General features: G+C 43.7%; 1 protein-coding gene and 3 pseudogenes across 2 annotated transcripts; 3 read left to right on the forward strand and 1 right to left on the reverse strand.

Moving 5' to 3' along the window:
* The first annotated feature begins 1,255 nt into the window (after window positions 1-1,255).
* On the forward strand, window positions 1,256-1,597 carry LOC100400341 (large ribosomal subunit protein eL34 pseudogene; annotated as a pseudogene).
* Window positions 1,598-13,423: 11,826 nt separating this feature from the next.
* On the reverse strand, window positions 13,424-117,956 carry MAPK1 (mitogen-activated protein kinase 1). The gene is made up of 9 exons (XM_002743577.7): window positions 117,626-117,956; window positions 65,463-65,645; window positions 63,160-63,349; window positions 49,841-49,957; window positions 43,238-43,352; window positions 42,733-42,864; window positions 26,737-26,846; window positions 23,685-23,810; window positions 13,424-17,328 (listed from the first exon to the last, which is right to left on the reverse strand). Exons 1-8 carry the CDS (start codon window positions 117,742-117,744, stop codon window positions 23,694-23,696), a joined length of 1,083 nt encoding a protein of 360 aa, XP_002743623.5. The 5' UTR covers window positions 117,745-117,956; the 3' UTR covers window positions 13,424-17,328; window positions 23,685-23,693.
* On the forward strand, window positions 27,839-28,964 carry LOC100393838 (glyceraldehyde-3-phosphate dehydrogenase pseudogene; annotated as a pseudogene).
* Window positions 117,957-130,173: 12,217 nt separating the features above from the next.
* Window positions 130,174-131,191, forward strand: LOC144578738 (steroid receptor RNA activator 1 pseudogene; annotated as a pseudogene). The gene is made up of 2 exons (XR_013525097.1): window positions 130,174-130,183; window positions 130,289-131,191. The product of XR_013525097.1 is annotated as a steroid receptor RNA activator 1 pseudogene (transcript).
* Window positions 131,192-144,179: the final 12,988 nt, after the last annotated feature.

Genomic DNA, 144,179 nt, shown 5'->3' on the forward strand with positions numbered 1-144,179 from the left:
CGGAAGTTGCAGTGAGCTGAGATTGCACCGCTGCACTCCAGCCTTGGTGACAGAGACTTCGCCTCAAAACAAACAAACAAACAAAAAAACTGAAGAAACAAAACCTCATGGGGATCCAGTCTAAGAATACACTCCCACACTTTTGTTGGTTTTACCTCCAAGGGCCCCACCAGGTTCTTATAGTGAAGAATGGAGGGAAATCCCTTGTGTCTGACCAGGGAGAAGGGAAAAGCAACCATTTTTAATTGTTTCTAGAGTGTTCTCAACAACAAAGACCAGACAGCAGGAGAGATTTCCCAGAGCCTGACCCAACATGGGAGAAGGGATACACCCAATTCTAGTTCTCAGTAGCACTCTGACTTACCCAAGGGGGCAAAAAAAGCTGAGACACACCTGTGAAGGTCACAGCCCAGGAACGCAGGCTCACTAAAAGACTGAGAGCTAATCACAGGATTAGATAGTGCTTCCCTCTATCAGCACCTGCCAGTCCATCTGCAGGGCTCCCACACAATACAGAGGGTCACTGCTGAAAGAACCAGAAGACTCAGGTTCTACTTAAGAAAAAGTCTCCAGGGAAACCCCAAGACAATAGGGGAAACAGAAACAAAGACACTAAAGAACACTTTAGTCTCTGACACCTACAGCAAACGCAGCCTCGCTCCTAGCCAGAAAAGGAAAAAAACCTCACACTAAAGCCCTATCCACCTCAGTGTTATTATCAAAAGATCACATCTCTCAACAAAAAATCGTAAGGCACGCTAGATAAGAAAAAACACAGTCTTCTGAAGAGACGAAGAAAGTGTCAGAGCCAGACTCAGATGGCAGAGACTTTGGAATGATCAGACTGATAATTTAAAATACCTAGGATTAGTATGCTACGGGCTCTAATGGAAAAAGTTCGACAAGCAAGAACAGATGGGTGATGTAAGCAGAGAGATGGAGAGGAGCGGAGATTTAAAATGTTTATGTAGATCTCAGCTTCCAACTTACATCATTCTCTCAAGAACTTTGTTTTTTTGAAACAGGGTCTCACTCTGTCACCCAGGCTGCAGTGCAGTGGTACAATAACGGCTCACTGCAACCTGTCTCCAGGGCTCAAGCGATCCTCCCACCTCAGCCCCACAAGTAGCTAGGACTATAGGCATGAGCCACCACATCCAGCTAATTTTTGTATTTTTTGTAGAGACGGGCTTTCGCAATGTTGCTCAGGCTGTTAAAGAATTTAGTCTGTAGACGTTGTCTGCAGGCACTCAAAATGGTCCAGTGTTAGTTGACATACTGACATAGGTTTTCCTACAATACAACCTGTAATAAAACTAGGCTGTCCCGAACCCTTGGTAATAGAATTGTTTACTTTTATACCAAGAAGGTTGGGAAAGCACCAAAATCTGCATATGGCGTGTGCCCAAGCAGACTTCGTGCTGTAAGACCTAAAATTCTTATGAGGTAGTCCTAAACAAAGAAACATGTCAGCAGGGCCTACGGTGGTTCCATGTGTGCTAAATGTGTTAGTGACAGAATCAAGTGTGCTTTCCTTATTGAGGAACAGAACATCGTTGTGAAAGTGTGGAAGGCACAAGCACAGTCAGAAAGCTAAATAAAAAATGAAACTTTTTTTGAGTAACAAAAAAAGGGAACTTATTTTAACATTTCTTATAAAGCAGTGCTACTGGCAACAAATTCTGTCTTGTTTGTCTAATAAAGTATTTATACTTCAGAGGCAGTGGTTTGCTCTGTGGTTTAGGAGTGCAGTGGTGCAATCCTAGCTCACTGCAACTTTGAACTTGTAGGTTCAAGCGATCCTCCCACCTTGTCTTCCAAAAGTGCTGGGATTATAGAAGTGAGCCACTGTGCCTGGTGTTTTGTTTTGTTTTTGAGACAGAGTCTTGCTTTGTCTCCCAGGCTGGAGTGCAATGGCATGATCTTGGCTCACTGCAACCTCCATCTCGGTTCTAATGACTCTCCTGCCCCAGACTCTCAAGTAGCTTTGATTACAGGTGCCCACCACCACGCCCAGCTAATTTTTTAATTTTTAGTAGGTGGGGGGGGTGGTCTCACCATGTTGGCAAGGCTGGTCTTGAACTCCTCACCTCAGGTGATCCACCTGCCTTGGCCTCCCAAAGTGCTGGGATTACAGGTGTGAGTCACTGTGCCCGGCCTTGTTTTCTTTTGAGTCTCTTCCTCTGTCACTCAAGCTGGAGTACAGTGGTGCCATCATAGCTCACTGCAACCTTGAACTCCTGGACTCAAGTGATCTTCCTGCCTCAGCCTCCTGAGTATCTGGGACTACAGGCTTGCGGCACCAAGCACAGATTTTTTTTTCCTTTTTCTTTCTTTTTTTATTTTTGGTAGAGACAGGGTCTCGCTCTGTTGCCTAGGCTGGTCTCAAACTGCTGGCCTCAAGAAATCCTCCTGCCTTGGCCTTCCAAAGTGCTGGGATCACAGGTGTGAACCACCATGCCCAGCTATTTTATCTCCATTATGAAAAATAATTTCAGTGGACACAATATGCTAGGATGGTGGTTTTTCTCTTTCAATACTATGTATCATTGGAGTGGTGGGAGGGGACACACTCAACTGCAGAGGGTAAATTTCTAGTTTCTCACCATTAAGTATATTAGCCGTGGGTGTTTTGTAGATGCTTTTTATCAAGCTGAGAAAGTTCCTCTCTATTCCAATTTGCTGAGAGTTTTTACTATGAATAGGTGTCAGATTTTGTTGCTGAGGTGATCCTCCCGTTTCAGCCTTCTGAGTAGCAGGGAATGCAGTTGCAAGCCACCACGCCTGGCTTCTTTCCAAATCTATCTGATTATATATATATATATATATATATATATATATATTTTTTTTTTTTTTTTTTTTTTTGAGACAGAGCTTTGCTCTGTCACCCAGGCTGGAGTGCAATGTGCCATCTCAGCTCACTGCAACCTCCACCTCCTGGGTTCAAGTGATTCTCTTGCCTCAGCCTCCTGAGTAGCTGGGATTACAGCGCATGCCACCACATTCAGCTAATCTTTGCATTTTTAGTAGACATGGGGTTTCACCATGTTGGCCAGGATGGTCTCAAACTCCTGACCTCAGGTGATCCACCCATCTAGGCCTCCCAAAGTGCTGGGATTACAGACGTGAGCCACTGTGCCCAGCCATGTTTTTTTTTGAGGGGTTTCACTCTGTTGCCCAGGTGGAAGTGAAGTTGTGTCATCACAGCTCACTGCAGGTTTGATGTCCTGGGCCCAGGTGTTGCTCCCACCTCAGCCTACTGAGTAGCTGAGACCACAGGTGCCCGCCACCACACCTGGCTAAGTTTTTGTTTTTTGTAGTGATGGGGTTTTGCCACATTGCCCAGGCTGGTCTCAAACTCCTGGCTCAAGTGATCCACCTGCCTCACCCTAAAGCACTGGGATTACAGGTGTGATCCTGTAAAATTGGCCTGATTTTTTATTGTTGATCCAGATTTGCATATCAGGAATCAATCCTATCTGGTCAAGATACATAATTTTTTTTTGAGACTGAATCTCACTCTGTCGCCCAGGTTGGAGTGCAATGGCATGATCTTGGCTTACTGCAACCTCTGCCTCCCGGGTTCAAGCAATTCTCCTGCCTCAGTCTCCTGAGTAGCTGGGATTACTGGCACATGCCACCATGCCCAACTAATTTCTGCATTTTTAGTAGAGACGGGGTTTCCCCATGTTGGTCAGACCGGTCTTGAACTCCTGGCTTTGTGATCCGCCTGCCTCGGCATCTGAGTGCTGGGATTATAGGCGTGAGCCACTGCGCCTGGCCTGTATAACAACTTTTTTTTTTGAGATGGCGTTTTTGCTCTGTTGCCAGGTTGGAATGGAGTGGCATGATCTTGGCTTACTGCAACTTCTGCCTCAGCCTCCTGAGTAGCTGGGACTATGGGTGTGCACCACCACACCCGGCTAATTTTTGTATTTTTAGTAGAGGTAAGGTTTCACCATGTTGGCCAGGATGGTCTCGATCTGTTGACCTCATGATCTGCCTGCCTCAGCTTCCCAAAGTGTTGGGATTACAGGTGTGAACCACTTGCCCAGCCTTAACATCTTTATCTGGTTTGGAGATTAGGGTAATGCTGGCATCACAGAATGAGTTATGACTGTTTACTGTGCTTCTGTTTTCTGGAAGAGATTGTAGAGAACTGATGTCTTCCTTAAAACATCTGGGCCTGGTAGAGTCATGCTGAATGAGTTGAAAACTTAAGTCCACGCAAAAACCTGCCCATGGATGTTTATAGCAGCTTTATTTGTAGAGAACTGATGTCTTCCTTAAAACATCTGGGCCTGGTAGAGTCATGCTGAATGAGTTGAAAACTTAAGTCCACGCAAAAACCTGCCCATGGATGTTTATAGCAGCTTTATTTCATTTTGGAAGCAAGTGAGATGTTCTTTGACAGCCAAATGGAGACACTATCAGTGGTATATCCATACAATGGAATATTATCCAGTGATAAGAAGAGCTATATAATCACAAATAGATATGGAGGGCTACTGACTGCATATGGCTGAGTGAAAGAAGCCAGTCTGAAAGTGACACATTCTGTTCTAACTACATGACATTTTGGAAAGGTAAAACCACGGCAACAGTAAAAACCCCAAGGTTGGCGGGGGATAGGTGTGCTGACGGTGCAGGGGTGGGTGTGTGGGACTCCATGTACTATCTGCTTAATTACTCTGTAAAAAGCGGTACTAAAAGAGTAAAATCTGCTTTAAAAATAGATGAGCAAGAGGGGAGGAATGACCAGGTTTGCTGAAGAGAGAGGCTTTGGGGGCCTCACAGGGGTCAGGATGTGTCTAAGAGGAGTTTCATAACCATGGCCAAGAAAAGACATGTGATCCCAGTGATCTGGGAGGATCTTGACCACACAATGTTAACTACGACCTTCAAGATTTCACTTTTTTTTTTTTTTTTTTGAGACGGAGTTTTGCTCGTTACCCAGGCTGGAGTGCAATGGCGCAATCTCCGCCTCCTGGGTTCAGGCAATTCTCCTGCCTCAGCCTCCTGAGTAGCTGGGATTACAGGCACGCGCCACCATGCCCAGCTAATTTTTAGTATTTTTTTTTTGAGACGGAGTTTCGCTCTTGTTACCCAGGCTGGAGTGCAATGGCGCGATCTCCGCTCACTGCAACCTCCACCTCCTGGGTTCAGGCAATTCTCCTGCCTCAGCCTCCTGAGTAGCTGGGATTACAGGCATGCACCACTGCGCCCAGCTAATTTTTTGTAGTTTTAGTAGAGATGGGGTTTCACTATGTTGACCAGGATGGTCTCGATCTCTTGACCTCGTGATCCACCCGCCTCGGCCTCCCAAAGTGCTGGGATTACAGGCATGAGCCATTGCGCCCGGCCGGAAGATTTCACTCTCTTCAAGATAGTCCTGGAGAGCCAAACATTCGTAAATGCAACCCAAGGTGTACTTTTTGTGCAGCGTGAACAGATGAAAGCATCAATGGCAGGAGGTAAAATGAAAGATTTCTGTGGACAGAAACATTCTGGAGTTCTCAGCACCTGTATGTAGCCTCCCCACTGCTAGCTGACATGGCATTTTTAATTTTTATTATTTTTTTTAATAGTGGGTCTTGCTCTGTTGCCCAGCAGGAGTGCAGTGGTGCAATCATAGCTCACTGTAGTCTTGAACTCCTGGGTTCAAGTGATCCTCCTTCCTCAGCCTCCCAGTGGTCCTAGTAGCTGGGACCATGGGCATATGCCACTATGCCTGGCTCATTTTTAAAATTATTTTTTGTAGAGGTTAATACAACCTGTGTTGTCCAGGCTGGCTTTGAACACCTAGTTTCAAGCAATCCTCTTACCTTGGCCTCTCAAAGCACAGGGATTACAGGTGTGAGCCACTGCACATGACCCTGTTTGCTAGTTTTAATGATTCCTCTTCTCTGGTTACCAAGGCAATTCAAAGTATTAAACTTCCTGGTGTACCTGTCAAGATGGTGCTGCATCTTGGAAATTCCCCAGCACACCAGGAGTGCTCCCTCTGCTCTCTGCTGTGGCCTAGGGGTATGTGGTCTCAGGCCTTTCCTCCATCCTCTGGAGTCAGATTTGGCAGGCACATGCTGTGCATTAAGCCTTGGGGCTGGCAGTGGAGGCCTGACCAGAACCCTGGGCTGGGGTTGAAGGGCTGATCATGTTACTTACTACAGGGCCAGTAGGCTGCAGTAACAGCACCAAGTGGTCTTCCACAGAAGTGGCTTTCCTGGGGAGCTATATCACCTGATATCCATCGTGTGTGCCTGCTGCTTGTGGTGGGGTGCCGTGCGGGGGATCAGGACAGTGGGGGCTCTTCTGGGGGCCCGAGATGGGCTCAGAATCAGAAATGTATACCAGCCACCTCCAGGGAAAAATAAAGCACAAAGTAAAAGACAAAGGGGAAGGGGCGTGCAGCAGGCCATGCTGTTACTGGCTGGCTGAGCTCCAGGTGGCCTTGATATCTCTAACCTCAACCTTGGGCTGTGCAGCTCATGGGAACATCTAATGGAGTCTTTAACAACTGTGCCAAGATGGGACCTGGCTAATGTCTCAGCAGTGAGTCCTCACAGAGCCATCGCTGGAACCCTTACTGCAGGGACACTTCCTCCAGTGCCTAGATGTGGCCACCCCAGGTGGCTGGGGGTGTCTGTCTTGCCTTTGGAGCTCCTTTTGCTAGTGGAGACGCTGTGTCCTCTGATTTCAGGTGGGACCTCCTATTTTGATGACAGCACATTCTTAAAACAGGGGAACTAGCATATACATACAACCCTGAGTTAGTTTCATGTCAATGTCAGACATGTGAATGTGTTAGGCTGTTCTTGTGTTGGTATAAAAGAATACCTGAGACTGGCCGGGCGTGGTGGCTCATGCCTATAATCCCAGCACTTTGGGGAGCTGAGGTGGGTGGATCACGAGGCCAGGAGTTCGAGACCAGCCTGGCCAATATGGTGAAACCCCATCTCTATTAAATAATACAAAAATTAGCCAGGCGTGGTGGCGTGTGCCTGTAGTCCCAACTACTTGGGAGGCTGAGGCAGAGGAATTGCCTGAACCCAGGAGGCAGAGATTGCACTGAGCCGAGATTGTACCACTGCCCTGCAGCCTGTGTGACAGAGCAAGATTGCATCTCAAAAAAAAACAAAAACAAACCAAAAACCAAAAACCTGAGTCTGGCTAATTTATAGAGAAAAGAGGTTTAATTGGCTCATAATTCTGCAGGCTGCACAGGAAGCATGGTACATGGCACCAGCATCTGCTTGGCTTCTGGGAGGCCTCAGGGAGCTTTCACTCTGGGCAGAAGGGGTAGTGGGAGCAGGTGTGGCACATGGCCAGAGCAGGGGTGAGAGCATGAGTGTGGGAAGATGCCACACACTTTTACACAACCACATCTCACAAGGGTAGCATCTCCCACCAGTCCCCACCTCCAACACTGAGGACATCTCAGCATGCTTTTTGGCAGGGACATCATCCAAACTCAAGTCATCAACGAGCAACAAAGGGCTGCCAGAGAGGTATGCATGCTGGCCCACCCAGGTCAGCACAGTCACGCTCACCCTAGGGGAGGACAGGCAGCCACTGTGACCCCCATTATCACCACCAACCAAATAGTGACTCTGGTGTCTACTTGGCGGGGGTCTAATTCTCCCTATCTGAAAAAAAAATGCCTTGGGTCTGACTTGTCCTTGCAGAACTGTCCTTGCTTCAGTCTATCCAAGGTCCTCTTCCCATTAGAGAAGAGCCAGTCACACTGTGGCTGGTTCCCTCCCTGGGGCCTGGCTGATAGTCCCAGGAGGGTCCGAAGCAGTAGAGGCACACATGTGGGCTGCCCGCTCACCCTCTTTCCCGCTTTCATTGCTTCTAAGGAAACGGAAACAAGACAGTTGTCTTCTGTCACAGTATCATCTGCCTCTCCTGCCTGCTGATTCCATTCCTCTTCTGTGCTGCCTGTACATCTCAGGCAGCAGTAGCACTCTCTCCTCAGGGAATTCACTTTGGCAACCAAACCCCTCTGCAGCTCCTCCTTGCCCTGTGCTCCCCTCTTAGGTAGATGCCCTTAAAACACTGTGCTTCCAGCCCTGGGGCCCTGGCACCTTCCAGCCACAAGAGCCTTCACTGACAGTATGACTTTCTTGTTTGAAATCTGCATTGGCCCAGCCTTTCTCTCTTAACAATTTAGGGTTTTTAAAATCAAGACAGAGTTCTCACTCTGTCGCCCAGGCTGGAGTTCAGTGGTGCCATCTTGGCTCACTGCAACCTCTGCCTCCCGGGTTCAATCGATTCTCACACCTCAGCCTCTGAGTAGTTAGGACTACTGGCATGCGCCACCATGCCCAGCCAGATTTAAAGATATTTGTTTCCAATCTAGCAGTGACAGTGCTTTTCTTTTTTTTTTTTCTTATTTTTTTATTGCATTTTAGGTTTTGGGGTACATGTGCAGAGCATGCAATACAGTTGCATAGGTACACACATGGCAGTGTGTTCTTCACCCAGTGACAGTGCTTTTCTAAAACTGTGGGAGTCATTGCTGCATTGACTCCTGTACTTACTCTCCTCAAGCACTTACTGCATTTGTAGTTTCAACGTCTTTACAATAAATGATTAAATTAACTCATGCCTGGCCTCCCTGCCAAGTTACCAGTGTTGGGAGGGCAGCCCTGTTTGGTTGGTTCATTGCAATACTCATCGCCTTACAAATTCATGTCTTATGAGCTATTGCCTGCCCCTCCCCCATTTGTGTGACCACTTTGGTGGCCTTAATCATCCTTTTTTTTTTTTTGAGAGTTTCACTCCTGTTGCTCAGGCTGGAGTGCAATGGTGTGATGTTGGCTCACTGCAACCTCTGCCTCCCGGGTTCAAGCGATTCTCCTGTCTCAGCCTCCTCTGGGATTACAGGTACCTGCCACAACACCCAGCTAATTTTTGCATTTTTAGTAGAGATGGGGTTTCAGCATGTTGGCCAAGCTGGTCTTGAACTCCTGACCTCAGGTGGTCCACCTGCCTTGGCCTCCCAAAGTGCTGGATTACAGGTGTGAACCACTGCACCGGGGGCCTTCCTATAAACTAGTTAGATGGCTGTACTCAATTCCCTAGCAAGGCCCTCCTGCTGCTGACCTGACAATGATGCCCATGCTGCCAGCTCTCTGTCCTACCTTGGTCCACTGTAGAGGTGTTAACAGTCATCCATGGCCTTGTTCTGTTTCCTTAATTGTTCAGTCTTTTGTGACATTTGCTCTCCTCTCTCAGTTCCCATCACCCTTTTCTGGCTCCTCTATGGCAGGCATATTATGCTATCTGTGAGAGGCAGACAGGTTCCCACCCTTGCTTATTCAGAGCAGGGAAAGTTCTACTGATTTCATTTCAGGAAAGGATACTGGTGATAAAAGTATTTGAAAACCACTGCTTTGTGGAATGTGTAAGTGCAGCAGACTTTCGAAAGCAATTTAGAAAACAAATTGTCACCCAGGCTGGAGTGCAGTGGCACCACGGTTCACTGCAGCCTCGACCTCCCAAGTTTAAGCAATCCTCTAGCCTCAGCCTCCTGAGTAGTTGGGACCACAGGCTCGTGCCACCACGCCGGGCTAATTTTTTAAAATTTTTTTTGAGCTGGAGTCTCACTCTGTCATCCAGGCTGGAGTGCAACGGCATGATCTCGGCTCACTGCAACCTCCGCCTCCTGGTTTCAAGTGATTCTCCTGCCTCAACCTCCTGAGTAGCTGGAATTACAGGTGCCTGACATCACCCCAGGCTAATTTTTCTATTTTTAGTAGAGACGGGGTTTCAGCATGTTGGCCAGGCTGGTCTCAAACTCCTGACCTCTTGATCTGCCCACCTCTGCCTCCCAAAGTCCTGGGATTACAGGTGTGAGCCACCGCACCTGGCCAAAGCAATTCTTGAAAAGCAACTAAGGTTGACTTCCAAATGCTCGGCCCTGTCATGGGTCTCACCCTGTGGCATTAGTACTTTCCTCCTCCTCGTGTAGTTGGTTCCCTCAGAAAACCTGCATTTCTGCATGCTAGCCTGTAAGGCTTAGCATGCTCCCCAGAGTATTTTAAAGGAAATACTAAAAGCAGTCTCTGGGATTAAAGAGTGGGCAGACTGAAGGAATGGTGACGTGGCCACTGGGTTACTGCCTCTCAAATCTGGTCTCAGGGCTGGCCTGAGGCCCCTCTGCACATGGCCTGTTAGCTCAGGGGCCCACACTGCTGGTTGGCAGCACATCTTCCTCCAGTGCCTTGTTCCAGGCTTGAGAGCTTTGCCCTAGTGTCCAAGGTCACTGTACACCCCTGCCTCCCTTCTTCACACATTTAGCTTCCCTTGTCCAGTATCCCACCACAGAGGAGTCTCCCCTGCTTCACTCATCACTTTCACAGCTGATGATTGGCTTCTGTTACTGTCTGGTCTTACTAAATAAAAGGGGCACTGGCTCCTCTGCTCATTCTGGCCAAGAAATTCAAGAAGATTCCTCCCCAACTCCTAATCAGGGACTTATTTTAAACTTTGACATGTTTTTCTCAAGTCTGTGTCTGGAGCATGGTGGTTCTACATCGCACTCAAACTGCTGGGATGCCTGTGCTTGGGACACAGCTCAGCACATCCCAGGTTCCAGAGCATGAACAGGGTGTCATGTTTCCAGTCAACTCCAGAGGGCATCTGTAGGCCCTATCTGTGGATGTGGAACATTATTATATGAAAAACTCCCTTAGACTTAAAACTTTGGTAGGAAGAAATTAGGGCACAGGAAGGAAGAAAGTAACAGTAAAAAATTTTTCTAGGCATTGGTGATTAAAAGATGGCTTTCCTGGCTGGGTGCAGTGGCTCAAGCCTGTAATCCCAGCACTTTGGGTGGATCACAAGGTCAAGAGATCGAGACCATCCTGGTCAACATGGTGAAACCCCGTCTCTACTTTAAAATGCAAAAAATTAGCTGGGCATGGTGATGCATGCCTGTAATCCCAGCTACTTAGGAGGCTGAGGTAGGAGAATTGCCTGAACCCAGGAGGTGGAGGCTGCAGTGAGCCAAGATCGCGCCATTGCAGTCCAGCCTGGGTAACAAGAGCAAAACTCCGTCTCAAAAAGATGGCTTTCCTCTCAAAGTAGGCAGGCTGCTGTTTTCTGTGTGTGCGCATAGTACAGAGTACAGAGGAGTGAAAATGGCCCAGAGGGTCCTTCTGATATCCTCAAATAAAGACAACTTTGCCTTCAAATGGAAAACTGCTACTGTCACATTCTTGCTGTAATCATTCCAGCTTTTACACATACACATTTGTGGATCCCCACAGAAATATGATCACAAAGCTACCGGACATCAGTCTCCTTGGCCTGCGTATGGCTGAAAGGTGTTTTCCCTTCCCTCAGGGACCAGCAGGTCCAGGCATTTCCTGAAAGTGGCTACTGTCCCTGCTGCAGCCCCCGCTCCTGGCCTCTGGCACTACGTTATTTGGCAGGAACTCAAGTGTCTGCAGAATGGATCTGAAGCAGATAAGAAAGCCAGTGTGAAGTCACAAGGAAACCCACAGGATTGGCATCTTCCATTGGGTATTTTGTGACTGAAACTGGACAGGGTCTCTTCCTTCCCTCCCTCCTGCCACAACTGAACACAATGTCACCATCGGCAAGGGTGACACAACTGGCCTCACAGCTTCCTGGGCAGCCCTAGGTGACTTTCTGCTTTCCATAGACACAGTCTAGGCTTGTGATGCTGAGGCACCCCACTTGCACTGTCTGGACATGGCGGGGTCTGCCAACTACTGCCCACACCATATGCTCAGCTGTAGCAGGTGCCCAGCTATGTGGTCTCTGTCTGGATGCCACAGCCCCTCCACCAGCCCTGTGGTTGTAACCTACATGGTCTCCCCACTGTACCTCTTCCCCTTGGTCTTCTACTTCACCCAGCCCAGCTAACATGACGATGCAGGCAGAGGGTGTCTTAGTGTCACCGCAGGCCCTTCCAGCGGCAGGCAGTCCCATTACAGTTTTCATGATGCCTCTGCCTCATCCTCAGCAAAGATCTTGTCTCCCACCTTCACCTGCAAAAGACATGTCACAGGGCATGACCCCCCGTCCATTCTCTCCTCTCCACCTGAAAATGACATCATCTTCAGCTGTCCTTGGCACCAGACTCAAGAGAACGAGCCCTGTCTCCATCTTGGCCCCATGAGGCCCAGTGCCACCATCCCCTCCACTGACTCTGCCTCACTGCTCCTTCCTCCTAGAGTCAGGGATGCTAAGCTTGTCCCTAGGAAAACCTGTCCCTGCATTGCTCCTCTTTGGCACTCCCCAATCCTGTCCCCTTGGCTCAAGGGGTCTGCACTTGCCTCCACAGCCTAGGGGTGTTTTCTGCTTCCCTCAGATGGTCCAGGTTGGCTCTGAATGTTAGTTTTGAGTAGATACAGCAAACCAGCCAGTCTAGATGCTGGTCTGAGCTGCCACATGGAACCGCTGAGTTACTGCTGAGAAGAAGAACCCATCACAAAGCAGAGAAAATGTGACCAAGCCCCTGTGCTGATAGAGGAAGATGATTATTCTGATTGCTTTCTACAGACAACAGGAAGGAGTGTTAAGTCTCTCAGGGAGAGGGCCAGTAGAATACTCCCATGGTGCTTCAAATATCCCACTCCAAATTCCCAGTTTAGGTGCCATCAGCTCATTTCCCTGAAGGTTTCTGGCAGGAGAGGGTTTCTTCTCTGATTAACAAAGGGTTTCCTCTCAGATTAGCAGTTACTTACATTGGCAGGCATTTCAGTGACACTTTGCAACAAAATTTAATGAAATAAAGCAGCACTGAAAAAGACTTGCTATTTACTGAGTACTTGCTTTCAAGTACTATGCTAAACAGTTAAAATGTATTTTTATATCTTTACCATATAGGAGGCAAGTAATATTGCTTCCACTTTATATCTGACAGTCTGAAGCAGAGAAAGCAGACACAATGACCCGCCCACAGCCAGCTGCAGTTACAAGCAGGGGGTAGTTCTGAACCCAGCTGGGTAGGTCCAAGACCTGTGATCTTTCCACAACACCACATCCAAAACATCCCAATATCTTTGTTTTGTAAATAAGTCACTGCATAATGCCCAATATTGGTAAAAACCAAATGCCCAAGAATCCCTATCTTTATGACTTCTTGCTGTGAAAAAAAGGGTTGCCCAGGACATCTGCCCAGCAGTGGGGTTGCAGTTGTTCAGGAGGATAAAGAGATGGGCATGGGCATCACCTAGCTCCCCCACAGGCAAAGGTCTGAAGAATCACCTGGAGAACCCTAGGGAGCACTGACAGCCCCATTTAACTCGAGGAGCAGCTCACAGCCCTATCATAAAGTTACCACTTGCACAGCAAACCAGGAAGACATCTGGAAAAAGTAATGAAGAACTAGACAATTTCACGCTTTCGCAGATGAAAGTGCAATTAAACTATGCATGCACGGTGCTTTGTTAATTTGGTAATACAGGGACACAATTTAATGATTCTAAGGATTTTTTTGTAGTTTTTTTTTTTTACAAGTCAGGTGCCATAAACATTCAAATAATCCATCTTTTAAAAAGTACGTTTACAACATCAAAAGAATTAAGATGAAATATAAACCTTTCTACTTACAATTTTTATACAGATTAACCAAATCACAAATACCACAAATAAATGTTAATGTTAAATTGTAACAATATAATGAATAAACATTCAGAATCTTAATAAAATCTTCCTTTAACATTTTAAAACTTACCATTATACTAAATAATCTATGCAGGATTTTGGGGTACAATACCAAGAAGGCACCAACAGTACAAAGCAGATACAAAGCAGTTTCAGAACTTTCTTGAGTGCTCTACACGGATAAACAGCACAAAAAAAGGCAACAAGCTTTAGGTAAACCTGGTGCAACCCTGGAGGACTTGCTCTGGATTTCCATTTGTTTCTGACTCATTGTGTCAAGGTGGATGACATAAGAGAAACCACATATTCAGTTATAGCTTCTCACCTGAACTACGGGAGTATCATGTTTCAAACACCGGCATAACAATTTTAAAGCACATATGCTTTAAAAATGTATAAGCAAAAGGATTGCTCAGATTTTCAAAACCATTACATTTACAAAAATATTTCCCTTAAACTTGGGATTGCTCCAAAACGTTGATTTACAAATATAAAAGTATTATGGAAGGACCCAAAGCATGTGTGCATACGTATGTGTATATTAACATACTGTTACCATACTATATAAAAGTTACCAATTTAAAAACCATATTAACATATAAGCAAATAAAGAGGAAACAGTCTTCTCTGAATGGCTGGAATATTATGTGGCATGTGGTGTGGGTAGTTTACCTTCGTGATTCCTTAGAGACAACCACTGGTGAGCCACATGTAGCTTCTCAAAGCTACCAGTTACCTCTACACCCACTGCCTGTGCCCAAGAGCAGAAAGAGTAAGTGTGCACACACACCGTGCACTGCACACAGAACAGTCTTCTACCCAGATGCCACAAAGTCTATCTCTGCCAGCTTTGAAGACCTGTGTCAGGACAGAGTCCTCATGATGAGTTCTTTCAAATCCATCCCACTGGCTTGTTCAATATTTCATTAAACTAAATGAAAGGACTGGAATGTTTCAATAGGAATTTTTTGCTTACATTTTAGACACCAAAAAAGCCATTAGTCTGAAAGCTTATTTGAACATACTAATAATGGGGGTGCTGTTCAGTGTCACACATATGAATTAAGATGACCTAATCTGTACATTTTTACAAATGTAAGAAGAGCCAAATGATAAGTCTACTACAAATGATAGCTAGCGCTTTTCACAGGTACCTTGGTTAGGACCATTCTCTGCCCTGTTACATTATGTTTGGCATGATTAATAAAAAGCACACAACGTATGGCTACAATGATTCTAGAATGAAGTTAGTGGTTTCATGCCAATCTGACACCACAGTACCAGGAAGGGGAATGGGAAGGAACTCACAGTCTCCAGATGTTAGTAGCCAAGACTATGGTTTTCTATTTAGAAGAGGATAGCAAAGTAACCTCATAATACTAACTTTCCATTTAAAAAGTATAAAGAAGCAAGAGTAATAAAACTGTCAATGCTTTTTTTAAAAATGAAAACTGACTTATTATCAGGTAACAGTCAAATCTCTGTGTCCTGTGAATGCTGTGTGGACAGTCTGATGGCAGCTCTGAGCACGCAAGTGAAAAGCGTATATTTCAGGGCAAGAATAGAGATGTCAGTCTGTTTTCTGAGGATGAGCCAGCTATCTTTCTTCGGCCACAGGGGTGGTGAGTGTGAGCACCCTGGGCTGGGTGGTGAGGATCACATATTGCCAGATGGCCCTTCCTAATACTTGGCGTACCCAGCACTGGCTCTGGGGCACCTGGGTACACCGTCTTTAGAGAGAACCAGGAAATCCAACCTGAGATGTTGGGGCTTCTTCATTAGGGTTTGACAGAATGTTTGAGACATACGACTTTGAATGAAGGAATATAAAACTGATTCTCTGCTGAGCAGAGGTAAAAAGGACCCTAAAGAAACACCTTTCTAAATCATCTTATGTAAACTCAAGTGCTGAGCCAGTGCCTGGACGGCAAAGTGAGGCCTGTGAGCATTTCTGTGTTCAGCACGACTTGAACCTGACTGTCCATTCAGACACACTGATCCAGAGGAAAGCAACACTGAATCTTAACATGAATGTGAAGATAGAAGATGTACATTTATTTTCATGAATTACAAATGCATTTCTGTTCATATTAGCAGGCAGTCTTTATATAACCCATTCTCCACTGCTGTCAAAAATCAAACAAGAAAAAAGGACAGCTGAGAAATGAAAAGCTAAAAATAGAATTATTTTTCCTAAATGATCTGCTAGATAGCATTTTCCGTGGAACACAACTGAGAGGTAACAATAGAGTTTTCATTTCAATCGTAGGCATGTGGCACTTGGACAGTCATCTCTGCACAGAAAGCTGTAACAGTCATGCGAGGGTACAGTAATTATTGAACAAGGCAAATTTCTCACCACAGAGAGCAGTGGGGGAGTCAAGAGGAGGCACCGCACTGGGACAGAACACCGAGTCAACTCCACAGTACACAGTGGCAGGAACAAATACTTAAAAGAGATCAGTAAAATATGGATAGAGCTCCAAACATGACTTAGTGCTAGCTTTTTCTGATGGTCTGACTCAGCAGTATCAGAAATATTTGAGTACTTGACAACAGAACAGTGCTTCATGTCATGAGCTCGTGGAGGCTTTATTACAAATTGTTATATCGTAGGTTGAAAAATGAACTTGAGATGCTGACATGCTGTAGAAGGAAAAAGAATTGTACACTTTCTTATTTAAAGACGCAGTGTTCCTCTCTGCTAAATCCTCAGGCATGAACGTGGTTACTGAAACACACATGTGAAGTAGCTCAAGGGCGTATGTGCACCAGTGAGTGGACTTCCACCCTGGGACGTCCCCAGAACCCACCCACAGCTGGGCACTGCAACCTTCGTACTTCTCTGATCAAGTGCCGAGTGAAGCTGCCACTTTAAGTCTTTTTGTAAGTCTTACAAACATTAAGTACTGCACATAATGCTTCTTGGCAAGTGTTACACCTCTACACGGTACAAGTGACCACAGTAAGTCTACAGATTGACACTGTTGGGTGCAGTACTTACTTTCTATTTAGAAAAATGACTGCATTTTCTAAAAGCTGGGCAAATAGCACATACCTTAAATATGTTAGTGACTACCACAATATGAGAAAAGATGTGGACAAGTGTTCCCCAAGGATTCCCGAGACGGAAGCACTTGCTGCAGGCTGCAACGTCAGCCAAGGTATTTCCACAAGCTCCTGCTCTGGGGAAACAGTTATGGTCATAAGGTGAAGTGCAAATAAGGGGCTGTCACTGACTTAAAGTGCCCTAGGTAGTAGCCTTCCCTATCATAAAGTGAGATGCCAGTGACTAGAGCCAATTGGGGAAGAATCTCTCTCTGGTGCGGCTGCATGGTCAGCAGGGCATCATGTAGAAAAGGATTCAGGAGCGGGAGGAACCACTGCATCTTTCAAACCAGAAAGCGATTAGTGACTAAAGCAACAGCAAGCAGTAGGTGCACTGAAGTACATACTGCCGCAGGTCACCAATGGGTGACAAACACAGGGCTGCCAAGAGGAATTCTCTGGACTGAAGGAATTCTTTGAAAGCATAAAAGCCACAACTACCAGAAACCGCCCCTCCAAACGGCTCAAAGGAGTCAAAGTGGGTAAGCCGAGACGGGCTGGAGACAGGACCAGGGGTCAAGAACTGGGAAGAAGAACACCGATGTCTGAGAATGTCCAGTCCTCTGAGCCCTTGTCCTATAGAAACACAAAAGACCACCGAGTTAAGAGTGAACACTGAATTAAGTTGTGAAAACAACATCGTCATCAGCTATCGCAAAACACAAAAGTGACAAGAATGAACTACATTAAAACAGCAGCAGCAGCAAGAGCATTATGAAAATAGAAAAGGGGTCTGGGCATGGTGGCTCACGCCTGTAATCCCAGCACTTTGAGAGGCCGTGGCAGGAGGATCACGAGGTCAAGAGATCAAGACCATCCTGGCCAACATGGTGAAACCCTGACTCTACTGAAAATATAAAAATTAGCTGGGTGTGGTGGTGCGTGCCTGTAGTCTCAAATACTCGGGAGGCTGAGGCGAAAGAATCGCTTGAACTTGGGAGGCGAGGTTGCAGTGAGCTGAGATTGTGTCACTGCTCTCCAGCCTGGAGACAGAGCAGGACTCCATCTCAAAAAAAAAAAAAAAAAAGGGGGGGAAAAGGAAAAAAAGACTCCTGCAAAATGGCCATTTCACTGGACAGACTTGGGCATGGGTAATACACGGCAGTTCTGAAGGGGCCAGGGTTGGCCCTCACTCCACAGGCACCTCCTCTCAGTCAGTTCTGATGTGGTTTCCACAACACACGTAGGAAAGGCACCACCCCCCAGCCTATTCTGATTGCAGTGTTCCCAAGATGCCCTTCATTTACCATAAGATACCCAATACTACTCCATGGTCAAAATTAAGAGTCTAACGGCCTCTGTAAAATATTATATTTTTATGCAAAAGGATCTTCTGCTGCCTCCTATTCATAGCAAGTCTCTCTAAATGACCAGCCAGGACAGAGTCAACAGCACAGGCAGGGGACAGTGTGTTAATAATGCTCAAGCTTTCTCTGATTGAGGGCAAAACAGTCCTGGTGGGAAGTGTGAGTAAGGATAATGGGTTGGGTTTTGGAAAGGCAAGGAGCTGGTTCCCACAGGCTGGATGGGTGCTGATCATGCAGGTCAGAAGTGACCTGACAGCTATGTTCCCACGAGGCCTCTGAACCAGTGCCCTGAAACAAAGCATTTCCCTCACTCTCTATGCCCAGCCAGGGTCCACCTGAAGCACCACACCAGGAAAGCACAAGCAGCATGCTTTCCCTCTGTTTTCCCAATGTTTCTACTTTTACTTGGAGAAATTCTATTTCAAATCTACTCCAACTGTTTATAGGCTAGTGGCTCTCAAATGCTAGCCTCGAAAGCCCCTGGAGGGCTTGCTAGAATGAAGATGCCAGGGGTGGGGACAGAGCAGCCACACCTGAAGAGCCACTACCTCATGTCATTTGCTATACGTAATGGGTAAACTTCACTCCCAGCTATCGATCACTTTGTCTCACCCCTCCTTTTTTTTTTTAAGACAGAGTCTTGCTCTGTCGCCCAGGCTGGAGTGCAGCAGCACAATCTCAGTTCACTGAAACCTCCACCTCCCAGGTTCAAGCAATTCTCCTGCCTCAGCCACCCAAGCAGCTGGGATTATAGGCACCCACTACCATGCGTGGCTAATTTTTGTATTTTTAGTAGAAGCAGGGTTTCACCATGTTGGCCAGGCTGGTTTTGAACTCCTGACCTTATATGATCCACCCACCTCGGCCTCCCATAGTGCTGGGATTACAGGAATGAGCCACTGCACCCAGCCTGTTCCATCCTTAAAAGTGAAAACTGTCACTCAAATAATGTTCTGCATTTTGTGGTTTGAAGTAAGAAGCCTGGTGGAGACAGCCAGTGGGCAACCAAGTGTCTCAAAACCCAAACAAAATAGACTCTTCCCTTTGGAGATTCTCATTGGTGTGAAATGTTTGGCAGCATGAAAATCTAGCACTTGTTATTTCATAGAGCACTTTCAGAGCAGTGGTATTCATCTACCACTCAGGAGTTGGGGCAAGAAGGATGGGTGTTATAGCCAAACTGTGGACCCAGAGATGGGATGAGAGAGAGAACTGGTCTTTGTTATGCAGAAGTGAACTGCAGCCAAACTTATGGGGTTGGCAGGAAGTTAAAGCTGCCCTAAAATGCTTTCATCTTCAACAAACCAAAGGGAAACGCGGTTCATGCCCCTAGTGATCAATCCACCTGAGAAAATTCACAATGAAGCAGATGAAGAAGGAAGTTGAGCACTGGCCTCTACCTTTGCCAGCCTCACAGGATAGGAGACTGAGGACATGGGCTGGGTAGGAATGAGGCTTGTCACAGACAATAAACATGTGCAAGTTTTAAACTTGCCCATGGAAATACTTCTAAAACTGATCCCTTTAAGCAAAATAAAATGAATATGCTTTGACCCTTTAAGACCTTTTGGCCACCACTATAAATATCACTTGATTGCTTCCTCTACCAAAAGGGCCCCACAGCTGTGCTCTGTGGTCCTGGGGTGTATGTTTCTAGGCATTTCCTGCTGCAGCCAAGTGTTTAACCATGTCCTCCCAGTGTCCCCTTGTTTTACTGCACCTTTACCTCCTGAGCTTTCCAATTTAGAGCTCCTGATCTCAGGTGTGTGAGCTGGGAACTCAGAGACAATGCTCCTTAGCATTGTGAATGAGTCCTGAGACTTTTCCCAGGTAGCAAGGCTAGTCACAGGCAGTGTGCAGCTTGCCACTGTTTCGTGCTGGCAAACATTTCAAGAAAATGGCATTCTGGGTCCAAAATACCTGGATTCTGCTTAGTTTTGCCACTTGATGTGCAATTTTGAGCAAAGGAGCTTAAAGGCTCCTGTCTTCAGTTTCCTCAATCATAAACATGATGCATGCTGACTTCCAAAAATGTGGTTGTGATCACCAAAATGAAATGTTTATTAAAGAACCTATCCCATAGTTTAATCAGCCAACCCAGTCCCAGCTTCCCTTGGAGTCATGTGATATTATACATTATTAAATTATAAGTCAGTCTGGATGTTGGCAACTTGCATGGATAAATGCAATGCATGGATAAAATGAGAATGGTTGATGGGTGGATTGAGTAACAGACGAACAGAGCTGTGAGAAAACAAGTAAGATGTTAATATTAATTGTAGAATTTAGGTAGTGGGAATATGGGTGTCTACTTTAAATTCCTTCAACTTTTCAGGATAGTTGAAAACTATCACTATGTCACTAAAAGAATGTTGGGGGAGGCTGGGTGCGGTGGATCACAAGGTCAGGAGTTCAAGACCAGCCTGGCCAACACGGTGAAATCTCATCTCTACTAAAAATACAAAAATTAGCCGAGCATGGCGGCAGGCGCCTGTAGTCCCAGCTACTTGGGAGGCTCAGGCAGGAGAATTGCTTGGACCTGGGAGGTGAAGGTTGCAGTGAGGCAAGATCGTGCCATTGTACTCCAGCCTGGGCAGTATATAGCAAGACGCTGTATCAAAAAAAAAAAAAAAAAAAAAATCTTTGGGGAAAAAATCATGCTAAGCACACAGGGGGCATCTGTGTGTCTTCTGTGCCTGGAGCAAATGAACAACACATACAGGCGACCAACAGTCTTTGCCACACCAGGACTCTTAAGAGTAGTGGTGGACCCAACAGGGATACTGGTCCCTGGCCTTGCAAGGCTGGCTTCAGGAGGCATTCTGCCAGCAACCACATCCTGTGGTCCCAGGGGCAGCCCTGCCTCTGTCTTGCCATCCTTGTGCCTGTAGTGCTGCCTGTCTCTCCAGCGGCCTGGCCAGTTGTCCCCCAAGTCCCTCCTCTCCAAGGTCCTCCTGTATCCTTACTGCCCTCAGACTGACCTAAGCCACTGCTTTAGGTCAGGCAGCTACCTGTGAGGCAGAGCTGGGCTCCTGAGGAAGCAAGTGCCACAGCCTGGGCCGGTCTCTCTGTCTCTGTAGCCCCCTCTTGCCCAGCTATCTGGCATGTCTGCCTTCTGGGTTTCACACAGCCATGTCCCTCCCCAGCCAGCAAAGAACCGGACTGTCAGGTTTCAGCTGCAGCACATCTGCCTTGATTTGGCCACGCTCTTCAAGGCTTTAGTGTCTGCCATACTCTCTGGGGCCCACCATGCCTGTGCCCACCTCTGGGATCCTGTACACTCCTTGTTGTTTACATTTCCTGCGATCAGGCTGCTAGAAAGCAAAGCCTGGGTCTTATTCATCTTTGTTCCCTTCCTACCTGGCAATAGGAAGTGATCGATGCTGATTAAATGATGAAAAATGAATCATCACGCCAACCCCAGATGCTCTTTTATAATAAAAGTGTGTACAGCTTTGTGTATGTCTTTCTCCCCTACTATGTGGACCCCTTTGAGGCCTCGTTTACGTCCTGCTTGCTCTGCTTCCTCTTGGTGTTTAACACAGACTAAGCAGGCAGCATGCCTGACCTGAAGCGACAGAGAAAACAAGATAACTGCAGGCCACCAGCTGCCTGAGAGAAAATAACTGTGAAAGGAATTGTGAAGGAAGAAAAGCAACAGAAGTTGCTCGGCTTAATCTTCTAGGTTCTGTAGGGGGCCAGAGAGGGAACCTCTCAGGCCATCCAGGTCTGTTGTGACCACAGAACTCTGCTGCTGTAGAGCAAAGGCAGCACAGCTAACCTGCGAGTAAATGCAAAGGTCCTGTGCAGCTCCATTTACAAAAACTAGTTAACCTGATCTTGTACAGACATTGGGAGTGTGTCTTAGAGCCTCATGGAGGAAGAGGTACTCTTGAGAAAGAGACAATTGCTCCACTGTGAGCACCTCACAGAGAAGCCAGGAAGGAAGCTCTGTGGGGACTGCAGGTGTGAAAATGGCTGGATCCTGGGGCCCAGCTTTCTGTCAGTGAGTGTGCAAATCACTGTGGCTAGCACCTCCTCCACTAGAGAGCCACACGTGTGTAGTGTGACAGAAGACATGGACCAGCCCACCCCCCTGCTGATAACAGGCTTCTCAGTCACCCGCAGGGTTTACGAGTAGCAGTCCACTGCTTGTCCTGTAAGAGAGTGACTCCACAACACTTCCCTAGGGTTAGGGAGGTCATGTTTTGGGGTGCATCTGGTGTCAACAGCAGGCTAAGCAAGGGCTTACTAGTGCCAGCAGCCCTGACTCCCCCATGTTGCTAGGTTTAGAAAATTCGGAGTCTTTCAGACTTTGCCTTTCCTCCTTTCTGTTCTAGTTCAAGGCTACAGCCCCTTTGGTATGGAAGACTAGGCATTTGTTCTTAGCTGATCCCCTACCCAGTCTTCCTTCATTTCAACTCCTTCTGCTTTGATGTCAGACTTCTGAAAGCATCATTTTCCATCCCTCAAACTACTAGTGTCTATTCCTTACCAATTCCCCACTCTCCTGCCCTGCCTGGCTTTCAGGGCTCTCTGCTTGGAGGTTGTGTGGGTCATGTCTGTGCTTGGCTCATGTCTATTTGGTTCTTTGTTCTTAGTGATGGGGACTGGACACCAGTAACTGCAACACGGTTCTGTCCAAAGCATCTTTCCAGCAACTGCTTCTACCTTGGCTCACAATTCTTTATTCACTGCTCCTTTCTACAGAGTTCTAAACACAAGCCCAGTTCTCTCTCCTCTTGTCATACATACACTCTCCAAAATCATGATTTGTATTCTTTTTCTGTATAGTCTTTTTTTTGAGATAGGGTTCACCAGGATGGAGTACAGTGATAGAATAATCATAGCTCACTGCAGTCTTGAACTCTGAGGTTCAAGTGATCCTCTCTCTTCAGCCTTGCAAAGTGCTGGGATTACAGGCATAGGCCATTGTGCTGGGCCTACTCAATTTTTAAAATCTACCAATATTGCCACATTGTTCACCACTCCTTATGACCTAAGCACATGCAGCTTCTGTGCAGGCCCATATAAATCCCCCTGACTGGCCAGCCTAGCTCCCTCTCCTGGATGAAGTTTCCTCAGCTCTCCTGCCTATACTGCTGGTCTGACCCGGTAACAGGGTCTGGGCCCCTTGTATGTGACATCAACTGTAGGTCCCAGCTACGAGTTTCTTAAGGGCAAGCACAGAAGACTCTAACACTAGATTTATTTAACTGGTGACTCTGCTTTCCATGGGAGGGAGTACTGAGGTGAACCCTCCCCAGAGTGATGCTCGTCTAACTGTGAAACTGCCCTAGACAGACAGCAAGGAATGGATGAGAACCAAAAGATGAACAATCTAGAATATGACAAAGTTCTTTCAAAATAATCACATTCACTACCCTTGAGTAAAGGAGGTACTCTGAGTTTCTAATAAACAGGAGAGAGATTCCTAAAAGAATATATGTAACTTTCTAAATAACTTTTAATTCTAAATTTAAAAAAAAACAAAACAAAAAACCACCTTTCAATAAGGAGCTTCGAAAATAAATACAAAATAATGGACCTCAGGGAACACAATATTCTAGGAACAAAAGGTAGTGCCTCTCTTGCTAGGGTTCACTGTATTAAAGCTCCAGGTACCTGACAAATTTAAGATCTGTATCCTGGCTGGAATCTAGCAGTCTCTTCAAAAATTAGTTCTTTGAGCTTTTCCTTAGGCAGGTCATCCAATTCCATGTCAAACTTGAATGGTGCTTCGGCGATGGGCTTTAAAGAGAAAAGAAAACATTTAACAGTCAAAATTGTTATGGGTAGGGCAGTAATTTGCTGATTCATAAAATGACCATGGCTCAGATTCTGAATTTATAAAACAGGATTGATGTCTCATGAAAACTTAAGAGTTGTTGGCCAGGTACGTGGTAGCTCAGACTGGGCGTGGTGGCTCACACCTATAATCCCAGCACTTTGGAAGGCTGAGGCAGATGGATCATTTGAGGTCAGGAGTTCGAGACCAGCCTGGCCAACATGGTAAAACCCTTTCCCTACCAAAAAGATAAAAAATTAGCTGGGTGTCGTGGTGCACACCTGTAATCTCAGCTACTCAGGAGGCTGAGGCAAGAGAATCCCTTGAACTCCCAAGGCAGAGGTTGCAGTGAGCTAAGATTGTGCCACTGCACGCCAGCCTGGGCGACAGAGTAAGACAAAGAGTTATGTCCACACTCCTGAAGGTCTCATAACACTTAGACTGAGAGCAACTGAATCTGTTTAAAGTGTTCTTCTGAACTAATAAAAAAATCCCAGAAATATGCTGCTGTGAAGGTGATGGTATGTTTATCCAATCAACAGCCATAATCCAAAAATAAATGTATTTCCTTAAATAAATCATGGTATCTTTATGTGAAAAAACATCTTAAAGCTGTTAAAAATTAAGCTGCAAGGTTGGGCACAGTGGCTCACGCCTGTAATCCCAGGACTCTTAAAGGCTAAGGTGGGAGGATCATTTGAGACCAGCCTGACCAACGTGGTAAAACCTCGTCTCTACTAAAAATACAAAAAAATTAGCCTGACATGGTGGCGCATGCCTGTAGTCCCAGCTACTCGGGATCTGAGGCAGGAGAATCACTTGAACCCAGGAGGCGAAGGTTGAAATAAGCCGAGATTGAGCCGCTGTATTCCAGCTGGGGGAGCAGAGCAAGACTCCATCTCAAAGAAAAAAAAAAAGATTAAGCTGCAAGGAAGATTAATATCATGCCCATGTTGTGTCAAGAGAATAAAAACTAATTTTTAAAATTTAGATACAGAAATATATGACTGAGAAGAAAATACTCCAAAGTGTTAATAACTGTAACAAGATTATAAACCTACATCTGCGTAGTATAAAAAAAAATCTCTATTGTATTTTCCTGCAAGTTCTCATTTTCTTTTTTTTTTTCTTTTGAGACAAAGTCTTGCTCTTTTGCCCAGGATGGAGTGCAATGGTGTAATCCGGCTCACTGCAACCTTCACCTTCCAGGTTCAAGTGATTCTCCTGTCTCAGCTTCCTGAGTAGCTGGGACTACAGGTATGTGCCACCACATACGGCTAATTTCTATATTTTTAGTAGAGACAGGGTTTCACTATGCTGGCCAGGCTGGTCTCGAGCTCCTGACCTCAGGTGATCCACCTGCCTCAGCCTCCCCAAGTGATGGGATTACAGGCGTGAGATATCATGCCCAGCCCCATTTTAAAGTTTTTTTTTTGAGTCAGTCTTACTCTGTCTCCCAGTCTGGAGTGCAGTGGCAAGATCTTGGCTCTCTGCAACCTCCACCTCCTGGGTTCAAGTGATTCTTGTGCCTCAGCCTCCCGAGTAGCTGAGATTACAGACAGGCACCACCACGCCCAGCTAATTTTTGTATTTTAGTAGAGACAGAGTTTGACCATATTGGCCAGCATGGTCTCAAACTCCTGACCTCAAGTGATCTGCCAGCCTCAGCCTCCCAAAGTGCTAGGACTATAGGTGTGAGCCACCGTGTCTGGCCACATTTTGATTTTTAAATGCCTGTGAACTAATGCAATGTTACGGAACTAAGCTGATGATACCAGCTGTCAGTTAGTGGATGCCTAGACTCTCACGTCTTACCCATGTAATCCTCACGTGAGGCCTTTAGTGGGAGAAAGCATGGACCCCAAACTCTACACTAAGCTTTGGCCATCTGAAAAGGAGAAGGATTCCTGTCCAGAAGAACAAATAGCTCACCCTGAAGGAGGGCTATGCATCTGGAATCAAGGCAGGTATCCTGCACATGTCATCCACTACCCTAGCCAGCTGATTTGAACTTGAAAGCCTGGGAAATCTTTAGCCGACCAAGCTAAGAAGAGTCCCAAACCTGTATTCCCACCTATTCTGTTACTGGCTTGTTGCTCCCTACTGGGGAGTAGGGAGATGGATGTGGAAGGGGAAGCTAATTCTTTCAAAAATCAGAGGGTAAAGACTATTCTCCATGCATGAGCCTCAACTAGAACAATCCAAACTTTTGATTTATATTGCATTTTTATCTTTCAAAGAATAAAGTTAAAACTGAACCCACAGAGGAACCAGAGAGCTAAGGCACTAGGACTGTCCTGGGGAGAACGTGACATGCAGTGTCTTCTATTCAAATGCCCGCCCTGCTCTGAAGAGCTGCCATATCCACTCTAGCCTCATCACTTCTTACAACAGGCTCTCGTGTCTTTGTCTCTAGGGAATGGCACACCCAACATGGAGTCGACAAGCCACAGTGGGAACTGTCCAGGTTGATATCCCTCCTCACTCTGCGTGCTGCCCCTGTCAGCAGGCTATCCACCTCATCACCCTGGCCATCCTCACGGCCAGCAGGTGTCTCGTCCTGTCACACCATGACAAGGGCCTCCAGTCTCAAACCCCTGCCCTCTCTGTGCTCCACACTAGTCCATCAGTCTCCTCTATACACACATTTCCCCCACTACTATCTGCTGCATGTGGACTGGAGGAAATCTTCTGAGATAGACAGAGTGTTACGGGGGGAGGAGGTTTCAAGCTGTACACACAGCACTTATCCTCAGGCAAAGGTGGGCTCACTGGGAGAACCAAGTATGGCACCAGGTACATCTCAGGTAAATCTGAGCAGGATATGTTTGGGTCTACTGCTGTCTGATCGATGTCCCTGAAGCAGCAGCCAGGAACATGAGCTCTTACCTCATCACTTGGGTCGTAATACTGCTCCAGATATGGGTGGGCCAGAGCCTGTTCTACTTCAATCCTCTTGTGAGGGTTGAATGTCAACATTTTGTCCAGTAAGTCCAGAGCTATAAAGAGAAAGGTTTTGCAGTGGTGAGAGAAGGTGTAGTCATGGAAAGACTTCAATTTCCTGTTTAAGTAAACTTACCCACAAACCAACTGAGCTAAGCATGACTACGGGGAGAGCAGCCAGCACACAGGGTGCTGACTATATCTCCGAGTCTCCTGCAATGGTGAATGTAGGGACCAACCATCTGACAATCGCAGACCTCATCACTCAGAAAGGAGCAGGGATCAGAATTCAAACCCAGGTCTGCCTACAAAAGCTGGACTTTTCCTAAAATATGATTCTGCTTTACAGGTCTCAAAGGCAAAGGTTTTATGTATATACTTTTCTCAAATTGACTCAAAAGTCATTTTCATCATGGTCTGTCTCTTGACACACAGGTCTCCAAGGTCATAGAAAAAAACATTCTTCCAGGTCCTGGCTGAGAGACAAGTGTGACCCAAAGACCCTCTAGCCAACTCTGCAGCTCAGAGTCTTTCTGCAAGGCCTAATGCCTTACGTCCTCTCTTGCCCGGGCCAGCAGTCAACAGCTGAGCAGTTTTTTCACCTTTAGGGCACAGCAGCAGAAACAAATGTGGATCAGCTAGACTGTGATAAGGGGGCACTGACAAGCAGCTCATCCTAACGGCCCCCATGGCTGGCCCCCAGGCACCACCTCAGCCACAAGGACGGCTGAAGTGGCGAACAGTGGCTGGGACAAGAGTTAAGAGAAATGTCAGGAAACACTGTGTTTAGTAGCAGAAGTAGGTGTATTGAGAAACAATACATGCTAAAGAATACATTATTGTTCTGATAAAAAGGTAGTAAAGGGGTTCTCTTTAAAAATATTTTATGTATCCTTGTATTTAATGATGCTCAGACTACTGGTTTCAATTTAAGTAGCAGGTCCTTTCTTCAAATTAAACCCTAAGAGGAGCCTCAAGATATGGCATAGATGGCTCTCTGCTCCTCCTGTTCGACAGCCAGCCATTATCTTGTCTCCCACCGCCAGCCACATCCCTGAGACACCATGGGGAAGGTGAAGGTCGGAGTCAACGGATTTGGTCGTATTGGGCGCCTGGTCACCAGGGCTGCTTTTAACTCTGGTAAAAGTGGATATCGTCGCCATCAATGATCGCTTCATTGACCTCAACTACATGGTCTACATGTTCCAGTATGATTCCACCCATGGCAAATTCCATGGCACTGTCAAGGCTGAGAACAAAAAGCTTGTCATCAATGGAAATCCCATCACCATCTTCCAGGAGCGAGATCCCTCCAAAATCAAGTGGGGTGATGCTGGTGCTAAGTATGTGGTGGAGTCCACTGGCGTCTTCACCACCATGGAGAAGGCTGGGGCTCACTTGCAGGGGGGCCCATCATATCTGCCCCCTCTGCTGATGCCCCCATGTTCGTGATGGGCGTGAACCATGAGAATTATGACAACAGCCTCAAGATCGTCAGCAATGCCTCCTGCACCACCAACTGCTTAGAGCCCCTGGCCAAGGTCATCCATGACAACTTTGGTATTGTGGAAGGACTCATGACCACCGTTCACGCCATCACTGCCACCCAGAAGACCGTGGATGGCCCCTCCGGGAAACTGTGGTGTGATGGCCGTGGGGCTCTCCAGAACATCATCCCTGCCTCTACTGGCGCTGCCAAGGCCGTGGGCAAGGTCATCCCTGAGCTGAACGGGAAGCTCACTGGCATGGCCTTCTGTGTCCCCACTGCCAACGTGTCAGTGGTGGACCTGACCTGCCGCCTGGAAAAACCTGCCAAATATGATGACATCAAGAAGGTGGTGAAGCAGGCGTCGGAGAGCCCCCTCAAGGGCATCCTGGGCTACACTGAGCACCAGGTGGTGTCCTCTGACTTCAAGAGCAACACTCATTCTTCCACCTTCGATGCTGGGCTGGCAGTGCCCTCAATGACCACTTCATCAAGCTCATTTCCTGGTATGACAATGAATCTGGCTACAGCAACAGGGTGGTGGACCTCATGTCCCACATGGCCTCCAAGGAGTAAGACCCCTGGACCACCAGCCTCAGCGAGAGCACGAGAGGAAGAGAGGCCCTCACTGCTGTGGAGTCCCTGCCACACTGAGTCCCTCGCCACACTGAATTGCCCCTCCTCACAGTTTCCATGCAGACCCCTTGAAGAGGGAGGGGTCTAGGGAGCCCCCACCTTGTCTCGTGTACCATCAATAAAGTCCCCTGTGCTCAGCCAAAAAAAAAAAAAAAGATATGGCATAGGTAAGAAAGAAGATACTCTGTCTTCCCTTAGGTCCTAGTTCACACCCTAAGGTACCCCCCAAAATCCAAGCCTCCAAGACTCCAACAAGTCTGAAAAATTAGCCAATCAGTAAAAAATACAAATTTTTAGACAATATAGTGACACTAAAACAAAACAAAAACAGGCTGGGCATGGTGGCTCACACCCGTAATCCTAGCACTTTGGGAGGCTGAGGTGGGCAGATCACGAGGTCAGGAGTTTGAGACCAGCCTGGCCAATATAGTAAAACTCTTATCTCTACTGAAAAGAAATAAGGCCGGGTGTGGTGGCTCACACCTGTAATCCCAGCACTTTGGGAGGCCAAGGCGGGTGGATCACGAGGTCGAGAGATCGAGACAATCCTGGTCAACATGGTGAAACCCTGTCTCTACTAAAAATACAAAAAAATTAGCTGGGCAGTGGCGCGTGCCTGTAATCCCAGCTACTCAGGAGGCTGAGGCAGAAGAATTGCCTGAACCCAGGAAGCGGAGGATGCAGTGAGCCGAGATCACGCCATTGCACTCCAGCCTGGATAACAAGAGCAAAATTCCATCTCAAAAAAAAAATAAAAATAAAAAAATTAGCCAGGTATGGTGGCACATGCCTGTAGTCCCAGTACTCGGGAGGCTGAGGGAGGAAATCACTTGAATTTGGAAGGAGGAGGTTACAATGAGCTGAGACCATGCCATTGCACGCCAGCCTGGGTGACACAGCGAGACTCTATCTCAAAAAAACAGTAACAACAAAAACAAAAACAAAAACACTGGTACTACTTAATGAAGACTCTTTTCTGACAATGATCATTTTTTATTAGGTTTTTTTTTGTAGGTGGCAATGTCAACTTCATTCATCTGCAAATGAGCACATACTATGGAAGCCCTAAAAGTAGAAGGATAAAATATCATTTATTTCTTCTTAAAAATTTTAAAAATTTAATTATATGTCCCTTCTCACCATTCCTAGAATGATAAAAGATCATGTAAAATTTGGTACAATACTCATAATCAGTTTAAGGAATCACTTCTAGCTCACTACTTTCAAGAAATAAGTTTTCACTATTTACTAAAAAATGTTGCCTAACCCTTAAGAGCAGCTAGTAAACCTTCCAAAGGGATTGCTTGGGTGTCAGGTGGAGGTGGGAGGTATCCTGACGCCTGAGGTCACTGAAGGACTGTGAGTGTATTCGTGTTCAGCCCTGACCCCTACTTTCCTTGAGGCAACCTCTTAAGACAATAGATGATAAACCTGCTAAACCACATGCTGGACATAATGAGAAATTCCACAGAGAATACATTTAAAGGTTATTTATGTTTCTATCTATAATCTTTTCAATACACTTTAAGAATACAAGTGTACTTTACGAAATTATGAAATATTTTATTTTATAGCCTACAGAACTTTTCAGAGTACACAATCTAGACAGGTTTTGCCATGACTGAAGCAGTGTCTGTGCAGTAGAACAGGTGGTCATTTCTGCGGCCATGTCCCTGGGTCTGTGGGCACACAAACTGGCTAGGTTTAGTAAGTGGCCCTCTCCAAGGTCAGGACAAAGAAGGCTGATTGTCAAGAACTCAGACACCTCTGGCTCAAATCCTACTTCCAAGGAATCCTTGTAGACATGTGTGTAAGACATAATCCTTGCTGAATCTTAGATTCCTGTGGTCTATAATACAGGTAATAAATCCCACCTTGCTTCCTGCTCCCAACCAACCCTCCCCACACACAACTCACAGACATTTTCTCAAGGACTTGCTTGAAAGGAGAGTAAAAGTCATTTGGCTTTTCACCCAGTTATATACTGTCTGTGCTAGGAAAAGTCCAGGAGGCCTGGACCACAATGAGATTCTAAAAGCATTGCTTCTAGGCCAGGCGCGGTGGCTCAAGCCTGTAATCCCACCACTTTGGGAGGCCGAGGCGGGTGGATCACAAGGTCAAGAGATCGAGACCATCCTGGTCAACATGGTGAAACCCCGTCTCTACTAAAAATACAAAAAATTAGCCGGGCATGGTGGCGCGTGCCTGTAATCCCAGCTACTCAGGAGGCTGAGGCAGGAGAATTGACTGAACCCAGGAGGCGGAGGTTGCGGTGAGCCGAGATTGCGCCATTGCACTCCAGCCTGGGTAACAAGAGCGAAACTCCGTCTCAAAAAAAAAAGCATTGCTTCTAAACCACTGGGGGCAGGGAGGTCCTACCCAAACTTGTTAGTATTAAGTAGAGAAGCACTTTGAGCCAACTGGATGTTTTGCAGCTTAAGCATTTCTAAAACAGATCTGTTAGTTCCTTCAAGTTAAATAAATTCTAGGCCCTTATATCTCCAGGCATAAATTTCAAAGGAAGACAGCTTTTAAAAAAAAATTTGCTACTTGAAAAATAGCTAGATCTCCAGCCTTCTTTTACTCCAAGTGCTATTTCTGCATTATTCATAGCTACAGAAGGAGAAAAGGAGAGAAATGGGAAGCAGCTGGCAGGTGCTGATCCCACAGTCAGAGTGGTCCGGCCTCCCTCCTCCCACGCCACATGGTATCCACTGGTAACATTCAGATGGTGTGAATCATGGCTGCCTGTGTGGATGCTTACTTGAATACTGGTTTTATTTCTCCTAAAAGCCTGGAAGTCCTTTTGAGGCTAGTATTACACCTGACTTTCCCTACCGCCTTCCAGAATCCCACATCTTCTCTTTCTCTGTTTTTTTTTGAGACGGAGTTTCGCTGTTGTTACCCAGACTGGAGTGCAATGGCACAATCTCGGCTCACTGCAACCTCCACTTCCTGGGTTCAAGCAATTCTCCTGCCTCAACCTCCCGAGTAGCTGGGACTACAGGTGCGCACCACCATGCCCAGCTAATTTTTGTGTTTTTTTTTTTTTTAGTAGAGACGGGGTTTCATCTTGTTGACCAGGATGGTCTCGATCTCTTGACCTCGTGATCCACCCACCTCTGCCTCCCAAAGTGCTGGGATTATAGGCATGAGCCACTGTGCCCGGCCCTGTTTTTCTGTTTTTTGAAACAGTTTGGATTTTGTTCTATGGCCCAAGCTGGAGTACAGTGGCATGATCACAGCTTACTGCAGCACTGAACTCCTGGGCTCAAGCAATCCTCCTGCCTCAGCCTCTTGAGTAGCTATTATTATAGGTGCATGTTACCACACTCAGCTAATTTTTTAAAATTTTATTTTTTTGTAGAGATGGGGTGTCACTATGTTACCCAAGCTGGTCTCGAACTCCTGGGCTCAGGCGATCCTCCAACCTCAGCCTCCCAAAGTGCTGGGATTAAACGCATGAGCCTCTGTGCCTGGACCCTTCTCTTTAACCTCAAGTAGTATATAACAACTTGACCCAAACTCTTTCTTCTAATCCATCATCCTTTTTTCCTTCTTGCCCTAGCCTGGACCTGGGGAAGGCCAGCCGACTGGCTCTCCACAGTTCCATCCTGGCTACTCGTGAAACTGACCCTGAATCAATGCTGCAACCTGTCACTTCCATCCTCAACTCATGCTTCTGCGCAGGGCCAGAGAAAATGACTGAACTCTGCAAACTGTGCCACTTCAACAGTGCTTCTCAAACTTTCTGATCTTAGGAACCCTTTACACTTACTCATAAAAACTACTGAGGCTCAGTTTTAAAAGCAGTTAATTCCGCTCATAGCTCGAATAGTTACGTAAGTGCTTTTCACAGAGAAAACCACTGCATTCAGTATGCAACAGAAATGCTGTATGTGTCACACAGACATCGTGAAAACATGTATTAAGGATGGATTTAATATGGTAAGTACTTTTTACTGGCACTGATTTTGTGCTGTTGGGGTGTGGCAGTGCAGAGCTCAGTGACCTCTCTAGTGCCACTGTCTTGCCGTGGCTGTGATGCTGAGGGCTCTGCTCCCCTACCACAAGTACAGATGGCAATGCAGAGAGCAGCGTGAATAACTCTTTAAGAGGATTATTAAAACAGCTTTAGCCTCGTGGACATACTGAAAGGATCCTGGCGGTCTCAGGGGTTTAAGGAGCACACTATCAGTAACTACTGTGCTACAAAAACTCAAGATTTTCAGTCTCATCAAGGCCCTCAACAGTTTCAGGAAAGCCTTGGTCAGCCCCCTCTTCTACTCTCAGATTCCACCCAAATTGCACAGCTTGAATCATAACCCTTTTGCTAACTGACCCTCATTACTCTCAGCATTATCTTCTTAAGGGTGCTACACAGAAAACTGAGGCACCCAAGAGTGATCCTCCTGGACTTCCCTCCTAGCCAGATCCACATACATCCTCACCCATATTGCCAAGAAAAACACCTTCTCTCTACTCAAAGTCAATCCTTCCCAGTTTGTGGCCTGGTCCACAACCCCTTACCCTCACGTGGGCCAGTCACTTCTGTTTCCCCTGACCATTTCAAATTTCCCACTTCCACTCACTGTTTCAACTCCTCTTGCATGGTCACCAACAAGCCCCTAACTGGAAAATCAACCCACACTTTCCAATCTGTGTCTTGCTAGACATCTCTGATACATGGACACTGCTGTGCATGCCTATTTTCTCAAAATGTCATCTCTGCTTCTGCAATATCACATGGTGCTAGTTCTTTTCTTTGTCCCTATTCCATCACTGGCTGAAGGTTTGTGTTCTCCAACTTCTTAAAATCTCACTCTCTTTTTTTTCTGAGACAGGGCCTCTCTCGCTTTGTCACCAAGATGGAGTCCAGTGGCACGATCTCAGATCGCTGCAACCTCTGCCTCCCCAGTTCAAGCGATCCTCCTACCTCAGCCTCCTGAGTAGCTGGGATTACAGGTGCATGCCACCACACCAGGCTTATTTTTGTATTTTTGGTAGAGACAGGGTTTCACCATGTTGCTCAGGCTGGTGTTGAACTCCTGGGCTCAAGTGATCCGCCCGCCTTGGCCTCCCAAAGTGCTGAGATTACAGGCATGAGCCACTGTGCCCAGCCACAATCTCATTCTTCTCTATTTTTTTCAATCTCTTGCATGATTTGAAAGACCACAGGTTAAATACCTCTCACAGCTATCTTGAGCCGAGGGTGACCAAGCTACAGATAAAAAAATCCAACTCTGTGTAGGTAATAAAATAACATATAGCCCTATGATTCCATTTACAATCAATGTGATACATCTATATGGGTAATAACAAAGTCTGCAAGCTTTTCAAACATTAGGTTATCTGAGAAATGGAGACAGACTTCTTATAGAAATTACATTTTTTAATTAAAAAAAAAAATGGGTCTGGGCATGGTGGCAGGAGGATCCCTTGAGCCCAGGAGTTCAAGACAGAACTGGGAAACACAGTGAGACCCCATCTCTACAAGAAAAAAAATTTTTTTTTTTTTTTTTTTTTTAAATTAGCCAGGCATGGTGCTTGCCTGAGCCCGGGAGTTCCAGGCTATCGTTAGCTGTGATTATGCCACTGCCCTCCAGCCTTCCAGCCTGGGCAACAGAGGGAGACATTGTCTCTTTAGGAAGAAAAAAAAGGGGGGAGGTTTGGGGGGCAGAAAATAGAATTCCTTGTCTTCCTTCACTCTCAGGGTCACCTGCTGGTTGTGCCTACCAGCGTCCACTGGCCCTCTAATCCAACTATGTTTGCCATAGGGGAGCACTCTGGCTTGTCCCTCACTCCCGTGTTGTACTGTGGGAGTTGTGACAATGACTGGGCCACATTCTCCTGGGTCACCTTGGCCACAGTGACTGTTCAGAAATAGGCATGGCATCCAAGCTGAGCACAAAGAGGCATTGAGAATCAGCCCCAAGACATGGCTGCAATGATTAGGTCAAGTGTCTTATTGCCACCATTAGACGAGAGGCTGGCTGACAGACAGTCCAGAGCAAGGCAAAACTGGATGATAAAGAAGTCCAGATTCTAGACATAGTATCTGTGCCCATCAAGCCACACACGACTGAGTTTTTCAGTTATCAGAGCCAATAAAGCCCTTTTTTAGATCAGTAAGTTCTTGTTATGTGGAACTGAAAAGACCTCAGATGGCTGACCCACCAAACCTGGCTTTCTAGTCTGTGTGAATGACTCATCCACATTCCCTTGCTCCCCTAGCACCATCATTCAATGGTAACCACTGCTTATCTTTTGACATATTTTGTTGAATTCTTTCCTATGTATTTTTTTAGAAGGCTGAAATCACTATATATGATGAATGCTGGGTTTTTTTTTTGTTTTTTGTTGTTGTTGTTGTTGTTGTTGAGACGGAGTTTCACTCGTTACCCAGGCTGGAGTGCAATGGCGCGATCTTGGCTCACCGCTACCTCCGCCTCCTGGGTTCAGGCAATTCTCCTGCCTCAGCCTCCCGAGTAGCTGGGATTACAGGCATGCGCCACCATGCCCAGCTAATTTTTTGTATTTTTAGTAGAGACGGGGGTTTCACCATGTTGACCAGGATGGTCTCGATCTCTTGACCTCATGATTCACCCGCCTCGGCCTCCCAAAGTGCTGGGATTACAGGCGTGAGCCACCGCGCCTGGCCCTGACAAATACTGTTTTATTTTCCCATGGTACCGTAGTAAATATTGCTCATTAGTATTTTTCTACATTATCAAACCTTTGTAAAAAATCCCTTTTAGTGGCCTTAAAATATTCCTTTAAGTAGATGTCTCATAATTTACTCAGCCATTTGATTAACATTTGGCATTTAGGTTGTTTCTAATGCTTAACAGGTGTCTTAAATTAAACACAGACTAAGCCAAATTCTCAACTGCTGTCACCTGAACTGCTCTGCCTATACTTTTCCTAATCTCTGTGTTTCCTGAAGACTGTGTGTTCTCGTCCTTTGCTCATTTATTTATACACTGTGGTCTTAAGTTTGTCCCTGCTCTTTAGATACTAATAATATTAATGAAGAATCGAAAGTTAATAATAATTCCTTAACTCTTTTAATTATCCTATGAGGTGGGAACTACAAATTGTCCCAATTCTGTATTGAGGAAATAATGAAACAGAGAGCTTAAATAACTTGTCCAAAGTCAAAAATCCAAGTAGCAGATACCTAGTTTTAAACTCAGGAGGCTGATTCCAGAGCACCGGGTATAACCGCTGCACTTTGATGCCTTCTACAAAACAGGAGAGGGTCAATGTTACTCAATTTAGAACATTTTAGACCTATCGTCCACACCTAATCTAATTTGGTTTAGCTTTTAAACTTTTATATGTCTCTCTTTCCTTGATGTTTGTTTTTAAAGCTTACAAAGTCTTTCTCCATGCAGAGATCAGAAAAATACTGAATACTCTAAATACTGTTTTTCATGATATTTTGAAGTAAGAATTTAATCATCGATTCTTTTAGAAATCATTTTGATGTGTGAGTAATGATCTGAATTAATTTTCTTCCAAACAGCTATTCAACTAGCCTAGTACCATCTGCTGAATAATAATTTCTTCCCCCTCACTGAAGTCATTTGAGAGAAGTGCAAGCTAAGACTCCTTTAAAGAAAAATCTAAAATACTGCTGGTTTAAGGGATATAGCAATCAAAACTTTCTAACAAACACGAAAAAATTTCAATCTCACTCTTAATTACAGAAAAACAAATTAAACGCCACTCCCCATTTGGTTGGTAGACCAAAATTTCAATATCCAGAATGAAAGACATGTCATGAAATTGCCAGATTTTCCTCTACAGAGACTCAACCAGTTTACACTCCACCAGCTCTCTCTGAAAACATCCTTTCCCCACAGCCAGCAGGGTATCAAACTTTCATGTTTGCTACTGTGATGAGGAGGGCATTTAAAAAAATTACTGACCTTTCAACGTTTGTATCTTGTATAGTGAGTAAAAATGAGTACCATTCTTATATTCAAGATATGTTTCAATTTCCTTTTCTGTGAACTGTCATTAACTGGACTTAAAAAATTCTAGCTTGAAAGTTTTTAAATCTCTTGAGTACCCTGAGGTCTTCCATTCATTTTCTTACAAATCTAGACTATCAGTTCTCTGTAAGCAAGTTTTTTGTTTTTTTTTAAATGAGTCCTCAGACTTCCTATCTGTAAACAGGTGTTTAATCCCTCTTACTTCTGGTACTATGTCCAGGGTCTTAGAAGCTTGGATGGCACAGAACAGATATTCAAATCTATTCACTGAATGAATGAATTTATGTATGTTATCTTAAAAATATAAAAACTTAACGACAGGTTAAACATGGCACAAATTCTTTGCAACTCCTCCCACCAATGGGCGGATTTATTTCCCCATTATGTGAATCTGGGCTAACTGTTCAATTTGCTTTGACCTAAAGAATATGGTAGAAGTGGCACAGTGACTCACACCTGTAATCCCAGCACATTGGAAGGATGAGGCAGGTGGATCACTTGAGCTTAGGATTTTGGGCAACATGGTGAAACTCTGTGTCTACCAAAAATCCAAAAATTAGGCTGGGTACAATGGCTCATGTCTGCAATCCCAGCACTTTGGGAAGCTGAGACAGGAGGATTGCTTGAGACCAGCCTGGGCAACATGGCAAAACCCCATCTGTACAAAAAAAAAAAAAATACAAAAATTAGGCCGGGCGCAGTAGCTCACACCTATAATCCCAGCACTTTGGGAAGCCAAGGCAGGTGAATCACTTCAGGTCAGGAGTTCAAGACCAGCCTGGCCAACATGGTGAAACCATGTCTCTACTAAAAATACAAAAATTAGGCTAGGCACAGTGGCTCACGTCTGTAATCACAACACTTTGGGAGACCAAGGTTGGCAGATCATTTGAAGTCAGGAGGTTTGAGACCAGCCCGACCAACATGATAAAACCTCATCTTTACTAAAGTACAAAAATTAGCTGGGCATGGTGGCAGGTACCTGTAATCTCAACTACTCAGGAGGCTGAGGCAGAAGAATCACTTGAACCCAGGAGATGGAGGTTGTAGTGAGCCAATATCGTACAACTGCACTCCAGCCTGGGCGACAAAGTAAGACACCCTCTCAAAAATAAATAAAAAATAAAAAGCAAATATTAGCCAGGTGTGGTGGCATGCACCTGTAATCCCAGCTATTCGGGAGGCTGAGGCAGAAGAATCACCTGAACCCAGGAGGTAGAGGTTACAGTGAGCCGAGATTGTGCCACAGCACTCCAGCCTGGGAACAGAGCAAGACTCTGTCTTAAAACAAAAAACAAAAAACATTAGCCTAGCATGGTGGCACATACTTGTGGTCCCAGCTACTTGGGAGGCTGAGGTGGAGGACTGCCCAGTAGGCAGAGGTTGCAGTGGGCTGAGACTGCACCACTGCACTCCAGTCTGGGTGACAGACAGACCTTGTCTCAAAACAACAACAACAATAATAAAAAAAAAGTGGCAAAACTGTTTAAGTGCTGTTCTGAGAATTGGTCCCAAGAGACCTTGCAGCATAGGCTCTTGCTCTTTTGGAATATTTCTGCCATCAAGAGAAGCCATCCAGTCTAGTCTACTTTAGGATAAAGAGAAAACTGCAGGAAAGGCCAACTGTAAGATGTTAAACCACCACAACTGAGGGATGGTGGAGGGAGCCAGCAGATGACTGCAGTGCATGGCTGAACCCAGCCAGGCTCAGCAGACCTACCCACCTGCACCAGCCCAATAGGCTCATGAACAAATGCCTAGCTATTTCAAGCCTTAGTTTTGGAGTGGTTTATCATGCAGCAATAGGTAACTGATGTAAACTTTAATGTTTAATGTGAATCTGGTTGAAGGACACTTATGGGTCATCCCTACAAGGGAACACTATGTAGTCACTCTTTAACAACTAGAGGCTGGGCACTGTGGCTCATGCCTGTAATCCCGGCACTTTGGGAGACCAAGGTGGGTGGATCAACTGAGGTCAGGAGTTTTGATCAGCCTGACCAACATGGTAAAATCCCATTTCTACTAAAAATACCAAAAAATTAGCTGGTCACAGTGGCAGGCGCCTATAATCCCAGCACTCTGGGAGGCCAAGGCAGGTGATCACCTGAGGTCAGGAGTTCAAGACCAGCCTGACCAACATGGTGAAACCCGTCTCTAATAAAAATATAAAAATTAGCAGGACGTGGTGGCACACGCCTGCAGTCACACCTACTTGAGAGGCTAAGGCAGGAGAACTGCTTGAACCCAGGAGGCAGAGGTTGCAGTGAGCCAAGATCAGGCTGTTGCACTCCTGCCTGGGCAACAGAGCAAGACTCCATCTCAAAAAAACAAAAACAAAAAATGAAAAAAAGAAAACAAAAACAGAAGTAATCATATAAAGAAGAAAACTGGCCAAGTATAGTGGCACATGCCTGTAATCCCAGCACTTTGGGAGACTGAGGCAGGAGGATTGCTTAAGCCTAGGAGTTTAAGACCAGCCTGGGCACCATAATGAGACTCCCATCTCTTAAAAAAAAAAAAAAATTGGCCACATGTGGTGGTGCATGCCTGTAGTCCCAGCTACTTAGGAGGCTGAAGTGGGAGGATCGCTTGAGCCCAAGAGTTTGAGGTTGCAGTGAGGTATGATCATGGCACTGCACTCCAGCCTGGGTAGAAGAGCAGGACTCCATCTCAAAACCAAACCAAACCAAAACACAACCATCTCAACACCTCCAAAAAAAGAAACAAAAGGAAAACTGACACCCAGAGAGGTTAAGCAGTTTGTCTAACAGTCACACAGCTAGTAAGAGACTGGTTTATGGACTGAACACATGAGGTAAGGCTACAAAACCGGTATTCCTAACACCTGATGCTCTAGTGCTCCCTGCAGCACCACCAATTCCCATTTCTCCACTTTCTTAATGTATAGCTTTTCCCTACTTCTTCATTATATTCACCCAATACGAGCACTGAAAACAATTTCCTGGATTTTAGTGGCTAAACAGCTGGGAGTGGCAGTTCACGCCTGTAATCCCAGCACCTTGGGAGGCTGAGGCAGGTGGATTACCTGAGATCAGGAGTTTGACTAACAGGGTAAAACCCCATCTCTACTAAAAATACAAAATTAGGGCCGGGCACTGTGGCTCATGCCTGTAATACCAGCACTCTGGGAGGCTGAGGTTGCAGTGAGCTAAGTTTGGGCCATTGTGCTCCAGGCTGGGTGACAAAGCCAGACCTGTCTACAAAAAAAAAAACCCAGAAAACAAAAACCAAACCAATCCCCCAAAACCCCTCAAAACCAAAATACATTATATAATTACAACCATACAGACAGAAGCTCGCACACATTAGGACAAAAAAAGTGAAAGGTTTTGGCCGGGTGTGGTGCCTCATGCCTGAATGCCAGCACGTAGGGAGGCTGAGGCAGGTGGATCACCTGAGGCTGGGAGTTCGAAACCAGCCTGACCAACATGGAGAAATCCCATCTCTACTAAAAATACAAAATTAGCCAGTAGCGTATGCCTGTAATCCCAGCTACTCGGGAGGCTAACGCAGGAGCATCGCTTGAACCCAGGAGGCAGAGGTTGCGCTGAGCCGAGATCAAGCCATTGCACTCCATCCTGGGCAACAAGAGCCAAACTCTGTCTCAAAGAAAAGAAAAAAAAAAAGTGAAAGTTTACTGTCGGATCCTGGTGATCAGGAGTAGTTCTTACTCCCTTACCTATTCCTCCTATATGACATTCTTCTATACATTTATATGAGAGATTAAAAGAATGTTTCTCCCATCTTCAAAAGAAATTCAATTCTAAACAACCAAGTATTTCTAAACCTTGACTCAGGTCAATACATAAAACCAATTCAACATTTAAGAAGACAGTTGTTAAATATACAAATACACATATATTCATACATGCATTCACACATATAGATAAAATACCAAGTTAGAAATAGCTAAATTTATAATACAAAACTGGATAAAAATGCTGTAAGATCATTAACAATAAGTACTGATGTGGAAAAGATATTTAAGACACAATTCTATTAACAATGACACATTTAGGGAATAATTATAAAAGAATTTCACCTTCTTAAATATTTCTACAATTTCTAAATTTTTAAAAAAGTTAACCTTTAAATAATTAAAAAATAAATTATAGAGAAAATATGCACACATATGTAGATAAAGATACAGAAGGACAAGTACCTTATTCAGATTCCCTCCTCCACTTTTAAGGTATCCTGTTTTTATAAATTAGCCCACCTAGATAATCCACCCAGCTAGATAGATAATCCAGGATAGTCTTCCTAGCTTAAAAGTCAGCTGATGGGCTACTCTGGGCATACCACACTGGCCATGGATTAGCCTTGCTCTGTAAGGAGCAGTTAAAAAAAAAAAAAAGTCAGCTGATGAACAACCTTGATTACATCTGCAAACATAATTGCTGTTTGCCAGATAACCTAACATAGTTATAGGTTCCAGAGATTAGAATACAGTCATGGGGGTGAGTGGAGGTCATTATTCTGCCTATTGTGGTTTTATAATAGCATAAAGTTTTAAAAACTAGCTGCCTAATATATTTAACAGGTATGCATTAATAAGGAATAAAGGATAATACAATTATTTAACAAAGCTAACCTGAAAAAAAAGGATAAAAATGGAATGTAACTATTTTCTTTTACAGTTGCTCTAAAATATCTCCACCTAACCTAAGGTCATGAAGATTCTCTTGTTTTCTTCTTGAAGGTTAATAATTTTAGGTCTTATATTTAGGTTTATGGTCCATTTTTAGTTTTGCAAATTTTGCATATGGTTGTCTAATTGTTCCAGCACCATTTCTTGAATAGACTGACACAAGCAATGAAATGAATTTTTCTAAATCTCAAATGCAGTATGCTGAACGTGAGAATCTAGACATAAAAAGGTTACATACTCTATGATTCCATTAATACGACATGCCGGAAAAGGCAAAACTATAGGGATAGGTATCAGATCAGTGATTGCCAGAGATGGGTTAGAGAGGGACAACCGACTACAAATGGCACAAGGCAACTTCTGAGGATGATGGGAATATTCTGTATCTCAATTGTGGTGGTAGTTACATGACAGTTTATGTTTACTAAAACTCAATAGGCCCACACAACTAAAAAGTATGAATTTTATTCTGTGTAAATTATTCTTCAATAAACCTGACTTTAAAAACTATCAAGTGACAAGATAAAAAGGTGTAATTTGTTTGCAGGGTCCTAGACTTCCCTAAAAGTGTGACCTTAGGCTGGGCATGGTGGCTCACACCTGTAATCCTGGTACTTTGACAGGCTGAGGAGGGCAGATCATGAGGTCAGGAGTTCAAGACCAGCCTGGCCAGCATGATGAAAACCGTCTCTACTAAAAATACAAAAAAATGAGCCGGGCATGGTGGTGGGTGCCCGTAAGCCCGGCTACATGGGAGGCTGAAACAGGAGAACTGCTTGAATCTAGGAGGTGGAGATTGTAGTTAGCTGATATCGGGCCACTCTACTCCAGCCTAGGTGACAGAGCAAGACTCCATCTCAAAAAAAAAAAAAAAAAAAAAAAAAAGTGACTTTAGTGCAAGTTAAAATTAACAAAGAAACCAAAAGGTGGAGAACTAGACGGTCATTACCAGGCTCCCTTACTGCACTGCCACTGTTTCCAAAAAAAAAAAAAAAAAAAGGGAGAGACAGTAATTCAGAGTGAGCACTAAAGAAAGCATTATCCAATAGCTACAGGCTCACTTTTCAGGCTAGTGACCTAACAACTGAACAAATAAATGCGAAGCTAAGCCTTAGAAAAAAACTAATCAACGACATAACATTTACCTTTCGAGTCAGCATTTGGAAACAGCCTGTTCCATGGCACTTTATTTTTGTGTGGAAGAGAAAGCAAATAGTTTCTAGCTTTTAAATTTATTATACAATTCAGGTCTTCTTGTGATGGGGATCCAAGAATACCTATCAGATAAAATAATTAGCTGTTAGTTATCAAGACAAAGGCAAATGACTACACACCATTAACTGTGGGTCAGAATGAACCCTGGTAATTAATGTCTTATCACCACTCCCAAAGCTTACCTTTCTCTTACGTTTTTACACAGAAGTCCTTAAGACTTTTTTTTTTTTTTTTTTTTTAAGGTCAGTGTCCAGGAAAGACATTGGTTGGGAGGTTATTTGCTTAACATTTTTAATAAGGGAAGGCTAAAAATTCACACCTACCACAGGCTAAAGAGTTATTAGAACTCTTCTTAATTTAATGAAGTGACTTTGATGTAAGCTGTAGGCAGGCAAAGTGAGTAAATCTAGCTACTGAAGGGCTCGGGAACCTTACCCAGAATGTGGTTCAGCTGGTCAAGATAATGCTTCCCTGGAAAGATGGGCCTGTTAGAAAGCATTTCTGCCAGAATGCAGCCTACAGACCAAATATCAATGGACTTGGTGTAGCCCTGTAGGAGAAAGAGAAAAGACTGAGAATGATATCTGGTCATACAGGATGAGATCTTCCTGTGTGACAGGTGCATTGCTGATGGGAGTTTGAACTTCTCCGTTGACTCTAAAACTCAGACAGACAAGTAAGCAGCATGGAAAAACAAATAATAATTTGGCTTTCTTATGAGAGGCTGAACAGTTTAAGATTATGTGATTTTATTTTTCTCTTCAAAGTTGATTAACATGGGCCAGGCGTGGTGGCTCATATCTAATCCCTGCACTTTGGGAACCCAAGGCGGACAGATCACTTGAGGCTAGGAGTTTGAGAACAGCCTGGCCAACATGGTAGAACCTCGTTTCTACTAAAACTACAAAAAAATTAGCCAGGCATGGTGGTGGGTGCCTGTAATCCCAGCTACATGGGAGGCTGAAGCAGGAGAATCACTTGAACCTGGGAGGCAAGAGACTGCAGTGAGCCAAGAGCATGCCACTGCATTCCAGCCTGGGTGACAGAGCAAGACTCATCTCAAAAAAACAACAGTTGATTAACTTGTTAGATTAGAATTTCCAAATTATACATCAGTCCTTTTTTGAAACAATTTGAGAGACAGATTCAGAATTGTCATAAATTGGAGCTGGAAAAAAAATTTAAAAAGTCTAAAAACCTGGATTTCTGGGTTGGGGGGAAGTATGTGCTAGCTCCATCATATTTTACCAATCTCTTATTAAAAATATTCTCACCCCAAAACCTAAAATGCAATAAAAAAGAAAAAAAAAATATTCTCAGCCGGGCACAGTGGCTCACGCCTGTAATCCCAGCACTTTGGGAGGCCAAGGTGGGTGGATCACCTGATGTCAGGAGTTCGAGACCAGCCTGGTCAACATGGTGAAACCCTATCTCTACTAAAACTGCAAAAGTTAGCTGGGCACCTGTAGTTCTAGTTAGGAGGCTGAGGCAGGAGAATCGCCTGCATTGAGCCAAGGAGGCAGAGGCTGCATTGAGCCAAGAACTGCACCACTGCACTCCAGCCTGGGAGGCAGAGCAAGACTCCATCTCAAAAAAAAAAAAAAAAAGAAAAAAAAAAGAGTTCACTGATATGATTTCAGATTCCACAATGCAATTAACCTTTAAGAAACTACCACTTGTTCAAATTGGGGGTAGTATCAAAGAACAGCCATAAGTAGCTGAAAAAACTACTAAAATTTCCCTCCTTTTATCAGCTACATACCTGTGTGAAGTTTTCCTTATTAACTTAAACCAAAACAACATATTTGACAGACTGAATGCCAAACCAGATGAGAATCCAACTGTAAGCCAGACATTAAACAGACTTGCAAAAATAAAAACAATGCCACTCTTCTCACTAAAAGTTTTTTATTTTATTTTATTTAAAGACAGGGTCTCACCCTATCACCCAGGCTGGACTGCAATGGTGTGATCATGGTACATTGCAGCCTCTATCTCCTGGGCTTGAGAAATCCTCCCATCTCAGCCTCTTAAGTGACTGGGACCATAGGTGCATGCAACCACGCCCAGATGATTTAAATTTTTTTCCTTTTTTTTTTTCAGATGCATTCTCGCTGTGTCACCCAGGCTGAAGTGCAATGCCTCGATCTCAGCTCACTGCCACCTCCACCTTCCAGGTTCAAGCAATTCTCCTGCCTCAGCCTCCTAAGTAGCTAGAATTACAGGTATGTGCCACCACACTCGGCTAATTTTTATATTTTTAGTAGAGACAGGGTTTCACCATGTTGGTCAGGCTGGTCTTGAACTCCTGACCTCATGATCCATCCACCACCCCCTCCCAAAGTGCTGGGATTACAAGGGTGAGCCACAGCGCCCAGCTGATTAAAAATTTTTTTTGTACACAGTCTCACCATGTCACCAGGGCTGGTTTCAAACTCCTGGTGATTCTCCTGCCTTGGCCTCCCAAAGTGTTGGGATTATAGGCCTCAGCCATCATACCAAGCCTCACTAAAATGTTTTTATTGTAGAAAATAAACTTATTCTTATGAAAAACACAGAACTTATGTTAACATATAGTGGATTTACTATTTAAAAATTAATACATTTTAAAGTTTCATACTGTAAATAATAGATATAAAAAAATGTGTGTGGGTTGTTAATTTTTTTTAAGAAGACAGTCTCACTCTGTTACCCAGGCTGGAGTACTGTGGCACAGTACTCAGCTCACTGCAACCTCCACCTCCCAGGTTCAAGCAATTCTCATGCATCAGCCTCAAAGTAGCTGGGATTAGAGGCATGTACCACCATGCCCAGTGCACTTTTGTATTTTTAGTAGAGGTTTAGTTTAGGTTTCTACATGTTGGCCAGTCTGGTCTCGAACACCTGGGCTCAACTGATACACCCGCCTCAGCCTCCCAAAGTGCTAGGATTACAGGCGTGAGCCATTACGCCCAGATGGTCCTTGATAATTTTTAAAAAATGTAAAGGGATCTTGGCTGGGCCTGGTGGCTCGGTGGCTCGTGCCTGTAAACCCAGCAATTTGGGAGGCCGAGGTGGGTGGATCACTTGAGCCCAGAAGTTTGAGACGAGCCTGGCCAACATGGCAAAACCCTGTCTCTATTAAAAAAAAAAAAAAAAAAAAAAATACAAAAATTAGCTGGGCATGGTGGTTCAAGCTATAGTCCCAGCTACACAGGAGGTGAGGAGGGAGATCACTTGAGTCCAGGAGGGGGAGTTAAAAAAAAAAGAGGCCAGGTGCGGTGATTCATGCCCGTAATCCCAGCAGTTTGGCTTTGGGAAGCTGAGGTGGGTGGATCACTTGAGGTCGGGAGTTTGAGACCAGCCTGACCAACATGGTGAAACCCCATCTCTACTAAAAATAGAAAAATTAGCCACACCCGTAATGCCAGCTACTTGGAAGGCATAAGAATCGCTTCAACCTGGGAGGCAGAGATTTTTTAAAAAGGGGGGGGAAGGGGAGAGGGGAAAGGGAAGGGGAAGGGGAAGGGGAGGAAATGTCAAGGGATCTTGATGAGAATGGCTACCTTATACATTTCTTGCAACTTTTACTTTTTTATTCTTTGAGACAGAGTCTCACACTGTCACCCAGGCTGGGTGCAGTGGCATGACCTTGGTTCACTGAAACCTCCACCTCCCAGGTTCAAGCGATTCTCGTGCTTCATTTTCCTGAGTAGCTGGGATTAGAGGTGTCTGCCGCCACACCCAGCTAACTTTTTGTATTTTTAGGAGAGACAGTCCCAAATTCCTGGTGGGTGATCTGCCCACTTCGTCCTCCCAAAGTGCTGGGATTAGAGATGTGGGCCACTGCACCCAGAAATTAAAAAAAAATTTTTTTTTTTTAATTTTTAACTTGTTCTGCTAAACAAGTTAAACAGAGCAACTTTTCTGAAAGCTGAAATTCTATAAAACATTACAAATGTGTAAATAGAGTTCTTTAGCTTCCCAAAACTGGGACAATATGAGTTTTTAAAAAAAAAAAAAAAAAAAAAAAAGTGCTGGGCAAGGTGGCTCACATCTATAATCCCAGCACTTTGGGAGGCTGAGGCAGGCGATTATCTGAGGTTGAGAGTTTGAGACCAGCTCGAGCAACATGGAGAAACCCTGTCTCTACTAAAAATACAAAATTAGCTGGGTGTGATGGCACATGCCTGTAGTCCTAGCTACTCAGGAGGCTGAGGTAGGAGAATTGCTTGAATTCAGGAGGTGGAGGTTGCAGTGAGCCAAGATGGTGCCACTGCACTCCAGCCTAGCAACAGGCGACAGAGCGAGACAAAACAAAACACACACATGCACAGATGCACGCGCGCGCTCGCGCGCACACACACACACACACACACACACACACAAATAAAAAGAAAAGGATAATGGATAACACATAAAAAAATCCTGGATTCGTAATAGTGTTTTAAAACAAAGGTAGGATACACAGGAAGAGAAAGGTAAAATCTTCAAAGGGAGAAATCTTCATAGAAGAATGCTAGCCAGTACATGTAAAAGGAAGAATAAATTTAGAAAATTACCATTTTATAATCCCCAATATTATAATCAACAGAAGTAAGTGCTGAACCACTGGGGGAAGGCTGCTGGGAAACAGGAGATTCACATACACGATCTCCAGGAATCTCCAGTGGTCGTATCAGAAACATGCAAGCTACATCTCATCAAGAAGAACCCGTTTGAAGAATCCACAATGTGAACCACGCTGTGAAACAACTCATCTGTATGTGGCAAAGTGCTGAATGTCTTGAAGAAGAGAGGAAGACTGTTCTAGACTAATATTATATTTGAAACAATTAAATCCTGTGTTGAAGACAGTTACCTAGACTTTTTTGGAGAGATGGGATGTCACGGAATTAATGGTGATTGTTTTACATATGGCTAAGGGTACTCGTGCTGTGGGAAGAACACCCTCCTTGTAAGGACACCCTCCTTGTAAGGAGCATTAGTATGCCACAAAGGGTCTAGGAGTGAAGTGGTATATGTTGGTGAAGTGTCACATGGTCTGACAAAAGAGAAGAGACAGAAGAAAGAGTAAGAGGGAAGGAGGGATAAGAAATATGGCAAGATATTAATAGCTGGAGAACCAAGGACAAGGGCATATGGTGTTTACCCTCCATTTCTCTATGGGTTTGATAATTTTCTACATTAGTAAAAATGAACAAAATGAAGATAACTTCTAGAAGTAACATTCTCAGGCTATAGGTATTGCAAATAAGAAAAAAAAGGACAGTCAATTTTCACTTTGGTAACCCTGTAAGTAGAAGGAAAAACAGGTCATCTTGAAGAACACCCTCTCTGGCTACCTCTCCCTGGAGGGTGATTGAGAAGTGAAGACAGTGGGGACATCTAAGTCAGAATGGAGACTGCAAGACCAAGAAGCTACACCAAGACAAAGGCACACCAACAGCTTCCTTTACAACTGGCACTGAACACTCGCATGCCAAAGCTCCTTGTTTAGAATGGCTGTCACGTGGCCAAAGAACCTGTTGTGTGGGATTGTTTGTGATACAGAATTATAGAGAACCAACATGGCATTTTCTTCTCTGAAACATCTGTTACACCAAATCCTTCTTTATAATGGAATTTATGTTAATGAGATTTTACTTTTATAATAAACTGAACAAATGTAGGATATCAAGAAAAACTAACTAAATGCTTTAAACAAATTCCATTTCCTTATGAAAAAAATCTAATAGCTTATCTGTACTCATAAAGGATAGAGGAAGAGAAAGAAGCCTATAAGCTAATTAGACCTGCTCTTTCATTTCCATTAAGCTTCTCAGGACTATTTCTGGTTCCTGGGCCCTAGATTCAAGATCCAATGTCTATTTTTATTGCCTTTAAGTATCTTCACATTATAGCAGATGGAACTGTGTTTAAGAATCTTATAGTCTTGAGATACTAGATAAAGGTAGCATGTCAGGCCCACTTAACTACTCAATTTTCACACCTTACTCATTTATTATTTGCAAATGACAATAAAAATACTGAATGGATCTCAATCTCCACAGCAGCCGTCAATTTTTGCCTCCTGGCTCATAAATCTAACAAAAAATGTCACATTTCACTTTTTTGGGCTTTTATAGACTTATTCAAATCATTTCTTATGACCAAGACACAGACCTTGGTAGCAGAGTGTAGATGAGACCTGGATGCACTCTGTACAGCCACTCACAGATACAGAGGAAGGAACTTCATTTGGAAGCAGGCAATCATATAATTTCAAAAGAATCCACGGCAGTTCCTACTCTGTCCAAAATTATGTTTTCTTCAAGTACAACAAATTATGATATAATTCTGCCAAAGAGACATTCTTCATTATCAGATAAATTTGACCTTTACAGAACAGCCCTCGTCCATGTTCACAGAAATACACACTAATGAAACCTCTACAACAAACCCAGGCTGCACTTGACAGCCACAGACAGGACTTCAGGACGGCTGTCCAAGGAGTGGGACACAAACCACTTATAGTAACAGTGACTGGAGAGGCACACCCCCTCCTACTCTACAACCGTCAGCACTATACCAGCTGAGGTAGAGAGGCTGAATCCTAGGGCCCAGAAGTTCAATGCTGAACAAAATTTAGACAGCACCTTGGGGGCGGGTGTGGTGGCTCATGCCTGTAACCCCAGCACTTTTCGGGGGCTGAGGTGGGTGGATCCCTTGAGCTCAGCAGCTCAGGGCCAGCCTGGGCAACATAGGAAGATCCCTGACTTTTACAAACAAGTGTAAAAATCAGCCAGGTGTAGTGGTGCACTCTGCAGTCCCAACTACTCTGGAGGCTAAGACTGTGAGCCATGATGGTGCCACTGCACTCTGGCCTAAGTGACAGAGTAAGACCCTGTCTCAAAAAAAAAAAAAAAAAAAGAAAAAAGAAAAAAGAAAAAAGACCTATCTGGCTCTGGCCAGATAGTCCAACTCTTAACAAGCAGAAACAGACTTACAGCTTATTGCAATGCATCCAGAATGTTCTCTTACTTACTGGTTTTCTTTTTATGCAAACTTAGTCCTTACCTTGGAATTCAACATAATTTCTGGAGCCCTATACCAACGTGTGGCCACATATTCGGTCAGGAACCCTGTATGATCATGGTCTGGATCTGCAACACGGGCCAAGCCAAAGTCACAGATCTAAGAGGGAATAAAACAAGATAACTTCTTAGAAACCTTAACTTTTCATATCAAAACATCACAAAAATAAAAAAGGCAACAGCAGTAATAATGATACACAGTAGCTGCTACCATTACTAAGTGGCAGTTACTTTGCTGGGCATTCTACAAATTCATTATTATTTAATTTTCCCAACAACCTGAAAAGCAATCAACATGTTAGAGACCAGGATGCAGGCTGAAGAAATCTTTATAGGACATACTTTAAGAGGCATCTCTACTTTTCATTATCTGCTTAGCACAAGGCAGTCTCAATTAGGTGAAGTGACACAAACTGTTGAGTAAAGTCACCAAAACCACCTAGTGTCCTTTTTTCAGCCTGTCCTGCTGGAGCTCTCATGACTGCTGCAACGATCTACACTGGCCTTGTATTCTCTGATGCTACTTTCTGCTAGTCTTCTACTTAGTCTATGAATGTAAGTATTTTCAAAGATTCTTCCCACTTCCCCCTCCTTCCAGGTAGTCAAACCTACTCCCAAAGCTTTTTAAAAAAATTTTCATATACTGAAGAGTATTTTATTTTAAAAATATAGTTTCACGTCTGTAATCCCAGCTCTTTGGAAGGCTGAGGGGGGTGAATCATGAGGTCAGGAATTCAAGACCAGCCTGGCCAAGATGGTGAAACCCTGTTTATACTAAAACTACAGAAGTTAGTCACACATGGTGGCAGTACCTGTAATCCCAGCTACGTAGAAGGCTGAGGCAAGAGAATCACTTGAACCAGGGAGTTCTCTACTTTAGAGGCTGGCATTGCCTGGTACCACCTTCAACCCCAAAGGCTCTACTGCTTGCTTCAGGTGTAGCATCTGAGAAAAGCTGTACAACTGTGTTGCACAATTTCCCTGTCTTTTGACACACTGTCTTTGCATTGTCAAAAGGAGCCAACAGCAACCTGCTTCTCCAGTGACTCCTCCATGGGCCACTTTCCATGTGGACTCTCACAGGGTGGAGTGGGGAGGAAATCCTGCCCTCCTCCATGACTCTAACAACTAACTCCAGCCACTGAGCTCTCTGTCTACATCCACCATGAGCCCTAGGCCTTTTTTTTTTTTTCCCTTTGAGACACTCTTGCTCTGTCACCAAGGCTGGAGTGCAATGGCATAATTGGCTCACTGCAACCTCCACCTCCCAGGTGCAAGCGATTCTCCTGCCTTAGCCTCCGAAGTAGCTGGGATTATAGGCACATGCTACTACGCAGGGCTACTTTTTAATATTTTTAGTAGAGACGGGGTTTTGCCATGTTGGCCAGGCTGGCCTCGAACTCCTGACCTGTGATCCACCAGCCTTGGCCTCCCAAAGTGCTGGGATTACAGGAGTGAGCCACTGCATTTAGCCCCTAGGCCTCTCTTTTCAAAGCTGGGTTGGGCTCCCATTACACCCCCTGACAGTCACAGCCTATCAGAGAATCTGGTTGAGGCACGGCCATAACTTTTGAGGGGGATCACAGTTAAGTTCTAACTTCTGCTTGATTGATCCTACTTTTCAATGAACCTGCAGCTTATTCTTCAGAGACTTTTCTACCAATTCCAGTAAAGCAAACTGCAGCAAGAGTTTCCAGTACTCATGCCCAGGAGGTTCATTAGCAACCTAATCCTATATGACAAGATATCCAACTCAGAAAAGCAAGGAAAGATTGATTTCTTCTTATGTCTGAAGGGGAATGTGCCAAGTCGTGCAAAGCCATCACTTGCCATGGCTATCACCAATCCATTTTGACTGTGTGTGGTTTGAATATTTCAACACAGCTGTGACACACACTTTCTCTTTCATGGCTCACACTTCTCTGATTCAAGTCCAACCAAAGCTCACCACGTTACCTTCTACAGTGTAAATGGACACCTGAAGCCACATTCTGAATCATACCATCAGAAAAGAAATAACGCACCTTGTCAGCAGACCAAAACCAGGGCAAGCCCCAGAATGTGAGCATAGATCCTTCACTGCCCTCTGTGCCTCTGTCACATAGACTGGATGGGTCTAAACTTGACACACAGATTTGAGGGCTGTTATATCACAAAACAGATCTCAGATTTTTTTGAAACCAGAATATAAGAAATCCACAAATCAATGAGGCCAAAGGATTGAAGCTGATGTCTCCACATTTCCTTTCTTTGTCTATATTCCTCTGGGAGGGTAGAAAATGGGGAGGTGAAGCAAGTGCTGAGAAATGAAATGGAATGTGGAGACACCAGCTTCAATCCTTTTGTCTCACTGATTTGTAGGTGTCTTATATTCCGGTTTTTAAAAATCTGTCTAGGATCTGGTTTGTGATGTAACTGAGCCCTCAAAAGCCATGTGCTGGGCTGGATACAGTGGTTCATGCCTGTAATCCCAGCACTTTGGGAGGCTAAGGTGGGTGGATCACCTGAGGTGAAGAGTTCAAGATCAGCCTGGCCAACATGTTAAACCCTGTCTCTGCTAAAAAATACAAAAATTAGCTGGGCGTGGTGGTGCATGCCTGTAATCCCAGCTACTTCAGAGGGTAAGGCAGGAGAATTGCTTGAATTCGAGAGGTAGAGGTTGCAGTCAGCTGAGATCGTGCCACTGCACTCCAGCCTGAGCAAAAGAGTGGGACTCAGCCTAAAAAAAAAGGAAGCTGTGTGTTAAGTCTGATCCATCCAGTCTGTGTGATGCTGGGCACAGAAAGCAGCGAAGAGTGTGGACAAAGAAATGGGTTCTTCTAAATAAGATATATTTTAGAGGGCTTGATCAGAATCTTAAATATTACATAAAGATAGGAATAAGTGCTATGCATAACTTTAAACATAGTTGTGGCAGATTATATTTTCTAAAGCCACACCAATATAACCGAGACCCCACACTCTTCTGGCTGAACAAATTCTGGCTGAATTTGTATCAAGAGGTGGGGTTTATCTTCCATCCCCTTGTATTTGGGTGAACCTCTGTACCTGCCAGAAACAACAGAATACAGTGTAAATAATGCTGTGTGACTTCTGAGGCTGCATCATACAATTCAATGTGGCATCCACCTGGCTCTACTGGGGTCCTTGGAACCCCTGCCCATGTTGTGAGGAAGCTCAGGCTGCCTGGGCTATACGTAGATATTCCAGTCAACAGCCAGTATCAACAGCTGTTGGACAAGTGAGGGATCATTCCAGCCCCCACCATCACATATTCTAGGGGAGGCCCAGACACTGGAGAGACCAACTGCCCTAACTGTACTTGGAATTCCTGATTCACCGAAACTGTGAGAATTCACAAAAACAATGAGAATTGTTTTAGGTTACTATGTTTTTGGGTCATTTATTATAGAGCAAGATAAAACTAATACAGTTGTACTGGGCAGAGTGACTGCACAGAGACTGGCACTTTTTGAGGAAGACCCATGTGAAGTGATACTGAAATAGTGAAGACACATCAGCCATGGCAAGACCTGGGGAAAGCCAGAGCAAGCTCTAGAGAAGGAACAAATAAGCATATCGGAGGGGCAGAGAGGGGCACTGTACCTGGAACCACCCAGAATGATTCTAGAACTGACGGCTTTCCTATATCTCAACTGCTATTGCCTTAGTTTACACTATATTTAGTCTGTCTGGACCTAGGTAAAAGGCTAATCTCCCTGCTGCAATTAATTCATCCTCTAAATTTCTGCCTGTTACTTTTAAAATAGAAATCATTTCTCTGGCTCAAAAATCTTTTAACCAACTTCCTCTGCCTCTCTAGAATAAAGACCAAATTCTTTAAGAGTAACTTTTTTTTTTTTTTTGAGACAGAGTCTCACTCTGTCATCCAGGCTGGAGTACAATGGTGCTATCTCAGCTAACTGCAACCTCCACCTCCCAGGTTCAACTGATCTCCTGCCTCAGCCTCCCAAGTAGCTAGGATTATAGGCACCTGCCACCACCCCTGGCTAATTTTTGTATTTTTAGTAGAGACGGGTTTTTGCCATGTTGGCCAGGCTGGTCTTGAACTCCTGACCTCAGGTGATCCACCCACCTTGGCCTCCTAAAATGCTGGGATTACAGGCGTGAGCCACTGTGCATATACCTCTTTAAGCATAACTTTAAAGATCATTCTTAAATTGCCACCAAACTACCTTCTAAATCTTGTATCTGCCACCATCAGCTCTGTCCTCACATCTGATCCTATTAACCTACACTCCATTCCCTGACTATGCATTACTGTTTCAAACTGTGTGCTTCTGTCCAGTCCTGATACCTAAAAGCCCAACTGGAAAGTTTCCTCTTCTGAGAAGTTTCCCAGGAATCAATACCACCTCCAAGTATGGGTCACTCTTTTTAACTTCCATACTACTTTTTCGGCTTAAAGTATATAACCACATCCATGATAACTAGCTGGGCAACTGCCTGGCTCCCCAGCTAGAATGTAAACCCCAAGAAAAAGACGGTAGACTTACTTTTATTCATAAGTGTCCTGGGCATAGTGCACATTCAACATGTGGTGAATAAATGTCTTACTTTAAATGTTTAATAGGAAGTAGAACAACTGGGGGAGATTAATTGGCAGAGACCCTACTAATGACCATTTTTATATCATCTGAATTACTGATAATCTTTCAAAAATGAAAGCCAGCATATAAAGTAGTAAGGATTAAATTTTCACAATAATGAATAATGTTAATAAAATTACATTTCTCAAAGTGGCTATATTATGGAAGAAAAATTAAAAATTGGAATAGCATTCCTTTATTAGGAAAGACAACTTGTCTTATCACTCTGAATGATACATCTATTTCCTTAAAATGAAAGCCAAAATGTCTTTCCTTGTACTTTTCCTCCAAGTAATTGAGTTCAAAGGCCATTAAGTGGGGTCAGGTAACATTAAGGTCCCCAGGAGGGAGGGAGAGGCAGAGTAGCATAGTGGGTATTTGGCAACCAAGTAGAGTTAATGGGGACTGAAGAACGGGAACATGGTCTGGGTGTTAACATGAAAGGCAGGCCATGGTAAGAAGGCAGTGGCAGCCCACTCAGGGGACTGGAATCCCAGCAGGCTGGCGCTCTCTCTCTCTCTCTCTCTCTCTCTCTCTCTCTCTATATATATATATATATATATATATATAAATAAAATTTATTTATTTAGAGACAGAGTCTGACTCTGTTGCCAGGCTGGGGTGCAGTGGCATGATCTCAGATCACTGAAACCTCCGCCTCCTGGGTTCAAGTGATTCTCCTGCCTCAGGCTCCCAAGTAGCTGGGACTACAGGCGCGCACCACCATGCCCAGCTAATTTCTGTATTTTTAGTAGAGACAGCGTTTCACAATGTTGGCCGGGATGGTCTTGAACTCCTGAGCTCAGGTGATCCGCCTGCCTCAACCTCCCAAAGTGCTGGAATTACAGGCATAATCCACCGTGCCTACATTTATTAGCTGGCATTTTTTTTTTTTTTTTTTGAGACGGAGTCTTGTTTGGTCACCAGGCGCCAGGCTGGAGTGCAGTGGCGTGATCTCCGCTCACTGCAACCTCCGCCTCCTGGGTTCAAGCAATTCTCCTGCCTCAGCCTCCCAAGTAGCTGGGTCTACAGACGCACACCACCATGCCCAGCTAATTTTTTATATTTTAGTAGAGACCGGGTTTCACTATGTTGACCAGGATGGTCTTGATCTCTTGACCTCGTGATCCGCCTGCCTCGGCCTCCCAAGGTGCTGGGATTACAGGCGTGAGCTACCGCGCCCGGCCAGCTGGCATTTTTTTTTAAAGAAAACACATGGTTCATCAACTGGGGTTACGGGGCTTACTGCAATACACACATCTTAGTGAATTTCTTACCAGAAAGATAGAAAAAATATTCAATCCTTTCCTTTAATTATTACCCATTTTTATAGTGAGTTGGTGTAAGGCAGGCCATATTTTTTCATTTGTATCCTCCATACCTAATATAGAATATAGAAATAGTAGACTCTCAAAAATTATTGGTTATAATTTTAAAAAGAGGAAGATGTGGGGTTGAGACCTCTAAAAGACTTCACACAACTCTATTCATGTTCAATGAAAAGCTCATGTAATTTTTTTTTTTTTTGAGACAGAGTTTGCTCTTGTTGCCCAGACTGGAGTGCAATAATCCAATCTCAGCTCACTGTAACCTCCGACTCTGAGGTTCAAGTTATTCTCCTGCCTCTGCCTTTTGAGAGCAGGGATTATAGGCATGTGTCACCATGTCTGACTAATTTTGTATTTTTAGTAGAAATGAGATTTCGCCAAGTTGGCCAGGCTGGTCTCGAACTCCTCACCTCAGGTGATCCACCCACCTCGGCCTCCCAAAGTGCTGGGATTACAGGTGTGAGAAACTACGCCGTGTTTTCTTTTTTAAATGTCTTTCAACACTGTAATATCGAAGACTAACCAAATTTACATGCCACTAACCAATACAATGCCAAGGCTACAAAAATTGAAAAGCAGTACTAGTATAATTCCATACAAAGGAAAATAAACAAGGATATGGTACAAGAAAATATACATTTTATAAGTTATAAAATCAAAATTTCAAAAACAAAAGACCCAAAGACATGTTTTATTTGTATCTATCAGAGTCTTTCACAGGCACAGCCAGAATTTTCACATGTTGTAATCTCAGCATCCTGTGACTCCTACTGGGATCTCTGTAAGGTCAGTCTAGTAAACAAGAGCACAGACAGGTATAGCTCACATCCGCTGGTAGTTACACTAGAAATATGCTAGCAGAACCTCCAAATAGAGCCTGTAACCCTGGTGAGTTCCTGTGGCCCTGAAAAATAAAGTCTACAAGAGAGGATCCCAGAAGGGTCCTGAGATGTCAATGTCTGCTGGGTCTTAGGGCTTCAGATAATAAGCAAGAAGCATGTTTACGGAAACCAAAAAGAAAGCTTATTTCTGTTGGCCTTAACTGATGCCAGAGCCAAAAGTTAAAGGTCTAAGACACTGAGAATGGCTGATATGGGTAAGGGTTCAAGAGTAAAAAACACTTTGTAGGCCGGGCGTGGTGGCTCAAGCCTGTAATCCCAGCATTTTGGGAGGCCGAGGCAGGTGGATCAAGAGGTCAAGAGATCGAGACCATCCCGGTCAACATGGTGAAACCCCATCTCTACTAAAAATACAAAAAAATTAACTGGGCACAGTGGTGCGTGCCTGTAATCCCAGCTACTCAGGAGGCTGAGGCAGGAGAATTGCCTGAACCCAGGAGGCAGAGGTTGCAGTGAGCCGAGATCGTGCCACTGTACTCCAACCTGGGTGACAGAGTAAGACTCTGTTTCTAAAAAAAAAAAAAAGCTAAAACTTTAATACTGTCAGGAAAAATAGAAGTAAATCTTCGCAATATTATGTTAAGCAAAGCCTCTTAGACATGACACCAAAGCACAAGCAGTGAAAGAAAAAAAGTAACTGGATTTCATCAAAATTAGAAACTTGTGCTACAAAGCAAACTGAAAAAGTGAAAAGGTAAGCCATAGAATGAGAGAAGATATTTGCAAGTCATACATCTGATAAGGGACTTAAAACTAGAATATATCAAGAACTCTTATATCTCAACAATGGAGAGATAAATAGCCTAGTTTAAAAAATGGGTGAAGGATCTGAATGGACATTTCTCTAAAGAAGATATACAAATGACCAATAAACACATGAAAAAAAATGCAAATCAAAATTACACTGAAATAACTTTATGCTAACTGGGATGGCTGTAATTAAAAAGTCAGATAAGTGTTGGTAAGTATTCCACTCCTTAGTGAAAATGAAAACATGCATCTACACAAAAACTTGAATGCAATGTTCATAGCGGTATTGTTCACTATAGCCAAGAATTAGAAGCAATCCAAATTTCCAGCTGATGATGAATACATAAAAGTGGTGAATCCACATGGCAGAAGAGAAAGGAGTTAAGTACTGATAATGCTACAACATGGGTGATTCTTGCAAACATTATGTCTGTGAAGGAAGGTAGCCACAAAAGACACATATTGTATGATTCTGTTTACTTGTAATGTCTAGAATAGGCAAATTCATAGAGGTAGAAAGTAGATTAGTGGATTAGTGATTGCCTAGGGCTGAAGGAGGGCAGAGGTTGGGGGAATAATGAAGGAAGGAATACTAACTGGCTCTAGATTTTCTTTTTGAGGTTATAAAAATATTTTCAAATTGGATGGTGGTAATGATTGTATAAGTCCATGATTATAATACTAAAACCATTGAGTTATACATTTTAAACGAGCGAGTTGTATGATATGTGAATTATAGCTTAATAAAGCTGCTTAAGTACATGTAAATTTACAGCAATAATCATTTCTTAGATTTCAGTTCAATAGACATTCCTGTGAGAAGACCTGTGAGATGCCAGACAAGAGAGATGAGGGTCTGCCTTTGAAATCTGAAAACGGGTAGATCAGAAATCTGGTAGACAGTAGGTGATTATAATGAGTTGTTTTGTAACTGAGAGAGAAAAAGATGGTGTACAAATGCAAAGGAGGGAGGTAGGTTAGCTCTGGCTGGGGCTCGGAGGCAGCAGGCAGAAGGTGGTATCTATGCTGGCCCTCGAGGATGGGTAGCCTTTCCTGTGGGAGGCTAGTGGCTATATTGGAGATAGGATATCACAGGCAGAGGGAACAGAAATAAAATATGGAGGGAGGGACTACTACTGAAAACACTGAGTCTTCCTCCCTGTAGCTGCAGCTTTGGATGAGTAATAAGAGTCACCAACACTAAGCTAGAAAGGTCGGTTGCAAGTAGATCGTGGAAAACCTTCTAGAACTATCTATAAAAAGCAGTAAGTTTTGTCATGGTGGGTGAACACAGTAACCAATGTCCAGTGAAATGTTGTAGAGGGCATCTTCCTTCATCAGATATTGTGTGGGTTGGACTCTGTCACTTGTTAGGATCCTTCTGATACAGGTTTATGTCCTTTCCACATGGGATGGAACCAGCTCCTTTCCCCTGGATGTGTGCAACTAAGAGCCAAGTAGGCACAAAAGGAATCGAGCTACGTTTAGGATGGCTGTACTACTTCTTTGGCACTTAATGATTTTCTTGAAGATTTTGCAGTAAATATCTCCTCGTGTTTGTTTTGTTTGTTTGTTTTTCATTATTATTGTAGCCCTGTTACATCAGATTGCTTTTGTTTTTGGAGAGACATTCTCAATATTTTAAGCATATAACATTTCTGGGAAGTATTGGCTCTTATTTTTGCTTGAATGTATTCATCCTTAAGAATAAAACAGGCTAGGCGCGGTGGCTCAAGCCTGTAATCCCAGCACTTTGGGAGGCCGAGGCAGGTGGATTACGAGGTCAACAGATCGAGACCATCCTGGTCAACATGGTGAAACCCCGTCTCTACTAAAAATACAAAAAAATTAGCTGGGCATGGTGGCGCATGCCTGTAATCCCAGCTACTCAGGAGGCTGAGGCAGGAGAATTGCCTGAACCCAGGAGGCGGAAGTTGTGGTGAGCCGAGATTTCGCCACTGCACTCCAGCCTGGGTAACAAGAGCAAAACTCCGTCTCAAAAAAAAAAGAATAAAACAAACAGAACCAGACTACTTTTTCTGTTGGCTCTTCCAAGGTTATGGACTTGTCTTTAAGGCCATTCTGTTCACCTACTCACCAGAGCTCACACTCATACATACATGAGTTATTGGCCAGGGCATAATTCAGGCATGTTTTGAAAACCCAAGTTAACACAAAGAATCAGAAGCATAACAGCATATTTTAGATATTTAAAGTGGTAAAATTCACTAACTTATTTTATTTATTTATTTTTTCGAGATGGAGTCTTGCTCTTTTGTCCAAGCTGGAGTGCAATGGTGTGATCTCAGCTCACTGCAACCTCCACCTCCTGGGTTCAAGCAATTCTCCTGCTGAAGCCATCCCAGTAGCTGGAATTACAGGTGCCTGCCACCACACCTGGCTAATTTTTGTATTTTTAGTAGAGAATGTGTTTCACCATGTTGGCCAGGCTGGTCTCGAACTTCTGACCTTGTGATCCGCCTGCACTGGCCTCCCAAAGTGCTGGGATTATATAGACATTTGCCATCACATCTGGTCTTCACTAATGTTTTAAAAACATACAGCGGCCAGATGCTGTGGCTCATGCCTGTAATCCTAGCTCTTTGGGTGGCTGAGGCAGGCGGATCACCTGGGGTCAGGAGTTCAAGTCTAGTCTGGCCAACATGGTGAAACCCTGTCTCTACTGAAAATACAAAGTATGGTGGTGCATGCCTGTAATCCTAGCTACTTGGGAGTCTGAGGTAGGAGAATCACTCAAACCTGGGAGGCAGTGGTTGCAATGAGCTGAAATGGCGCCACTGTACTCCAGTCTGGGCAACAGGGCAAGACTTCTCTCAAAAAATAAAAAGTATACAGCAGTGTATGTGCATCATTCTCATGGGTATAAATATGAGAGGAGAGAATCTCATTCCAAAGATGGGTATGGTATGTCACTGATTTGTTATAGTGTTCATATGGCAGTTGAGAGATCACCACACGGGGAGAGGACTCGTGTTTGCTGAAGCTCTGGGGTCACTGCACATCTATCGTATCCTCAGTGCCTTGTGATGACCGTGATGCCCATTCCCACAGACCCTCGGCCTAGGGAGTTTGTAACCTACAGCCTCACTGACCTTCTGGTATTTAGGTCCTGCCTCAGTCTGCTGAGTGGCTGGGACTACAGGCACCTACCACCACGCCTGGCTAATTTTTTGTATTTTTTAGTAGAGACTAGGTTTCACCATGTTAGCCAGGATGGTCTTTATCTCCTGACCTCATGATCCGCCCGCCTCGGCATCCCAAAGTTATAGGCGTGAGCCACTGTGCCTGGCCCAAAGTTTTAGCTTTTAAACTGTGTTCTTCAATCCATTTTGAGGTTTTTTTTTCCTTTTGAGACGGGGTCTCACTCTGTCACCCCAGTTGGAGTGCAGTGGTGTGATCTCTGCTCACTGCAACTTCCACCTTCTAGGCTCAAGCAGTTTTGCCACTCAGCCTCCTGAGTAGCTGGGACCACAGGCATGTGCCACCACGCCCAGATAATTTTTTTTGTATTTTTGGTAGAGATGGGGTTTTTCAGTCTTTGTTGCCCAGGCTGGTCTTGAACTCCGGAGCTCAGGCAATCTACCTGCCTTGGCCTCCCAAAGTGCTGTGATTACAGGCATGAATTAATTGAGTTAATTTTTTTCATCATTTTGTATGTGGCTTTTCAGTTGTTCCAGATTCATTTGTTGAAAAGACTATTCTTTCCCCAATAAATGTCTGGCATCCTTGTCAAAAATCAGTTGACCAGAGACATATGAGTTTATTTACTGACTCTCACTTCTATTCCACTGAGCTACATGTCTGTTCTTATGTCAGTAGCACACTGTCTTTATTACTGCGTTTTGTAGTAAATTTGAAATCAGGAAGTGTTATCAGTAGTCCATATGAATTTCCATATGAATTTTAGGATCAGCCGTTCAATTTCTGCAGGGAAAAACAGCTGGGGCTTTGATAGGGATTATACTAAATCTGCAGATCCATTTGGGGAACACTGCCATCTCAATACTATTAAGTCTTATGAGCCACGGACATGGGATGTCTTCCTATTTATTTAGGTTTTCTTGAATTCCTGCGCATTTTTGTAGACTGAATTCATATCACTCCATCATATCTAAGACATCCATAAATTTCCCTCCTTGCTTACCTATGACACCTATTAAAATAGAAATATGTAAATTTTGCATATTTTCAGCAGAACTCGGAGGATTGTAAAGGATTTGGGTTTTTTTTAAGTTGGAATTCTTTTTTTTTTTTGAGACAGAGTCACTCTGTCACCCAGGCTGGAGTGCAATGGCGAGATCTCAGCTCACTGCAACCTCCGCCTCTGAGGTTCAAGCAATTCTCTTGCCTCAGTCTCCTGAGTAGCTGGGATTACAAGCGTGTGCCACCCCGCCCAGCTAAATTTTTTTTGTATTTTTAGTAGAGACGGGGTTTCAACATCTTGGCCAGGCTGGTCTTGAACTCCTGACCTTGTGATCCACTTGCCTCAGCCTCCCAAAGTGCTGGGACTACAGGCGTGAGCCACAGTGCTCGGCCTGGAATGCCTTCTTAGGTATTAAAGTCAGTGAGGTTAAGTTTTCTGCTGCTTTCTATCTTTTGGATAGAAAAATTTATTTTAAAAAAATGTCACTAACAAAACAGATGATTTTTAAAACTAACACAAAATGTACATGATCCTGTTTACCTATATAAAGTATAAAAGTACACATATATGTAAGAGAAAATGCACTTTTTTTTTTTTTTTTTGGGTGAGACAGAGTCTCACTTTGTCACCCAGGTTGGCGTGCAGTGGTGTGATCTCAGCTCACTGCAACCTCCGCCTCCTGGGTTCAAGCAATTCTCCTTCCTCAGCCTCCCATGTAGGTGAGATTACAGGTGTGCACCTCCATGCCCGGCTAATATTTGTAATTTTAGTAGAGATGGGGTTTGGCCATGTTGGCCAGGGTGGTCTCAAACACCTGACCTCGGGTGATCCATCCACCTCGGTCTCCAAAAGTGTTGGGATTACAGGCGTGTAAGCCACCACACGTGGCCACCAATTTGTTATTAGTAGTTAGTTACCTCAGCCTGGTGCAGTTGCCACCTATGTAATCACAGCACTTTGGGAGGCTGAGAAAGGAAGACTGCTTGAGACCAGTCTGGGAAAAATACTAAGACGCTGTCTTTAAACAAAAAAAGGAAAAAAAAGAAATCTCTGGGGAGAAAGGGGCAATGTGATAAAGAAGACGACGACTACCATCTTTCTAGGCTTTTTTATGGTATTTTTTGGCCATAAAAATGTTTTTGGGCTGGGTGTGGTGGCTCAAGCCTGTAATCCCAGCACATTGGGAGGCTGAGGCAGGCAGATCACCTGAGGTCAGGAGTTTGAGACCAGCATAGCCAACATGGTGAAATCCTGTCTCTACTAAAAAGGCAAAAATTAGCGAGCCATGGTGGCACGCACCTGTAATCCCAGTTACTCAGTAGGTTGAGGCAGGAGAAATATTTGAACCTGGAAGGCAGAGATTACAGTGAGTTTGAGATCGCACCACTGCACTCCAGCCTGGTTAGCATAGTGAGACTCCATCTAAAAAAAAAAAGTTTTTGGGTATTTCTGGTGTAATTTTAAACATGAATAATGACAAATATAACTATGCTTCAGTGAAAGAGTTTTTCAATATATATATCACCCTAATAGTAAATAACCTGGCTGACCTTGAGATCACAGGTGGTGTTGAGCAGCAGATTGGAAGGCTTGAGGTCACGGTGCAGAACATTAGCTGAATGGATATATTTTAACCCTCTGAGGATCTGGTAAAGAAAATAGCAGATATGGTCGTTGCTGAGGTGTTGTGTCTTCAAGAGCTTGTAAAGATCTGTTTCCATGAGGTCCTGTACTATATATCTGTTTGTACAGGTTAAGGTAAAACACCAATTAGCTGGTCACATTTAGCAAAGCATTGAAAACAAAAATGCATCCTCTCTCGACTCTCTTCCCAAACAAATCTATTATTACACCACGAGGCCCTCAAGGTAAAGAAGAAACTGAGGAAAACCTGGTTTCCTTCATGGAAGGAATCTGAAGTCCTTAACTCCATTCAGGTCCTGTGTGATGATGGCAGGCAGTATAGCATATTTGACTGACACAGCTATGGGCCTAGACTGAGATCTGAAATGGGATGTTACAGAAATACTGGCCAATCTTGAAGTCTCAACCTCTTTGTTCTTTAAATAGTCCAAAATCAGTGAAACCCCTCAAGGTTTGTTGGAAACACTGGTGCCCTCTAAGTAGCACATATTCCCTCCTGTTTGGTTCGGTAACCTGTAATGTTACTATTCTTTTCCTTCTTGTTCCTCCCCTCCTCTCCCAAGCTCCTCAAAAGCCAATCATAAAACTTCCAGAAATACAGGTCAAGAAACTAACTCTAACTAGTAAATCCAACCCTAAGTCTATTATCTTGACTCTTCCATTACTGTTAAGATCCTAAATAGTGGGATGTGGTGGCTTGCACTCATAATCCAAGCACTTTGGGAGACCAAGGCAGGTGGATCACCTGAGGTCCAGGAGTTTGAGACCAGACTGGCCAACATGGTGAAACCCCATCTCTACTAAAAATACAAAAAATTTAGCCTGGCATGGTGGCAGGCACCTGTAATCACAGCTACTCAGGAGGCTGAGGAAGGACAATCATTTGTACCCAGGAGGCAGAGGCTGCAGTGAGCAGAAACTGCCCTACTGTACTCCAGCTTGGGCAACAAGAGTGAAACTCTGTCTCTTAAAAAAAAAAAAAAAAAAAAAAGATCCTAAATAAACAAGACTATGGGCAAGTTGTGCTAAGAAAGAGTTTGTGCTAATTTTGCTCCTCTTGCTTTCTTGCCTGGTCATGTATCCAACCACCTAAAATTTTAGATACGGCTACTTACTTTCTTTCTTACAGAAATTAAATTTTTTTAATTTTTTTAAATTTCTTTTTAAAATTTAATAAAGATGGGGTTTCACTATGACAGGCAGGCTGGTCTTGAACTCCTGGCCTCAGGTGATCCATCCACCTTGGCCTCCGAAAGTGCTAGGATTACAGGCATGAGCCACCTCGACCGGCCCAGAAATTAAATTATTAAAGCCTTTAGCCTTTAATGTAATCATATTATTTCATTAGCAGTGTTTCTGCATTTCTTTTATTCACTTCTGTGCAAATACAAATCTGTCTCCTATAGATTTATGCTAGATGCAGCACAGCAAGGGATTCAAATGAAACATGATTTTAAAATCTGTCATCTCAAAGAGGTTTATTTTCATAGCAAAAAGTAAAGTAGGACCAACAGGTGGTAGTGGCAGGAGGCATTTCATTTCAAATATCACTACAACTTATTAAGAGAGCTATTTAAAAATGGAAAGGGCTGCCTAGAGACCGTGTGAGTTGTCACACCCTGGAGGGGCGGAATACAAATTGGGTAAGCTGGTAGGAGTGCTGTACTAGCCTAACCTTCTCCATTTTGGCAGATTCTCTTCTTATATAGAGTATACTTTACCTCTCTATCTTTCAAATGGAGCCTTTACCCAGGCAGCATCCTCTAGACCTGCTCAGTCTACATTTCTAAACGTTGGTCATGACATAATTTAAGAGCTCGGTCGACCTTAAAGATCATAACTATCAGTTCCTTCATTTTAAAGGTGGGGAAACTGAGACCTAAAGAGTTGGTGACCTGATTCTAAGATCAGGACAGTTCTGATTTCACTAGGTAGAGAGCCACAGCACCCTCTTTCTTAGTCTACTAATGATCTTCCCTTTTCCTTTTCATCATCACAACAAACCAACCCTTATATAGAAAAACATGACTGGAAATGGAGTTAACCAAGATTTTCCATAACTAGACTTAGGGAGTAAATGGCAAGCAGATCACGACTTTCCCTTTAGCATGTTTAATGCACTTTTCCTTTAAGTTCAGGAAATTTCAAATTCTATTTACTCAACAAGGTTACCAAGCAGTGGAATTGGCTAGTTGCCCAAAAAGGATACACATCTTTCATTTGCTCGATGGTCGGTGCTCGAATAATGTCATTGATTCCAATGATATTCTCATGTCTGAAGCGCAGTAAGATTTTTATCTCCCTCAGGGTTCTCTGGCAGTAGGTCTGGTGCTCAAAGGGGCTGATTTTCTTGATAGCTACTCGAACTTTGTTGACATTATCATAAGCAGAGCTTAAAAAAGAGAGACAGATGGCATTAAAAACAGCCCTCAGAATATTTGCAGAAAGAATGCAAATTGGTTAAGTATTACATTTTTTAACACTCCGTGTAAACACCTGTTTCATACCCATGAAGGTAGCATGTATATTATCACAAAAAAAGACCTCAAGTTAGGGAGTATGAATGCAATTGACATGAGATAGCACCTAGTGACTCTCAAAATTAACAGCCCTGTTAACAGTGTGGATGCCTATTTTCATAACCCAGAAACATGGGCTTTACCCAGAAATACATACAAAAAAGCATTTTCCCATTGTCTTAGCAACTGCATTCTGGTGAGAGTAATCACTTTCACTGACACAGAAGAAACATTCAAATAACCTACAACCATACATCTTTATCCCTACCAAAAATGGACCGAGAACGCTTTGATTACTTGAATTAACTTTATCTCACTTGTAAAATGACCTGATCATTTTTCCCCCAAGAAACTGAATCATCAAGATGTTTGGTAGTTTGGGCTGGGCGCGGTGGCTCGTGCCTATAATCCTAGCACTTCGGGAGGCGGAGGCAGGAGCATCACAAGGTCAAGAGATTGAGACCATCCTGGCCAACTTGGTGAAACCCTGTCTCTACTAAAAATTCAAAAATTAGCTGGGCATGGTGGCACATGCCTGTAGTCCCAGCTCTCAGGAGGCTGAGGCAGGAGAATAGCTTGAACCCAGGAGGCGTGGTTTGTAGTCAGCTAAGATTGCACCACTGCACTCCAGCTTGGAGAGAGAGACTCCATCTCAAAAAACAAACAAAAAATTTTGGGTAGTTTTATAACAAAACCTAGAAAGTATTCTTCAAAAAACACATTTGTAGCAATAATATGCAGTCCAGTTCTTTCCAAGTTGTCCTTAATGTCTGATATACCAGAATTCTAAGCAAAAGCAATAATAAAAATTATACCTTCAATTTTATGATGAATTTGAATCTTCAGTATTTCTGCTATCTTTATAATAAACACTCTCTAAAAATTTGTATCTAAGAACTTTTCATATTAATAAATGTCAACATTTGGCCCACTGACCAAAGCAATAAATAATATTGACAGGCAATAAGACAACATTTCTTGTTTCCTTGGGGTAAAGGCTAGAAAACAGTAAAATAACCTTATTCTAAAGCTTATGCTTCCAAGGCCAGCTGCAGTGGCTATGTCTGCAATCCCAGCACTTTGGAGGCTTCGTGGGTAGATAACTTGAGGACAGGAGTTTTAAGACCAGCCTGGACAACATGGTGAAACCCTGCCTCTACTAAAAGTACAAAAAATTTAGCAGAGTGTGTAATTCCAGCTACTCGGGAGGCTGCGGCACAACAATCACTTGAATCTGGGAGGTGGAGGTGGCAGTGAGCCAAGATCACACCACACACCACTGTATTCCAGCCTGGGCAACAGAGTGAGACTCTGTCTCTAAATTAAATAAATAAAAAATAATGTTTATGCTTCTATAATAATATTTATCGGTCTACTTACCCTAAAAATTACTGATTTATTTGTCTGATTCTATAACAAGATAAGGCTCTGGAGGAAAACTCTGTCTTCCTTGGATCTAATTATCCTAAAACACCATTAACATGCAGCACACAGGTGGTCCAAAAATGCTTTCAAATGAAATATATTTTTAAGTAAAGAATCACTACTGAAATCTTATTTTGCTTTGGTTTGCTGCATGAGGCCTTAAGCCAGTGATTTTCAGTTAGACAGGCAAAAGTATATTATCATAATTTAACAAAATATATTTAAAAGCATATATAATAAGCAAGCTTATTTAATATTGAGAATATTTTTAGAAATAAAAATTCTATTTTGGGTAATTCAAATCATAGAACATGATTATGTTCAATAACAGCATAAATTAGTTACAAATACTGGTTACAAAATACTGGTTTAAACACAACATTACAATTTTCTAGTGTTAATATTATAAATTTCTAGTGTTAACAGTCAAATGTGGCCATAATTTCTTCTGCAAAATTATAATTCAAAAAGATTTTTGGAGACAGGAGCTTATGGTCAGTGTGTCCCACTACTGTGTCAACCAACACTCAGTGACAAATAACTAACTGCCTCCTTTTAAGTGAGAAAACATGAGATCATTCTCATCTGGTCCCACTTGAAAAAAAGGTGTGATCCTGTCCACGGAGTTTGGTCTGTTCCTTCTGCTCCACTTAACCATTCTGCTGCCTTTTTGGTTTATATAATCTGTCTTTCATAGAAGTGATGACAATGAGGGTTGCACTCTTCCATAAAAATTCTATACTTGCTAGTTTCTCCTTGGATATCTCGGTTTTATTTTATATATTTTAATGTTGATACTTGGCAAGTCAGGCATACCATGAACTTTCAGGTGTCTCTGAATAGTTTATGCTTTAAAATCACTTTGACATTATCAACTATATCTTGTTTTACTCAATCCCTTTTGTCCCTACCTAGCACCAAACTGCAGCTTTTTGCTACAAGTGTGTCTCTTATCACAGGAATCCAAAGACGGTTCATTAAAAAGGAACATTAAAAAAGACGTAACGCTGAATGAACATGTTTCAAAAAAGACACATATAAAGACACTGATCATCATGAACCATTAGAGAAATGCAAATCAAAACCACAATAAGCTATCACCACACATCCATTATGACTGCCACTATTAAAAACAAACGATTTCTCACCTGTTCTTGATCTGATTAAAAAAAAAAGAAAAAAAACAAATCAACAGAAAACAGTGCTGGTGAGGCTGTAGAGAAATTCACACCCTAGTACTCTACCGAGTATGTACAATGGTGTAACTACTTTGAAGTTCCTCAAAAAATTAAAAATAGAATTCCCAAATGGTCCAGCGATCCCACTTCTGTGCATATATGCAAAACAATTCAAAGCAGAATCTCTAAGACCTATTGGCAGATTCATGTTCATTGCAGCATTATGCACAATACTCAAGATGTAGAAGCAACCCAAATGTCCACTGTGGAGGAACAGATAAGAGTGGAATATTATTCAGCCTTTTTTTTCCTTTTTGTGATGGATTTTCACTCTAGTCACCCACGCTGGAGTGCAATGGTGCGATTCAGCTCACTGCAGCCTCCGCCTCCCGGGTTCAAGTGATTCTCCTGCCTCAGCCTCCCAAGTAGATGGGATTGCAGACCTGAGTCACCATGCCCAACTAATTTTTGTATTTTTAGTAGAGATGGGGTTTCACCACACTGGCCAGGCTGGTCTTGAACTGATCTCAGGTGATCCACCCACCTTGGCCTCCCAAAGTGCTGGGATTACAAAAGTGAGCACCATGTCCAGCCTATTCAGCCTTTGAAAAAACAAGGAAATTCAGTGGGTGCAGTGGCTCATGCCTTCCCAGCACTTTGGGAGGCTGAGGCAGGCAGATCATGAGGTCAGGAGTTGGAGACCATCCCAAAACAAAACAAAACACAAGAAAATTCAATTCAACAACCAAAAACCATGCCTGGCTAATTTTTTTAATTTAAAAACTTTTTTTGGTAGAGATGGGGTCTCACTATGTTATCCAGGCTGGTCTCAAACTCCTGACCTTAAGTGATCCTCCCACCTCAGCCTCCCAAAGTGTTGGGATTATAGGCGTGAGCCATTGTGCCAGGCGTGAATTAATATTCTTAAAATGTCCACACTACTCGAAACGGTCTGCAGATTCAATGCAATCCCTATAAAAGTTCCAATGGCATTTTTCACAGAAACAGAAAAGCAACCCTTAAATTCACATATGAAACCACAACAGACTCCATATAGCCAAAGCAATCTTCAGCAAGAACAAAGGTGGAGGCATCACATCACCTGATTTCAAAATACACTATAAAGCTATAGCAACCAAAACAGCATGACACTGTGGGATAGGATGAAATGTGCAGATGATCTTTTAGAATATAAAGTTTCAGTTAACCAGGATGAGTAAGTTCTAGAGATCTATCCTACAGCATGGGGACTATAGTTAATAATAATGTATTATATACTTGCCAGTTGCTAAAAGATTAGATCTTAAACATTCTAACCGCAAAAAAGATAAGTATGTGAGATAATGGATATGTTAATTAGCTTGATTTACTCATCTCACAATATACACATATATCAAAACATCATGTTGTACACCATAAATATATACTAATTTTTTTTCCAGCACCTCTACCTCAGCTTCATATACTAATTTGTATTTGTCAATTATACCTTAATAAAGCTGGGTGGGGGCAGGGAATCAGCATGGTACTGGCATAAAATTAGACAAATAGACCAGAATACAGAGCCCAAACATAAAGGATAGTCTGTTCAATAAATGGTGCTGGGAAAATTGGATATCTGCATGTAAAAGAATAAAACTGATGGTTATTTCACAACTTATTAAAAAAAAATCAAACCAAGACAGATTAAAGAGAAAAAGTGTAATACCTGAAATCATAAAACTACTAGAAGAAAATATGGGGGAAAGCTTCTTGACACTGGTCTGGGCAATTATTTTTTGGTTATGACCCCCAAAGCATAGGCAGCGAAAGCAAAAATAGACAAACTGAATTACATCAAACTAAAAAGCTTCTGTACAGCAAAAAAAAAAAAGTAATCAACAGTGAAGGGACAACTTAGAGAATGGGAGAAAATATTTACAAACCACATATCTGATAAGGGGCTAATATTTAAAATGTATAAGAAACTCAAAACAATTCAATAGCAAGAAACAAACAAAATATTTAAAAATGGGCAAAGGCCAGGCGCAGCAGCACCTGCCTGTAGTCCTAACTATTCAGGAGGCTGAGGTAGGAAGATTGTTTGAGACCAAGAGTTCAAGACTAGCCTAGGTAACACAGAGAGACCCTGTCTCAAAATGGAAAAAAAGAAGGTAGGGATGGTGGGGAGAGGCAGCAAAGAACCTGAATAGCCGTTTCTCAAAAGAAGGCATACAACTGGCCAACAGGTATATTAAAAAAAATGCTCAAAATCATTCATCAGAAAAATGCCAATCAAAACCAAAATGAGGTATCACCTCACAGCTATTAGAATGGTCACTATCATTGGCTGGGCATGGTGGCTCATGCCTGTAATCCCAGCACTTTGGGAGGCCGAGGCAGGCGGATCACCTCTGAGACCAGCCTGAACAACATGGTAAAACCTTGTCTCTTCTAAAAATATAAATATGCCAGGCATGGTGGCGGGTACCTATAATCCCAGCTACCCAGGAGGCTGAGTCAACCCAAGAGGCAGAGGTTGCGCCACTGTCCTCCAGCCTAGGTGACAAGAGCAAAACACTGCCTCAAAAAAAAAAAAAAAAAAAAAAAAAAACAGAAGTACATCTTAAATGTTCTTGCCCCCACACCACCACACACATAAATGTAACTATGTGAAGTGCTGGGTATCTTAATTAGCTTTACAGTGGGGATCATTTCACATGGTATACATTTATCAAAACAAAATCACATTGTACACAATAAATATACACAACTTTCGTTTGTCAATTATGCCCCAATAAAAGTAGGGGGAAAAACCCAAAAAGGTCATTCTATCACATGCTATAACGTGGATGAACCTTGAGGACATTATATCAACAGAAATAAGCCAGTCACAAAAAGACAAATACTATATGCTTTCACTTTTATAAGGTATCTAATATTAACAAACTCATAGAATCAGAAAGGAGAATGGTGGTTGCAAAAAGGGCTGAGGACAGTAAGAAACTGGGAGATGTGTTCAAGGAGTACAGATTTTCAATTTTCCAAGATGAAAAAGTTCTATATCTGTTGCACAACAATGTGAATATATTTAACACTACTGAACCTACTTAAAAATGGTTAAGATGGCAAATTTTATGTTTTTTACTATAATTAACCAAAACTTTTTTTTGGGGTGAGGGTAATGAGATGAAGTCTCACTATGCTACCCAGTCTGGTCCTGAACTCCCAAGCTCACTGCCTCAGGCTTCTCAGTAGTTAGGATTACAGGTACATGCCATGGCACCCAGTTTAAAAAAAAAAAAAATTTAAGGGGGATGAGACACGTTAAAGAGAGAAAAAATTAAATATTTCTTTTTTTTTTTATTTTGAGATGGGCTCTCTCTGTCACCCATGCTAGAGTGCAGTGGCACAATCGTGGCTCACTGCAGCCCCAGCCTCTAGAGTATCAGGGACCACAGGCTAGTACCACCACACCTGGCTAATTAAAAAATATTTTTTGTAGAGACAGGGACCTACAATGTTGCCCAGGCTGGTCTCAAACTCCTGAACTCAAGTGATCCTCTTGCCTTGGCCTCTCAAAGTGCTAGGATTACAGGCATGAGCCACCACGCCTGGCCAATAAAGGGGGAAACTTTTATCCAGCATTGGGTTAGTACCTTCTTTATCCAGCATGGGGTTAGTACCTTCTATATCAAGAACTATTCTAAGATTAGGATGCAAGGATTATAAATAATACTCTGCCCTTGAGAAGCCCAAGATATTGAGAGTGTCTAGTCATTTTAAATGGACGTAAACTCAAGTCCTAGATGAATTCTATCCTAAGATCCATGAATCATGGGGAATGGGAGGACATCAAGGTCCAAAGTGAGCACACCCATCTCAAGTCTCAAAACAGATGGATTCCTATTTGATACTAAAAGGAAATGAACTATTGATACATGCAACACAGATGAATGTCAAATAATTATGGTGCATGAAGCTGACCCAAAAGAAAAGGATTTCTATTTACAGAAAATACAAAGTAATCCTGGGTTTACTTTGGATTTTCCCCCAGGGTTGCCTGGGAATGGGAGAATATTACAAATGGAAACCACGTAACTTTTGGAGGCAATGAGTATGTTCCTTATCCTAATTGTGTTGATGGTTTCATGGGTGTATAATGCATTAAAACTTATCCAACATTATACTTTAAATGTGTGTAATATTTTGTATATCACTTACTTCTTAGTAAAGAAGTTAAAAAAAAAAAAAAGGAACCACAGCTCTCTGGTCACATGTCCATTCCAGTGCTGGGGCAAGTGGGAAACAGATTCTAGAAGTGTACTGATCAATAAATGTGGAAGAAGCCCATGAAATTCTGGAGTACACTATTCACTTAGGGAAGAAAAGGGAACCAGCATGAGTCAATTATGAACAAGTCATGGTAATCTAGCTTCATTTCCTGTTTTGATAGGGTTACCACAACAACACAAAGTGAAGACAGAGCTTTGGTGAATTCAAGCCACGATTGTCAAGCACTTCCCATTTGTGAGGCTTCATGTTGGGACTGGTGCCAAAAACAAGTAATGATCCTACTCTTTTTTTGTTTTTGTTTTTTTTGTTGTTGTTGTTTTTTGAGACGGAGTTTCGCTCTTGTTACCCAGGCTGGAGTACAATGGCGCGATCTCGGCTCACCGCAACCTCCGCCTCCTGGGTTCAGGCAATTCTCCTGCCTCAGCCTCCTGAGTAGCTGGGATTACAGGCATGCGCCACCATGCCCAGCTAATTTTTTGTATTTTTAGTAGAGACAGGGTTTCACCATGTTGACCAGGATGGTCTCGATCTCTTGACCTTGTGATCCACCCGCCTCGGCCTCCCAAAGTGCTGGGATTATCGGCTTGAGCGACCGCGCCCAGCCAATCCTACTCTTAATGCAATTGTGTGAGGAAAGGAGACAAGAACACAGAATATAGCTGGGCGTGGTGGCAGGTGCCTGTAATCCCAGCCACTTGGGAGGCTGAGGTAGGTGAATCGCCTGAACCCAGGAGGCAGAGGTTGCAGTGAGCCGAGACGGGAACCATTGCACTCCAGCCTGGGCAACAAGAGTGAAACTCTGTCTCAAAAAACAAAAACAAAAAAACAATACAAACAAACAAACAAACAAAAAATGATATTCAGACAGAGATGAAAACTAAATTCTACACATTAATCATTTATGCATTCACTTTACATTCAACTTGCTTACACTTACTGATAATACTGCTTTTCCTTAGTTTGTAGATGTATATTACTCAAAATGTCTACAATTTATTGGGAACCAGGTAATGGTAGTATTGAAAAGTAGTTACGAACAATTCTTATTTAATAATACCTACAATTTATTGAGTGTTTATTATGGGTCAGGCTATGCTCTATGTTAGTATCCATGGATCTAAGAAAGTGGTATTTAATGATGTCTTAAAAAGCAGGCAGGATTTTAATAGGCAGCACATGAGAAAGACACTTAAGAAAGAAGGAGCTATAGGAGCTGAAGCACAGAAGGCTGAGTACCAGTGCTGGATAGTTCAATATGGCTGGAGTTTATACCTGTCCAGGTGAAGAACAAAAGGTGATGTTACTGGAAAACTGAGAAATCTGTACTTTACTTTGATAACAGAAAATGAGGAGGCCGGGTGTGGTGGCTCATGCCTGTATCCCATCACTTTGGGAGGCCGAGGCAGGCAGACCACCTGAGGTCTGGAGTTCAAGACCAGCCTGACCAACATGGAGAAATCCTGTCTCTACACACAAAAATTTGTCAGGTGTGGTGGTGTGTGTCTATAATCCCAGCTACTCAGGAGGCTGAGGCAGGACAATCACTTGAACCCAAAAGGTTGAAGGTTGCAGTGAGCCAAGATCACGTCATTGCAAATGTGACAGAGTGAGACTCTGTTGAGGAGGGAAGGAAAGGGGAGAAAGGAAGGAAGAAAGGGAGGGGAGGGGGGAAATGGGGAAGGGGGAGGAAAGCCAGAGAGAAAGAGGTGAGAAATGAGAGAGAGAAAGAAAGAGTAGCATAATCAAAAACACAGGTATAGAAATGACTGAAGTCTGGGTGTGTTGTCTCACTTTGGAAGTACTTTGGAAGGCCGAGATGGGTGGATCACCTGAGGTCTGGCGTTTGAGACCAGCCTGATCAACATGGTGAAATCCTGTCTACTAAAAATACAACAATTAGTCAGGCACAGTGGCAGGTGCCTGTAGTCCCAGCTACTCAGGAGGCTGGGGCAAGAGAATTGCTTGAACCCGGGAAGTAGAGGCTGCAGTGAGCTTAGATCATGTCACTGCACTCTAGCCACAGTGACAGAGGGAGACTCTGTCTCAAAAAAAAAAAGGGGGGGGGGCGCTAAAGAGGCTAAAACTAGACATAAGGAGACCAGTTACAATTCTTGAAATGGCTAGACCCATCAGCACTTTGAAATTACAGTGGTTGTTAGACCTGCTGCCTGATATTGCTATTTAAGGCATTAGTAATGAAGCACATATGAAGACTTAATATTTCAAAGGTGACATTTCAGTATAACTATTTCCTTTGTAACCTCACATTTTATTTTACTCATTTAAAACATGAATCTCAAAAGGCACCACAAGTTTCACAAACCACCTAAAGGATTCACGGCATTAAAAAAAGAGAGAATTCTTGTTATAAGGGCAATTTACAGATTCAATGGAAATGGCAGAGAAAGGAAACTAGTACAGGAGTTTGTATTCAAGAGAAAAAATGTATTTTGGGATCTTAAAGGATACGTATCATCAAATAATCACCTACATTATGTTAAGCACTGTAGATAAAACAGTAAAAACAGAAAGCTCTCTGCCTTCATACATTTTAAGTGAGAGGAGATAAAAAGACACAGAGGGTGGGCCAGGTGGCTCATGCCTGTAATAACTGCACTTTAGGAGGCTGAGGTAGATCACCTGAGGTCAGGAGTTCGAGACCAGCCTGGCCAATATGGTGAAACCCCAGCTCCACTAAAAATTTAAAAATTAGCTGGGCATGGTGGTGGGTGATCCCAGCTACACAGGAGGCTGAAGCAGAATCGTTTGAACCCAGGAGGCGGAGACTGCGGTTGCAGTGAGCAGAGATCATGCCAGTGCACTCCAGCCTTGGCGCCAGGATGACAAAAAAAAAAATTAGAAGTTTAGGGATGGCTCTTCTCTGAGGAAGTTAGGGAAGCATTTAAACAGGGAACTGAAGGTTGAGAAGGAATTCACCAGGTTGCCAGGTGGCAAAGAAGGCAAGTGTTCTACAAGCAGGGAGAGGGTAGGCCAGGGTACTTGTGGACCCCTAAGAAGGCCACTGTGGCTACAGTGTACCAAGCAGAGAGAGCATGGCTCACGATGAGGCAGAATAAACAGGCAGTGACCAGGCAGGTATGCTAAGGATTTAAGATTTATCTTTTAAGTGCACTTCCACTTTAAGCTGGGGAATCAAAGTATCCAACTTCTATTTTGTAAAAGATCTCTCCAGATAAGAGAAAAACTGAGCTGTAAAAAGGAAAAAGTGGCTGAGGGCAGTGGCTCATGCCGGTAATCCCAGCACTTTGAGAGACCAAGGCAGGTGGACTGCTTAAACCCGAACAGCTTGGGCTGGCCGGGCACGGTGGCTCAAGCCTGTAATCCCAGCACTTTGGGAGGCCGAGGCGGGTAGATCACGAGGTCAAGAGATGAGACCATCCTGGCAAACATGGTGAAAGCCTGTCTCTACTAAATACAAAAAATTAGCTGGGCATGGTGGCACATGTCTGTAATCCCAGCTACTTGGGAGGCTGAGACAGGAGAATCGTTTGAACCCAGGAGGTGGAGGTTGTGGTGAGCCAAGAATGCACCATTGCACTCCAGCCTGGGCAACAAGAGCGAAACTCTGTCTCAAAAAAAAAAAAAAAGAACAGCTTGGGCAACATAGTGAGATCCTGTCTCTAATTTTTAAAAAAATAACAAAAATAAAAAAGAGAGGATACTTAAAAAAAAAAAAAAAAAAAGGAAACCTTTCCACAGACTGTAATAATACCAGCAAGAGATGACTGACAGTGGCGTGGACTAAGCAACAAGCACAAAATTGGCGTGTTAAGCAGGTCAGTTTGGTGCTCGATGTGAAATCATACCACCCACTGCAGGACATCTAGTAACCCAGAACCAAGGGTACTACCAAGCCAGTAGCACTCTCAAGTCGGTAAAATAATTAAAAAACAAAACAAAACAAACAAACAAAAAAAGACACCACCTCTCTGAAGGGAATGGTAAAGTCCTTACAATGCCTAAGTGTAGTGATAGTGGAAATGGAAGGAGGCAGCCAAGACTGAAAGGGAAAAGGGCTGCTGAGTGGGATCAAAGAATGAGATGGTGAGCAGATCAGGCTAGATAAGACCATTAGGGTCAAAAATGAATTGTGCAGATGGGAAAAAAATTTGCAACATGTAGGACTTGTACTTAGAATACATAAAGAACTCTTAAAACTTCAAAACAAAACTACAAACAACCCAGTATTACAAATAGGCAAAAGAATAAATACTTCCTTTGTGACAACAAATAAGAAAATATGACTGCTGAGTCATAAAAGAAATACAAACTAAAACCAAATACCCATTAGAATGGCTAAAACAGACTGACCAATACCAAGTGTTGGTGAAGATGCAACAAAGTGTAAACTTTAATATATAGGTATCTGCAGGCGCTTTATTCCTAACAGCTCCAAACTGGGTGCAACCCAAAAGTTAATTAACAAGGAAAGAGTAAACAAACTGTGGTACATCCATACAACAGGACAGTACTCAGCAATAAAAGGAATTGCTAATGATCGATGCAACAAGGACAAATCTGAAACACTATGCTAAATGAAAGCCAGATAAAAAGAGAACAAACTTTTTTTTTTTTTTGAGACCGAGTTTCTCTCTTGTTACCCAGGCTGGAGTGAAATGGTGCGATCTCGGCTCACCGCAACCTCCGCCTCCTGGGTTCAGGCAATTCTCCTGCCTCAGCCTCCTGAGTAGCTGGGATGACAGGCACGTGCCACCACACCCAGTTAATTTTTTTGTATTTTTAGTAGAGATGGGGTTTCACCATGTTGACCGGGATGGTCTTGATCTCTCGACCTCGTGATCCACCCACCTCGGCCTCCCAAAGTGCTGGGATTACAGGCTTGAGCCACCGCGCCCGGCAGAGAACAAACTTTTAAATCTCATCTATATGAGATTCTAGAAAAGCTTAAGCTAATCTATGGTGATAGAAAGCCATGGCTGGGCGAGGTGGCTTGCGCCTGTAATCCTAGCAATTTGGGAGGCCAAGGTGAATAGATCATGAGGTCAGGAGTTCAAGCCCAGTTTGGCCAACATGGTGAAATCCCATCTCTACTATAAAAATTAGCCAGGCATGGTGGTGTGCACCTGTAATCCTAGCTATTTAGGAGGCTGAGGCAGGAGAATCACTTGAACCTGGAAGGCAGAGATTGCAGTGAGCCAAAACTGTGCCACTGCACTCCAGCCTGGGTGACAGAGCAAGACTGCGTCAAAAAAAAAAAAAAAAAAAAATCCTTGGGGCCTGGGGGACGTTACTCCTCACTCCCTCCCTCAGCCCTGCCCCTCTGAGACAATAAAACTGCCCTCTCTTAAAAAAAAAAAAAAAAAAGCAAGCCGTGGTTGCCTGAGGCACAAAGTGACTGCAAAGGTGCACAAGAAAGCTTTCTGAAGTGAGGTAAATGTTCTGTATCTTTATTGTGGTGGCAGTTACACAACTATATACATTTGTCAAGATTTCACTGAACAGCACACCTAAAAAGATACATTTTATTGCATACAAATTATAACTCAAAAGGTGATTTTTTTAAAAATTTAGCTGTGCTACAAAATTAAGGGGTTGATTCTCTTTCATGGTTCATAAGCTCATATTCAAGGAAATTCCAAGGGGAATGCTCCAAACAGGTTGTGAGCAATTAATAGTATCATCAGAATAAATGCCCAGCCTTCCACAATCATTTCAAAGACTCTGACGCAAAATTTCTGATACTTCAGGTTTTCTTCCCAACCTCTCCATTCCCTGTCATAATAGTCATGTCTCACAGCAGAGGGTCAATATTTGTGGATAACATGTCTACCTTATTTAGACAAACATTATCATGCACAAGCACCATATACTGTAGCAACTAAAATGCTACCTATCAACTGTGAATGGGTTATTTTTAGGGAAAGCTATTAAGCTGTTCTCTAACTACCCATTTTGGTTAACTTTAATCATCTGAACATGAAACTACAGTACTCTGTTTCACAGATAAAAATTAACTTGTCTTCAGATGCTAAGTAAGTTCGACTGAGCCAAATTAATGTTCCAAAAATAAACAGGTAGATAATACTAATGATTGCTTTAAAAGAAAATGTATTCCTTACTTCAGCTTGGTTCTCTGATAATTGACTAACCAAGACAGTACAAAGGTTTTTTTTTTTTAATTTTCAGATGCTGCAAACCATTAAGTGAACAATTAAAAGCTAGCGTAAGGTTATTTTAGCAATAAAACCAGTAACAGTAAATGCTTTGCATTTATTCATAATTTTATATTATTTTAAGAGCCAATGTTCTAATGTAATATAGGTACTGATAGCTTAAAATCTGAAGTCATTAACAGGTATGCAACTTGGCCGGGCACGGTGGCTCACGCCTATAATCCCAGCACTTTGGGAGGCCAAGGCGGGTGGATCACGAGGTCAAGAGACCAAGACCATACTGGTTAACATGGTGAAACCCAGTCTCTACTATAAATACAAAAATTAGCTGGGCATGGTGGTGCGCGCCTGTAGTCTCAGCTACTCGGGAGGCTGAGGCAAGAGAATTGCTTGAACCCAGAAGGCGGAAGTTGCGGTGAGCCGAGATTGTGACATTGCACTCCAGTCCTGAGTAACAACAGCAAAACTCCGTCTCAAAAAAAAAAAAAAAAAAAAAAAAACAAGTATGCAACTTCTCTAGAAAAGATGCTTTGGAGAGCCCAGAGCCTGAACAAGTTTTGTTGGTTACATGTGCATTTGTCAATTTCTTCAATAATAAAACAGGCTAAAGACCCTGAAAAGGTTTCAATTCTGGCCCTATCCCTCATTAGCTGAGAGACATTGGTTGTGTTACTTATATTCAGAAAAAGGTTCCACAAATTTTTGGTGAACTGTAGTACACAAATTATTAAAGAAATGTAAAAAACATTTCTCTCATGAATAGGAAAAGTAAGTCTATTTTACTTGATCTAAAATACACTATCAGGATTTAGTATGGTGACTATCCATCATCTTAAAAATCCATAACCAAACATCTTTGTTTTACTTAAAGCATGCTAGGGTAGCACAAAGTCAGACTTGGTATTCTTTGTAACAGATACTCTCTAATGCAAAGCAGTTACTATTTAGAAGTGTTCTGAACTTGCCATGAGTAAGAAAGGGAGACCCTGATGAAACAGATGAGGTACCCACTTTTTCATCATTTCCTTTCTCCTCAGTTATTTCCTCCTACTTTCACTGGAATGGTCTGGGTGAGGCTGCCTTGCAGTGAGTTATGACAATAGCTAGAGTATCAACACAAACCAAGAGCATTAAGTAACCTGAAGTAGAGTGAGAAAATGAGGAAGGACCACATTTAATCATAATGATCATAGTCATTAGCACAGTGCTAAGAACTTAAGAAAAATCCTTATATATTATCTTCACTACAACCTTATGAAACATAACTGTCTACTTTATAGATGAGGAAACTGAGGCAGAGGGGAGGATCAATTAACATGTCCCTGATTACATACCTAGTAGTTAACAGAACTGAGATTCAAATCCAGATGTGTTGACCCCCAAAACCATGTTCTGAACCATGACACCTTGTACACAGGCCAACAGTCCTTGGCCACAGCCTCTTGTGATCAACCAAGGTCAGGTTCATCACTGAGCCAGATTCAGACAGGTCAACTGAAATGCAGCTGAAGAAGGCAGGCAGTAAGGACAAGAAATAGAATCATAATGATCATGATACAGAAAATGTACTGCTTCCCAAAGTAGCCTATCCATTTGAAAGGTTCTGGCTATTTAGATCTATTTTCTCAGGATAAGTCAAAACCTGTCTCCCTGAAATAAGGCAAGTGTGTGCTGTAAATGAGGTGTTGGAGTATGGGAGAGCAGGCTGGAAGGCAGAAGATGTAAAAGCAAACCAAACACAGGGAAGGTGAGAAAGGAACCTGAATGGGGACAAGTTAAAAGAATACATTGAAGACTCAGCAGAAATTAAAATCCAGAGATGTTTAGTGGTGCCAATCCTGACAATTAAGTGATTTTCTCCAGCATGTATCAGCAGCCTGAGCAAGATCAGACAAAATAAACAGTAGAGTTTCTATAGAGTGGGAGTGGAGAGATCAAGAGAACTAAGAATCTGGTCAGAGTGAGAAGGTCAGGAGACAGAATCCAGAGCAAGGCCAGAGGACCAGCATACCAGGAAAACATAAAGGTGAAGTTCTCAAGCCAGGAGACATCAGGGAGAGAGTGCAGGAGGACAAGGAGTCATGATCTGAAAAGAGGATCATCTACTTTGTCAGGGTGACCCTGGCATGATTTTGTAAGCTGTACCCCAATGAGTCAAGTCAAAGGAAAAGAGGCTCAGATGACCACCTCCATCACTGAAACATAAAAGAGTGAAGAAATGCAAATCTTTTCTAAACTGCCTCGCTTTCAGAAATATTAAACACCTGTCTCAGAAATGTGGAAAATGACTAAGATGAGGGAAATGTTTAAACTTGCAATATACAGTATTATTATCTAAACTGAAAAGAACTGCCTGCACAACTAAGCAGGTGGTGAGATGTTATATAACAGATGCTAAACTAGGTAAAGTGGAAAAATGTAATACATAATTATAATTTTAAAATGTCAGTAAGAAAATCTTCAGTCAGCTCTGGAAAACTGATTTTACTTCTTTTCATGAAAAAGTTCCTGCAGTTAGTTTCTTTTGCAACCTGTCATGATATAAGAGGAACTGCAGAAGGAAAGGAAGACCCTCAACAAAACTGCTAATCATTCATCTGTACATGTTTTAAAATATATGCAGGTAGTTTTCACATATTGCTGATGGGAATGCAAACTGTACAACTCTTCTGGAGGGTAATTTGGCAATAATTAATAAAATTATATATGTGTACATCCTACTTCTAAGAATCTACTCTGAAGATACACCTCCAATGATATGAAAAAAACATGTACAAGGTTATCCACCTAGCACTATTTGTAATTGCAAAACACTGGAAACAATCTAAATGCCCACACACTGGAGGAAACTAAATACACTACGGTATACCCACATGGAGTACTATGCAGCAGTAAAAAGGAATGAAGATCATTCTAAGATGTCTAAGAACTGACAATGAATGGATTCTAAGATATGCTGTTAAGTGAAAAAAAGCAAAGTACAAAAGAGATTTAAACTACACTTTCCTTCATGTAAGAAATGGGCAGTAATGGCCAGGTGTGGTGGCTCACACCTGTAATCCCAGCACTTTGGGAGGCCGAGGTGGGTGGATCACGAGGTCAGGAGATGGACACCATCCTGGCTACCGCAGTGAAACTCCATCTCTACTAAAAATATTAAAAAATTTACCAGGTGTGGAGGCACATGCCTGTAGTACCAGCTACTCGGGAGGCTGAGGCAGGAGAATCGCTTCAACCCAGGAGGTGGAGGTTACAGTCAGGTGAGATCGTGCCACTGAACTGCAGCCTAAGCGACAGAGTGAAAGTAATTGGGCAATAAGAAAATTGGGCAAAAAAGAAAATAAATGGGCAATAAGAAAACATACACCTATCTGCTTGTTTGTATAAAAGAAATATAGGAAGGATAAACCAGAAACCAAAGAGATCAGCTATCTACAGGGGATAGGTGGGAAAGGAATAGGGGAAATGGAAATGGATGTGATATTTCTCTGAGTATATCTTTGTTGACTCAAAGCCAGAGTAATGTAGCGTATACTAAAAAAAAATTAAAGCACTCAGAATGAATCTAACTGTATTACAAACGAATCTAACTGTATTACAAACAAATAACATAACCACACTGAAGGCCATGAAGAAGAAACTGTGAAAACCTATTTTGACTGGATATCGTAAAGCTAAAGCCATAAAAAACTATAACACAAATACTGTTATCTAGTTAGTAAATTTGTTTTTCACAAAGAAATGGGTTAGCAATTCTGACACTATTTCATGTAGACAGTAGCACTGAAAAAATAAGCTTTAAAAAAAAAAATCAAAGGATAATGACAGCCAGGTTGGTAAAAGAATTACAAATAAGAAAGAAGTCTAAAATAAATCACACAGTGTTGGGTTAGAATGTGATATCAGTATGAACTCGTAATTTGTCATATACACAGACACAGAAATAAACATAGATACATGTGTAATATGTAGGTGAGTATACACAAGCCTATTTTTCTAGTTCTGTCTGCTGAGAAGACTTAGAAGCAGTGACACCCAGTAGAAATGAGCACACTTAAAAGCGTATTGACCGCTGAGCTGTAATCCCAGCACTATGGGAATCTGAGGTGGGAAGATCATTTGAGATCAGGAGTTTGAGACCAGCCTGGCCGACATAGTGAAACTGCAATCCCACTACAAACAAAAATTAGTCGTGTGTGGTGCTGGACGCCTGTAATCCCAGCAAGATCGGGCCACTGCACCCAGCCTGGGTGACAGAGTAAGGCTTCATCTCAAAAAAAAAAAAAAAAAGTGAAGGAAAACGGGGGAAAAAAAATCACCATTAGGCAAAAACCACAATAATAATAGTTTCAGACAAGACCCATAGATGGATGCTGAAATTAGTGAGTAAAAATTTGATCACAGTCTCAGAGTATTTATCCCCCAAGATATCTATGATAATAGGCATAAAAGATAAACAGGTAGATACCACCTTAACCGAGTGATTAACATCTAAGATACAGCAACATCACAAATTCTCAGATATGATGTGCTGAGCAGCCTGGGCAACAAAAGCGAAACTCTGTCCCCGCCACCAAAAAAAAAAAAATCAGACGCAGCAAATGCAGTGACTCAGGCCTGTAATCCCAGCTACTTGGGAGGCTAAGGCAGGAGGACTGCATTAGCCCAGGAGTTTGAAGAAGACCCTGTCTCAAAACAACAACAAAAACCTGTAAGAATAACTGTCCTAGACTGTGTGTATATGTGTGCTTGTGTGTGTATGAATTGGAATTTTATTTTTTAAAGGAACCCAGGTGATTCTCAAGTTCAACTAAGATGGAAAGGCACTGCCTCAATGCTTTTCTTCTCAGCTCACTTTGTCCTGGGCTCGTATCTCATGTTTTTAGGTCTACTGTGGAAGTACCTTCTCTACAGAGCAAAAACAAAGCAACAGAACCCAAATTCTTCCAATTCCCTTTGGGGGTTATTCCCTTCTTCTCCTGTGTACCAGTTTAATTTCTATGGAATTATGCTGATGAGGAAAAATAAATTACATTTAAGTGACCGATACCAAAAACTGGAATTACTTCACAGATGAAAACCCTGGCGCCAGATACAGTGACACCTTCTGGTCCTCAGTATCTTCAACTTTAAAATCATTGTTTTGATTTTGATTTCTAATTGTTAAGCTGAAGTGTTTATTTTAAATTTTTAACTTGGTTAAAAGGGGTGTATGTGAGGGAGAGATCTTGCTCCCCCATCTTCGCCAGCCTCATCAATCTTCACCCATAACTATTTTTATTAGTTTCTTGTTTATCCTTCCATTATTTCCTCATGCAAACTCAAATGTATATTAATTTATTTACATGTATTAGAGTAAAGTGATTTCTAAATCTGAGGAGGCATCAGATTCATCCAGGGAGCTTTTTAAACACGTGGACACCTAGTTTCTACTGTACACCTATTGACTAAACAAAACCGTAAGAGAGTGGGGCCTGGAACCTGACAAAGTTCTCCCAGGTGACTTTGTGTGACAGAAACCTTTCAAGGTACTTACTCCAGCCCACATCACCTTTACCCAATGGGATCTATCCGATTTTGTCTGTGCTGTTGAGCGTACTGCTCCTGGCCACAGCTGATAAGGTACTACCCAGCCCAGACAAGAGTCCATTCAAACGCAGAACCCGGCCAACTAGCTCCAGAGAGCCTGGAGCTGGAACACAGAGACTCTAAGGGGCAAGGATGGCTGGCAGAAGACTATCTGTTTGCACAACCAGGAACACTGGAATGGGCCACATGCGCCCAGATTTCATTCTGCAGAGAGAGAGAACCCAAGTAATAGACAGACCTGGACTGCAGAAACAAGGCCTGCTGCTCCACAGAGAATGAGAGGCACTGCCATGGTTACCAGTGACCTTCCAATTTTTCAATCTAGTCTTCCATTCCTCAGGTCTTCGGTAGGTTTTTTGGAGTGAGTGAAGGCAAGAGGAGTTTCAGCAGTCGTCCTGGAGATCATCTGTTACTCTGAACAAGCAGTGGGTTAGTGTTGTGGGCGTGGCTGTTACTGGAGGCAGGTTGAAAAGCTGCAACACTGCCACTGACTCTGGCAGTTACTGTTCTGTCTAGGTTTTTGCTTGTGTTTGAAACAGATGTATTTACTGTTCAAGAGTGCAAGTGAGGAGACAATATGGAAAGAAAAAGAAAGTTATTTCAGAAATAAGATTTTCACTGTAACTTGAGAAATAAAAAACTTGAGTAATTTCACAAGAACTCATAATTTTGCTTGACTATATTCCGTAGGATGACAGTGGCAATGTGGCAGCTTTTCAACCTGCCCCCAGATAGCAGTCATGCCCACAACAGTAACCCACGACACATTCAGAGTAACAGATGATCTCCAGGATGAATGCTCAAATTCATGCTGCCTTCACTCACTCCAGAAAACCTACTAAAGTGATAGAGTATATTGGCAGAAATAACCTTAAAACTATTCACCTTTTTTTTTTTGACAGAGTCTTGCTTTGTTGCCGAGGCTGGAGTTCAGTGGCACGATCTCAGCTCACTACAACCTCTGCCTCCGGAGTTCAAGCAATTCTCCTGCCTTGGCCTCCTGAGTAGCTGGGATTACAGGCATGTGCCACCACACCCAACTAAATTTTGTATTTTTAGTAGAGAATGGGTTTTACCATGTTTGTCAGGCTGGTCTCAAACTCCTGACCTCATGATCCGCCTGCCTCAGCCTCCCAAAGTGCTGGGATTACAGATGTCAGCCTCCACGCCCAGCCTATTCAACCTTTATTTTGGGTCAAGATACAAAGCCTTGGTCTTGGAAGTCCTGAAATCCGAATTCAAGTGCTTGCACAGTCACAGCTCTGTGTTTGTAACCTGGGGCAATTATTTTAACCTCACTGAGACTCAGTATCTTCCCCTGTAAAATGTAAAGAATACTTATCTCACATATAAGGTTATTTGGATGAATAGGTATGTGAACTTGTTTCATAAATTCAATACAAATACAAACAATGGGTCACTGTCATCTAGATTTTTATCACTTTGATCTCTAATCTCATTTTTTCATTATTTTAAATAATTACTCTTTTTTTTTTTTTTTTTTTTTGAGATGGAGTCTTGCTCTGTCACAAAGCAAGACTGAAGTGCAGTGGTGCAACCTTTGCCTCCCAGGTTCAAGCGATTCTCCTGTTTCAGCCTCCAAAGTGACTGGGATTATAGACAGCCCGTAATTTTTTCATATTTTTAGTAGAGGCAGGGTTTCACCATGTCGGGCAGGCTGGCCTCAAGTGATGTGCCCATCTCAGCCTCTCAAAGTGCTGGGATTACAGGCGTGAGCCACACTGTGCCTGGCCCCTAAATAATAATCATTATCATTGTTTTTGTTTATAATTGTAAACTCTGCATTATTTTTCCTTATATTTGGTGTTTTTCTTTATTTTGGAGACAAGTCTTGCCCTGTCACCCAGGCTGGAGTGCAGTGGTGTAATCTTGGCTCACTGCAACCTCTGCCTCCAGGTTAAAGTGACTCTCCCATCTCAGACTCCTGAGTGGCTAGGATTACAGGTACTCACCACCACACCTGGCTAATTTTTTTATTTTTTAGTAGAGATGTAGTTTTGCCATGCTGGCCAGGCTGGTCTTGAACCCCTGACCTCAGATGATCCACCCTCCTCGGCCTCCCAAAGTGCTGGGATTACAGGCATAAAACACCCAGGCCTTGCCAGTTTTCCTTAGTAGTTCATTAGATATAAAAATTATGGCCAGGCGCAGTGGCTCATGCCTATAATCCCAGCACTTTGGGAGGCCGAGGCAGGTGCATCACTAGGTCGAGAGATCGAGACCATCCTGGTCAACATGGTGAAACCCCATCTCTACTAAAAATACAAAACTTAGCTGGGTGTGGTGGCGCAGCCTGTAGTCCCAGCTACTCAGGAGGCTGAGGTAGGAGAACTGCTTGAACCCAGGAGGTGGAGGCTGCCGTGAGCCGAGATCGCGCCATCGCACTCCAGTCTTGGTAATAAGAGCAAAAACTCTGTCTAAAAAAAAAAAAAAAATTACGAAGCCAGGCGGATCACGAGGTCTGGAGTTTGAGACCAGCCTGGTGAAAATTCTGTCTCTGTTGTAAAAATACAAAAATTAGTCAGGCGCGGTGGCGGGCGCCTGTAATCCCAGTTACTCTGGAGGCTGAGGCAGAAGAATTGCTTGAACCCAGGAGGTAGAGGTTACAGTGAGCCGAGATTGTGCCACTGTACTCTAGCCTATATGACAAGACCAAGATTCCATCTCAAAAATAACAAAACAAAATAAAATAGCTAAAAGTGCTACCAGAGTCTAAGTGACTTAGCCAGTCATCCAAAGACAGAGCTAGGATTAACCCTTATTCTTTCTTCTAAATTCTATGTTCTTTCCATTATACAAGAACGTGCCCAGAAAGTCCTACACAACAGAACTCCGGGAAGAGCTAAGCTGAGAAATGGTACAGAATGCCGCCTTCAAAACCCAAGAAAATAAACATATGATAACAAAGAACAAAGATAAGACTCAACTGCAAGGAACACAGCAAGCAAATTATAAAGGGCAACCGAGGAAGGAGCTAGGAGTGTTAAGTACAAATCATCAAGGCTCCAGAGAAAAGGATAAGGCTTCACAGAATCAAAAGTCCACAAGAAGCCTGGCATGGTGGCTCCCAGCTGTAATCCCAGCATTTTGGGAGGCTGAGGAAGGAAGATGGCTTGCCCCTAGGAGTCTGAGACCAGCTTGGGTAACATAGCAAGTCTCCATCTCCAAAAAAATTTAAAAATTAGCTGAGTGTGATGACTCCTGCCTGTAGTCCCAGTACTCAGGAGGCTGAACTGAGATAAGAAGGAGCCCAGGAGTTAAAGAGGTTGTAGTGAGCTATGATCGCTGCAATGTAGCCTGGGCAACAGAGTGAGACCCTGTCTCTAAAACTAATTAAACAAATAAATAGCAGGAAGAAGGAAAAAAAAAAAAGATCTAGAATGCAGAAAGAGAATGAAGAAGGCCGGGTGCAGTGGCTCACGCCTGTAATCCCAGCACTTTGGGAGGCTGTGGCAGGTGGATCACAAGGTCAAGAAATCAAGACCATCCTGGTCAACATGGTAAAACCCCATCTCTACTAAGAATACAAAATTTAGCTGGGCATGGTGGCACATGCCTGTAGTCCCAGCTACTCGGGAGGCTGAGACAGGAGAATTGCTTGAACCCAGCAGCAGAGGCTGTGGTGAGCCAAGATCGTGCCATTGCATTCCAGCCTGGGCAACAAGAGTGAAACTCTGTCTCAAAAAAAAAAAAAAAAAAAGAGAGAGAGAGAGAGAGAGAGAATGAGAAGACACATACCTAGGCCCAACCAAGAAAATTAAAAATCAACAATGATGACTCTCCAAATTGATTTTATGAAACCAATGCCAAACAGCAATACATAAACAAATAAATAAATCCTGATACAAAATACTAAAATGCATGTAGAAATGTAAGCAAACAAAAGGACACTTGCACACTCAGAGTCATATAAGGCTGGTTCCACACTGTTAAAGGAGATAGAGGCTGCTACATGCTGGGGGAGGGAAAAATAAAGAGTGATACTAACAGGTACGGGGTTGCTTTTTGTTGTAATGAAAATGATCTGGAATTAGACAGTGCTGATGGTTCCAAAACTTTGTGAATATATACTGAAAACAACTAAATTACATACTTTTTAAAGGCTGAGTTTTTCTTTTTTCTAGTAGGTAAATTATGTCTCAAAAAAACAAAGGAAACCGAGTGCAGTGGCTCATGCCTGCAATCCCAGCACTTTGGGAGGCTAAGGCGAGTGGATCACTTGAGGTCAGGAGTTCAGGACCAGCCTGGCCAACATGGTGAAATCTTGTCTCTACTAAAAAAAAAATACACACAGACACACACACACACACATACACACACACACACACAAAGTAGCTGGGCATGGTGGCAGGCACCTACTCAGGAGGCTGAGGCAGGAGAACTGATTGAATCCAGGAGGCGGAGGTTGCAGTGAGTTGAGATTGCACCATTGCACTCCAGTCTGGGCAACAAGACCGAAACTCTGTATTGATTAAAAAAAAAAAAGGAGGTCTCTTAAAAAAAAAAAAATCCCTTCTTTTCTCAGATCATTATTTCAGGAACTAACACTTAAAAGAGAGATCCCTCCATTCTGGAGAGCTGACAGTAACCAAAACGGGGCATAAATCTGGAGTAGGGAGACAGATCAGCTATGGGAGTTGGGGTAAGGAAGAGAGGAGAAATGGCATCTTGATACTTTTTATCTTGGCCAATCCGCTTCACCGGAGAAGAAAAGCTAATAAGCACTCAAGACAGAAGCCCTACTAAAGAATTTAAAAGTGCCGGGCATGGTGGCTCAAGCCTGTAATCCCAGCACTCTGGGAGGCTGAGGCGGGCGGATCACCAGGTCAAGAGATTGAGACCATCCTGGCCAACATGGTGAAACCCCGTCTCTACTAAAAATACAAAAATTAGCTGGGTGTGGTGGTGTGCGCCTGTAGTCCCAGCTACTCGGAAGGCTGAGGCAGGAAAATTGCTTGAACCCGGGAGGCGGAGGTTGCAGTGAGCCGAGATTGTGCCACTGCACTCCAGCCTGGCGCCTGGCAACAGAGCGAGACTCTGTCTCAAAAAAAAAAAAAAAGAATTTAAAAGTATTCAGGCTAGGTGCCGTAGCTTGAACCTGTAATCCCAGTACTTTGGGAGGCCAAGGTAGGCAGATCACCTGAGGTCAAGAGTTCAAAACCAGCCTGGCCAACACAGTGAAACCATGTCTCCACTAAAAACACAAAAATTAGCGAGTTGTGGTAGTGCCTGCCTGCAGTCCCAGCTACTCAGGAGACTGAGGCAGGAGAATCACTTGAACCCAGGAGGCAGAGGGTGCAGTGAGCCGAGATTGTGCCACTGAACTCCAGCTTGGGCAACAGAGCGAGACTCCGTCTAAACAAACAAACAAAATAACAGAATTTTAAAGTATACATCTGGGATAAAAAATTGTAGGGCTGGATGTGGATCCCTTGAGCCCAGAAGTTCAAGATCAGCTTGGGCAATATGGAGAAACCCAGCCTCTATAAAAAATAAAAAAAATTATGTGGTATGCACCTGTGCTCCCAGTTACTTGGGAGGGTGAGGTGGTAGGATTACCTGAGCCCAGGAGGGCAAGACTGCAGTGAGCCGTGATCATGCCATTGCACTCCAGCCTGGGCAATAAAGTGAGGCTGTCTCTAAAAAGTTAAAAACAAAAATAAATTAAAAATAGAATGAGGGCCGGGTGTAATAATTCATGCCTGTAATCCCAGCACATTGGCAGGCCAAGGTGGGAGGATAGCTTGAGTCCAGGAGGTCGAGACCAGCCTGGGCAACAAAGTGAGACCTGTCTATTTAAAATAAAATAAAAATTTGAAAAAAATGAAGCAATATAAATGTCCAACAAATGAGGAACAGTTATATAAATAACCTATTTTTAATAAAATCTATCATTATGTTGATGTTACATGTTGGAGTCAGATACATAAAAAGAGAAGAAAATAGGACACAATAGTATGAGATAATCATCAAGTAGGTTTAAAACACAAAATAATCCTTGCTGAGAACAGGTTCGGCAGAGCAAAGGGAGCTTTAGCCTCAAGTGGGAGGGAGAAAATAAAACAGTGGGCAGGGCCCTGGAGGAAAGAAGGATGGTAGTGCTTCAAAGGGAAGTAGAGGTTTTGGCTTTGTTTTATTTTTAGGACAGGAGAGTCATCAGCGCCTAGGAATTTGGATGAGATCATCCAGAGATTGCATGGAACACAGAGGGCATATGAACTAAGAACAAAGACCTGGGAAAACCAAAGGTGTCTCAGCAAAGTAGTAGATGTAACTTTTTAAAAAGGAAATGGCTTATAACATCAAGTGCTCCTGAAAAAATCAGAATCTTTTGATTTTCTGGAAAGAAGGGCAAAAAAAAGGGGGGAAAAACAACCTGATTGGTAAGGAAGGCCTTCAGGAAAAAGCAACCAGTCCAGAACCATCAAAATCAAGAAAGACTGTACACAGAGTGTGCACAGCATCAGTTGAAGAGTGCAAAAGAGTGGGGGCAGGGGGCAAAGTCTGGCTGTTGTGAGCAGAAGAGGTGGGCACAGAAAGCAGAGTGAGCAGGATGAACTGTTTCAGAGAGAACCTGGCTATGAAGGGGAGAGATCAAATGGCACTTATCTTGCAGATTCTGGAGCAGTGCCTAGGAAATTCAGGACTATATCAGTTAAAAAGTACTGGATAGAGTATTAAAAACTGATGTTTTCAATAAGTGTCTTGCAGCAAAATCTTGTTTTTATTGATTTAAAAAATCTTCCATGGGAGACTGGAGAGATGCTGGTCAAAGGATATAGCATTAAAATAACTGGCTGGGCACAGTGGCTCATGCCCGTAATCCCAGCACTTTGGGAGGCCGAGGCAGGTGTATCTATCACCTGAGGCTAGGAGTTTGAGATCAGCCTGGCCAACATGGTGAAACCTCATCTCTACTGAAAATACAAATATTAGCTGAGCATGGTGGTGGGCGCCTATAATCCCAGCTACTGGGGAGGCTGATGCAGGAGATTCACTTGACCACATGAGGCAGAGGTTGCAGTGAGTCAAGATCATGCCATTGCACTCCAGCCTGGGCAACAAGAGCAAAATTCCATCTCAAAAATAAATAAATAAATAAATAAATAAATAAATAATAGGCCAGGCATGGTGGCTCAGGCCTGTAATCCTATAGCACTTTGAGAGGCCAAGGTAGGAGGAGGACTGCTAGAGCCCAGGAGTTTGAGACCTGCCTGAGCAACATGGTGAGACCCAGTCTCTACAAAAAATTAAAAATTAACCAGGTGTGGTGGTGCATGCCTGTGATCCCAGCTACTTGGAAGGCTAAGGCAAGAGGACTGCTTGAGCCCAGGAGTTTGAGGCTGCAATGAGCCATGCCATGATAACACCACTGCACTGCAGCCTGGATGACAGAGTGAGACCCCGTCAAATAAAAACTCAGTAATAAAAAGTTCAATACTTCAATTTATGTTTAAATGGTTAAACACAGAATTATCACATGACCCAGCAAATGAAAACCAGGACCACACAGAAACTTGTACACATGTTCATAGCAACATTATTCATAATAATCAAAAGGTGGAAACAAACCAAAGATCCATCAACTGAGAAACAGATAAGCAAAAGGTGGTATATCCACACAATGGAATATTATTCAGCCATAAAAACAGGATGAAGTACTGATAAATGCTACAACAAACGTGAACCCTGAAACATTATGCTAAGTGAAAGCCACACAAGTGATACCATTTCTATGAAATGTCCAGACAGGCAAATCTACACACAAAGAAAGTAGATCAGTAGTTAACACTGAGAAAGAGGGGGGGAGAGAGAGAGCAAATAGCTAAAGAGTACATGGTTGTTTTCTTTTTTTTTTTTTGAGACAGGGTCTCACTTTGTTGCCCAGGCTAGAGTGCAGTGGCGTGGTCATAGCTTACTGCAGCCTTGACCTGGGCTCAAGCAATTCTCCCTCAGCCTCCTGAGTACCTGGGACTTCAGGGCGATGCCACAATTCCTGGCTAAATTTAAAATTTTTTGTAGAAACACGTTTCGCTATTTTATCCAAGCTGGTCTTAAACTCCTAGGCTCAAGCAATACTCCTGTCTCTGCCTACGACAGTGCTGAAATTATAGGTGTGAGCCACTGTATCTAGTCAAGGGTTTCTTGTTGAGGTGATTAAATTATTCTAAAAATTCACTTTGATGGCGAGTAAATATATTTGTGTATATATTTAAAAACACTGGATTTAAATGGGTGAAATGTTTGTAAATTATGTCTCAATAAAGCCTTGGTTCTTTTAAAGATAAGTTGCTCGGGCAAGAAATATACTAGATGAACTTGGAACATACTGTAGTGCCAGGAAATAAGGTGCTAAAATTTTATTTTACATGTAAATAATTATTTAAGGTACATCAAAGGGACACAAAAGCCAAACTGAAAAAGCTCCCAATGCCAAAAGCTGGAAAAATACAAGCACCAAAATCAAAGTGCCATTGGGATTGTAACCCAAAATGTAAAATTAACATTCACAAGTCCATAGTGATATAAACAAATGGGAAGAAGAGACAATCTCCCAAATAGACGAAGACCAAATAATTTACAGTGATACTCCACCCTGGAGATGGAATGCAACTCCCTACTCCTTCAGTGTGGGGTACACTTAATGACTTGCTTCCAGTAAGTACATTATGCAAAGAGGAGAAAACAATGAGACACCCCGAAAACACCACCTTAGCCAGGTAATCAAGGTCAACAATAAGAGTGCTCTGTTGACAGTATATGCCCTTGATGTGATGTGATATGACGTGATGAGAAGGGCTATCTTTGTGGTCTTCCTCCCCAAAACCCATAACCCCAGTTTAATCATGAGAAAAACATTAAACAAAGCTGGGAATGATGGCTTGTGCCTGTAATCCCTGCTACTTAAGAGACTGAGGCATGAAGATCACTTGAGCACAGGAGCTTCAGGCTATAGTGATTATGCCACTATACTCAAGCCTGGGCAACAGAGTAAGATCCTGTCTCTAAATTAAATTTTTAAATAAAATAAAAAATTTGTTTTTAAAAAGTTAAGCCCTTTTTAGTATTTAAATATATTGCTAACAAGTAAAAAAATGTATGAATAACGATATGGTTTTAAATTTTTGGCTGTTGGCTGGGCGTGGTGGCTCATACCTATGATCCTATAATCCCAGCACTTTGGGAGATCGATGTGGGTGGATCGATTGAGTCCAGGAGTATGAGACTAGCCTGGGCAACATGGTGAAACTTCGTCTCTACAAAAATTAGCTGGCTGTGGTGCATTCCTGTAGTCCCAGCATATTAAGAAGGCTGAGGTGAGAGAATCACTCAAACCTGGGAGGCGGAGGTTGAAGTGAGCCAAGATTGCACAAATAAGGCACGGTGGACCTGTGGAAGGATCCTGAATAAGGAATGAATTTCAACCATTAGAACCAATTCCAGTGGTGATGGGCCCCTCGCTATGGTTTTGCTGAAGTAAGAAAACTCTGTGGTGTGAGGGGTATAGACCACATTTGGAGATGAGGAGACAGCAGAGACAGAAGAAGGACAGAGACCTCACTTCTTCAGCCAAAGGGTAAGGCTGAGCTCTCCTGTGAGAGGGGAGACTGCAGTAGTCGCCAGGTAGCACTCTGAGGATCACTGTATCTCAATCAAGCCCATCAAATTTGTACTTCTGATATGTCTGATAACTTACTTGAGTTATGTCATTTAATAGGTCTGCCAATCCCTGGAGATCTAGTCAGAATGCCTGTAAGTATATTTTTAAAATTTAGATGTATACACACGTATATTGAAGATTAAAGATTCAAAACCCAAAGAATTACTAGGATATTTTTAAAGAACAGGTGAGATTTATTAGGAATAGACATAGTTGGCCAGGCGCGGTGGCTCACGCCTATAATCCCAGCACTTTGGGAGGCCGAGGCGGGTGGATCACGAGGTCAAGAGATCGAGACCATCCTGGTCAACAAGGTGAAACCCCGTCTCTACTAAAAATACAAAAATTAGCTGGGCATGGTGGTGCATGCCTGTAGTTCCAGCTACTCAGGAGGCTGAGGCAGGAGAATTGCTTGAACCCAGAAGGCGGAGGTTGCGGTGAGCCGAGATCGTGCCATTGCACTCCAGTCTGGGTAACAACAGCGAAACTCCATCTCAAAAAAAATAAAATAAAATAAAGGAATAGGAATAGTGATCAAATGGTTATAGAAGACAGGAACACAACATTAAGCTCCAGTGTACTTATCCCCTTTATAATGTGAATACTTATGATACAGTATGTAAATATTACCTACCCTTACATTGTACCAATAGGCTTACCTTTTAACATGGCTTTGCTACAACCAGCAGAGTGATATCCACTCTAGGTAGTTACATTCAGTTTCCAACCATCCCATTAAAATCCCTTCTGTCTTAGTCTGTTTTGTATTACTATAACAGAATACCACAGACTGGGTAATTTATAAGAAATGTATTTCTTAGATAGTTCTGTAAACTGTGAAGTCCAAGGTCAAGGAGCCTGCATTGGCGCAGAGGCCTTCTTGCTGCCTCAACCCATGGCAGAAGGGCAAGCAAAGGGAGAAGCCTAAGAGACAGAGTAGGGCCCAACACGATTTTATAAGAACCTGTTCTGTGGTAATGACCTTAATCAATTCATGAGGGCAGAAACCCCATGGCCTAGTCACTTCTTACCAGTCCCACCTCTCAGTCAGGCCAGGCACAGTGGCTCACGCCTGTAATCCCAGCACTTTGGGAGGCCAAGGCCGGCAGATCACAGTGTCAGGAGATGGAGACCATCCCGGCCAAAATGGTGAAACCCTGTCTCTAAGCCAAAAATATAAAACTTAGCTGGGTGTGGTGGCATGTGCCTGTAATCCCAACTACTCAGGAGCCTGAGGCAGAAGAATCGCTTGAACCAGGGAGTGGAAGATTGCAGTGAGCCAAGATTGCACCACTGCACTCCAGCCAGGAGACAGAGCAAGACCCTGTCTCAAAAAAAAAACAGTCCCAACCTTTTAATACTGTCACAATGGCAATAAAATTTCAACAAGAGTTTTGGAGGGGCCATTTAGCTTTTAAATAGCACCCCTAGGTCTGTTTAAGAGTTTTGAAAAGCTGGCCAGGTGTGGTGGCTCACACCTGTAATCCCAGCACTTTGGGAGGCTGAGGCAGGCAGATCACAAGGGGCAGGAGTTCAAACCAGCCTGGCCAACATGGTGAAACCCCGTTTCTACTAAAAATACAAAAATTAGCTGGGCGTGGTGGTGGTGCCTGTAATCCCAGCTACTCGGGAGGCTGAGGCAGGAGAATCGCTTGAACCTGGAAGGCGGAGGCTGCAGTGAGCCAAGACCTCTAGCCCGGGTGATAAGAGCAAGACTCTGTCTCAAAAAACAAAGAAGTACATACTGCATAATTCCCTTTATTTAAATGCAAAATCAGACCAACTAATATATATGTTAGAAGCCACAATAACAGCTACCCTGGTAGGTGAGGGGTGGGTAGTGACCAAAAGGAAGTGAAGGCACGCTTATGAATGCCAATAGTATTATTCTTGTTTTTTTGAAACAGGGTTTCGCTCTGTCACCTAGGCCGGAGTGCAGTGGTGAAATCACAGCTCACTATAGCCTCAAACTCCTGGTCTCAAGAGATCCTCCTGCCTCAATATTCCAAAATTACGCTTTTCTTCAGGTGCAGGCCTTTCATAAAAATTTTGAACACCACAAAACAATTTGGTAGTTTCACCTAATGCATTAAAAACATTAAAAAAAGAAAAAACCCAACTTCATATCAACTCCAAGAACAAAGAGTATATACCCTCTCAGTATATAATGATGATCCTTTGGGCACTACTCTCTCCCTCTCCTCTATTAAGTAGTACTGGAGAACTTGAGGGCAATGCCTGCCTTTCCCACACTTAGGGAGGCTGTAAAGCACTGTTGCCTATAAGGCTCACTGCTACTATTGGGCAGTGGCTGAAGCACCCATCACAAGACTGAAGAAAATGGAAATTATCCCAGATGCACCTATGGGATGCATATCAGTATTTAGGAAGTCTAGGCTTAACAATAATTGGGAAATTTATCATGTGGACTTAAAATTCCATTCAAAACCCAGGGAAAGAAAAGAAATAAAAAAAAGGAAAAAAGAAAAGCTAGGGAAAGCCTGGGCACAGTGGCTCATGTCTATAATCCCAGCACTTTGGGAGACTGAGGTGGAAGGATCACTTAAACTCAGGAGTTTAAGACCAGCCTGGGCAACACATCTCACAAAAAATTAAAATTACCCAGGCTTGGTGGTGCACACCTGTGGTCACAGCTACTCGGGTGGCTGAGGTGGGAGGATGGCCATAGGCCTAGCAAGCTGAGGCTGCAGTGAGCCATGATCGTGCCACCGCACTCCAGCCTGGGCAAAAAAAAGTGGGGGGGATAAAAATAAAATATTCTTTAACTTTCAATGTTCAATGTCATTAATTCATTAATAACGGTAATACATGTGACCACTTGATTTAAGATGCACGTAATTTTAATATTTTCTATGAAAAACAGGTACACTTGGAAAACCACATGCACAGACTTCTAAGTTGTAAGATCTCTACTGCATTATCAAAGGCTACGTTGTAAGATCTCTATCATATTTATCAAATGAGGTAAGGGCTCTATCTTACTTATTTTTATCCCAGAAAGTGCTTAACATGCTATTTACTGAAAAAAGGCACTATCACTTTAGCTGGCAAACATCCACTGCTGACTGATGGTACATCAAACACACAGGGCACAAGACCCATCAAAATAATCTCTCCTCCTCCACCCAACAGGATGGCTACTCTTACTCAAAAAAAGAAGAAAGAAAATAAAAAGTGTTAGTGAGGTTGTGGAGAAACTGAAACCCTTTTTGGTGGGAATGTAAAAAGGTGCAGCCACTTTGGAAACAGTATGAGACTGAGGTGCAAGGATCACTTGAACTCAGGAGTTTGTGGTTCCTCAAAATTAAACAAAGAAGGCCGGGCGCGGTGGTTCACACCTGTAATCCCAGCACTTTGGGAGGCCGAGGCAGGTGGATCACGAGGTCAAGAGATCAAGACCATCCTGGTGAACATGGGGAAACCCCGTCTCTACTAAAAATACAAAAAATTAGCTGGGCATGGTGGCACGTGCCTGTAATCCCAGCTACTCAGGAGGCTGAGGAAGGAGAATTGCCTGAACCCAGGAGGCAGAGGTTGCGGTGAGCCGAGATCGTGCCATTGCACTCCAGCCTGGGTAACAAGAGCGAAACTCCATCTCAAAAAAAAAAAAAAAAAATTAAATAAAGAATTACTGTATAATCCAGTAATGCCTTTCTGTGTACCTACCCAAAAGAAACAGGGTCCCAAAGAGAGAGCTGTACACTTATATTCATAGCAGCATTATTCCCAACAGCCAAGAGGCAAAAGCAACCAAAGTATTCAACAGATGAATGGTGTGTATATTTACAATGACTATTGTTCCACCTTAAAAAGGAAATTGTGACACATGCTACAACATGGATGAACCTTAAGGACCTTATGATAAGTGAAATAAGCCAATCATAAAAAGACAAACACTGTATGATTCCACTTACATGAGGTACCTAGAGTAGTCAGAGAGTAGTCATCGAGAGAGAAAGAATGGTGGATCCCAGGGGCTTGGGAGAAGGGAAAATGGAGAGTTGTTATTTAGTGGGTATAGAATTCCAGCTTTGTATGATGTAAAGAGCCCTGGAACCTAGTTGCACAATGTGAATCTACTTAACGCTACTGAATGATACACCTAAAGATACTTAAGATGGTAAATTTTATGTGTGTGTGTGTGTGTGTGTGTATATATATCCTACCATAATTTTTTAAAAGACTTCATGAAGTCATCTATATGCACCTAGGTGTCCAGCCTATATCCCACAGTCATTCACTCCAATGCTTTATTTTCTACCCTATCCTGGGGTGCATAAAAATTGCTCTTAGGATTACACAGTGATTTAGTTAATGTAATCATTTCAACACTCAAAAGACATGATCCCTGTTTCACCAGAGTAAAATGAGATCCTGAGAAGTTACAGGACATGCTCTAAATTACCCAGTCATTAGTGCCAAATCTCAATTTTCTTTTCTTTTTTTTTTTTTTTTTGAGATGGAGTTTCGCTGTTGTTACCCAGACTGGAGTGCAATGGCACGATCTCGGCTCACCGCAACCTCCGCCTCCCTGGGTTCAAGCAATTCTCCTGTCTCAGCCTCCCGAGTAGCTGGGACTACAGGCGCACACCACCATGCCCAGCTAATTTTTGTATTTTTAGTAGAGACGGGGTTTCACCTTGTTGACCAGGATGATCCCGATCTCTTGACCTCGTGATCCACCCGCCTTGGCCTCCCAAAGTGCTGGGAATATAGGCATGAGCCACCGCGCCCAGCCTATGTAACTATATTCTAATAAAATATCTTATCTAAAAAAAGAAAATACAAAAATAGCCAGGCGTGGTGGCACAAGCCTGTAATCCCAGCTAATCCCAGCTACTCAGGAGCCTGAGGCAGGAGAATGCTTGAACCCGGGAGGTGGAGGTTGCAGTGACCCAAGATCTGGCTATTACACTCCAGCCTGGGTGACAGAGTGAGACTCAAAAAAAAAAAAGGTCAGTTCAGGTGTGGCTGCATTTTTGGCTAATGAGATAACAGAGCGGGAAAGACCAGACCAGGCATAGTGGCTTCCGCCTGTAATCCAAGCACTCTGGAGGCCGAGGCGGGCGGATCACCTGAGGTTGGGAGTTCAAGACTAGCCTGACGAACATGGTGAAACCCTGTCTTAAAAAAAATAAATAAAAGGCCGGGCATGGTGGCTTACGCCTGTAATCCCAGCACTTTGGGAGGCCAAGGCAGGTGGATCACGAGGTCAAGAGATCGAGACCATCCTGGTCAACATGGTGAAACCCCGTCTCTACTAAAAATACAAAAAATTAGCTGGGCATGGTGGCGCGTGCCTGTAATATCAGCTACTCAGGAGGCTGAGGCAGGAGAATTGCCTGAATCCAGGAGGTGGAGGTTGCGGTGAGCCAAGATCGCGCCATTGCACTCCAGCCAGGGTAACAAGAGCGAAACTCCATCTCAAAAAAAAAAAAAAAGTGTCGGCCGGGCGTGGTGGCTCATGCCTGTAATCCCAGCACTTCGGGAGGCCGAGGCGGGTGGATCACAAGGTCAAGAGATCGAGACCATCCTGGTCAACATGCAAAAAATTAGCTGGGCACGGTGGCGCGTGCCTGTAATCCCAGCTACTCAGGAGGCTGAGGCAGGAGAATTGCCTGAACCCAGGAGGCGGAGGTTGCGGTGAGCCGAGATTGCGCCATTGCATTCCAGCCTGGGTAACAAGAGCGAAACTCCGGCTCAAAAAAAAAAAAAAAAAAAAGTGTCAAGAGGTTTGATGTGACAGCAGTGAAAGCAATTTAAGAAGTACAAAGTGCTGTATAAAAGAAGACATTTTCATAATTATTCTGTTTTCACCTGCTATCTTTATTCCAGTGATATCAAAGTACTTACCTAAGCACAGATTCTCTTGCATATGTAAGCAAAGGTGCAATCTGTCACCTTCCACACAAATAGAGTCTCTCCACTCCCACCAAACACACCTCCATTTTCTTTTTCCTTATTTTAATTTCATCTGGAACTGGTAGACCTTAAGGCTACTGTGGCATCTGGGGCCCTTCTGAATGGAATAAAAGAAGCCATTGCAATGAAGGGGGGCCCGAAAGAGAAACCTAGGCTTTTTCTTTAAATAAAGACGGGGTTTCACCATGTTGGTCAGGCTGGTCTTGAACTCCCGACTTCAGGTGATCCACCCGACTTGGCCTCCAAAGTGCTTGGATTACAGGCGTGAGCCACCACGCCCAGCCAAACCCAGGCTTTCAAGAAGCCCGCCAGAGCAGAAGAGCATCCAACTACAGCTCCAAATGTATGACAGAGTATCTACAGAGGCTACTGCTGATCAGATGTAGGGAGCTGACTTAACGACTCTACAGGCCAGGACCACATCTTACTAATCTTGTATTCTCCTTCCCCATAATAGAGTATCTGTTTTCATGTTGTGATAGCTAGCCACTGAACAGTCACTGAATTAATTCTCATAAACAATTTCCTAGACATCTACTGGAAAATTAGATTTCCTAGACATGCCTGGAAATCTAATTTTTTCTCACCTTTGAAAATTCCAAATCTATAAGAAATATTGCTAAAGAAAATTCACAATCACCTGAAATGGGCAATTTATGGATACAAATGACGGAGGGCATACAGAAAAAACAGAAGTTACGTGTCCAACTTCCCTTCTAATGTTCTAGTTTCTATAGTATCTCCATGTTTGAGAACCAGACAGTCTGTAAGTCAGTTGCAAAATTCTAGGTTACAGGGGATACACTCACTAAAAGAATGTAAGTCTGGCCAGGAAGATTAGTGTAAGAATAATATAATAAAATGCTCTCAACTTGTTTTCAGTAATTTAGAAACCTAGAAGAAAGACACTGCCAGATTCAGCATACCCAAAAACTGTAGGCAAGGCTAAGCAAAAAGCTACTGAAAAGCGGAAGATAATTTCTTGCAGTCTCACGGTGCTAAGGAGACAAAAATAATAACTGAAGATCAATCAGGGGTTTAAGAGCCTTAGTAACATAAACACCTCAGGTTCTCAGAATCCATGGACAGCTATACTTCTAGAAGTGAAGGGAAAGAAAAGTCTGAGGGATACAAAGCCATATAAAAACTGCAACCAAGCCTCAAATCAGCTCATTCTCTAACTGAATTATGGTTATCTGTCACCACTGTATCTGCCTATCAGTGAGTATGGCAACTCTCTTTAGAGAAAAATGTCACCTAGGGCATCTACAATTTTCATACACAGTATCCAACATTTACTTGAATATTACGAAGCATAGAAGGAAAGAGAAACAAGGAAAAAGAGACAACAGAAACAAATCCACAGTGACCAGTTACTAGTTACTGAAGATGGTCTTTTTTTAATTTTTATTTTTGCAAGCAAAGTAGCTTTGGATGAAGATGGTCTTTAAAATAGCTGTAATTGGGCCAGGCACGATGGCTCCTGCCTGTATTCCCAGCACTTTGGGAGGCTGAGGTGGATGGATCACCTGAGGTCAGGAGTTCCAGAACAGCCTAGTCAACATGATGAAACCCCTTCTCTATCACAAATACAAAAATTTGCCGAGTGTAGTGGCAGGCACCTATGACCCCAGCTACTCTGGAGGCTGAGGCAGGAGAATCACTTGAACCCAGGAGGCAGAGGCTGCAGTGAGCTAAGATTGTACCACTGCACTCCAGCCTAGGCAACAAGAATGAGACTGTCTTAAAAAAAAAAAAAAAAAAAAAAAAAAAGCAGTATTGCCAGGCACAGTGGCTCATAACTGTAATCTCAACACTTTGGGAGGCCAAGACAAGTGGATCACTTAAGGTCAGGAGTTTTAAGACCTGCCTGGTCTGTCTCTATTTAAAAAAATCCTGTCTCTACTAAAAATACAAAATTAGCCAGGTGTGGTGGTATGTGCCTGTAGTCCCAGCTACTCGGGAGGCTGAGGCAGAAGAACTGCTTGAACCCAGGAGGTGGAGGCTGCAGTGAACCAAGATTGCACCACTGCACTCCAGCCTGGGAGACACAGCAAGACACCCTCTCAAAAAAATTAATTAATTAATTAAAATAAAATAATTGTGGGCCAGGCACGGTGGCTCATGCCTGTAATCCCAGCACTTTGGGAGGCTGAGGCGGGTGGATCACGAGGTCAAGAAATTGAGACCATCCTGGTCAACATGGTGAAACCCCATCTATGCTAAAAATACAAAAATTAGCTGGGTGTGGTGGCGCACACCTGTAGTCCCAGCTACTCGGGAGGCTGAGGCAGGAGAATTGCTTGAACCCAGGAGGTGGAGGTTGCAGTGAGCCGAGATTGTGCCACTGCACTCCAGCCTGGCACCTGGCAATAAAGTGAGAGACTGTCTAAGAAAAAAATAAAATAAAATAAAATAGTTGTGATTGTCAGGCGTGATGGCTCACATCTGTAATCCCAGCACTTCGGACAGCTGAGGTAGGCGGATCACTTGAGGCCAGGAGTTTGGGACCAGCCTGGTCAACATGGTAAAACCCCATCTCTACTAAAAATAGAAAAATTAGCCAGGCATGGTGGTGCCTGCCTGTAATCCCAACTACTCAAGTGGCTCAGGCATATGACAATCGCTTGAACCTGGGAGGTGGAGGTTCCAAAGAGTGAGACTCTATCCCAAAAAAATAAAATAACAGCTATAATTAATATGCTCAGGGATTAGATGACAAGATGATTAATTCCACTAAGGAACTGACATCTATAAAACATAATCAAAGATTCCATTAAGATTATGAAAAAGGGCTGGGGGCAGTGGCTCACGCCGGTAATCCCAGCACTTTGGGAGGCCAAGCCAGGTAGATCACCTGAGGTCAGGAGTTCAAGACCAGCCTGGCCAACACGGTGAAACCTGTCTCTACTAAAAAAAACAAAAACTAGCAAAAAAAAAAGAAAGAAAAAAATCACGCCCAGCTCTGCCAAAAAAAAAAAAAAAAAAAAAAAAAAGAAAAACATTAGCAGGGCTTGGTGGTATATGCCTGTAATCCCAGCTACCTGGGAGGCTGAGGCAGGAGAATCACTTGAACCTGGGAGGTGGGACTGCAATGAGCTGAGATAATACCACTGCATTCAAGCTTGGATGACAAAGTGAGATGGTCTCAAAACGTGTGTGTGTGTGTGTGTGTGTGTGTGTGTGTGTGTGTGTGTAACTTGGCCGGGGGCAGTGGCTCACACCTGTAATCCCAGCACTTTGGGAGGCCAATGTCGGCGGATCACAACGTCAGGAGTTCGAGAGACCAGCCTGGCCAACATGGTGAAACCCCATCTCTACTAAAAATATACACACACACACACACACACACACACACAAATAGCCAAATGTGGTGGCTCACACCTGTAATCCCAGCTTCTCGGGAGGCTAAGGCAGGAAAACTGCTTGAACCCAGAAAGCAGAGGTTGCAGTGAGCTGAGATCCTGACACTACACTCCAGCCTGGACAACAGAGCAAGACTCCATCAGGTGCGGGGCGGGCACTGGGGAGAAAAATTAACTCTCGGAAAAAATTCTGCAGCACATGAATCTCAAAAAAGACTCGTCAAAATCTACAAAGAACTCCTATAATTTAATGAGACAAAAATCTTAACAGAAAAATTTGCAAAATAACTTTTAAATACTTCACAAGATAGCCAAATGTCTCATAAACATACAAAAAGGAGTTAACCACTTAAAAAGAGCTAAAATCATCAAAGAAATGCAAACAAAATTGACAATACATCCCACTTCATGCCCACTAGAAAAGCTAAAAATGATACCAACTGTCGCTGAGAATATACACTGGTCTGAACTTTAATATACTGCTAACAGAAATATTTTACACTTTGGAAAACTCTTTGGCTACATCCACTAAAGTGGAACCTATGCACAGGCCGTGACACAGCCATTCTGCTACTAAGTATATATACCCAGCAGGGCAAGGTGGCTCACGTCTATAATCAACTCCTAGACTCAAGTAATCCCCCCATCTCAGTCTCCTAAAGTGTTGGAATTACAGCTGTGAGCCACCATACCTAGCCACTTTTCTTTATGCATATTATACTTCAATAAAAGAAGAAGTGAGAAGAGTCTGAAAACAATTATCACAAAATTAAGACACATACTCAACTCTCGAAGGAGATTTGAGAAGGCGTTTCTAAGGTACTAGCAATGGTCTACTTTGCAATTTGCACAGTGATTACATGTATTTAACTTACTCTGTAAACAGTACTTTTTTTTTGGAGACACAGTCTCACTCTAGAGTGCAGTGGCATGATCTCAGCTCACTGCAGCCTCCGCCTCCTGAGTTCAAGTGATTCTCATGCCTCAGCCTCTGGAGTAGCTGGGATTACAGGCGTGCACCACCATGCCCAGCTAACTGCAGTAGTTTTAGTAGAGACAGGATTTCACCATGTTGGCCAGGGTGGTCTTGAACTCCTGACCTCAAGTGATGTGCCCACCTTGGCCTTTCGAAGTGCTGGGATTACAGGCATGAGCCACCGTGCCTGGCCATAAACAGTACTTATATCTTACATAGGTGTAAATGGATATTTCAAAATAAGATTAAAAGAGAGAAGAAAATACAATACTCCAGTAAGTGTAGAAATAAGTGAGATGAATAAATGCCAAGAAAAGTATAATTACCAACAAGAAATTCAAAAAAGAAACATTCGTATGTATATAATATTTCAATAAAAGAGTAAGAAGGGAAAAGAGTCTGAAAAGAACAATTATCACAAAATTAAGACACGTATTCAATTCTTGAAGGAGATTCGAAAAGGCATTTCTAAGGTATATATAGTCATATAACCATTTTAAAAAGAATTTTGAATCAGCTTCACATGTTCTCAACAAAAAACCAAACACATATGAAAACCAAAAACCACCCGGGTCCAGACTTGTACAGGCAAGTTCTACCAACTTTTAAGGAATCATTCTAATTTTACAGAAATAAAAACAGAATAGGAAAAGAAACACCTAATTCACTTTGTAAGGCTAGTCTAATTTTCATACCAAGCCAGAAAAACCATATTATTTATTAGCAAACAAAATCCAGCAATATATAATAATGATACTCCACCATGACCAAGTTGGGTTTAATCCCAGGAATGCACAATTGGTTCAATATTAGAAAATCTATTAGGATAATAAGAAACTTAGATTAAAGAAGAAAAATAAGAAAATTTCTATAGATGCAATTAAAAAGTATCTGGGAAAATTCAACCATTCAGGATTTTTTTTTTTAAGTTCAAAAAACTTGACAAAGAAAACTTTATGAAGTCAGGTGCTGTGGCACGTGCCTGTAATCCCAGCGATTCAGGAGGCTGACGTGGGATGATCACTTGAGCCCAGGAATTTGAGACCAGTAAAAGCAATACCCTGTTTCCAGCGAAGAGAGCAAGATAAAATATACATAAGTCATTAAAAAAAAAAATTCTCATGATTTTCAGATGACATGTTTGTCCTAAAAAAAATTTAAAGAGGTTGCTGGACAATCTCTTATTCCAGCAATTAGCCAATTTACAACAGTTAAATGCATTTCTATAAACCATCTATGGATATCACTTAGAATAGCAACAACAAACATAAAGTATCCAGGAATCAGTTAAATGCGTGATGTGCAAGAATAATACCAAAAACTTTACTGGGAAATGACACGACTTAAAAAAACAACATGGTATTACCCAGAGAATGTGCATATGCCCCCACCATCCAGCAATTCTACTACTGGGGATCTGTCTAAAGACCTGTGACACTCTTGTGTATCAGAAGAAATGTACAAGAATACTTGCAGGAACACTGTAATAACAACAAACAACCCAAATGTTCATTAATACTAGAATGGATAAATTGTCATGTATTTATACAATAATATATAAAGCAGTAAAAGCAAATTACTACACTCAAAAACATGATAAATGAAAAAAAGCTAGTTGAAGAATACATACAGTATGATTTCACTTATATGAAATTCAAAACAAGGAAATATTAAGTACTATATTGTTTAAGAATAAACACATGTAACCGTGATTGCATCACTGCACTCAAGCCTGCATGACAGGTGAGACCCTGTCTCAAAGAAAAAAAAAAGGAGAGATAAAAACTGCACTTTGGAGGGCCGGGCGCGGTGGCTCACGCCTGTAATCCCAGCACTTTGGGAGGCTGAGGTGGGTGGATCACGAGGTCAAGAGATCTAGGCCATCCTGGTCAACATGGTGAAACCCCGTCTCTACTAAAAATACAAAAAGATTAGCTGGGCATGGTGGCACGTGCCTGTAGTCCCAGCTACTCAGGAGGCTAAGGGAGGAGAATTGCCTAAATCCAGGAGGCGAAGGTTGCGGTGAGCCGAGATCGCGCCATTGCACTCCAGCCTGGGTAAAAAGAGCGAAACTTCGCCTCAAAAAAACAAACAAAAAAAAAACAGCACTTTGGGAGGTGGAGGTGGGCAGATCACTTGAGGTCAGGAGTTAGAGACCAGCATGGCCAACATGGTGAAACCCCACCTCTACTAAAAACACAAAAATTGGCCGGGCATGGTGGCTCACACCTGTAATCCCAGCACTTTGGGAGGCCGAAGCGGGTGGATCACGAGGTCAAGAGATCGAGACCATCCTGGTCAACATGGTGAAACCCCGTCTCTACTAAAAATACAAAAAATTAGCTGGGCATGGTGGTGCGTGCCTGTGATCCCAGCTACTCAGGAGGCTGAGGCAGGAGAATTGCCTGAACCCAGGAGGCAGAGGTTGCGGTGAGCAGAGATCGCGCCATTGCACTCCAGCCTGTGTAACAAGAAACTCCGTCTCAAAAAAAAAAAAAAAAACAACACAAAAATTAACCAAATGTGGTGGTGGGCACCTATAATCCCAGCTACTCGGGAGGCTGAAGCTGGAGAATTGCTTGAACCCAGGAGGCGGAGGTTGGCTTCAAGTGAGCATAGATGGCACCATTGCACTCCAGCCTGGACAACAGTGAGACTTTGTACCAAAACAACAAAACACATAACAGTCATTAATTACCACGTGTAGAGGTGCTTAATGGATAATAAGTACTTAAGGAAATAGTAGTCATGGCGGTAGTGACAGAGAACAACCTGGAAGGGGACAAGAGTGGTGGCAGAAACCAGTCTAAGGAAAACAAAAAACAAAAATACCAGACAAATAGTTTCATAGGAAAATTCTACCATTTAAAGATAAGGTAGTCCTTATCTTTGACTGTAAAAATGGCTCATACCTACAATCCTAGCACTTTGGGAGGTCAAGGTGGGTAGATCACCTGAGGTCAGGAGTTCCAGAACAGCCTGGCCAACATGGCAAAACCCCATCTCTACTAAAAACATAAAAATTAGCTAGGTGTGGTGGCACTCGCCTGTAGTTCCAGCTACTTGGGAGGCTGAGGCAGGAAAATCACCTGAACCTGGAAGGCAGAGGTTGCAGTGAGCCGAGATAGTGTCACTGCACTCCTGCCTGGGCAACAGAGTGAGACTGTCTTTAAAAAAAAAAAAAAAAAAGATAAGGTGGTCCTAATGCTATTTCAGAACACAGTAAAGGAAAAAAAAAAGTCCACATTGATTTTATGAAGCAAATGTAATGGTAATCCCAAACCTGACAAAGCCTGCACAAAAGATACTACAGATGAATATTACCTATGAACATCAACCCAAAATCTCTGAGTATTAGGCAAACAGAATCCAACAGCACATTACAAAAAAGAATACAAATAAACAAACACAGTTTATTCCAAGTATGAAGGAGATTCCATACAAGGAAATCTACTGACATGATCCTCATATTAACAATGTTAATGTGACAAAATCATATAATCTTCATGGACGCAGAAAAGATATTTGACAAAGTTCATCCATTTATGTTAAAAATAACCAAAAATAGAACCAGGAACGGTGGTTCACATCTGTAATCCCACCACTTTGGGAGGCCAAGGCGGGTGGATCATCTGAGGTCAGGAGTTCGAGACCAGCCTGACCAAAATGGTAAAACCCTGTCTCTCCAAAACATACAAAAATTAGCTGGGCGTGGTGGCGTACGCCCATAGTCCCAGCTACTTGGGAAGCCAAGGCAGGAGAATCGCTTGAACCCAGGAGGCAGAGGTTGTGGTGAGCCAAGATGACGCCACTGCACTCCAGTCTGGGCAACAAGAGCAAAACTGTCTCAAAAAAAAAAAAAAAACGAAGTGATGGATATTGCCTTAAGTAAACAAAATATACCTCAGTCTAAAGCCAGAATCTGACTTCATGTGAAAACATTAGAGACTTCCCTGCTAACGTCACATACCACATAAGGCTAAAATATTTTCCAATTTACATTTTTACAGGTAAGCATTAAATTCTATTATGCCAGACAAACATTTACTAGTTTTTGAATGCTGAATTCTGCCCTGCTGGGATAACCGGAAACAGTAACTAATGTTACTATCAACTCTTAAACTGCCTTGGTGGCAGTGATAGCTCTTTCTAGCACTTGTGTCCAAGTGGAAAATGAATCCCAAATATCTTTTCTTTCTGGCTTATTTGGACTAAAGGAAGAATTTACAACACACCAAAAGATTGTCACTTTTATCATCCCTTTGAATGATAAGTGATCAAGGCTGTCCTGAAAGGATGCCTGAAAACATTACAAAATGTTATCATTGGCAGAATGGTTCACTAAAGGGGATGAACATTCTGGCAAGTCTTAATCTAGCATTACTACCAACTGTTTTTTCACTGGTCTGAAACATAACATCTCATATTTTTTATATGCCTATATACCCTGCAGTAATAATTAACTTGTGGAAAAGTTGACACTGATTTTTTTTTTCTTTATAAAGTATTTGCTTCAACCATCGAACAGAAACAAAGTTGATTTAGTGAAGAAAACGTAAATTTATTTGAGGATAGGTTCAGCATTGCTAAATTGAAAAGGTAAATAAAATTTTCAAACAAACCCCAAAAAGAAATATTTTCACATCTTTACTGAAAAAGCTAAATAGGCTGGGCGAGGTGGCTCACACCTGTAATCCCAGCACTTTGGGAAGCCAAGGTGAGTGGATTGCCTGAGGTCAGGAGTTCAAGAGCAGCCTGGCCAGTATAGTAAAACCCCATCTCTACTAAAAATACAAAAAATAGCTGGGTGTGATGGCACAAGCCTGGAATCCCAGCTACTTGGGAGGCTGAGGCAGGAGAATTGCTGAAACCCAGGAGACAGAGGTTGCAGTGAGCCAAGATTGTGCCACTGCACTCCAGCCTGGGCAACAAGAGTGAAACTCCATCTCAAAAAAAAAAAAAAAAAAAAAGCTAAATAACAGTACACTGAACTTGGTATATAACAAGATAAATCCCTGTGGCCAAGGTGAAGCAAAGCTATTACTTTCTACTCTGCTAGCCTGCCTTGTGTTCAGTGAATTCAAATATTAATTGGGGCAATGTATTGTTTTTGCTTTATTTTCTTTAGCTGTGCAGTAATCTTTTCTTTCATATAAAGATTGTACCAAGTTATTTCTTTTTCAGAATTGCTTTTAAATCAGTTCTACGTCAGTATTTCTCTCTCAAACTCGAAATTCTTCATCACACCTTTTTTTCCAATGCAAAAATAGCAGCATTAACATTAATTCCAGTCACTAGGTAAAAATTATCTTCAGTCAAACACATGTGGATAATCTAATTAATGAAGTAAATGACTACTGTCAGTATTACAAAGTTCCAACTTACAGAGCAAAAAAAAAAAAGAAAGAAAGTCATTTTCCTCAAGGGTTTAATTATGGGGTTTTAATGTTGAAGTTAATCAACTTACTAGTTTTCTAGTTTTTAACCTCAAGTTTTTTCCATTTTATTATATCTCAAAATTATTATCCAGAGATTTCTGAGGTAAATTACACTAAAGACAGCTCTAGTAACTGGGAAACAAATAAGTCACACAAAAACCTTCTTCATATATACATACTAATTTCATGTAATGTTCCTGAGGGCGGTGACAATATCAGAGCTGGAAGGGACCCTAGAGACCACCCCAATCCCTTAACTCTAAGGATAAGAAAAACAAAAATCTGCAGAAGCAGAGTGACCAGCACAAGCCCATGCGACATGTCATCGGAAGCAGGGACCAAGACCCAGTCTCTTGCCTTCCAGGCCAGTCTTCTTTCGGTAGGCTAAAAGCTGCCTTTCACAGCTTCCCACAAATTTCAACACATCCTCACTCAAGTATCGTTCTGAAAGAGACTCACCAACAACTCTTTAGAGAAAAGGCACTATATCTCAACCCATAAAAAAGTTCTAAGTCTAGCTTATCAAACTTTTAGTCTCTGAAGCATGTAAGAGCAAGTTTGCCAATATTTCTCATTATCCCCCAATACTTTAGTGACTATTTTCTACAAACAAAACAAGACCATTCTTCCACACAATCAAAATGCAACCATCAAAATCATCAGCACTCATCTGTGATATTATGACCAAAGGCCTCTAAGTCAGAAACCCACCCAGGCGAAACAACAGAGCAGTCACCTGTGGCGCCTCGGTTGGCCTCGGATAGCTGGTCCCCTTCCATTCATACCACAGCACACCAGGACCAGATATGGAAAGTCCCTCATGCTGGAAATCTTGGCGCAGTAGAAAGGCGGTCACCCTTTTGCCCACCATACAACACACATTCATGGGGGACCTGGTGCTAAACCATTCGTAGACAACCTGTTTCTGGGTCAGGGTTTTGTACACAGTAGAGCAGTCAGCCATCGACACAAGGGTTTGTAACAAAAAAGAAAAAGAAAAAAAGAAAATCCAAAAAACAAGAAGAGTTAGAAAAAAAAAAAATTAAAAATTAAAATCATTAGGCTGGATGCAGTGGCTCCCGCCTGTAATCCCAGCACTTTGGGAAGCCGAGGTGGGCAGATCACAAGGTCAAGAGTTCGAGACCAGCCTGGCCAATATGGTGAAATCTCATCTCTACTAAAAATACAAAAATTAGCCAGGCGTGGTGGCGGGTGCCTGTCATCCCGGCTACTTGGGAGGCTGGGGCAGGAGAGTTGCTTGAACCTGGGAAATGAAGGTTGCAATGAGCTGAGATCACACCACTGCACTCCACCCTGGGCAACAGAGCAAGACTCTATCTCAAAAAAAAAAATAAATAAAACAAAATAGAGTAAAATAAAATAAAGTCATTAACACAGATATACAGCTACAATATTATCTTCAGACCTCATTCTACTAGTTTTGCCAATCATGCCGATTCAGAATAATGAACCACATGGAGTTGCCATGCCTCTTTATACTTCTTTAGTGTGGAACATTTACTCAGTGTTTTCTTGGTTCCATGGTCTTGACTTTTTTGAGGTTTACAGGCCAGTTATTTTGTAGAATATCCCTAAACTCAGGTTTCCGTGATGTTGCCTCATGAAGATATGGATTATGCATGAAACACTCGACTGTCCCTATTCTAACTATATATAGATGTTCCTTGACTTACCATGGGGTTACATCCTGATAAACCCATCATACATTAGAAACCTCTTAAGATGAAATGTGTTGTTTTGGAAACAGGTTCTGGCCCTGTTGCCAGGCTGGAAGGCAGTGGCACAACAACAGCTCACTGTAGCCTTAACCACCCAGGTTCAAGTGATTCTCAGCCTCCAGGCTCCCAAGTAGCTGGGAGTATAGGCATGTACTACCACACCTAACTAATTTTTTTAAAATTACCTTTAGTACAGCCAAGGTCTCACTATGTTGCCTCGATAGGTCTCAAACTCCTAAACTCAAGGACTTCTCACGCCTTGGCCTCCCAAAGTGCTGGGATTATATAGATAAGCATGAGTTCTGCGCCCAGCGTAGCTGAAAATGCATTTAATATACCTAACCTACCAAACATCACAGCTTAGCTCAGCCTACCTTAAACATGTTCAGAACACTTACATTAGCCTACAGTTGGGCAAAATCATCTAACGCAAAGCCCATTGTGATGTATTAAATACTATACCGAAAATAAAAAACAGAATGTTTCCGTGGGTACTTGAAGTAAGGTTTCTGCTGAATGTGTATCACTTCCATACCACTGTAAAGTCATCTGACCACTAAGCCAAATATTTGTACTTCTGCACATTCTGCTTTACATAGAGACTGAGGAAAAGCAGGATTCACATCTTGCCAATACTGTTTGCCTCAAAGGAGTAACGACAGAGCATTAACTAGGTACCATGTGCTCAGCACCTAACCTATATTGCCTTTATAATCTTCATGACACAATCATCTGACCCCTTACTTGGTGACTGGCAAATTACTCAATTTGAGTTTCACTTTCCTCACCTGTAACAACAGGGGGACTAGCCGGGCCCAGTGGCTCACACCTGTAATCCCAGCACTTCGGGAGGCTGAGGCTGCGATGAGCCAAGAGTGTGCCATTGCACTCTAGCCTGGGCGACAGAGTGTGAGACTCTGTCTCAAAAAAAAAAAAAAGAAAAGAAAAAAAACAGAGTGATACATACTCCCTGGAGAAGGGCAGGGAAAACAGCACCAAGAACTTTAACCTGACAAGTCAGAAATCAATGAGAGACCTCTTTTGACCACTCCCACCCTTGCCCCTCAGACCTTAGGAGATATTTGGCTTTATTTAAAAATGACCCCACCTTGGGCCTCAGCTGACTAAACCAGAGGCAAACACTCTCCCAGGCTGGAAATCCCAGGTAAAGTTAGCTGCTCTGTAAAGAATGATCTCCTAAGAGCGTTCTGACAGATCCTGTCCCACTTGGAATTAGATTGAGAGTGTTCTCAGCCCCAGGTCATCAAAAAACCTGAAGACACATACCATCAGGAAACTAGGGTCAGCTCTTTTCTGCTGAGTACATGGGGAAGTGACAATAGAAAACTGGGGTAAAAAGGCCAAGCGAGGCGGCTCATGCCTGTAATGCCAGCACTTTGGGAGGCTGAGGCAGGCAGATCACCTGAGGTCAGGAGTTTGAGACCGGCCTGGCCAACGTGGTAAAACACGGTCTCTGTTAAAAATACAAAAATTAGCTGGGTATGGTGGCACACACCTGTAATCCCTACTACTCCGGAGGCTCAGGCAAGAGAATAACTTGAACCCAGGAGGCAGAGGTTGCAGTGAGCTGAGATTGTTCCAGCCTGGGCAATAGAAGGAGACTGTCTCAAAAAAAAAAAAAAATCGGAAAGTCAATAAATATAATAGCTTGTCAGCTGCATTGTTTCCCTTCTACAGTATTCAGTGCTGATCCCTAATGAGTACCATCTCCCTTGCCACCTTTGATAATGTGCACTCCCAGTTCTCTGGCCTCTCTGACCACATTTCCTCTGTCCTCTTCCATAAGTTGCCCTTTATTGACACAGTAAAGGCAGGCAATCCTTTGGCTTAGTTCTCAGATACCTTATCTTATCCAATCTCAAGGCATCAATTAGTATCTCTATGGAGATGATCCCATGAGCTCTCTTGTTGCATTCAGAAACAATATTTCAAACTTATCTGAAATAGACACTTGGTATCTTAGTTGAAGATGACCAATCATACCAAGAGTGTTTCAATCTTTCTCTCATTTCTCCCGGTCAACACTGTTCTCTTATGTATCTCACCAGTCATAACTTCCTCTTCCTTTGTCAGAGTTACCTGGTTGGTCCTTCTGTTCTACCTCAGTGGTTCTTAATGTTTCTGGGATAATAGACTCCTTTGAAAATCTATCAAATGCTATGTATTTTTTTTTACTAAAAAGATAAATATATAAAACATATGATGGCAATTTCACCTAACCAATGACCCAAATAAGAATCTGTGCTCATCCACTCAAGATTTTAACTACCATTTACACAAATTTTCATCTCCAGTTCCTGCTCCCCTCTTACAACTTTTAAGATGGCTTCTAGATATAACCTGAATGGCCTACAGGCATTACAAATGTAACAAACCCAAACCAGACTATTTCTCCCAGACAAATCTGCTCTGCCTGACGGTATTCCTTTACTTCAATAATGGCACCACCATCTTCCCAGGCTCCCAATCTACAAGCCTCAGAATGAACAGCTATGCCCATAGCCAATCAACCAGCAATCCTTATTCTATCTCAGAAATCCCTCCAAATCCAAATCCCACCTCTCGGGCTCTTACCCTTTAAAGTCTCATCATCCTTTGCTTCTACTCATAATTGCCATGATTAAAAGTCTTTCCACACTTTTCCCACAAGGGTCCATTACTATTTCTGTCTGTACGAAGCTCCTTACCTCCACCTGCCGCTTTCCACTGCCACTTTATTACTGCACGTCTAGGTGGTTATGCTTTCCTAATTTATTCTCCCTCCGATTCATCTTCCTTCATTCCCACTAGTGTTTATCTGTCTTCCCCAAATATTTCAAAATTGACCATGTACGACTGCCTTTTCAAAAAAAAAAAGTCCAGGTACAGTGGCTCACACCTGTAATCCCAGCACTTTGGGAGTCAGCGGTGGGCCGATCACCTGAGATCAGGAGTTTGAGATCAGCTTGGCCAACATGGCAAAACCCCATCTCTACAAAAATACAAAAAAAATTAGCCAGGCATGGTTGCACACACCTGCAGTCCCAGCTACTCAGGAAGCTGAAGCAGGAGAATTGCGTGAACCAAGGAGGCAGAGGTGGCAGTGAACCGAGATCGTGCCACTGCACTCCAGCCTGGGAGACTGAGTGAGACTCCATCTCAAAAATATATATAAATAAATAAATAGATGCTTCCTCCACTGCATAAATACACAGTCAAACTTAGTTTTGCCTTTGGAGTCCTCTACAGTTTGCCACCTAAGTATATTTCCAGGATTAGATTTCACAGCTCAAGCTGTCACTTGCTCCAATTATCTGCATATCAAAATCACACCCACTCTTAAAGGCCCAACTCAAACCCCACTCTTCATCGTTACATTCCACAAAATGATTAGGAAAGGGCTCTAAATAAAATAGTCAAATTCCTAATGAACTGATAAGGAATGCGGGTGGGGGAAGCTAAAAAAAAAAAAATGGCTTGAAATCCATAAATCCATCTGGAAGCATTTTTTAAAAGATCACTATTGAAATATTAGTGAATATTTCAACAAGCCCTCCTTAAACCCAGCACTGTTAGCCAATATATATTAAATGCTAATAATGTGCAATGGAGAAGGTTAATAGGGTATGTCATCAACCTGATAAAAGGCTATAATTTGAATCTAGGATTCAAATACCCAATTATATTTGCATTTGTGTTTTAGTTAGAAAGGAAAATCATAATAAGAGGACCTAGCATTCAAACGGAGAGTCAGAAGGTCAAACGAGCCTACAGCAGTTGACAGAATTAGTTCCCAGATCTAAACTTCAGACTAGTAAAAACCTTATCAGATAGGGGAAACCTTATCAGATGGGGGTATCTTTTCAAGTGATGTGTCCTAAACTTAAAAGACTTTTTTCAGTCCACATTTTAGATAAGTTAATTTTGTTAAAAGGGCCAAAGGACATGATGGGAAATTCTGAGCCTCTCATAATGAGACACGTTCACGGGCACACTTCCCAGTGAGTGCAACAACAGTGAGATGTATGGTACAGAAATGATGTTATTGGCAATACTTCCTCTCCATTACTTTTTAGGGCCTTATTTCTTTTTTGTGTGTGTGAGACGGAGTTTCGCTCTTGTTACCCAGGCTGGAGTACAATGGCACGATCTCGGCTCACTGCAACCTCCGCCTCCTGGGTTCAGGCAATTCTCCTGCCTCAGCCTCCTGAGTAGCTGGGATTACAGGCACGCGCCACCATGCCCAGCTAATTTTTTTGTATTTTTAGTAGAGACGGGATTTCACCATGTTGACCAGGATGGTCTCGATCTCTTGACCTTGTGATCCACCCCCCTCAGCCTCCCAAAGTGCTGGGATTACAGGCTTGAGCCACCCCGCCTGGCTTTAGGGCCTTATTTCTTTTAGGCTCGACCTAATTTAAATTCTCTCTTGGCTCCTAAACCTGTGAGTTCATGTTAATTTTTACAATTGTATTCAGCATTTTGCGCCTAAATAAAGTGAAAATACTGTAATCCCAGCTACTCAGGAGGCTGAGGCAGAAGAATCACTTGAACCTGGGAGGCAGAGGTTGCAGTAAGCAGAGATCTTGACACTGCACTCCAGCCTGGGCAACAGAGCGAGACTCCATCTCAAAAAAAAAAAAGTGAAAATATGAAAGATTCAATTAAAGTCTCTTTAAAAAAATTTTAAGTAATCTTTCTATCTAGCTGCAATACTTGGCAAAACATGCCTTCTATTGCATTTCTAAAATTATGACGATTGAAATCTGAATACACTTCTGAAATAGACTTACATTTACTTTATAACAGTGAAATACACAAAATTCTGCAATTATTAATTACCCTAAGGAAAGCAGGGTGTTTTCCTAAAAACAGCTGAAAAGAGGTGTGGTGTGTGAAGTAGAATCTCACTCTACAATCTTAAGAATAACTCTTTAGTTCTATTACCTCATCCTGAACTTCACCTCAAAATACTTTATCACCTGAAATACCTTCTCACCTGAAAAAAGGAATAACACCATCTTTTCCTCCTTCAATGTGGCTGTTCAAATAAAATGAAATCATGTATGTTGCACAGTACCTACCATGAAGTGCTCAATAAAATATCGGTTTAATTCCTTCGGTCAACACAAAAGACACTGTGATTTAAGGGAATCTACTTCCACAAGTCTTCACCAGCACAAAATGTTACAGCTAGTTTGCTCTAATAAAAACAATACAGTCACCATCACTTCACTTTTCTAAGGGACCTAAATCAAGATGAGGGAGCCTACATGTGATTTTGCAAAAACTCCAGAAAGGCTGCATACTTATTGACCACTAAAGTCCACAGCAATTGGGCTAAAACATCTGGGAGCATTTATGCTGGTAAAAGAGCTCACTAGGGGACTAAAAAAAAAAAAAAAGTCAAATTAGGCCCAACTCTAAACGGATCTTTAATAAATCAAGAAACTGAGGCTGAGTTAACCTTCCTGAAACGCCAATAGTGTGATATTAAAATCCACTTTAAAGTAAAAACTTCAAGACGGAAATAACACTGCTGTCAGCAATGCATTTTATAAAGCCTGCGCGCAGACCACCATTAGCACCGCTGAGGATATTTAATCAAAGCCGTTGGCTGCAAAGGCGAGTAGAAAAAAAATGACTATTTTGGTGTTCTGCACACACGCGGAGACAAATCGCTTTCAGGACCTCAGCAGCCGCCGCCAACACCGACAAGCATCTGATGGAATTCCCAGTTTACAATCAAGCAAGCCATGATGTTAGCAAATTGAGGAGTGGGGGCGCTTCCGTTGCCTTCCCGAGGGTCCAGACTTTAAAGGCCGCGTTGCGCCCTGGGCCCGAGACCCAGCCTCCGGCCTCCGGCCTCCGCCCCCCACGCCACTCCCTGCGCCCCTTCCCGAGCGACCGCGGGCCCGGGTCTCAATCGGCCCGGGGCACCGCCCGAGTCCCGGCGCGCGGACCGCGGTGAAGTCCGGGTTCGAGGTCGCCGCGGCTGCCGAGGCCGAGGCACGGGCGAGGCCGAGGCTGCGTCCGCCGCGGCCCCCGGTGGTGGGGAGGTCGGGCGTGGCCAGGCACGGACACTCACCACACCATGCCGTAGGCGCCCTCGCCGATGTACGAGAGGTTGGTGTAGCGCGGCCCCACGTCGAACACCTGCCCGCGGACCATCTCCGGGCCCGCGCCCGCCGCCGCCGCCGCCGCCATGTTGGTTGCCGGGCCGCCGCCGCCTCCGCCGCACTGGACTCGACGCTCCGCGGCCGCCGCTCGGCTCCTGTCGCCCCTCCCGAAGGGACCGCGCCGCCGCCGGAGCAGCCGCCGCCGCTGACCGGGAGGAGGAAGGAAGACGCCGGGGGGGAGACCTGAAGAGCCCACAGCCGCTCGAGCCGACTGCCTGCCTGCCTGCCTGCCAGACAGACGGGCGGGCGGAGGGAGGGGCGCGCGCCGAGGAGAGTGCCGGGGAGGGGGCCAAGCAACGTGCGTGCAGATTGGTTCTTCGTGGATGGGGCGGGGCCAGGCGGGCCGGCGGAAGCGACGGGCTCGGGGTGGGGCACTGCGGCTGCGTTGACTGAGGGGCCACCCCCGGGCGTGGTCACGTGTATTCGCGGGGTCGGAGGCGCGGGACTCGGCTCTTGAGAGACTCAGGGAGACAGACGTGGGGCAGAACCTATGGGACTGAAGTGACATGTGGCCGGGGCCCGCGCCGGAGCAGGGTCCTAACAGAACCAGCGAGGGCTCGGAGCTGTGCCTGAGGCTTGACGACGCGCCGTAGCCCGGCGGCGCCACAGCTCAGGCCTCTGCTAATCCGTGGCCCACACGCTGATAAACTAAGAGGCGTTGGCACTGGGGCAGAAACCGAAAGACATGACCCAGACTGAGAAAGATATTTCCATACTGAGAAAGTGAGAAGCACAATTGTCTAGATTAAAAGGAGACACTGAGAGGATAGGAGAATCAGAGCTTAGCTCAGATGTTTGTTGACCACACTCTATGTTCCTGGGGATCCACCCTCATAGAAGTTACATTTTAGAGAGAGGAGACATTTATTTATTTATTTATTTATTTATTAGAGACAGCGTTTATTTATTTACTTGTTTGTTTTTAATTAATTTATTTTTTAGAGACAGCGTTTCACCATGTTGGTCCGGCTGCTGTCGAACTCCCGACCTCAAGTGATCCGCCTGCCTCAGCCTCCCAAAGTGCTGGGATGACAGGCATGAGCCACGGCGCCCGGCCAGACAAATACATTTAATACTCAAGCTGTGGTAAGTACTGTGAAGAAATATAAAGCAGAAGGGAGGGCGCGGTGGCTCTCACCTATCATCCCAGTACTTTGGGAGGCCTCGGCGGGCGGATCACTTGAGGTCAGGAGTTTGAGAGCCAGGTCTCCACTAAAAATACAAAAATTAAAGGCAGGCACGGTGGCTCACGCCTGTCATCCCAGCACTTTGGGAGGCCGAGGTGGGCAGATCACGAGGTCAGGAGTCCAAGACCAGCCTGGACAATATGGTGAAACCCCGTCTCTATTAAAATATAAAAACTAGCCAGGCGAGGTGGTGAATGCCTGTAATCCCAGCTACTTGAAAGGCTGAGGCAGGAGAATTGCTTGAACCCGGGAGGCAGAGGTTGCAGTGTGCTGAGATCTCACTACTGCACTCCAGCCTGGGCAACAGAGCAAAGACTCCGTAGGAGGTGGGGTGGAGAGAAGTTATCGAGGCGAGGTGGCAGGCACTTATAATCCCAGCTACTTTTGAGGCTGAGGCAGGACAATGGCTTGAACCTGGGAGGAGGAGGTTGCAGTGAGCCGCCACTGCATTCCAGCCTGGGCAACAGAGCAAGACTCCGTCTCCAAAAAAAGCAAAAGGGATTAGGGAGTGGTGGGTCGAAACACTTGAGAGAGACATTTGTGTTCAGAGACAGACCCAGATTAGTACAGATGGGCAATGTTAACAGAGCAGAGCGTGAAATAGAAATGCAAATATGGAATCATTAAAACCAAAACATGGAGATTTAGAGAAAAATAGACACATCAGGCTCAGAAACAGTCACAAACAACAGAGGTTGAAAAAATAAAAATTAGAGTCCTGAAGCAGGTGGATACTAAGAAAAGCTAAGACAACGAGACAGGCAATGACCCAGGCACTGCCTCTGAACCATTTCCAGTGCCATCTTTGTAGGCAGAAAGAAGAGTAGCAGACCCTATATCTTCTTTGTCCAACACTTCCATCTTTAAAACCATCAACTCTTGACTTCCAAACAATAACAAAGATCAATTAGTCAACCTCAAAGGAGAACAGACAAGGTGTTTGTTTTGTTTGGTTTGGTTTTTGTTTTTTAACCCTCTGGTGGAAGCAGGTATGGTGGCTCACGCCCGAAATCCTAACAACTTGAGGCCAAGAATTCAAGACCAGCCTGGGCAACACAGCAATACCCTGTCTCTAAAACAAGGAAACAAACAAAAAATCCTGTGGGGGAAAAAGGATGTGATACATGAGAAAAGGAATAAACTGCTGCAGCCAAAATGTACTCCTTTGATATATAGGCCATGAAGCAGGACCCAATTTTTTTAAAGACCTAATTCTATTCTCCAAAAAGGACATTTAATATATATACATATATATATATATATATATGTATATATATATATATATTTTTTTTTTTTTTTTGAGATGGAGTTTCACTCTTGTTACCCAGGATGGAGTGCAATGGCGCGATCTCGGCTCACCGCAACCTCCGCCTCCTGGGTTCAAGCAATTCTCCTGCGTCAGGCTCCCGAGTAGCTGGGACTACAGGCGTGCGCCACCATGCCCAGCTAATTTTTGTATTTTTAGTAGAGACAGGGTTTCACCATGTTGACCAGGATGGTCTTGATCTCTTGACCTCATGATCCACCCGCCTCGGCCTCCCAAAGTGCTGGGATTACAGGCACTAGCCACCGCGCCCGGCTGACATTTAATATTTTAATCAGCGGGGCATGGTAGCTCACACCTGTAATCTCAGAACTTTGGGAGGCTGAGGCGGGCAGATTGCCTGAGCTCAGGAATTCACCACTAGCCTGGGCAACACAGTGAAACCCTGTCTCTACTAAAATACAAAAAATAAGCTGTGCATGGTGGTGCACACTTGTAGTCCCACCTACTTGAGAGTAGGGAAGGAGACTTGTTGAACCCAGGAGGCAGAGGTGGCAGTGAGCAGAGATTGTGCCACTCTACTCTGGGTGACAGAGTGAGACTCCATCTCAAAAAAAATAGCCCACAATAACCAAAGTAAAAGCAAGGTTGAAGTGGCAAAAAGTAGACTTGATGCAGAAGAGTATATCAGAAGATAAACATGAGAAAAATTTCAAGAATGTGAAACGAGGTGATGGAATTCTGTAAGAGAAGGTAATATATATGGAGAGCATCTACAGATTCTTTTTTTTTTTGAGACAGAGTCTTGCTCTGTCACTAGGCACCAGGCTGGAGTGCAGTGGCGTGATCTTGGCTTACTGCAATCTCCGCCTCCTGGGTTCACAATTCTCCTGCCTCAGCCTCCTGAGTAGCAAGGACTACAGGTGCACGCCACCAAGCCCAGCTAATTTTTGTATTTTTAGTAGAGAAGGGATTTTACCATGTTGGCCAGGATGGTCTCGAACTCTTCACCTTGTGATCTGCCCACCTCAGCCTCCCAAAGTGCTGGGATTACAGGTTTGAGCCACTGCGCCCTGCCGCATCTACAGATTCTAATTCTAGGCCTCCCCCATGGGAAGACAGAGCAAATCTGTTAGAGGCAATAATCAGAATTACAATTGGAGAAAAGTTTCCTTAGGTTGCAAAAAGATCTGAGGTGGAGGTGGGAAATACAGTGGGATCACTGGGATTGAGAAAAATTAAGAAGAAACCAACAACAACACATAATCTGGGAAAATCATTAAGTTTCAGGGATAAAGAACAAACACTAATAGACCCAGTTAGGGAAAAAATGTTATTTATAAAAAAGCGAGTGCAGTGGCTCACTCCTGTAATCCCAGCACTTTGGAAGCCCGAGGCAGGCAGATCACAAAGTCAGGAGTTCTAGACCAGCCTGGCCAACATGGCGAAACCCCATTTCTACTAAAAATATAAAAATTAGCTGGGCGTAGTGGTGTGCCCCTGTAATCCCAGCTACTTGGGAGGCTGAAGCAGGAGAATTGCTTGAGCTGAGATCGTGCCACTGTTCTCCAGCCTGGGCAACAGAGTGAAACTCTGTCTGGGGTGGAGGTGGCAGAGGGGGGAAGAAAGCTGGCTGGGCAAGTGGCTCATGGCTATAATCCCAGCACTTTGGGAATCACCTGAGGTCAGGAGTTCGGGACTAGCCTGACTAATGTGGTGAAACCCTGTCTTTACTAAAAATACAAAAATTAGCTGGGTATGGTGGCTGGCACCTGTAATCCTAGCTACTTGGGAGTCTGAGGCAGGAGAATCACTTGAACCTGGAAGGCGGAGGTTTCAGTGAGCCAAGACTGCGCCATTGTACTGCAGACTGGGTGACAAGAACGAGACTCCATCTCAAAAAAAAAGCTAAAAACTGGCTTTCTTCAGATTTCTCCTCTGCAACACTTAAAAGCCAAAGGAAAATAGAACAAGGTTGATAACACTTTGAAGGAGTAGGTTTTGAGACTTTGACCCTTCATGGATTATTTCATTCACTCCAGTGCCTTAATTCCTCCCAGATCTTTTTTTAAAATTATATATAAAAAGAGATGGGGGCCAGGTGTGGTGGCCCACGTCTATAATCCCAGCACTTTGGGAAGTTGAGGTGGGCAGATCACCTGAGGTCAGGAGTTTGAGACCAGTCTGGCCAACACAACAAAACCCTGTCTCTACTAAAAATACAAAAAAAAATTAGGCATGGTGGCTCATGCCTGTAATTCCAGCTACTCGGAAGATTAAGGCAGGAGAATTGATTGAACCCAGGAGGTGGAGGTTGCAGTGAGCTGAGATTGCACCACTACACTCCAGCCTAGGTAAAAGACAGGGTCTCACTTGTTGCCTAGGTTGGTTTTGAACTCCTGGCCTCAAACAATTATCCCACCTCAGCCTCCCAAGTAACTGGAATTATTGGTATGCACCTCCTCCTTCCCAGATTTTTTTTTTTTTTTGAAACGGAATATTGCTTTGTCGCTCAGGCTGGAGTACTGTGGTGCAATCTCAGCTCGCTGCAATCTCCACCTCCCAGGTTCAAGCGATTCTCATGCCTCAGCCTCCTGAGTAGCTGGGACTACAGGCCCTCACCACCATGCCCGGCTAATTTTTTTTTTTCGTATTTTTAGTAGAGATGGGGTTTCACCATATTGGCCTAGCTGGTCTCGAACTCCTGACCTTGTGATCTGCCTGCCTTGGGATCCCAAAGTGCTGGGATTGCAGGCATGAGCCACTGTCGCCAGAACCTCCTAGATCCTTTTTTTTTTTTAATTTAAACTCTTATTCAGTATTTCCAGCTGACCTCCCAGATCCTTATTGCTCAGAAGATAGCTCCTGAATTCCACATCAGCATGTTCACCTGCACACAAGACAGCTCTATGTGACATCCCACAGGTTCTTCAGAGCCACAAATTTAAACTGCCATTGGTTAACTGTATGAGTTCTGTGCTGAGACTATTTGAATCTTGGCTGTTCCACTTACCAGCTATGTGTCCTTGACCTCATTTTCCTCAGACTTAAAATGGGATCACAGTAGTGCCTACCTCACATAAATTTGCTGGACAGAGTACGTAAGACAATGTATGTGAAGAGCCTGATACTTATTATGTTATGTACCTACTAAATGTTATCTCTTACCTACCTCACCTAAAACCGTTCCTTATCTTGTATCTGTGGATAACATCACCTTCCCCCACATACTTAAGATGGGGATTCCACTATAATCTTTTAACAACACATTTTACCTCAAGTCTTACCGTGTACCCTATCCAATTAATTATGAACTGTAAATTCTGTTTCTTTAATATTTCAGAAATCTTTGCTACCCAAAGTGTGGTCTCCAGGCCAGGTGTGGTAGCTCATGTGTTTAATCCCAGCACTTTGGGAGGCTGAAGCAGAAGGATTTTTTGAGGTCAGGAGTTTGAGATGGGGCAATATAGAGAGACCCCCATCTCTACATAAAATTTTATAACTAGCCAGGTATGGCCAGGGATGGTGGATCACACCTGTAATCCCAGCACTTTGGGAAGCTGAGGCAGGTAGATCACTTGAGGTCAGGAGTTTGAGACCAGCCTGGATGACATGGTGAAACCATGCCTGTACTAAAACTGCAAAATTAGCTGGGTGTGCTCGTGGGCACCTGAAATTCCAGCTACGCAGAAAGCTGAGGCAAGATAATTGCTTGAACCTGAGAGGCAGAGGTTGCAGTGAGCCAAGATCAAGCCATTGCACTCCAGCCTGGGTGATAAGGGCAGAACTTAATGCAACGGCATGACCTTGGCTCACTGCAACCTCTGTCTCCCAGGTTCAAGCAGTCCTCGTGCATCAGCCTCCCAAGTAGCTGGGATTACAGGTGCATGCCACCATGCCCAGCTAATTTTTGTATTTTTACTAGAGACGGTGTTTCACCATGTTGGTCAGGCTGGTCTCAAACTCCTGACCTTGTGATCCACCCCACTTGGCCTCTCAAAGTGCTGGAGTTACAGGCGTGAGCCGCCAGTCCCGCCTTTTATTTTTTTATTTTTTAGGAGACAGGGTTTTGCTCTGTCTTTTTATTTTTTAGGAGACAGGGTTTTGCCCAGGCTGGAGTGCAGTGGTATAATCATAGCTCACTGCAGCCTTGAACTCCTGGGCTCAAGCCATCCTGTTGCCTCCCAAGTAGCCAGGACTACAGGCACATGTCACCATGCCTGGCTAATTTTTTTATTTTTATTTTTTTGAGGCAGAGTTTCACCGTTGTTGCCCAGGCTGGAGTGATGTGAGGCAATCTTGGCTCACTGCAACCTCTGCCTCCTGGGTTCAAGAGATTCTCCTGCCTCAGCCTCCCAAGTAGCTAGGATTACAGGCATGCACCACCATGCCCAGCTAATTTCTTGTATTTTTAATAGAGACGGGGTTTCTCCATGTTGGTCAGGCTGGTCTGGAACTCCTGACCTCAGGTGATATGCCCACCTTGGCCTCCCAAAGTGCTGGGATTACAGGCGTGAGCCACTGTGCCCCACCTTTTTTTTTCTTTTTGAGATGGAGTTTCGCTCTTGTTACCCAGGCTAGAGTGCAATGGCTCAAACTCGGCTCACCGCATCCTCTGCCTCCTGGGTTCAGGCAATTCTCCTGCCTCAGCCTCCTGAGTAGCTGGGATTCCAGGCACGCACCACCATGTCCAGCTAATTTTTTGTATTTTTAGTAGAGACGGGATTTCACCATGTTAACCAGGATGGTCTTGATCTCTTGACCTGGTGATCTACCCACCTCGGCCTCCCAAAGTGCTGGGATTACAGGCGTGAGCCACTGCGCCTGGCCCCCACTTTTTAAATTTTTTGTTGTTGAGACAAGGTCTATGTTACCCAGGCTGGTCTCAAACTCCTAGCCTCAAATGATCCTCCCATTTCAGCCTCCCAAAGTTCTGGAATTACAGGTATAAGCCACCACACCTGACTGTCCCTCCCCTTCTTTGCTCTTTCAAAAAATGACTCCATTTTTTGAAATGGAGTCTTGCTTTGTCACTCAGGCTGGAGTGCAGTGGCACAATCTTGGCTCACTGCAACCTCTACCTCCTGGGTTCAAGCAGTTCTGCCTCAGCCTCCTGAGTAGTTGGGACTACAGGTACACACCATCATGCTCAGCTAATTTTTTTGTATTTTAATAGGGACGAGGTTTCACCATGTTGCCCAGGCTGATCTCGAAATCCTGAGGCAATCTGCCCGCCTCAGCCTCCCAAAGTGCTAGGGTTACAGGTATGAGCCACCGCACCCGGCCTGTCCCTCCCCTTCTTAAGTGGCTTCCCATCACACTCAGAGTGAGAGCTTTGCTGGTCACTTCTCCACCCTAATTATCCTCTTCTCTCCTTGACTCTTGCTTTCCATGCGCCGGCCATGCTAGACTACCCTCACTTCTCTTGTCTTTTGGTCTTAGCATGTATCACTCTCCCTCCTTGTAATGTATTCTTTCTCCACTATTCCAGCATTGGTGGACATTTAAAACTACCACACTATCATGTCATGTTGTGTCTCACTGCTAATTTTCTTCAGAAAGTTCCTCTTTCCTAATTCCATGGACACTAAGCAACCTTATGATTAGAGTTTGGGTTCGCTTGTAGTTTTCTGACAGAATGTGCCCTGACCAGAAGAGAACCCCATTTGGGTCCTAGGGCAATGACTGTTCATTCTAAGATGAAATTTAGTCTCATCAGTTCCTGCTGAGTCAGGTTAGCATGAGCCAGGCCCAGAGGGAACAATTGTCTAGCTCCACTGACAGCAACAAACTTTTAGAAATGCAAAGTGGAGAACCAGCTTCTGGAACACGGTAAGACCATAACTAAGCTACCATTTAAGCATAAGGCTAACTACATGAATGTCTTTCTTACTGACTCAATGCAGGGGCAGTAATTCACAGATCTGCAGAATCTTAGGAAACAGTGGACATCTACCCAGCATTGATTCCTCCTTCTGGTAGCAGCATCCCAGTTTTTATTTGGTGACCTGTCCCTTCTGCGTTCATGTGGTTTGAAGGGCTGGCCCCATCCCCAAGTTCCAGAGTAAGCATGTGACCCAGGACTCCCTAATCAGAATCACAGACATTGGTTCAAAGGATGGACATGTGACCTGATTCTAGCCAATGATATTCAGCCCAGACTTTTGCAGAAAATATTTGGATAAAGGTGTTCCCTTTCTGCTGGGGTAGTGGGCAGTGAATGTGAGTCTGTAGCCAGACATTCCATGATGCAAGAAACACCTGCTGAGAGGAAGGCAGAGATGAAGACAATTCCCTCTTGCCGCAGTTTGAGGCTGTATATAGCTAAGCCTGGACTTCTGATTTCTGTCATTTAAAACCATAAGAGTTCTGACTAATGCACTCCCCAATTAACTCTGTTTTCTGCAGAAACTGCTCAGAACTGTACAATAAATCGCTGAGACACGAATTAGAAACTCATAAATGATGAGAGAAAAGAACTGGCAATGAGCCTTGAAACTAGCTAAAGATAGAGAGATAACGGAATAAAAACACCACTCAGTAGAGACTGATACTGATAAGTCAAAATAAGTGTCGTTGCTATGGTAACAAACAAAATGCAAAAGAAAAAAATTGAGAAAGAGGATCTTTAAAAATAGCGTTTTAACCTCAGATTATACAGTGAAAACTAGGGAAGAAGAAAGAGGGTAGAAAAGCCAGAGATGGGCCGGGCGCGGTGGCTCAAGCCTGTAATCCCAGCACTTTGGGAGGCCGAGGCAGGTGGATCACGAGGTCAAGAGATCGAGACCAACCTGGTCAACATGGTGAAACCCTGTCTCTACTAAAAATACAAAAAATTAGCTGGGCATGGTGGCGTGTGCCTGTAATCCCAGCTACTCAGGAGGCTGAGGCAGGAGAATTGCCTGAACCCAGGAGGCGGAGGTTGCGGTGAGCCTAAATCGCGCCATTGTACTCCAGCCTGGGTAACAAGAGCGAAACTCCGTCTCAAAAAAAAGAAAAGCCAGAGACTATGTCTTTGTTTTACGTAACATGAGGATAAAATTATTTAACAAATATATATAATTTCATAGAATTTTTCAGTGTGAAAAGCCTTATGTATACCTTATAATTTATGACACGAGATAGAAGGAACAACATAATTCATACAGTAAAAATCAAATACTTTCCTCACATTTGTAAATTAAAAAATAAATGGCAAGGGATTGCAAACAACAATATCAAAACACCAGAAAATTAGAAAAGTAGATGATCAAAGGTTAGATTAGGTATAACAAATAAACCAAATGCAAACAAGTAAAAATGTAAATTTTTAAAATTACTATTTAGAATACTAAAACCTTAGATCACATCAAAGAGCAAACTGAGTATATACTGTTGTTTAAAAAGGTTTGCCTATATATATATAGTATGTGTATGTGTATATATACACACATTATATAGTATATATATATATTAATAATATATGTAATATAAAAAGGCTTTGTGGCTGGCATGGTGGCTCACACCTGTAATTCCAGTGCTTTGAGAGGCTGAGGTGGGAGGATTGCTTGAGACCAGGCGTTCAAGACCAGCCAGGTCAACATAGCAAGGCCCTGTCTCTACAAAAGTAAAAATTAAAAAATTAATTGAGTGTGGTGGTACACACCTGTAGTCTAGCTACCCAGGAGGCTGAAGCAGAAGGATTCCTGGAGCTCAGGGGTTAGAGGCTGCAGTCAGCTATGATCATATCACTGCACTCCAACCTGGTCGACAGAACAAAATCCAGTAAAAAAAAAAAATAAAGGCATTGTGATACTAAAGGTGCCAAATAACCTAACAACACAAAACAAGAAGCAGAGCCGGTGTCAGCATGTATCTACAGTCCCAGCTACTCAGGAGACAGAGGCTGGAGGATCACTTGAGACTAGAAGTTTGAGGTTGTAGTACCATATGATCACGCTTGTGAATACGCATTGCATTCCAGCCTGGGCAATGCAGCAAGACCTTGTCTCTTTTAAAAAAAAAAAATCTATAGGAACACAACTAATAGAAACATAATTATAGGCTGGGCTGAGAGGCTCACACCTATAATCCCAATGCTTTGGTAGGCCAAAGCAGGAGGGTTGCTTGAGGCCAGAAGTTACAGATTATCCTGGGCAATGTAGCAAAGCCCCACTCTAAAAAAAAAGTTAAAAATTAGCCACATGTGGTGGCATGCATCTGCAGTCCTCTCTACTTGGGAGGCTGAGGTGGAAGAATGGCTTGAGCTCAGGAGTTTGAGGCTTCAGTGACCTGTAATAAAATATTATGATATACCATTATCAGACTGTGAGATATAAACAAAAATAAAGATGGGTTAAACAGCAGAATTAATAAGGTCTAAAAACATATGCTGTGTAGGCCAGGCATGGTGGCTCACGCCTGTAATCCTAACATTTTGGGAGGCTGAGGCGGGTGGATCACAAAGTCAGGAGTTTGAGACCATCCTGGCCAACATGGTGAAACCCCATCTCTACTAAAAAATACAAAAATTAGCCGGGTGTAGTGGTGAGTGCCTGTAATCCCAGCTACTAGGGAGAATTGCTTTAACGCGGGAGGTGGAGATTACAGTGAGCTGAGCCGAGCCGAGCCACTGCACTCCAGCCTCAGCAACTGAGACCCTGTCTCCAAACACACACACACACACACACACACACACACACACACACACACACACATGCTGTGTCCTACACCTACATAAAATACATCACCGCCACTCACAGTATCTCTGGAACATTTACAGCGATTTATCCTTTACTGGCCCGTGAAATTATTTTCCCCCCCGCCGAGATGGAGTTTCTCTCTGTCTCCCAGGCTGGAGTGCAGTGGTGCAGTCTCAGCTCACTGCAACCTCTGCCTCCCAGGTTTAAGCAATTCTCCTGCCTCAGCCTCCAAGTAGTTGTGATCACAGGCGCCCACCACCATGCCTGGCTAATTTCTGTATTTTTAGTGGAGATGAGGTTTCACCATGTTGGCCAGGCTGGTCTTGAACTCCTGACCTCAGGTGATCCACCCACCTTGGCCTCCCAAAGTGCTGGGATTACAGGCATGAGCCACCACCCCCAGCCCACAAAATTTTAAATAAATCCAAATAAACGGCCAGGCGTGGTGGGCTCACGCCTATAATCCAAGCACTTTGGAGGCCAAGGCGGGCGAATCACCTGAGGTCGAGAATTCAAGACCAGCCTGACCGACATGGTGAAACCCCGTCTTTGTAAAAATAAAAAGTAAAAAAATAAAAATCCAAGGCCGGGCGCGGTGGCTCATGCCTATAATCCCAGCCCTTTGGGAGGCCAAGGCGGGTGGATCACGAGGTCAAGAGATCAAGACCATCCTGGTCAACAAGGTGAAACCCCACCGCTACTAAAAAAAACACATACAGAAATTAGCTGGGCATGGTGGTGCATGCCTGTAGTCCCAGCTACTCGGAGGCTGAGGCAAGAGAATTGCTTGAACCCAGAAGGCGGAGGTTGCGGTCAGCCGAGATTGTGTCATTGCACTCCAGTCTTCGTAACAACAGCGAAACTCTGTCTCAAAAAATAAAATAAATAAAAATCCAAATAAACAGAAATTGTTGAGGTCAAATCCTCTGATCACAGCACAGTTTAACAAATGGATAATCATACAAAGTTTAAAATTTTTTTTTTTTAAGACAGCAGTTTCACCATGTTGGTCAGGCTGGTCTTGAACTCCCAACCTCAGGTGATCCGCCCGCCTTGGCCTCCACAGTGCTTGGATTACAAGTGTGAGCCACTACGCCTGGCCTAAAGTTTAAAATTAACAAACATCCAACTAAGTGCTTTAGTAGAACACTAGCAAACATTCTACTGAATAAGATTTCAGTCAGATGGCCGGACGTGGTGCCTCATGCCTGTAATCCCAACACTTTGGGAGGCTGAGGTGGGCAGATCATCTGAGATCGGGAGTATAAGACCAGCCTGGCCAACATGGTGAACCCTGTCTCTACTAAAAATACAAAAATAGGTACATGAAGCCGGGTGAGCACGGCCGGCAGGCTACGGGGCTGGGTCCTCGCCCCGGCCTAGGCTAGCGGAGGTGGTGGTGAGGGATACGGACCCTCTGTCTCCCAGCCCCAGTATAAGCTAACAGTGGAGTTCTGGGCTCGCTTCACACATCCCTCGCCTCCGTAGGCAACAAGGAGCGAGGTTGGAACGACCCGCCACAGTTCTCATACGGGCTGCAGAGCCAGGCCGGCAGACCCAGGCACGCACTACTCACCAAGAGGGTCGCCACACCCCAGGATAGATCCCCCAGAGTCCCAGCCTCAGAGACTTCTCCTGGGCCTCCCTCAATGGGGCCTCCAGCTCCTTCAAGTAAGGCTCCCAGGTCCTCACCTGTGGGGAGTGATCCTGCCTCTGGTGTGGAGCCCACAAGTTTCCCAGTTGAGTCTGAGGCTCTGATGGAAGATGAGCTGAGACCTTTGGAACAGGCATTGGAAGACTGCCGTGGCCACACAAAGAAACAAGAATGTGATGACATCAGCCGACGCCTGGCACTGCTGCAGGAACAGTGGGCTGGAGGAAAGTTGTCAATACCTGTAAAGAATAGAATGGCTCTACTGGTACAAGAGCTTTCAACCCACCAGTGGGATGCAACAGATGGCATCCACTGCTCACTCATGGTTGACCATGTGACTGAGGCCAATCAGTGGATGGAGTTAAAAGATTAATTGCGGAAAGAAGAGTCTGTTTTCAGAGGAGGCAGCCAATGAAGAGAAATCTGCAGCCACAGCTGAGAAGAACCAGACCATACCGGGCTTCCAGCGGGCGCCATAATCGTCGGTTCCTCAGACTCACCCGACACCATCACCTACTCCTTGGAGTCCTTCTCTTACTTGGCTCCCTCTTACCACCAACGAGACTGTCCCACTGGGCCTGACCCACCTATGAGGGAAGAGGTCCCACCTGGGCCAGAGGGAGTTCGTGTGTTACTCATAACATGCATTTCAATAAAAACATGTCAGTGGTGAAAAAAAAATACAAAAATTAGCCAGGTGTGGTGGTGGTTGCTTGTAATCCTAGCTACTTGGGAGGCTGAGGCAGGAGAATCACTTGAACCTAGGAGGCAGAAGTGAGCCGAAACCGTGTCATTACACTCCAGTGTGGGCAACAAGAGTGAAACTCAATTAAAAAAAAAAAAAAAGGTTTTAGTCAGGAAGCCAGACTCAGTGGCTCACACCTGTAATCCCAGCACTTTGGGAGGCCGAGGCAGGTAGATCACTTGAGGTAGATCACTCAGCATTTCAAGACCTGCCTGGCCAACGTGATGAAGCCCCATCTCTACCAAAAATACAAAAATTAGCTGATCATGGTGGCAGGTGCCCGTAATCCCAGCTACTTGGGAGGCTGAGGCAGGAGAATTGCTTGAGCCCAGGAGGCAGAATTTGCAGTGAACTGAGATTATGCCATTGCACTCCATCTTGGGTGACGGAGCAAGACTCTCTCTCTCAAAAACAAACAAAACAAAAAAAAGTTTCAGTCAGAAAGGAAATCAAACAGTAACAGGCCAAAAGGATGATGGCTAACACCTGCAATCTCAGCACTTTGGGAAGCAGAGGTGGGAAGACTGCCTGAGGCCAGGAGTTTGAGACAAGTCTGGGCAACATAGTAAGACCCTGTCTCTAAAAAAAATTAGAAAATAGGTCGGACGCAGTGGTTCATGCCTATAATCCCAGTACTTTGGGAGGCTGAGGCAGGTAGATCACGAAGTCAAGAGATCAAGACCATCCTAGCCAACGTGGTGAAAATCCATCTTTACCAAAAATACAGAAGTTATGGCTGGGTGCAGTGGCTCAAGCCTGTAATCCCAGCACTTTGGGAGGCCGAAGTGGGTGGATCACGAGGTCAAGAGATCGAGACCATCCTGGTCAACATGGTGAAACCCTGTCTCTACTAAAAATACAAAAAACTAGCTGGGCACGGTGGCACGTGCCTGTAATCCCAGCTACCCAGGAGGCTGAGACAGGAGAATTGCCTGAACCCAGGAGGCGGAGGTTGCAGTGAGCCAAGATCGCGCCATTGCACTCCAGCCTGGGTAACAAGAGCGAAACTCTGTCTCAAAAAAAAAAAAAAAAAATATATATATATATATATATATATATACATATATATATACATATACACATATATATATATACATATACATATACATATACATATACATATATATACATATACATATACATATACATATACATATACATATACATATATACATATACATATACATATATATATACATATACATATACATATATACATATACATATATATACATATACATATACATATATACATATACATATATATATATACGTATATATATATACGTATATATATATATACAAAAATTACCCAGGCGTGGTGGCAAGCACCTGTAGTCCCAGCTACTTGGAGGGCTGAGGCAGGAGAATCACTTGAACCTGGGAGGCAGATGTTGCAGTGAACTGAGGTTACACCACTGCACTCTAGTCTGGTGACAAAGCAAGACTCCATCTCAAAAATAAATAAATTAATTAAAAATAAAAATATATAAAAAAATTACCTGGGTGTGATGGTGGATGCCTGTAGTCCCAGCTGCTCAGGAGGCAGAGGTTGGAGAATCCCTGGAGCCTAGGAATTCCAAGTTACAGTGAGCTATGATTGAGGCTTACTGCAGCTTCAGCCTCCTGGGCTCAAGCCATCCTCCCACCTCAGTCTCCCAGGTAGCTGGGACTACAGGTGTGTGCTGCCATGCACAGCTAATTTTTTTATTGTTTGTAGAGACCAGGTCTTGCTATGTTGCCCAGGCTGGTCTCCAACTCCTAGGCTCAAGCAATCCTCCTGCCTTGTCTCCCAAAGGGCTGGGTTTACAGGTGTGAGTCATTGTGCCTGGCTGAGCGCCTGTCTCATTTAAAAAAAAAAAAAAAGGCCAGGGGCGGTGGCTCATGCCTGTAATCCTAACACTTTGGGAGGCCGAGGAGGGCAGATTGGCTGAGGTGAAAAGTTTAAGACTTGGCTCAGGTCTTAAACTTTTGACCTCAGCCAAGTTAGTTTCGGCTAACTTGGCAAAACTCCACCTCTACTGAAAATACAAAAAATTAGCTGGGCGTGGTGGTGGGCACCTGTAATCCCAGCTACTCGGGAGGCTGAGGCAGGAAGAATTGCTTGAACCTGGGAGGTGGAGGTTGCAGGGAGCTAAGATTGCACCATTGCACTCCAGCCTGACAACAGAGCGAGACTCTGTCTCAAAAAGAAAAGAAAAAGATGGCCGGGCGCGGTGGCTCACGCCTATACTCCCAGCACTTTGGGAGGCCGACGCGGGTGAATCACGAGGTCAAGAGATGGAGACCATCCTGGTCAACAAGGTGAAACCCCGTCTCTACTAAAAATACAAAAATTAATTGGGCACGATGGTGCGCGCCTGTAGTCCCAGCTACTTGGGAGGCTGACGCAGGAGAATTGCTTGAACCCAGGAGGCAGAGGTTGCGGTGAGCCAAGATCGTGCCATTGCACTCTAGTCTGGGTAACAAGAGTGAAACTCTATCTCAAAAAAGAAAAAAGAAAAAGATGCAGTAACACTCTTTGGAAAATCATGAAAATAATAAAACTCCTACTACAAACTTGGAAGACTTTCTTCAACATTAGGCTGGGGTGACCCCTCGTACTGATATTATATTATAACATTGCTTTGGCCCAAATAAGAGCAGCTGCCTTTTATCTCCTTTTCTGGGTTCCTCTTATCTCCCCATTCCTTAAATTCGAGTACCAGTCAGAATCTTTCAGCTGTAAGTACAAAAAGCCCTGAATCAAACACAGCCAGGACCGGGGTAAGATGAGTGAGGCACCTGGGGTGTAACATTTAAGGAGATAGTCACTCTTAGGATTAGCAAGTGCAGCGTCAGCATCCAAGAGTGAGCACCTCCTTCAATATTCCGTCCTAGGCGCTCAACTGCCTCACCTTGGTTCTGGCCAAACCCACTTGGTACAAAGAGTAAGGACACATCCTTTCTCATCTAACACAGGAAGGGCTCTGGCTCCTCTTCTCTGCTCTTTCTGAGGCACTGCCCTCCTCCCTGAGTTGGCATCATCCTGAAGCAAGTAGGGAGGTGGCTGTGGTGAACCCAGACAACACATAGTACCACACTATTCAAAGGCAGAAAGAGACTAGGAGCCTCCTCAGGAGTAAGAAGCCCCCCAGCAGTCTTCCCCTCATGCTTCACGGACACGCTAGGTTGCATGCCCACCCCATCTAATCACCATTTTCTACTTCTAATATTTTCTAGTTTTTTTTTTTTTTTTTGAGACAGAGTCTCTCTTTGTTGCCCAGGCTGGAGTGCAATGGCATGATCTTGGCTTACTGCAACCTTCACCTCCTGGGTTCAAGCGATTCACCTGCCTCAGGCTCCTGAGTAGCTGGGATAACAGGTGCCTGTCAATATGCCTGGCTAATTTTTGTACTTTTAGTAGAGACAGGGTTTGCCATGTTGGCCAGGCTGGTCTCGAACTCCTGACCTCAGGTGATCTGCCTGCCTCAGCCTCCCAAAGTGCTGGCATGGGCCTCTGCACCCAGCTGTGAACTGTTTTTAATTTTAAAACAATTAATTAATATAAAATAAAATAATAAATAAATTAATATACGGCCAGGCCCGGTGGCTCACGCCTGTAATCCCAGCACTTTGGGAGGCCAAGGCGGGCAGATCACAAGGTCAAGAGATTGAGACCATCCTGGCCAACACAGTGAAACCCTATCTCTACTAAAAATACAAAAATTAGCTGGATGTGGTGGCATGTGCCTGTAACCCTAGCTACTCAAGAGGCTGAGGTGAAAGAATCGCTTGAACTGGTGAGGCAGAGGTTGCAGTGAGCCGAGATTGTGCCATTTGCACTCCAGCCTGGCGACAGAGCGACACTGTCTCAAAAATACAAAATTAACTAACATACAGTAAAATTGACTTGTAAAATGTACACAGTAGTATTTATATTAGTCTTTCGGTTTTTGGTTTGTGTTTTCTTTAAAGGCAGGGTCTCACTCTGTCGCCCAGGGTGAAGTGCAGTGGTTCGATCATGGCTCACTTCAGCCTTGATCTCCTAGGCCCAAGGGATCCTCCCACCTCAGCCTCCCTAGTAGCTAGGACTACAGGTATGTGACACCATGCCCAGCTAATTTTGCACATTTTTGCAGAGACTGGATTTCGCCATGTTACCCAGGCTGGTCTCAGACTCCTGGGTTCAAGCGATCCACCTGACTTGCCTTGGCCTCCCAAAGTGCTGGGATTAAGTTCTATGAGTCTTAACACATGTATAGAGTTAGTAACTATCCCTTTTTTTTTTTTTTTTGAGACGGAGTTTCGCTCTTGTTACCCAGGCTGGAGTGCAATGGCGCGATCTCGGCTCACCGCAACCTCTGCCTCCTGGGTTCAAGCAATTCTCCTGCCTCAGCCTCCCGAGTAGCTGGGACTACAGGTGTGTGCCACTGTGCCCAGCTAAGTTTTGTATTTTTAGTAGAGACGGGGTTTCACCTTGTTGACCAGAATGATCTCAATCTCTTGACCTCGTGATCCACCCACCTCGACCTCCCAAAGTGCTGGGATTATAGGTGTGAGCCACCGCGCCTGGCCAAGTTAGTAACTATCCTTACAAGAAAGCTATGCAAGACTTCATCACCATCCCCAACACCCAAAAAACTCCCTTATGTTGTCCTTTTATAGTCATACTCTCTGCACCCTAAAACTCTAGCAACTAACCCACTGGTCTGTTTGCTATCACTATAGTTTTGTCTTTTTAAGATGTCATATGGGGGGGACAAAAAAAGTGTCTTTGTTTGGGCTGCTATCATAAAATACTATATACTGGTAGCTTAGACAGCAACCATTGATTTCTCGTGGTCCTGGAGGCTGGGAAGTATAAGATCAAGGCACTGGATAATCTGGTGTCTCTTTTTTTTTGAGACGGAGTTTCGCTGTTGTTACCCAGACTGGAGTGCAATGGCACAATCTCGGCTCACCGGAACCTCCACCTCCTGGGTTCAAGCAATTCTCCTGCCTCAGCCTCCTGAGTAGCTGTGTGCCACCGTGCCCAGCTAAGTTTTGTATTTTTAGTAGAGACAGGGTTTCACCTTGTTGACCAGAATGATCTCAATCTCTTGACCTTGTGATTCACCCACCTCGGCCTCCCAGAGTGCTGCGATTATAGGCATGAGCCACCATGACCGGTCAATCTGGTGTCTCTTAAGGGTCCAATTTGTGGCTTGCAGACAGCTGCTCTTTCACATATACTTACATGGTTAAGACAGAGCTGATCTCTCTTCTGTCTCCTCTTTAAGAGCACTACTCCAGCCAGGCACAGTGGCTCACACCTGTAATCCCAACACTTTGGAGTTTGAGACCAGCCTGACCAACACAGTGAAACCCTTCTCTACTAAAAATAAAAAAATTAGCTTGGCGTGGTGGCACACCTCTGTAATCCCAGCTACTTGAGAGACTGAAGCAGGAGAATCGCTTGAACCTGGGAAGCAGAGGTTGGTGTTTGCAGAGATCACGCCACTGCACTCCAGCTTGGGCAACAAAGCAAGACTCCATCTCAAAACAAACAAACAAAACAAAACAAGAAACAAATGGTAAGTGGTAAGTTTTATATTATGTATATTTTGCCACAATAAAAAATCCTAAAAACTGGTTGCAATGGCAAAGTATGTTGTAGTGTATATTTTATTTTCTTCATAGGTTTCTTTTTTTTGAGAGTCGCTCTGTACCAAGTAGCTGGGATTACAGATGTGCACCACCATGCCCAGCTAATTTTTGTATTTTTAGTAGAGATGGGGTTTCACCATGTTGGCCAGGCTGGTGTCAAACTCCTGGCCTCATGTGATCCTCCCGTCTTGGCCTCCCAAAGTCCTGGGATTTCAGGTGTGAGACACCGTGCCTGGTCTATAGTATATATTTTAGCACAAACGAAGCAATTGGCTATAGTTGTGAGAGTCTACTTTTGGACTCCCTTTTCAGTTCCATTGATCTGTGTCTACCTTGTGGCAGTACCACATTGTCTTGATCATAGCAGCTATATGGTAAGAATTAAAATCAGAAAATATGAGTTTTCAAACTTTCTTCCTCTTTTGCTAAATCATTTTGACTCTTTATTCTTTTGCCTTCCCATATGAACTTTAGAATTAGCTTGTCTATGGCTGGGCAAGGTGGCTAACACCTGTAATCCCAGCACTTTGGGAGGCCAAGGTGGGCCAACTGCTTGAGCTCAGGAATTTGAGAGCAGCCTGGGCAACAAAAGACAAAATACAAAAAAATTAGTTAGGTGTGACGGTGCACAACTGTAGTCCCAGCTACTCGGGAGACTGAGATGGGAGAACTGCTTGAGCCCAGAGTGGTGGAGACTGCACTGAGCCATGATCACACCACTGCATTCCAGCCTGGGTGACAGAGTGAGACTCTGTCTCAAAATAAGTAAATAATTTTTATTTTTTAAATTGTTTTCAAAGACGGGGTTTCACCATGTTGGTCAGGTTGGTCTCAAACTCCTGATTTCAGGTGATCTGCCCACCTCGGCCTCCCAAAGTGCTGGGATTACAGGCATGAGCCACGGCGCTCGGCCATTAATTAATTTTTAAAAATTGAGAACCAGCTTGTCTATACCTTCAAAAAATTCTGCTGAGATTCTGATTGGAATTGTGTTAAAGTTGTAGGTCAATTTGGGGATAATTGCCATTTTGAGTATTCCAATCCATGAATGCAATATGTCTATCCATCTCTTAAGGTCTTTTTAAATTTATTATTTCCCCAAGATTTTATAGTTATTATTTTTGTTTGTTTTTTGAGACAGGGTCTCACTCTGTTGCCCAGGCTGGAGTGCAGTGGTGTGATCTCAGCTCACTGCAGCTTTGACCTCCTAGGCTCAAGTGATTCTCCCACCTCAGCCCTTCAAGTAGCTGGGACTACAGGCACAAACCACCATCCAGGGCTAATTTTTGTAATATTTGTAGAGACAGGTTTCTTTTCTTTTTTTTTTTTTTTTGAGACAGAGTCTTGCTCTGTCACCAGGCTGGAGTGCAGTGGTGCGATCTTGGCTCACTGCAACCTTAGACTCTCTGGTTCAAGTGATTCTCTTGCCTCAACCTCCCAAGTAGCTGGGACTACAGGTGTGCACCACCACACCCAGCTAATTTTCTATTTTTAGTAGAGATGGGGTTCACCATGTTGACCAGGATGGTCTTGATCTCCTGACCTCATGATCCACCCAGTGCAATGGCGTGATCTCGGCTCACTGCAACCGCAACCGCAACCTCCTGGGTTCAAGTGATTCTTCTGCCTCAGCCTCCCAAGTAGCTAGGATTACAGGCATGCACCATGACGCATGGCTAATTTTGTATTTTTAGTAGAGACAGGGTTTATTCATGTTGGTCAGGCTAATCTCGAACTCCCAACCTCAAGTGATCTGCCCACCTAGGCCTCTCAAAGTGCTAGGATCACAGGTGTGAGCCACCACACTCGGCCTAGGATATTTTCACTGTATACAGAATTCTGGGTTGATAATGTTTCCCTCCCCTCCCCTCCCCTCTCCTCCCCTCCCCTCTCCTCCCCTCTCCTCTCCTCTTTTTTCCCTTCCTTTCCTTTCCTTTCCTTTCCTTTCCTTTCCTTTCCTTTCCTTTCCTTTCCTTTCCTTTCCTTTCCTTTCCTTTCCTTTCCTTTCCTTTCCTTTCCTTTCCTTTCCTTTCCTTTCCTTTCCTTTCCTTTTCCTTTCCTTTCCTTTCCTTTCCTTTCCTTTCCTTTCCTTTCCTTTCCTTTCCTTTCCTTTCCTTTCCTTTCCTTTCCTTTCCTTTCTTCCCTCCTTTCTTCCCTCCCTCCCTCCCTCCCTCCCTCCCTCCCTCCCTCCCTCCTTCCTTCCTTCCTTCCTTCCTTCCTTCCTTCCTTCCTTCCTTCCTTCCAGCATTTAATAACTATTGTTGCACTTCTGATAAGAAATCTGCTGTCACTCGAATTGTTCCCATTTAAATAATTCATTATTTTTATATCGCTGTTTTCAAGTTTTTTTGTCTTTAGTTTTCAAGTTTAATTATGATGTGTCTGGTCATCAGTTCATTTGGAATTATTCTATTTTTGGTTCACTGAGCTTCTTAAATTTCTTTCTTTTTTTTTTTTTTTTTTTTATTGAGACGGAGTTTCACTCTTGTTACCCAGGCTGGAGTGCAATGGCGCGATCTTGGCTCACCGCAACCTCTGCCTCCTGGGTTCAGGCAATTCTCCTGCCTCAGCCTCCTGAGTAGCTGGGATTCCAGGCACGCGCCACCATGCCCAGCTAATTTTTTGTATTTTTAGTAGAGACGGGGTTTCACCATGTTGACCAGGATGGTCTTGATCTCTTGACCTAGTGATCCACCCACCTCGGCCTCCCAAAGTGCTGGGATTATAGGCGTAAGCCACCGCGCCCAGCCGTTTTTTTTTTAGGCAGAGTCTCGCTCTGTTGCCCAGGCTGGAGTGCAATGGTGCAACTTTGGCTCACTGCAAACTCCACCTCCCAGATTCAAGTGATTCTCCTAGCCTCCTGAGAAGCTGGGATTACAGGTGTGTACCACCATGCCCATCTAACTTTTGTATTTTTAGTAGACACTGGGTTTCAGTATGTTGGCAGGCTGGTTTCAAACTCCTGACCTCAGGCGATCCACTGGCCTCAGCCTCCGAAAGTGCTGGAATTACAGGTGTGAGCCACCTCTGGCAAAATTCAGGAAGTTTTCAACCAATATTTTTTCAATTCTTTTTTCTGTACTGCATGCTTTCTCTACTCCTTTTGTAATTTAGATAACATGAATGTTAGACTTTTCAGCTTTGAACATGTCCCTGACACTGTTTTTATTTTTATTTTATTTATTTATTTATTTTTGAGATGGAGTCTCACTCTGTTGCCAGGCTGGAGTGCAGTGGCACGATCTTGGCTCACTGCAACCTCTGCCTCCCGGGTTCGAATGATTCTCTTGCCTCAGCCTCCTGAGTAGATGGGACTATAGGTGCAAGCCACCATGCCCAGCTAATTTTTGTATTTTTAGTAGAGACAGGTTTCACCATGTTGGCCAGGATGGTCTCAATCTCTTGACCGCATGATCCACCCGCCTTGGCCTCCCAAGTGCTGGGATTACAGGCGTGAGCCACCGCGCCCGGCCATACTCTGTTTATTTTTTTCAGTATATTTTTCTTTCTGTTGTTCTGATTGTATAATTTCTTTTTTTCCATCCTCAAGTTCACTGACTCTTTCCCTATCATCTCCATTCAATTACTGAGATCATTCAGTGAGTTATTTTTTGTTATTGTATTTTTCAGTTCTAGCTTTCACTTGGTTCTTCTTTATATCTTCTATTTCTTTGCTGATATATCTTTCCAATTGTTTCAGTAATGTTTGCCCTTACTTATTGGAACATTAAAAAAAAAATAGTAGCCACTTTAAAGCCTTTGTCAGATAATTCCAACGTCTGTGTCATGTCAGCACTGATGTCTGTTGATTTTCTTTTCCCAGGCAAATTGAGATTTTCCTGGCCTTTCATAAACTAAAGAATACATTCTCATTGTTAGACATGTATTGGATTATGTCTTATTCTGTTTGGGCTGCTACAACAAAAATATCATAGGCTGGGTGGCTTATAAACAACAGAAACTTGTTTCTCAGTTTGGAGATTTTAAGTCCAAGATCAAGGTGCTGGAAGATTTAGTGTCTGATGCATGCCTGTTTCCTGGCTTGTAGATGGCCATCTTCTTGCTGTATCCTCACATAGCAGAAATTGTGAGGGAGTTCTCTGGGGTGTCTTTTTAAAAATATTTAAATATTTATTTTTTGAGACAGAGTCCACTCTGTTGCCCAGACTGGAGTGCAGTGGTGCAATCTCGGCTCACTGCAACCTCGACCTCCCGGGTTTAAGTGATTCTCCTGCCTCAGCCTCCTGAGTAGCTAAGACTACAAGTGTGCACCACCATATCCAGCTATTTTTTTGTATTTTTAGTAGAGATGGGGTTTCACTATGTTGGCCAGGCTGGTCTCGAACTCGTGACCTCAGGTGATCCACCTCCCTCAGCTTCCCAAAGTGCTGGGATTATAGGCATGAGCCACCGAGCCTGGCTGGGGTGTCTTTTCTTTTCTTTTTCTTTTTTGAGACGGAGTTTCGCTCTTGTTACCCAGGCTGGAGTGCAATGGTGCAATTTCGGCTCACCGCAACCTCCGCCTCCTGGGTTCAGGCAATTCTCCTGCCTCAGCCTCCTGAGTAGCTGGGATTACAGGCACGCGCCACCATGCCCAGCTAATTTTTTTGTATTTTTAGTAGAGATGGGGTTTCATCATGTTGACCAGGATGGTCTCGATCTCTTGACCTCATGATCCACCCGTCTCGGCCTCCCAAAGTACTGGGATTACAGGCTTGCCACCGCGCCCAGCCTGGGGTGTCTTTTCTAAGGGAACTAATCCCATTCATGAGAGATCCACCTTCATGATCTAATCACTTCCCAAAGGCTTCACCTCCAAATACCCTCACAATGCAGATTAGGTTTCAACACATGAATTTTGAGGAGACACAAACAGTCTATAGCAGATTTTATCCTGGACACTTAAAATATTACATCATGGGATTCTGGGTCCTGTTTAAATCCTGTGAGAATGTTGACATTTTTGTTTAAGCAGGCAATAGACTGCGAGATTTGACCACTCCTCAGTGGATTATGGTTTCAATGTCAGTTGCATTTTCAAAGCCTTCATAGTGCTATTCAGCAGTAACCCCTAGGTGCACCACCCAGTGGCCAGCATGGGACTTAGGTGAGGTCAGTCTCATATTTCAGTTCTTAAAGCCTATGGTACGCTGTTTATTTTATTTGAGACAGGGTCTCACTCTGTTGCCCAAGCTGGAGTGCAGTGGCACAATCTCATATCACTGCAGCCTCCGCCTCCTGGGCTCAAGTGATCCTCCCACCTCCATCTGCTGAGTAGCTGGAACTACAGGCATGTGCACCATGCCCAGCTAAGTTTTTTATTTTTTGTGGAGATGGGGTTTCACCATGTTGCCCAGGCTTGTCTCAAACTCCTGAGCTCAAGCAATCTGCTCATCTGGGCCTCCCCAAGTGCTGGGATTACAGGCATCAGCCACTGCACCTGTCCTGGTTTAGAGTCACTCCTGCCATGTTGTATTGGTTACAGCCAAGTCTCTGCCCTCTGCCCAGATTCAAGGGGAGAGAAACTAGACTCTCCTGATGGCGGTGTGGCAGGAGACCTGTGTGGAGTGGGAGATTTATTTTTCCTTTTTTTTTTGAGACAAAGTCTCACTCTTGTCACCCAGGCTGGAGTGCAGTGGCACAATCTCAGCTCACCGCAACCTCCGCCTCCAGGGTTCAAGCAATTCTGCCTCAGCCTCCCAAGTAGCTGGGATTACTTGGCGCCTGCCATCACACCTGGCTAATTTTTGTATTTTTAGTAAAGACGGGGTTTTACCATGTTGGCAAGACTGGTCTCGAACTCCCAGACTTCAGGTGATCTGCCCACCTCAGCCTCCCAAAGTGCTGGGATTACAGGCATGAGCCACCTTGCCTGGCCATATTTTGCAATATTCTGTATTTCATCCACTCTCCATCCACCAGCCTTAGCCTCCCCATGTCTGTAACCCTCCCGATTGAATCAGCCTATCAGCATGGTACTTACCAAGTGATGGTATCTTCATTTTCTTTTCTTTTTTTTTTTTTTGAGATGGAGTTTCTCTCTTGTTACCCAGGCTGTAGTGCAATGGCGCAATCTCGGCTCACCGCAACCTCCGCCTCCTGGGTTCAGGCAATTCTCCTGCCTCAGCCTCCTGAGTAGCTGGGATTACAGGCACGCGCCACCATACCCAGCTAATTTTTTGTATTTTTAGTAGAGACGGGGTTTCACCATGTTGACCAGGATGGTCTCGATCTCTTGACCTTGTGATCCACCTGCCTCGGCCTCCCAAAGTGCTGGGATTACAGGCTTGAGTCACCGCGCCCGGCCGGTATCTTCATTTTCATTAACTGTCTACATTCATGGGTTGGCACTGTCCCATAAGGAAGAGCCTTTCCTTCCCTTTAATCAGCACAAATTCATGGATGCCTATATTATGCAGTAGTTTGTAGTCTCTCTCTCTCTTTTTAGACAGGGTCTTGCTCTATTGCAACCTCTATCTCCTGGGCTTAGGTGAATCTTATGCCTCAGCCTCCTGAGACTACAAGCACATGCCACCACGCCTGTCTAATTAAAAAAAAAAAATTTCTTGTGGAGACAGGATCTCCCTATGTTGCCCAGGCTAACCTTAAACTCCTGGCTCAAGTGATCCTCCTGCCTTGGCCTCCCAGAGTACTGGGAGCATAGGTGTGAGCCACTGCACCTGGCCATCTGGTCATTTTTATTTGGATGCTCCAATTGTTCCAGACTTGGCCAATGGGAGCCCTTTCAGGCTGTCTCCCACCTATTTATATATGCATGTGTGAAGAGTCCACACTGACATCTCCAATGCCTCAGGGCTCTTTTCAGCTTTCCTTTTTTCCATATTTGTAATTCTCATTTCCAGCAGTGAGAAACCTGGCTCCCATTATCCTCAATATATTTGCTTGATTTTTTATCCACACCAGCTGCTTCCTCGGCTTCCAGCCACGTTGCCATTGCCAAGGCAAGGGAAGGGGGAGGAAGAGAGGAGACAAACGTGGAAGAGGAGGGTCTTTTTTTTGAGATGGAGTCTCACTCTGTCACCCAGGTTGAAGTGCAGTGGTGTGATCTCAGCTCACTGCAACCTCCACCTCCTGGGTTCAAGTGATTCTCCTGCCTCAGGCTCCCTATTAGCTGGGATTACAGGCAGCCACTACCACGCCCAGCTAATTTTTGTATTTTTTAGTAGAGACAAGGTTTCCCCATGTTGGCCAGGCTGGTCTTGAACTCTTGACTTCAGGTAATCTGCCCACATTGGCCTCCCAAAGTGCTGGGATTATAGGCGTGAGCTTACCGTGCCTGCTTT

This window comes from Callithrix jacchus, chromosome 1 (assembly GCF_049354715.1).
Source record: "Callithrix jacchus isolate 240 chromosome 1, calJac240_pri, whole genome shotgun sequence".
NCBI classification, from domain to species: Eukaryota; Metazoa; Chordata; class Mammalia; order Primates; family Cebidae; genus Callithrix; species Callithrix jacchus.

Excerpts from the sequence above, each read along its gene's own strand:
- MAPK1 (XM_002743577.7), bottom strand. The coding sequence starts at position 117,744 with ATGGCGGCGGCGGCGGCGGCGGGCGCGGGCCCGGAGATGGTCCGCGGG. Across the intron at positions 49,958-63,159 it reads ACACCACCTGTGATCTCAAG|ATCTGTGACTTTGGCTTGGC; the intron begins GTCAGCCAGGTT and ends ATTCCCTCTTAG. Across the intron at positions 42,865-43,237 it reads CCAGCTGAACCACATTCTGG|GTATTCTTGGATCCCCATCA; the intron begins GTAAGGTTCCCG and ends TTTATCTGATAG.